The sequence below is a fragment of the Melozone crissalis genome, unplaced genomic scaffold, assembly GCF_028551555.1.
Source record: "Melozone crissalis strain CALT ecotype California unplaced genomic scaffold, PUWL_Pcris_2 ptg000042l_1, whole genome shotgun sequence".
Lineage (NCBI taxonomy): Eukaryota > Metazoa > Chordata > Aves > Passeriformes > Passerellidae > Melozone > Melozone crissalis.
The window spans coordinates 36,891,404-37,035,582 of record NW_026535820.1 but is presented as its reverse complement, the minus strand read 5'-3'; the positions used below and the strand labels follow the sequence as shown (position 1 = coordinate 37,035,582).

The 144,179-nt window shown below is 40.2% G+C and overlaps 1 protein-coding gene across 1 annotated transcript; it reads right to left on the bottom strand.

The window, feature by feature from the left end:
- Positions 1-53,294: 53,294 nt before the first annotated feature.
- GALNT1 (polypeptide N-acetylgalactosaminyltransferase 1) lies at positions 53,295-140,098 on the bottom strand. Its single transcript, XM_054284693.1, has 13 exons — positions 140,030-140,098; positions 114,989-115,163; positions 98,522-98,754; positions 91,047-91,221; positions 77,627-77,793; positions 70,603-70,810; positions 68,935-69,105; positions 67,361-67,478; positions 66,231-66,411; positions 58,993-59,132; positions 57,909-58,007; positions 57,016-57,150; positions 53,295-54,665 (listed from the first exon to the last, which is right to left on the bottom strand). The coding sequence occupies exons 3-13, from the start codon at positions 98,658-98,660 to the stop codon at positions 54,519-54,521; spliced, it is 1,680 nt and encodes a 559-aa protein (XP_054140668.1). The 5' UTR covers positions 98,661-98,754; positions 114,989-115,163; positions 140,030-140,098; the 3' UTR covers positions 53,295-54,518.
- Positions 140,099-144,179: the final 4,081 nt, after the last annotated feature.

The following is a 144,179-nucleotide window of genomic DNA, read 5'->3' as shown; positions in this document are numbered from 1 at the left end:
CACAAAGCAACATGCCACCTCAGTCTGGCCATATTTCCTCATGAAGAATGCTTTATTTTAAAAAAACTAAACCTTTCTGCACTCTGCCTTCTGTCTCTGCTGCATTTGCCTTTCCCTTGATTTTCTGTGTGCTCATCTGCATTCATTTCTCTCCCTGATTTGCCTTTTTTTTCTAAAAAAAAAAAAAGTGAACCTCTGAGCCAAGGCATATCGGTTAATCTAACCCATCTATCAACAGTTTCTGAGCCACCTTTTCAACCTATGCAGCCAGGGATTTTGGCCAGGCTTTTATCATTTTTATGTGCACTGCTGCCACCCGCTGTCACAAGGTCACCCTTGGAAATGATACTATGCCTCAGTGGGTACTTTTTCACCTAATAAAATATACAGCACAGTGTATATCAATCAGATCATCCAGGGACCAAATACTGAACAGTCAAAGGAGGGTAAATGCTTCCCTCTGGATCAATTTTTAACTGCATAGCAAAGGTAACCTCTTTGCCAACGCGAGAGACAGAAAATCCAGCATTTGACTATGGGGAGCCTCTTCAATAATTTAGGGAGCACAATCTCTCTTTGCTCTCACACGTTCAAGGGTTTGAACTCAGAGGTTTCAAACAGGGCATGTGCCAGACCCAACTGTCCCAGCACAAATCTCAGCCCCAGCACTCAGGCACTGTTTGGTCCATCAGCCCCCCTTGCACATGGGGCAGTGTTTGGACCGACCTCTGCAGGGTTTGGGGCTCACGCATGCTGAAACCAGGAGTGAAAACTCACTGAATAGCACATACCTGGGGAGAGAGCCCACTTCAAGAAAATGCATTTTGGATCTCTTGCTGCACAGTTCTGGAGTTGGCTCCTGGTTTTACAAGCAAACAAGCAGCAATTAAGGGTGAATTTGCTTTAGCCGTTCTGTTTGTTGCAGAGATTCCCTGGACACAAAAAAAGCACCCAATAGATGTAAGGTCATGTTTCTGGTGACCTCTTTTTCCTGTAAATTATGTTTGTCTCTCCTTTTCTTTCTTTTTGGCTGTAATGTAGCTCTAAAAGCCCTAAAGACAGAAAAGAAAGAACACCAGGAAGATATACATCCCAATTTATATAAATCACAGTGATATAAAATCTTTTAGAGTGACTGAATTTAAAAAAAAAAAAAAAAAGTAGATATCTTTACAGAAGTTTTGGTTCAAACTCAAGGGCCACCATACCAGGAGGAGAAGACAAGAATGGAACACTTGCATGTCTCAGCTCACACCAGCATCACGACCAGCAAGCCAGGTAAGAAAGTGCATCAGGTGGGCAGGCACAAGTGCAGCCCAGGGGTCCCACAAAGCTCACCCACACATGGAGTGCTATTTCTGCTAACTGGGCAGATTCTGGCTCGAGGTGTCTTTGGAGCATTAGGTCTGGACACAGAGCTCAAATGCTGGCTCTGGGTGGTGGTGGCTCTAAATTCCTGTTTGTGCCCAGCCCCGGTCAGCATGTACCCCAATCCTCCCATCCCTGCAACCACACTGCTAACCCAAAAGGATAGATGAGCTCACACAGAAGACTTTTGTCTCCCTCTGGCTGTCAACTCCCCTCCCCAGTTACTTCCCTCCTCCAGGAAAGCAATGAGCTCCCTGCCTCCCAGAGCCAGCAGAATGAATCCCCTCCCAGCAGGACCAGTGCCTGCTAGTGGCACGAGATGTTTCTCCCAAGCATTTCTAGCCAGTCCCATGCTGCTTTAAATGAAACACTTCCACCAATGCTACAGGTGGGCTCCAAATACAAAGTTAGCTGCTGTATCTGAACATGACCCAAATTTGGGATCTGCTTGTTACAAAGGTGGGCCCAAGCTAACATGCCTTTCCCATAAGTGGACACAAATCCCTTCCTCTTTATTTAAGGCAGAGGAAAGGCCTCTGTAAGCAGGGAAGCCAAGTCCAGGTTCGTAGCAGCATGACTTCTCTGTGGTCACATCTGGGGATTTCTACCTTAATGCTGCTGAGGACCTCGGTATTCAACCATGGTCTCTGAGCAGTGCCCTTCCAAGACCCTTCCTTGGAACCATCCAAGCAGGACACGGCCTTATAAGACAAAAGCCTTACAAAGGCTAAAATAAAAATCACTAAAGTTCAGTGCCAGATCTTTGTTATCCCATATTCTTGGGGATGGCAAAATTGAATCCTGTAGAGTACGTCTGCTAGGTCCTCTCCTCCCTGCTTGGCCCCAGCAAAGGTTTGTCATGGTGCTTAGCCAAAATTTGCACTCCAGCAGCGCTGCCAAGCAGGGAGGAGAGAGGATGATCAGCCCTTTCTTATAGCTGGAAGGCAAGGTCTCACAGCTGAACAGCAGATGGGAGGGCAGAGGATGAGTGCTGGAGACTGCAAAAGCTCCTCTGTGCCAAACTTCCCATCCAGCAGCCTCTGCACATCCAGGATTGCCTTAGGGAAAAGGTGAGGCCCACCTCACATCCCTGATCTTTGCTCCACCACCTTCAAATCCACATGCAGGCAGCATCCAGGGATTGGGCACACAGAGCTGTTGGAGGTGTTCCTCTTAATCTGAATCAGAATAAAAAGGAGGTCTGAGTTCAAGCAGGAAACTGAGCAAGCAGCCGATGTTTCTCTCAGACGAGGTGCTAACAAGAAGCATGCAGACAAGAAAAGGCATTTTTTATGTGCAGGAAAGAAATTAATTACTTGACCTACTGGTCAGACAGAGCAGGGGTCAGCTCCTGACAGCAGCACAGTTTCTGGCACAAAAAAATCATGACAAAGGTAAGAAAGCAAACAAAAAACTCAGCTTTTTAGGCATGCAAGCAAATAAGCCTAATCCTTCAAATTCACCTCATGTAGCTGTAAAATCACTTTTAAGGACAGGGTTAGGTGGTTCCCATCTCACTGCTGTTCCACTCCAAATAATTAATTGAGTTTATTCAATGGATTTTCTATGAAAGACTTAGAGGGTAAGGAACACAGCTAAGTTTGCAAAGCAGTGTGTAAATCCATTGTGCTATAATAAGCTTTTATTAATACAAACAAATAAATTGTCTCTCTCCCTCCAGATCTCCTAAGACACAAACTAAAGAAATGGCACAGGACAATGCAGGTCAGCTCCCTGGAATTTTATCAGTGTGTACTGAACACTGAATACTGATCTATTCAGCCCCTTGTGCCAGTCATTAGCCATCAGTCTCACTCCAGTGAGCAACTCCCCTCCAGCACCAGCATCAGCAGCACGGCTCTTCATCCCTGGGATGCAATTCTCCTCTCCACTTTCTCTTCCTTTGACTCAAAATGAGAGGGACTGGGACATTAAATCAGCACTTACCTGTTTTTCTTTCTGGCACTAAACCTTACTTTATCATCCCTAAAAGAGACTGCAGAGATTGACTTATGCAGGCATCAGCCAAGGCAGAAATGCAGAAGGAAAGGGTCCAGGACTGGCACACCATGATGGGAGTTCCACTGTGTCTCTGCATCCAAGGGAAGGAGAAACCCCTGTGGACTGCATGTAGACCAAAGGCTTGCCAGCATTGCAATATTTTAAATCTCCTGCTTCTCCATTAAAAATATCAGGGAGTCCTTTTTGTCCCTGCCATACTGCCCCTATGAATCCAAAAAAAATGAACTCCAATAACTGCATAAGCCCAAGTCTGCCAGAGTAGAGGGGACCTGGACCAGAGCTTTTCAAGAGAGCAGTATTACCAGCACAGCTCTGGGCACTAAGGGGTAAATTTGCTTCATCTTCCCCTCCTGCTGGAATTGATATAATTTCCACAAAGACTAAAACATTCAATGAGCCAGATCAGTTGTCATCTGGTGAGGGCACTTGGCTCAGAGGAGAAACCCTTATGTTCCAGACTTTGTTCCAATAAACATTAAACAGCTTTACAGACACTGGAAACCATTAGCTGGAGAGATGGCATTTCTCCATCCCAGGATACTGTCTGATCCATGGTGTTTGCTAGGGGAGTCTCCTGAGGGTGCAAGTGATCTCCCATGAAAGAGGAGGTTAAACTCATGAGGGGTTCTCCAAGTGCTCTGATCAGCAGAAGAGGTGATTTCACATTCAGTTTTATGCATGAAGAGGCAATCATAACCCACAACAACCTGCAAGATGTGTCTGAACACAGCATTTGCTGCATTTGTCTTGTTTTTGCCAAGGGATGCTCAGAATAGAAATAAAATTTAATTATTTGAAAGAGCACTTCTTTTGTTCCAAGCTTCAATCAACACCATTCAGTTCATTAGGAATAAAATAGAACTTTGTCATTTTGGTCTGGATCAAACTAGTTTTTATTTTCTCCTCATTCCAAAGAAAGTTTCCCCACTCACTCATGAGAGGGAGCATCTCCTACAGAGGCAGCATCCTTACCAGTTTTTGTAAAGATAAAATGTAAAATACAGTGTACTATGGATGCCTAAGCAAACCAGACAAGATTTCTCAAAAAAATAGAAAAATGCCTTTTTTTTTTTTCTTCTTACAGGAGCATTACCTTCAAATAAGTTTGAGAAAGAGGAAGCTTGGATGGGGACTGGAGTGCACTTTCAAGTACCACAGCTTGTTTCAGTAATATTTGAATATATAATTTGGGTTAATCAAATTATTGGGCTACACTCTGCCTGCTGTCATATTTTAAAATTGTGCATACCCATTTTATAATACATTTTGTCATTTAGTATTTGGACATGACCAAAAAAAGGAACAAAAATCGAACAACTTGATATTGTCAAAACTCAGCGGTATTTCCAAACTGCTTTTTCTTTAATTTGTATTCTGCAGAAATAGTCACAATTTTCTACTTTTCTGTCCGTTTTGAAAGAAAATAAATTTGGAACTATTTCCTAAGGGATAGGGTTGTTATAATCCATAATGCTGCAGTAGGAATGTGGCAGCAATGCTGCTCATCTAGTGGATTATGATAGTTCTAGCTGCTGGAGTTATGGGCAATGCTCCTGGGGCAGACTGGCGGCCAGCAGTGAAGTTTGTGACCACAGCAGAGCGCTGTGCAAGTGCAGACCTGTGGCTGTGACAGGGAGGAGGCAGCCCCAGGCAGACACAGACCCTGGCTGTGGATTCCTGTGATGCCTGCTGTCCTGGTGGCGCAGGGACGGAGCTCCCTGTGCCCACGGGAGTGACACATGGGAGCAGCACGCCCCACTGCTGACCCTCCAAGCAAGTGGAAACCCACATGGCACTTGGGAAAGAGGAAACCTCACTCTACAGACTTATTTTTCAGAAGAGCTATATGATGGGGTGGTCTCTTGGCTGCTATTTCATCATTCCCCAACAAATTTCAATAAGGTCACAACAGCAGCCTTGGGTTTAGGTGCCTTTACCAAGCTTTTTTGTGCAGTTACATTTTCTCCTTTCACAAAAAGCTAGGACCTCATGCTATGGCAACACTGAATGCAGCCTAAATGCTTTTCAAGGACTTGCTTTTAAAGCACATTAACTACATGTCCAGTCCTTGGCTTCCAGTAGAAGTTCCTCCTGAAGGCTAGCCTGAGATCTTCTGGGATCTGCCTTCACTCATCAGGAGTTCCCAATACCGTTTTCAGTACAGAAAAACAACAACAAAATCTACCGCTATGTTGACATGTGGCAGAAGCACCCCCAGTTTGACATGATTTTCATCTAAAGCTCAGGAACAGGAGCTCAGGCAGTCTCCCCATCCCAAACAAGAGGCAGTGCATTTGTGCAGGGGAGGGAAATCCAGTTAGCTCACCGATCACCTAACTCCAGAGGAGACCCACAGTCTACAGAGAGGCTCTGGAGACACTCTCTGGAGGCACCCAGCAGCACTTCAGCCACAGCACAGCCCCTCCTTGACTTCAAGGCTGTCATTACTTCAATGTAAAATCCACCACAACAGATTTTGTGTCAGGACTGAAGATATAGGAGGAGGGTGGGTTGTTCTGCTTTGTTGGTTCTTTTTTCCCTGAAGAGAGGTTGAGTCTCTAAAATAACCTGCAAATGACAGTGATTATAACAATGTACATAAGAAATAATAACACATATCATTTTCTATGTCCAGTGGTGAGACATGAACTGAGAATGCAGCTGTATTGGCCTCAAATTTATATTATTTTCTATTTCCCTCTTGGCTGCTAGTCTGATACTGCTTGTGAAAACACAAATACAAGCATGAGTTGGTGCCTAAAAGGTTCGGATACAATCTGGGAAAGGGGATTGTGCACAGCTGAGAAATCTGGCAGAGTAAGAAGCATTCTAAATAGGAAAAAATATTAAACAAAAGAAAAAGGAAAAAGGTAATCACTGGTAAGAAAACCTCTTCATTTTAAGTAGCCAACAAACAAAACAAGGGGAAAACAAACACTCAAATATGACAGGGGATTTCTTGAGAATTTAAAGTTTTAAAATATTCATCAAGAAGAAAATTAATTTTATAAGGTGAGCCAGGGATTGTTCTCTACCTAAACTGGATAGGGGGTATACAAAGGGCTCCCAGTTTCATCTAAAAATGATTTTTATGCCCCATTTACATTTTCATTATTTATGGAGTTTTTCTGATAATCCCTCCTGCTGGGAAGGAGATGACCACAGTCCCACATCTGTTTACCTTTGTTTACAGCTGGGAACACAGCCATGGATTTGTTCTGCTTCAGCGAGAAGGCAGACTGATTTGATTATTGCTTTCTAACATACCAAAAGGCTGTTGCTAAGAGTCCCACTTAGGAGAGAAATGACAGAAGGCTGGTTTTAGCAAGTTATGGGAAAGGTGAAGATGAGAAAGCCAAGGGTTAAGATGGCTCTTTCACCCTTTGGTCCCCAGCTGCCACCACTGAGCTTGGTCAGACAGGCTGAGACCAGGGCTCACCTAATTGCTCTGAACTGGACTCCAGGTTCTACCACTGCTTGAATATTTGCTCTGATTTCAGCACAGCTGGGACCTGCACACACCATTCACCTCTCCCTGAGGTGTCATGCTGTTTGTGGGGATGATCCAGAGAGACAGAGGCAGGTAAGGCTCTTGCTTGATGTATCCAAAGCTATGGGCAAGAGTCTCCAATGAAAAGAATCCCCTTCAGAGCTGCACAGGCAGGTGCAGGCAACCTCCAAATGGAGGCCTTTCAGCTTGTCCTCATCCTTAAATAGATGATTCTTCTCTAAATTATTCTGTCAGTCTCCATCAGTCCTTTTCCTGTCATCCCTATTCGTGTGGATCGGTTTCTGTTTCAAAAGGAAGCCCAGTGCCTCACCCAGGAGTGACCCCAAATCAGCGCTGAGATATTACACTGGGGTTTCTTTAGCTTTGAGAAAATAATACGGTCTTTCCACAGACATCTGGGAAGTGATTCAGCTTTTCCAGTGAAGCCTTCTTTCAATAATCAAAAGAGAAAGAGAGGAAAGAAACTTTAAGAACTCCCAGTTCAGCTATCATCCGCTACCCACTCACATTGCCAGGACAAGCTGCAGATCAAAACCCGCTGAAGGGCTTCTGACAAACTGACAGGACTTTTCATAAAAGCTCCTGATTACCCTGAGAAGCAGAGGCACTGATCCACATCCTGCAGCTGGGGCTGCTCCTCCTGTGCTCCCCTCCTCCTCGCAGGCAGCCGTGTCTCTGCTGGAGAGCCCATGAAGGTCACGCGTGCCGCAGCCGCGTGCCTCGGGATGAAACGCTGGGCGGGAAAGGGCAGGCACCAGCCGACCTGAGCAATTCAGAAACATCATCAAAGCTCAGCTCATCTGTAACAGCAGCTTCTCTGATGATAATTTGCTTTACTTCTGTTTATCTTGGCATGATACGAGAGTAATTTTAGGTGGATCACAGCAACAAGCAGGTTTCCTGAAAAGAACGAGATATGCGCCGCTCCAGGGTAAAGATGCACTGGAGGGGACAGAGGCCTTGAGAGGGGCACACACTGGAGTGTACTGGCATGGGGTGATGGCACAGGGGACACAGACTGGGCCTGGAGATCCCACAGCTATAAACAACTCACCATTAGCCAGTTAAAGAAGTGAAGAACTGGGGCTGGAGAAAACTCATCCTAGGGGTAAGAGAACAAGACACAGGATCCAACACACATAAAAGGCAACATATATAGTAAGTTTTAGCCTAACATGGAGCTGCAGACAGTGAGAAATGAGCAAGGTCTAAAAGGCTGTTACAGTCAAAATGGCAAATCAAACATGGTGGAGAGAGAAAAAAGGAAGGAAAAAGTGAGGAAGAAAGTGTTGGTGCCACTTTCTGCCCTGCAAAGGGCACTGGGTAAATGAAGGTTTTCTTTCTTTCATGATTTATAGTATCAAAACTTGGTGTCCGAATATTATGTAAGCTAGAAACAATGAAATTTTCCACTGGAAACAAAAAATAAATGTCTTTAGACTCTTGAAAATTCTCAAATTTTGCCAAATTTGACCTGAAGTCACAAAACAGCTTTGGCTGAACTGAGCCAGAAAGTTGAAAAGAAATACTCAGTGAAAAACCCCTCAAATTATAGTCAAAGCCAGGGATAAGACAACAGGAGGGATACTAGGCAAGAGTTAAAATGTCTACAGGACTTTGGGGGTATGGGATTGGGAAGGGAGTTGATAAAGATTTTTTTTCTTTGTTTTGAGAAGGTAGAGCCTTTTTTTTACTAGCCGGGGAAGCTTATGAGTTTATCTAGAGCATTTACTATCCTACAGCCCTTCACAGAGTGCTCTGAACACTAAATGTCTGCAGGACATTCTTCAAGGGAAGAATGGATGAAAAAAATCACTGATAAATACACAAATTCATTACCTGGTTGAATGAATACATTATTAAACACATAGAAAAAATATCTGACTCTGCAAAATAAATGTTTGGAGAGTGTCTGGGGGAAGCAACACACACAGACTTGTCCTTCATCATTTCCTAGTCATCCCCCAGAGGCCAGAGGTCATCACAAGCAGTGGGGCTCTGTGCACCTTTGGCCTGGCTGAGGACATCCACCCCTACACTGGATGCGGCATCTTGGGCAGACTGAAATGTTTCCCTGACTCACTGGGATGGGGTGCAGGCAATAAAGCCACACAGCACGTTTGTAACAACATGGGATTACAAATGTCCTATCAAAAGTCCATCTAAGAACCTAGAATCTTATCTTTCCTCTCTCAATAGAGCACACAAAATGGATTTCAGGCAAGGAGAGTCTCCAGAAAACACAGAGCCTTGGAAGGCACTGAAATCCTTAAGGAGAGTGAGCCAAGCATCCCTCCTGGAGCAATCCCACTGCAGTTTGTTTACTCAGAGGTATTTACCTCCAGCCCAGGTCTTTGCACACCAGTTGCTGCTGCTGCTTCAGGCAGTTAGTCACTTGCCTGCTCTCCAAATACGATTTATTACCAGCCCGTTCCCAAGGTGATTCAATTAAAAAGTCAGAGAAACAGCCACATGGCTCACAAAGCAGTAAAGAATTTCCTTTATGGTATAGTTTGTCATGTGTTCTTCTCTCCTGTATGTAAAGGGAATAATAGGATGCAGTAAACAGCACTAGGCAATAAACATCTGTTACAATTATTTAAATGCCTCATACTGGCTTCATTGTTTAATTGCCTGCAAAGAAAGCAATTTAATGCCCTTATATATTTTTTCCCCTGCCAGAAACACTGTCCTTTAAACATAAGATAAAACATTTTAAAATGCAAACATTTCTTACAATCCTGCATTTTAAGTGCCATGCTGTAAAACATATCCTGGCTGCAGGTTTCCTGCATTTAGCACCACTCCTTTCTGCAGGTGCACACAACTCCATGGCCTTGAAAAGTACAACAGTGGGGTGGCAGTGAGTGGCCAACATAGTTTCCTCATCACCCCTTATTCCCTGCAAGGGAAATAAAGAGAAATCATGTATCAGAACAAACCACAGCTGGACAAAGGCAATGCATGCCAAGAAAACTACAGAACTCAATAAAGTGGGATTAAATGGGAGAATTCAGGAGCACTTGATGCAAAGCAAAAGTAAAAAAAATTAAATAAGCAGTGCCAGTACTCAGTACCACCTTGATAGATGTCAAGTTCAGCAAAGATATGCCAGTGCAACCCTTGGATGCCACGGAGGCTTCAAAATCTGGGGAGAGAGCAGGGCTGGCAACTGAAGCATCAGCTCTGTCACTGTCAGCTGGCATTTGTTGTGAGAGGCTCTGCAGGTCCAAAGGCTCAAGTGCCAGTTGGACAAACTGGTGTTGGATAAACCTGCAGGAAATCCATGACACTGACCCACATGTCCTGTCCCAGAGAGCACAGGGGTGACAAACAGAGATGGATGTAGGAAGGAGATTGAGTGACAATAAGAGAAGTGGATTATTTTGTTTACTGAGCTGCATAAAGTAAGATGTGTGCTTTTAATGTGATGTAAAGCTTGTGTTATGGAAGTTATTACCATGCCATTACAAACACAACTACATCTGAAGAGCTACCTATTAAAGCAGAAACTCGGTGACTAAGAAATGTAAAAGCTAAAACCACCCACACAGCTTTCCTACTTCAGCTTTGAGTTAAAATGCAGTCTTTAATTACGTGATTGTAGATGATATTTTTATACAAAGCCCCTGTCTTCCTCAGTGAGCAGCTAAATATTTTTGTTTATTTCTGCTCTGCTACTATAATGCACATCTCTTATCCTTATTTACTTTACATCATCTAAACCCTGCCTCAGGAAAAAAATTATGCTTTCCTTCCAATTATTCTCACTGCAGCATCTTGTACTCCACAAATTCTAGGAATTCTTTGTAGTTAGTTGCGGATATCTAAGAATTACTTTCCTCCGTTTACTAACAGAAGACTAAGAGACGGGAAAACTTAAGTATAGGGCTAACAAAAGCACCTGAAAATTTTGAATAATGAGACTAAGACCCCTATTTTCCAGTGTACTGAGCTTTCTTTCAGCAGCCAGACAAAAGTCCCAGCAACTGCCTCTGCAGTTATCTCTTCTTAATAAACCTCCAAAACTCCTGTATGTCTTACCTTGGATATAAAAAAAAAATGAGAATAATGCACTTTGTGGTCAATTTTTCTGTTTATAGGAGAGAGACAAAGTTGGTGGCTGAGCAAGCTGTAGAACCTAGCTCTCCACGAAGGCATCAAGCATCCCCTCTGAGACCATTTTATGTCTTTCTGCAGCATCCTGCCTCATTCATTATGCATTTGCAGCCTTCTCCAGCAAGCAAAGCCAGAGTTCTCCAGACAGAAAGTGCTTTCACTGCATAGTCATGCTCCTTTTCATTAGTTTCTTCTGCTCTTCTCTTGGGCACCCACTGAGGCAGCCGTCTGTGGAAAAAAATAACAGAACATGATATTTTAATTAAAATCTAATTACCGTGCATACAAAGGGCCAAGCTACAGTTATATTGTATTTCTGTGACCTAACTGCCAGGAGGCTGTGTTTGAGCCCAAAACATTCTTCCCATCCTCATTTGAGCACAGTCAGGAGGAGATCCTTGGGTTTCTAAAACGGGTCGCCCAGAGCGTGGCTAAGCAGACAAGAACTGGAACATGCATGGCCCCTCTGCCTGCACGAAGCTGCTGTGGCCAGAGAGTGTTTCCTGCTGGAGCTAAGGGGGCACTGCCCACACTTGACAGGGAGTACCTAGCTCCTGGTACCAGCCAGATGTTGGCAGTGGATTTCAGATGCTTTTGCCACCAAGCATATAAGTCCAGGCAATAAATGCCCCCATGTTCAGAAAACAAGGCATATGCTGGCATACATGTGTAAATATATGCAAATATATGCAATGATAGTCTTCAAGTGCATTGAAAAACTGCATTGTAGGCAGGATGGCTGTGTCTGAAGCTACTAAATGAGCAATATAGAGTTGTGGGGTTGCTGTGGCCTTCTCCCCAGGCTCAGCACTGTTGCAGCTCTCACTGTTCACACACATGGCTCCAGTCCCTGCAGAAAAGCTGCTCTTCAGCCAGCAGCCTGTTGTCTTGGTTTCTATATTGGGAACACTTCAGAGGAGAAGGGGGCTATCTAGAATAAGCAGAGGGAAAAACCCCAGGATAAAAATTCTTCTTTGCTTGTCTTTTCTAATGACTTTAAACCTTAAATAAATTAACCAGAAAACTAAGAAACAAACGAACGTAACAATTCAGAATTTTCGCAAAAGAAAAAAGCACCCAAGTACCCTAGCTGATCTGTGAACAGCAGAAATCGTCAAACTTTCTTTCCCATGGATTTCTGACATATCCCATAAAGTTTCTTCTCCTTCTAGGAGCAGTAACTGCTTCTGCCTGCTCTATCTGCCTTTGATGGCACTAACAAAGTGAAACATCAGTGGCAGCCAGTTTGAAAACACCTGCTGGCCAGCAATCACGCACACTGAGGCACTGCTGAAATCTTGATTTTTTTTCATTGGTTGGTCCCAGCCCATCAGCAGGGACTTTGCTATCTGGGGACCTTGATGTCCATTTCAAATGAGACTGAAACCAGCCAACAGAAAGGACAGGGACACTCAGGGACATGTGCCACACAAGGCTTGGGAGAACTGGCCAGACAGGTTCCCAAAACCACTCTTTTGTTCAACAATCCACGTGGGTATCTACTCCCCATAGTTGGGGAGATGCTGGTATTGCAACTTGATATTGCATCATTAATGGAATAAAATTTAGTAAACCCAGGTTATTTCCACTGTCTTCTCCCCCATAAGCTTAGCTCAGCACAGCATGCTTGAAAAAGAAGGCCCATAATGCTGGATTTGTGCTGTAATTGGAACTCCTATTTAGGACAAGAGACCATTTTCAGTAAGAGTGTCCTCAAACATTTCAGATGGACTTGGCACGAGCTCTTTTATGGTGCCAAACTTAAATATGCTCAAAGGACATAGCATTGTTGTCTAGCCTGACTGCCTTTGCGTCTCTCCTAGGCATCACAATCAGCTTCTCTGCTTAATGGACCTAGAGCTTTTTATTCCATCCTTAGGAAATCTTGAGCTTTCAAGGGGAACAGACTAAATCAGCTCTCTGCTCATCGCAGGACCTTGGCAGCCATGCAAGAGCTGTAATCAGAGCTTGTCTGTTCGTGTAGTCAATACCCCAACAGAACACATTAAAGACAGATTCAAATCAGAGGGAAAATAACTTGTCAACTGAAGCAAACTCTGTGAAAGCTACTGCTTTCAAAAACACAAAGGAATTACTGCTGTGCTCCCCATCTGGTAGAAACAATGAATCAATAGATATTCAATTTTCCCTAAAAAAGGGAAGAGAGAGGTTTCCAGCACAGACATGTGTATTATTTCATCAGCTATTCTGTTTGCACATTTCAGACAGAAACTTGGCCAGAGAAGTCTGGGAGCTCTGGGTACTGTCAGTTTTGCGAAAGTGCATTTAGGCAAAAAAAATAAAAATCAACAAGAAAAAATCAACAAAGCAACAATAACAAAAAAAACCCTGACAAAGCAGGATCCTAGTCAGCTAATTAAATCAAGTTGCCATGTTTAGAATAGCTGCAGCCCCCAAAATGAGCAAAACCTCACTCAGACAGACAGAGGCTCTAGACCAAATGTTGTTTTTCTCTCCCATCTGTTAAAAATAAAACCTACAAAATGGCATGCTAGTTTATCAAAGTCCATCCCCCTGGAATATTAATCCGTGCATTGTATTTGATATTTATCTGCCTATAAACATTCCTTAATATTTTTCCTGCCTTTGTGCATTTTTTGCTGTTGGAAGTATTATTATTCTACAGTCTCACCACCTACTTGCAAAAATTATCTTTGCTATGCTAAGTAAACACAGAGCTTTATAGCTTTAGGCAATATGGTCTCTGCTCCTAGATGGAATAGGGTTGAAGTTTCATTGATGTGGTTTAACTGACCATGAAGAGAGGGAAGGAAGGGTAGAAAAAAAGAGAGCAGACCACATCAGAGAGAGTAAAAGAGCTTTGGCTTGATATTCATTGGAAGAATAGGGGAATGAAAACAGAGCAGGGTGCATCCTGCTGGCAGACAAATGCAATGGGAATGTGGAGAAGGAAAAAGAAAGATGAGGAGAAAATTTAGGTTCAGTGCAGTGGCAGCACCCAGAGGTGGAAGTTTTGTTAGCAGAAGGGGTCTCTGAGGGTGGCAGAGGGGAACAAGGCACTCAGCAGAAAACAGCTGCAAGCTAAGCAAAAACAGAGATTGGATCAATCCAAGCTGGAACAACTGGTGATACAAGCAGCACAAGGGACAGAAAGTGAGCAACAGAAATTCAGCAGGAAAAGCAAAACCTCTCAGTGCAGTTCAGCAATGGGTGCAAAATAAGGAACCATTTATTTTCGGTGGGACTGAAATTTCAACACCAAGGAGACCAGCAGACTTATCAGGAGCCACATCAGAGATATGTGGAGACACCAGGTTACTCCATGTTCAGCCTGCTCCATGAAGCCCTGATGGGGAAGAGAGCAGAGTAGAGAGGAATCCAGGCTGGAAGGATGTCAGCACTTGGGCAGCACAGCCAAGATGGGGTTTGTGCAGGATCCCCACCAGGTCAGCACTAACAGCTGCTTTGCTGCTTTGCTTCAAAACACAGCACCCTCCACCTCAGGGGTCTGGCTTTACTGCCAGCTTCCCCACCACACGATCACCTCCTCTAATGTTGTTCTCTTTAATGTGCTAACCATTGTACAAGGACAAACCCCAGTCACTGCAAGGAACTAACAGCACACAAATAGTGCACAACTGGGACCATGCCAGCACCTTGCTGCCCTGGATGCTCACCTCCCTCCCACATGGGGGTTCTACCCTGACACACCAACCTGAAGAGGGTGAATCTTTGGTCATCAGCTACTCCCTGGAAGAGTTCAGTGTTTTTTATGTATATAAGTCTCACACTGAATGCACAGACAGACAGATTGGCTTCCTCTGGGCCCAGCAGCTCATTCAGCCTGGGGCTGTTCCACTGCCTGTAGTGGTCCAGGCACATGGGATATCTGTCACCTTCCTCACCTGCTGGCCAGGCTGCTTTGGATGCAGCCCAGGATATGTCTGGCTTTCTGGGCTGAGTGCTCATTGCTGGCCTCTCAGCCACCAGCACCCCCACGCCCTTCTGGGCAGGGCTGCTCTCCATCTGATCAATCCCAGCCTGTGCTGGTACTGGGCATTTCCCTGATCCAGGTACAGCACCTTGAACTTGGTCCTGTTAAACCTCCTGAGATTCCCATGGACCCCCTCTTCTTGTACCTATCTAGGTCCCTCTGGATGGCATCCCATCCTTCAGGTGTGACAACTGCACCACTCAGCTTAGTGTGATCTGCAAGTTTATTGAGGGTGCACTTGATCCCTCTGCCTGTGTCATTAATGAAGACATTAAATAACTCTGGTCCCGATACGGACCACTGAAGTACACCACTCTTATTTCATATAGCAGCCTTCCCATTCCCATCAATATCAACAAAAATGCATTCAAGAAACCTGTTTCAAACAATCATAAGTGTCAAGATTCCTCTGACAAGAAAGCAATCATGAAAGAAGTGTCTTGTAAATGAAAGGCACAAAAGACTCTTACAGAAGTAAAAGTCTGCAGGGATCTCCCTCCTTCCTGTACGTCCACTACGCCAGAGAGGATCAAAGAGCTGTGGATTTTCATTGCCAGATGGAAAGAAATTTGATGAACACATAGGTTAGAAATAAGATGATGTTTGTTCAGCTCAGACTAGTCCCATGTCACAAACACAGCACCAGCAGTTTTAATAAAAAGCACTAGATGGGAGTAAAACATCAAGCAAAGTCTGCTTGAGGAGCAGCAGGAAGGTTTTTACAGACAGAGCGGGTAAGGAGGAGGTGCTGCTGTGGAGATGTGCCTTATTCTGATGCAGCACCAGAGTGGTTGAAGTTAACTTAAAATAAATGTGTCTGGAAGAGCTGTAATAAAGTTTGGTGCACAGACAAATAAGCAGAACTTCCCTGACATGGTGCAGAGACCTGGCCATCTGTCCAACACAGAGTTGCTGCAATTAGAGGGAAATAGAGGAGCTACTCCATAGACTAAACAATTTCCTTCCTTAGGTAAGTGTCTAGCTGGTGGTGGGTGGTGAGTGTTCCCAAATGTAGGGGGTATCTGTCATTCAGCTGGCAGGGGAAATTGATGAGCAGAAGTAACACCCCTTGATCAGGAGGCTGGAAACTCAGAAATATGGGAATTTTTCCGGTTTTGCTTTAAAGAAAGAGCATTTACAAACCAGAGAGATGTTTACACACTTGCAGCACATTAGCAATGCAGCTTCCTCCTCCTCTAAGTCCATTACCAGAGGCAAGCAGTGCTTTCTTTACCTTTCAGAAAAGACTAATTGAATTTATTTTTTTTCATGGATCCTCTCAATTCCCATTTGCACAGAAGAGGATGAGCTCATCTCCCAGATATGTAAATGGTGTTTGCAACACTCCCCCTCTCTATCCCCTTTCCTTTCTGATGGCCTGCAGGAGGAAGCTGTGTTTCCCCAGAGCACACAGCCATTCTGAGGCTACGAGGGGTTGTCACATACCATAGCCATCAGCACATTCAAAATCGTGCACCTGGGCTGACCACAGCAAGTGTTGGCAGGGAGACATAATTTCTGCTTTGATTTTTATTTTACTCCCACTTAGGAAAAAAAACCCAAAACCCACAAATAACATTAGGGCTGTTGACGTGACTTTAGAGTTGATGAGAAATACCCAGGACACTCTTGACAAATAAATCTCCCATGTCATAGTAGTGTAGCATGCAGTGTAGTAGTGTCTGCTCTGCATGCAGATACTCTTATCTGAGCACTGAAGTCAACCAGAAATGAAATGCTCCTATTGTCTGAGCCCTGTGCAATTCATGACCTAGGGGATAAGGCAAGAGGTTCTGTGGATATTCAGCTTCCTCACCAGCTCAGTGCAGAAAGTCTCTTCCCCAGGTTGTAAGATTAAACAGGACCTCCCAATAACTCTCCAGATGGACCCAAACTGATGGAAGGCTCCCAGGTCCCCCCAGCACAATGTGCAGCACTGTTCTACCCCTTGAGAAACAGCCAGCCCTCATCATTTCCAGAGAGGAAACCCATCTGCATTTCAGGTCCATGTGGGGAAAAACAAGGCTCTCACAATAAGAAGACAGAAAAGCAAGCTGTGGGATACTGTTATGACTCCACCATGCACTAAGCCCCCCTTCCTTTCCCCCTGACCCAGACTAGGGATCCCCTGGGCTTTAGGAAAACGTCAGCATCAGAGAAGGTTAGGAACAGGGCCTGCTCATGGCCAAGTCAGGAAAAGGTTTTGAGGAATAATCTGAGGCACAACATCAGTGCCCTCATGGACAATTTGTAGCTGTTACATGGTGCAGGCAGGGTGGAAGGGGGTAGCTCTCCAGCCACATAACAATGCTGCCCACAGTGAAATGAATGCCACACCTTCATCTCCAGGTGTCTGGAGCCATGTGGGTGCCAAGGCTGAGGCCCTGGGTTACTCCATGTTGTTGGGAATATTGAGGTCATGGAAGGTTACTCCTTCTTCCCTACTAGCTGCCTTTACTGCTGCTCCTTCCTCTCCCCATCTGCAAATTTCCATCGCTTCATCTCCTTCTCTTTGCTCTCATTTCTCTTCCCTCTTGCAATTTGTCTTTTTCCCTGTAATTTATCCTCTGCAGTGTAAGCCTTTGGCTGGCCTGTCAGTGCTGTGGCTCCTGGAGAGGGCATCATGCCACACTCCAGCAAGTTATTAGATCCACGCTCGCCTGCAGCTCTGCACCTGCAGCACTGACAGGGCTGCCTCCCTTTCCCTCTGCTGGAATGAAAACAGAACCTGCTCCACCTGAAAGCCAGCGGCTGCTTACAGCAATCCTGCAGGACTGAGAACAAAGACACCTCCAACACCCACTGAAGGAAGGGCAGTTTTGCTGCACAGCTTCTCCTACTGTCACAAGTAAGCAACAGGCACATCAAGCAGAGAGCAATCTGTCACTGGCAGGCAACATTGGAATAAGGAGCTTGGGGGGAGGAATACAGCAATAACTCACAGGAGACAGAATTAAAACAATTGTAATTAAATAAACCTTCAACATCAAAATGACATACATCAAACAGGACCAATCTGTTTTTATTTAATTGGGACCAGCCTTTCCCAAAGACAAGGGCTGGTAGGTAATTCTGTTTGTTTACTCAAAGTCCAGTTGTATTCCATTGGTATTAACTATTTATTTAATTTTTCTGTGCATAAATGATGGGACATACTGCACAAAACAGTGACACTTAAAAGCACTAACCTATGGTTTTCATGGAGAGCAAAAATACTAACATTATCATACAATGTAGGAAATAGAGAGGAAATGGCCTTTTCAATTCTCCAAAGCATGCAATTTGACAATTCTCAGCAGTCTTATCTTGTGCAGAGATTAGAACTAGGCAAATAAATTAAAGCAGTGTAATCAATGAATGCATTCCTTTTTCCTGTCTGTGAAGAGGGGAGGGAGGCTGGGGTAACATCAGGCAGTCAGGTTAATGAATGCGCTCACAGGCCAGAATTACTAAATGAGTATTTGTGCACACACACATACACTGAGCTATTGATTACTCATAACCCTATTTGCAAAGAAAACTCCTCTGAATAGTTTGCAGTTCTGATTAGACATTGGAACTGTGAGGCTGTCCGTAGGGAGTGCAATTAAAAATATCTGTACCAGCCTAACTTACCAAGCTTATTGATTCAACTGCACCGACATAAAAATCTCTGGGCTGCAGGATATTGCATTGCATTACAGGTTAGAGCTTGTATCATTACACCAGGTGAGCTGAACACAGGCAACATTGTTCTACCTGTGATCTGCCTGAATGACCCAGCTCCAAGGGTGACTTGAGAGCCCAGCAAAAAAACCCACGAGATTGGTCTCAGCTACCAGACCAAACATTCCAGTCAAAAATAATTTTTAAATGTGCAAATATTACTCCAAAAATAAGGTGATAGGAAGCATATCTAGATCAGATACTCAGGGCTTGATGTTTTCTGCACTGCTCCAGGCTCCCTCAAGGTCAGTCTGAGGGATTTTCTCATCAGGAAGCTGAGAGAAGCACACAGAGCTGCCCCACCTCCAAGCACATTGTAAAGCAGGGGTGTTAGAGGGTCACACTGCTCCAGAAGCAAAGGCAGTGCCCATCCCAGAAGTGCACACAGTAATCCAGATAGACAGCAAACAGATTTATTGTGATAGCTGAACCCTCTGATCTGGCTAGCCTGTGTGCTCTCCCCTAGGGAGTGCAGATTATCTCCTCTTTAATCTCCTCTCCCCTTTCCCTAACCTGCACACTGCTACCTGCAAACACACACTGTTTGGTCTAGCCTTAAACTGTTAGCTGTTTGCCTCAGGGCCCTACCTTCTATTTGCTCACAAAGCCCTTGGCACAGTTTGTCATGGCATAAAGAAGAGGAGAACCCATTTGATTTGCTCCTCCTTGAAATCTGCAGCTTCCTCAGGTTACCTCTTTGTTTGGGAATAATAGCGCTTTTCATACCTTGGACAAACATGATCAATCCTCTTTTAATGTTACCCCCATGTCTGCACATTCACTTCATCTGTTTGTCCTGGGATGCTTCCAGCTATTTCCAGTGTCTTTCTGTGAGCATTCAAAGGCAGGTCTTTGTCTCCTACAGCAAGATGCCTGGTGTAATGCTGAGTGGTGTCCAGCTGCTCCGGTCTGGGAAGTGGCAGCTTTTGGGATTGCCAGACAGGGCAGGGGGCAGGAGAAGTCACTACAAGATAACTACAGCTCCCTTCCTCTCCTCCTAAGTGCCCCACTGCAGAAGATGGGAAACAAGCTGCTAAAAGAGCCACCCTTTCACTCCCTCTTTTCAGGTCTCCTCCTCTAAGGTAGCAGCTGGGTGAAGCCACCAGATGACAGAAGGCAGCCTGCTGCATCCTCCATCAGTCCCTTGCTGCTCCCCACCACCCCAGGCCCAGACTGCTTCCCTTGCTTTCCCCTAAAACTGGCTTCTTGCCCTCCTCTGCAGGTGAAATCTGCTGGTCTGGGCTCCCCCAGCACCACATCAGGCTTTTCAACAAGAACATGAAGTAGCTGAATTTGCTACCAGGGCTGTAAAAAGCTTCAATTCCCAAGTGCAAGTGCTGCCATTCCATTTGTAATAACGCCCAATGCATTACTAGAGGGAGCCATTACAGTAGCACTGAAAACTGAACAGTTTCTGTCCCCAGCACATTTGATGCACAAGAACAAAACCATCAGGAACTGTTTGGTCACACTCCAGTATTTCTTTTTCACTTTGCATTGCTGTTAAACATAGCTGAAAACCACTTTATCCTGATACAAGCTTTTCAGAACATTGCGGTAACATCAAGAGTTACTTGCTGGTATTTGCCAAGCCCTCAATTGCATTGCCGTGCAGCCAGCTAGAAAAGAGTCCCACTGAAGGGTAATATTTGATGGTATAACTTTGTATAGCATAACAGAGAAAAAGAAACCACAGTGCTTTTCAAGTGAATTAATAGTGTTTTATAATGTTTTTTAAAATGGGGAAAAATAAATGCAGGAATAAAGTAAAAAAGGAAATCAAAAGCACACCACAGTGTGCAAACCTCCTCTATTCAGTCACTCCAAAGCAGCAAGAACAGCTCATATTTGTGTGAGTCGGAAAGTAAAGTCTGCCAAACGCTTTCCCAGGAAATTATTTCAGGGAACGCGACTGAATTCAGAATAGCAGCAGCGCTGTTATTTAACTTAAACACAGAGCTAATATTTCAGTTTGATTTTGCCCTTTGCATCTCAGACCCACCAAAAAGCAGCCATCCCTGCAAGGGGAAGGGGCAGTGCTTGACCACACACTGGAGAGCCCCGGGGGAACCTCTAGTTAACGATTCACAGGCAACTCTCTGCCCTTGGAAGAAAAGCTTTAAAATACCATCAGACCTTTACTAGAGCAGACAGTCTTTGATTAATAAGGTCTCATCCAAAAGAATGTCAGCTATTAGACCCGTTAATAACAGAGAGCAAAGATAAAAGCACAAGTACACCTGAGGTGTGCCTCTGTGAGATCCTTAAGTGAGGGGAGAAAAACAATTGAGAGCTGTACAGCTGAGAGAGATACAAGACCTGCTCCTGCTCAGACTTGAAAACAACACTTATTCTCTGTAGCAGGAATAAGAATAGGCCACAAATCACCTTCATTGCTTCATGTATCCTTCTGAACTGGAAAGAAGGCAGGGAGAAACATGCAGATAACAAAATCATCTTCTGAGAGGTTGCATGAGGCTGGCTTTTAGTGCTGAGCTGCCCTGTTGCTTTCTTTTTGCAGCAGGAGCTTCCCCAAATAAATTATGGTTCTGGACCTTTTAAACCTGAATTTATGGTTTAAAAGGCCCAGAGAACCTGAAAATGGTTCTTCAGCGCTATTTGACGGGGCTTCTCTCTTTGGGAGTAGAGTGCCCACAGTGATGACAGCCCAGTCACCTCCTGTCACTCTGTGCTTGAGGGGCACATGGTGGGGCACATGGTGGGGCACAGGGAGCCCTGCTCAGCCACCCTCTGACAGGGCAGCTGGTCACTACTGCTCAGGCTCAACATAGGCTCTCTTCCAGCCTTGCCTCAAGGCCATACAGTCACTCACTTGCCTGTGGACCTGTTCTTGCACATGTATTTTATTGTAACTCTTCCCCAGAGCAGTCTGACGGGAGAAGGGGGCAGGGGGGTTGCCTTTACAGATGATGCTTCACTAGACTTGACGAGAAACAGCACCAGACAAAAAAGCATCCAGAAAACCCAAATTTCAAAACAGCAAAATATACATTCAAAGACAGAATAAGAAGATATTGACTGGAAACCTAAAATCAAACCTCTGATATTCTGATTTTCTGATATTCACAGCAAAAGAGTGAATTTAGTTTTTTCCCTCCTTTTGAAGCTGGCAAGTGTCTCCCAGCTCTATAGTGAAGACATGAAGCTGAGGAAAAAACACAACAGGGATTAGTGTTTTGTTGCTTTCCTGTGATGCTTCAAGGCAGGACTTTTCTTATGCTTACTGTCCATGAAGCATTATTTTAAAAAACAAGTTGGGAAATTTCCATCAAAATCACCACAATTTACAGATAGAAATCAGCAGATCTGTTTCATCGGACCCTTAGGAATATTTGCCTGAAAGGTTTCCTATCAAATTATGGCAGATGCATAACAACATTACTAAAAATGTAGTATCTGTTAGTAATGCATTTAATGTATATAATATTATGTACATAATATTATACTGTATCTATTATCAGACAACTGTCTTACTGCAGTGCCTTGTATCACCCCTTTTTTCTCCATATAGACCCAGCAAGTCAAGCACGCAAAACCCATATTAACCTCTTTTTAAAGCTCCTCTTTGCAGAAGATCTGAGATGAGAAGGAGCACTGTGAAGCCACTGATAAATTCTGTCTAATCAAAATCAGAGTGCTCTTCTTATCTTCTTGATGGATAATTTCTCCACAGCGCTGTCACCATCTCCTTTCAGGAGAAAAGAGGATTTTTTCACTCAGGTGAACCTCAAAGCAAATCTTGTCCTGGTCCTCTTTCCCTCTCCAGGCATGCAGTGGGCTCAATGGCCCACAGGGTCCTTATGTTTCTACATGCAGGTGGTTTCTTTGAGTTTCCAGACAAAAACACGCTAAATTAAAGAGAGAGGAGCTGCAGGCCATCCAAACGACAATGCTTCTGTGAGTGCTGAGGAGAACATCAAGGGGCTCAGAGGACCCAACCCAGCGGTGCTCTCTGCCTGTGAAGGATAATGATGGGGAAGAAGAAAGGGCCAAAGTGCTTTCAAGATTACTTGTTCCCAGAGAAGAATGGCAGACAGGGAATTTAGAAGGAAAAAGTGAATATTAGTTAACAAGAGCAGAAATGGTGGTCAACAATCCTGATATTTTTACACATATTTCAAATTTTAGAAAAAAAACCTGTAACGTTAGAACTTGAAAATCATTATGGGCAGCTGGGAGAGATCAGAGATGTGGACAATCTGGCCTGCAGGTCACCAGCAAACAGCACACAGAAGAAATTCAAGCCTACTTCTGAAGCTTGCCAGGTTACAGACCATGTTTCCCTGTGCTGGCATGGCTGCTGTTTTCCAGGGACAGGATCCGAGCTGGTTGCTGCTCTCATTTCCTCAGTAGTTATTTTCTTGGAACTCAGCATAGTACTTCTTCCTTTTTTTTCCTCCCCAGCAGAAAAACATGTGATGTTATTTAATGTGGCATGCCAGCTTTCCCATCATTTTAATTTCTTTCAAGGAGAAGCACCCCACACGGAAATACACAATGCTACACAATAGCGTGTCAAAAGGTCTGAGAGGAGAGCAGGGAACTCTTTCAGAGTGTGTATAAGAGGGTGACATGTAATTCAGGTTTTTTCTTAATTTTCTTTTATTTCCCCTTCTTTTCAAGGCTTCCAGTCAAGTGACATTTTGTTTGATATTCACATCATTTCCCAATTACAGTTCTTCTAAAATTCCTGTGAACAGCTGAATAACTCCTGGTGTGGCTTTGTTACAGCTCATTTCACTGCATTAGCTTCCACTGCCTCTCCTCTTCAGAGGCTGAACCTGGAGACGTGGTTCAAATCTCCCCCTCGCATCGTTCCCTCTCCACTTTCACTGAAGCACGTCTCTCTCATCTCAAGTTCCATTTCACAACATTCCTATTATGACCTGGTTTAGTGTAATTCCCCCAGTGCATGGTAGCTAAAAGAAAGGTTAAAAGGCATCCCAGTGGTGTAATTGCCCCAGCAGCTCAGCAATACTTACCTGAGGCATACCTGGGCAGGCAGGGAACTCACAGATGAGAAAGATCAAGAGCTGTAACAGGACTCTTATGTTCAAGACTCTCCAGCACACTTTCACAGTTGAAGGAAAGCAGAGCATTCAGGGTAGGATATTCAGAAGCACTAAAATAAAGGAGCAATCCACTTTTTATGCCTTTGAAAAGATGTACGCTTGTTGAACCTCTCTCCTGCAAATATTTGTATTCACTGGCAACTCCACAGATATAGCACAGCCTGTTGAATGCCACCAACAGGGCTCTCTCAGCTTACACAGGCAAGAATTTTTTCTCCAGACACAGCAGTATAAAGTCTGGCCTAAATGCATAGAGCAGTCCTGGCCCTGCAGACCAAGTGTTTAGCAATCTGGTTTCTCTGATTTCCCTCTCCCCATATCAAAATAGCTGTGCAAAAGCAGAGTGGAAAATGACATGCTCAGGGAGAAGATCATGGTCGTCAGTGAGTTCACTTGCACATGTAACATGGATTCTGGTGGTAGCCAGCCTCAAATCTGAGGGATTTTTCTGCTGCACATGTGCTACATGCTGATCACTCAAACCTAGGGCTTAACCAAGGTTCTTTTGCTCTGGGTAGATGCAAAGGAGAAAATTCCAACCAAATATTTTCAAGAGGTAAAAACACAAAAAAGTTTTTTTATGGCAAACTATATGGCAAATGATAGAAAATTAATGAACATTGGTAAAAAAGTAAATACAAAATAACATCATTTATCACAGCATAGACTTAGCCCACTGAACACAGAAAACCTTTAAAGCCATTTGATGCTCTGTTCCATGAGAAGAGGGTTAAAAGAAGAAAGGGAGAAAAACAGAAAGACAGGAAAGATGTAAAAAACCACACACATAGCTACCAGCTCCGGGGTTGTTGTCAAGCTTCCTAAAGCCTTCCTGCTTCTTTCCAGGAGGGATTTCTTGTCTTTCAGCCTCTTGGGGACTGAGATGGGTTACACTGGTGCTGCCTCTATGCCACGACCGACAGAAACTGTGGGGCTGTAGATCTGAGGCAGGACACCACCTCACCAGAGCAAGGCCTGATCCACCTTCTGCCACTCATTCCAAGCCCCCAAGATGTCTCAAAACAGATCAATCCCCTTTTCCAGTCTCTGACAACATGCAGATCACTTTTGCATGCTGGGACACAATGGACACTCAGTGGGGCTGGAGGGGAGCTTCCCAAAACACATGAGGTTTATTTTAAATGGCTTAGTGCCTAGAAGGAGACTGAGGAAACACTTCAGTGCAACTACCGATGTGTGCACTTCGGGGATTTATTTTTTTCCCGAAGAGGTTGCAGGTAGAGCTTAAGCTGCTGCTGGGGCTCAGTAGAAAAGGCACCAGGGTGGGGAATCAGGAGCCTACCCTGGTATCTCAGCTGTGCTGTTGATGTTATGCAATTAAGAGTATTGCAATGACGCTGTGCAAAGAGAATCCAGCATCCACAGGCTAGTCTCAGCACTGAAGTTAACATGATTTTTTCACCCTTCCCTTCCTCCCTTCTTATGCTTAGGGACCAAATTCTTCCTCCATCCAGAACCCATTCCCAGTTCACACCTGCACTGAGAGGTTGAGATGTCCTTCCTTCCCCAGCATAGAAGTCAAGAAAAGATTATCTTAAGGTCACCTTTTCAGCAAGAGGCATATTTCTGAGAACATTCCTGACCACAGAGTACCCACCATGCTCTGCTTCTGCTGCACTGAGCCAAGAGTCTATAGATTTCCTGCTCTTAAAATACATTAACGTAATAAAAGTCAGAATTACACAGCCTGGTGTTTGTGATTTACAGTTCTGGGCCAAACACAACAAGTAAGAAATAAGAACATCCTGTGGCAACTCAAACAATCCAGGACTCTTACGCAGGAAGGTGAACTTTTTACCTGCAGTGAGCTATCGTGTCCATTACAGCCAAAACAAAAGTGACACAGAAACATCTGCAATACCTTTCCTCTGGTTTTCAAATGGGTAGATCAACATTGCTAATGACTGGCCTTGGCAGCTGTCCTGTCTAATTACCAGCTGCACTCCGACATTATCATCTAATATTAATACCACTGGAAACCCTTGTTACATTCAGTTTATCATGATGTCATGTCTGGCTTCTTGTCTGTCTTCTCCAAGTCTGCATGGTTAACCTAGAGCCATACCCCTCCCTGCTTCCAGACTGAGTTGGCATTCTCAGACCCTCTTTGCTGAAGATGGTTTTTAGGAAAAACATCACAGGACAAGGAAATCACTGTGTTAGACCTTCAGTGTTTGCTCTACAACCAGCTTTAATCTGTTTGTCCAGAGGCTTTTTTTTTTCCATATCCCCATCAGTAGCTAGTCTTTGTGCACAATCACAACCCCAGTGACCAACTAATGAGGCTGAATTTTAATTTTAAAATGTGCTCTGACCTGAAGAAAAGTGCTATTCCTGGCACTGACTGAAAAACCTCTGTGAAGGGCAGCACTTCAGCGCTGTACCTGTAGCACCCAAGAGCAGTAACCCTGAGACAAGACCTTTGCCTCTCGAGCCTATGTATCAATAGCAGAGACATGCTTTTCTGACAGCTTCAACAAGCAGAAAGGGAGAATGGTCATTTAAAATGCATTTAAATGAATTACCTTAATGGCATTTCTGAAGGGAGACCAAGGACCAGCCCAATTCAGGAGAAAACTCAGGCTGAGTATGCACTGTAATGTGTTTGAGGCTCTACAAAAACACCAGGAAAACATGCACTGGAGCTCTAGGTCAGGGTCTGCAATGTAGGTTCTGAATGTCACATTGAGAGCACAGAAAATCAAGGTATTGTATTGATCTCCAGGGTAAATTTGTGGCAAACAATAAGAGTTTGTTTTTTCTTGCTAGCACACTTCATCAGCCAGACACCCAGAGGAGCACATCTGCAGGGATGGCATGGGGGGAGCCAGATCTCCCCTTTGCAGCAGAGATATTTTGGCTGCCTCTTGGCACCACCTTGTAGGAAATGGGTCCTGTTTCCACAAAGATGGATATAAACTAGACATTTCCCCTAAGCTATTCAGCTTGCTGTTGTTACCAATGAGCTGCTTTTTTCCCCCCTCTTGCCAGACCCCAGGGGAGATGAGCCCCAATTCCTTCAGCCTTGCCATCCCAGTCCCCTTCATCCTGCTGGCAACAGCTGCTGTGGCACTGCTTCAGAAATCAGGTGATGCCAGGGGGTACAAACTGCATGACCCCACTCTGTATAAAAGGGTCACATTAGTCACAGAAAGTGCTTCCAGGAAGGCTAATGAAAGGAAATGGACCCAGGCACTGATGCTCTGCATACTAAGTGTCTCTTACTGCAAGGATCTTCTCTGCTCTTCAATTAAGTAATATTCAAAGGAAGCATTGGTCACAAACCTTTTCCACTACCATCCTTAATAGCTGGTAAAACAGTTACTTTGACCCCTTGATGATGCTTCATGACCACAAAAGCAGTGGGAGAGGGAATGCTCTCATCAGGCTCAGCAGGTCAGACAGGACTGCACACTTGAGGTGGAACTTTTCTCACAGACATCTGCTTTGAGGCCCTTAGCTCCCATCCACCCCAGCTGAACTCTGGTACCTCATCGTATTCATCTGCCAGAAACCCAGCAGTGGTTTTACTAAAGAGAACCCAACTTGGGAGCCAAAATTATGATCATGCCACTAATATATACAGGTCTCCTCGCAGGAGGGCAAACTCAGGTCCTGAGCCATCACACACAAATTTAGGCACAAGTCTAATATGAATGGAAAAAATTTCCTTTTAGCTTATCATCAAACACAGCAGCAAATCTGAATCTGAATTTCATTACCCCAGCCTTAAAAGAGAATAAATTATAAGTGAACATTGAATGATTCTATACTGAGGATCCTTCAAAAATCACAAATAGAGTTACTCTATCTGGAATATGCATATGTACAAAGCTCATCATCAAAAGGAAGACCTTTTCCAACTCTTCTGCAAGTTTTGCCTTTTTTTACTACTATTTTGTTTTCCTTTTCTCTTCAGTGCAAATGGCAAGGAATAGGGCAATTACATTTTTGAGTATTTACACTATTTTGGTTGGAGTTTTTTTAAGTGGATTAAGGAATATCAGAATATACATGCCACAAGCAAGGAACAGCTGAGCACTAGGGCTAAATATGATCAAAGGGCATCTGGATGTGCTTCCTCTGGTTTTTTGCTTGCACAGTGTCCATAATATAAACAATATAGGGCATGAGAATGTTACAGGGCAAAGAGGGGAAGACAAAACAGAAATTGCTTGATATAGAACCTCACATTTGAGTTTGTCTTAGAAAACCTAATAATGCTTCAGAAAACAGAAGGTAGAGGGTTTCCATAGCATTAAACCTTATTTGCTGAAGAGTGGTGCCTAGACAAAAAAAATCTCTGCCTCATAGCAAAAGAGAACCAAAATATGAAGCTGGTAGAGTCTGGGAAATTCATACAGCCAAGGAAGGGTGTCAGATGTGTAAAATTCTAACGGACTTAAACAGACACAAGTCTACTGTGTCTCCAGGCAGTGCATGGCAGCGCCTTGGAGCTCCAGCAGGTCCCCACCTGTGCAACAGGGCAATGCAGGTTCCTGCCATCATTCTCTCTCTCTCTCACCATGGCTGGTGATCTGCTATGCATCTGTGAGAGGATACCAAAATGTCTTTAACATGATCGCCTGCTGAAGTAACTTCAGGAGTTAAAAAAAAAAATAAAATTTGCTTCCAGTGACGTATGATTTTCTTTAAGCTTCTGAGTTCAGGGGAGCAGCTGTAGTGCAAGGTGGGGATGATTGATTATTTTCTTGCAGAGCAGGTAAGAGCCCTAAATCTCTCTGGAATTACTTTAGACCCTCACTGGTGTTTCCCATTAATTTCATTCAAGCAGATTTTTTTTTTTCAGGTGAATGTTCTTATTGCTTCTGGGTATATTTTCTCAGGGCTGGCAAATCCAGACCTTTGTGAGAAAACTTGCAAAACCAAAGCACTCACTCCCAGCTGGTGCTTGCTCCCTTGGGATGCACATGTACTCCTCCTGTCAAGAAAGCCATTCTCAGCCCACCTGCAAAGAGGAATTGTTGTTTTCTCACTTGAATGTTGAAGTGACACCAGGTGAGACAACAAACCGTGCCAGATGGAGAGGTCAAGACAGCCCAGTCTCATTTACAGGACTCCAAACCCCATCAGCTTTTTGTCTCTTTCAGCACACGAGCCCCAGCTGTGAATAATTTGTTAGTGACAGAAGATACCACCAGTGAGAAGGGGACAGACACCAGGTGGGATCAGTCATTTCACCCCTCCCCAAGCCCAGGTGACTCTGACCAAGACCAAGGTGGTTCCAGTGTGTCTCAGGTGGAGAGGGAGAGTGGATTCAGATTCCTTGTGAGGTTTGGGGCTCTCACTGATCCCCTTCCCCCAAACCAGCAGGGTGAAGGCAGCACCTCTGCCCCCCACCCCAGCACTGCAGGTGTCTCTCCTGCTGCTGTGCAGACCAGCAGTCCCTCATATCAGCCCAAGAGATGAAACATCAAATGAGATCATAAAAAGCAGCAGTGTGTGTGGAGCACAGCTAAAGGTCACTGCTGCATGTGAATTCACTTTTAAAAAATAATTAATTGAACAACAGCCTGACATTTACCCTGCAAAGGGGTTTTCAAAGTTTGCTTGCTGAACCCTGATGTTCACAGGCTGCAATGTTTACTGTTGGGGGAGCAGAGGACCATTGTTATTCTACAGCAAATAAAAGAAAATGGATCAAATTCAGCTCAGAATAAAAGAGGGGGAAAAAAACCCTACAGGCAAAACTTGCATTGGATTCACTCAGCTTTGCTCTTTCTCCCTGCTTTGTTTTGTGGGATTGGTGAATACCATTAAAGCTGAACAAACATTTCCAATGCAAAAGGTAATTTCCACTGCACGGAACATCTTTCCTCAGGGCTGAAGTTTCATACACACCTTTTCCTACCTCAGAAATATTTGTATTAATGCTATTTGGAGGAATGAGAGTCTGAATAATGACCAGAAAGGGGGTTCTTTTAGGATATAGTGGAAGGAGAAATAAAAGAAAGGAAATTGTGTCCTCCTTACATTTTTTTAATTGATAGCTCAGTTTCAGTGTCTCATCCCTCTGTTTCACAGATGGGCTGGGTGGCATGATCAGCATCAGCTCTGAGGGGCCAACAGCCTAAAACCATTCACTTTATGTGCTTGCCTTCTGTGTGTCCATGGACCATCAATTTCCTTCTGACTACATATGCCCTTAAAGTCCTGGAAGGAACAGGCCACAGGCTCACCACTGATGACATTGCACACAGTGGTTGTTCACCCAAAAACCCGTCTTACACAATGTTCAATAAGCATTTTTTCTCACAGGTAAACTAAAATGTGAATTTTAATTGTAGCCTTGGAGTAGACTGTACTTCATTTTCAAAGCACCTGAAATTTGAATGGAGAGCATCCCATCCTCTAAACAGCTTTTTGTCCATTAAAAAAAAGATTACCAAGTTTTTTCTCCAGTCCCACAGCAATTTCGTTTTTCACTAACCTCTGGTGTGAACCATTGTGTAATGCTGTTTGGAAATCCAGGTACAACCTCCTCCTGGGCCCCACTTATTGACACACTTAATGACACCACCACCACCAGGAGGTTGCAACAGGACCCAGGAGGCTGCACTGGTCAGGCTGCCCTTTAAAGTTGCTGTGCTGCTTCCCACAGGCTGTGTTTATATCTACCTATCCAGTGCCAAATGCCTTACTATCAGCTCTGTTATCTTGCCCCTGCTGGCAGTCAGACTCACTGCCCTGTGGTTCCTAGGTTGCCCTCAAAGCTTCATTTAGAAGGGGAGTTTGCAACTGGGGATTTCAACATGCCTTTAAAGAAATGAGCTCTTTATGTGCTGTGATAGTGGGTTTAGGCAATGCAAATCTGAGTTTGGTGTCTGTATGTTCTTCTATCCACAGGCAAGCCTGTGATTCTCAGCATTGCAGCAACTGCAAACAAAAGCTTGATTCTTCTTTACATATCACAAGTCTTGCCTAATCACCTGCTCTTTATGAAGACACAATTTAAAGTAAATCTCATACACTAGCACATTGTAGCACCTGACATTAGAATACGTAGAGACAGCACGTACACATCTCCATAATCCTCTAACACTGGTCCACAATATCAACCAAACATTTTTCCTTAAAAAGTAAATGTTTTCTGACATATTTGCAATAGCTGGATTTTGTTTGATTTGTCCCAGTCGCAACCAGCTTTCTGAGGACTCATTAATACACACAGCATCACACTGCAGACTGTGTGCAATGCAGAGATACCGAAGCCAGACTTTCAGCTCTGCTGTTGTACAGACACCAGGGAAGGTAAGGAAGCTGGCTGCTGTGCCAGGGTGGTCCCTGCAGTCACAGGAGACCAGCTGGGTAATTTACCTCATTAGTTCACTGCTAGCTCTGAAATTAATGGTGCAGCCATAACAGCCTGAGCTTAAGAAGTTAAGGTAGATTTGCAGATTTACTGCAAGTGCATTTAGGTCAATTATTTTAAAAATAATTTTAATTTCCAGAAGGTACATTATAAAGCCAGTTAATCTTAGGGCTGGCAGCTACATGTGGCTTGGGACCTCTCGCACTTCTTGGCTCTGGATCCCAGCTCTCCCTACCTACAGGGCAGGGCTATCTATGCTTGATCTCTGTGACAAACACAGGTGTGCTGCCCGGCCATCAGTGCTTCTCCAGCACAGCTGATGCACAGACTCAATTGGCATGTTTGTCAACACTCAGAACTAACATTTCGCAATTCCTTTATCTGCACACTTCACTGTCAGTTTCTCCTGTTTACAGACTCTGATCCACGTGCCATTCTGAACTTTATCAGCTCAGGAGAGCTGAGCAGGCAGAAAGGTGGCAGGTCAGATGTGGTGTCAAGGAAAACAAGGAAATACAGCTAAAGGAAAATAGCTTACCTGTGCCTACAGGATGAGAAGTTTGGAAAAGGCAGATACAACTGAGAAAAGAGATCTTAGGGAGATCATTGACAGCTCTTAGGTTCCAAAAATTAGAGATTGTGAGAGACTGGGACTCTTCAACTTGCAAAGTGAAAAGCTGGGGGATATCATAACACTGCAATATCCATATCATGACATAATTTGACAGCTGGTGGCCCTGCTGACTGCCAAACCATTGCTCACCAAATCCCATACTGCAGGAACTAGATGACACTCAAGAGAACTGTCTGGAAACTAGCTTTGAAAAGCTGAAAGATTATTCCTTACACAGAAGGTAGTGAGCTTCTCTGACTTGCTGCCATGGGAGATTGTGGATGTCAACAGTATCAACCAGCTAAAAAAGTAATTAAACAAATTCAAGACAATATATGGGTGATTTCTGAAAGGACTGGGCAAAGCTGTGAAGCTGTGTTATGCATAATTTTATGATGGAGATTTTGGATAATGGAGAACTACGAAGAGCATGGACCAATACCAGGGGAAAGGCCTACAGAGTCTCCTTAAACATTCCCTCCTGTTACCATTAAACTCTGAGTTTTGCAGTCATCTTCAGATGAGGCCACTATGCCCCACAATCAGCACAAATTCCCACACATCACAAATGCAGCGTGTTGGTAATGCAGTAGCTGAAGGCTGTGATGGATTAAAATCTGCTTGGTAAGGAGGTTCACTCTCAGGTCTCAAAGACTGCAGAGAACTTCTACAGTTTTGACTGGATAATCTAATTCCATCATACATGGCACAGTGGAGTTGAACTCATGAGAAAAATCTGAATGCAAACTTTACCACGTGCTGCTTGCCAAAAGGAATACAAGGAATATGCTGTTAACACTGCACAGTACATTTCATCCTAATTGAATAATGTGGACCCACACTTATTTCTGTCAACATCCTAAAAATACAGAATCTTGACCTTCACATTTTAGGACAGAGACAAGGAAAATAACACATCATTTGGGAAAGAGCCATCAACAGCCTGGGATTCAATTCACTGGGCCATATCGAGGTTTACCTGAGCTTTCAGTTTTCTTGATTTAGAGAATTGTTTGGGAGAGCAGGACAGAGACACTCTCTAGAACAATGTTCCCTCTTACAAGTATCTGTAAAATATTTCCTAAGCTCTCTGCTTTTATATCAGATATTTTAAAACAGCAGGAAGTGTAGGCTACAATAAAAACCCCTGCATATTCAACTCTTCCAGCAAAATGCCAAAACAACACAGTAACTTGTTCATCTGGTTTACATTGAGTCTGTATGAACAGAATGAACAGAACTGAAGGGAAAGGCTATTTGCAGTGGTTTATTAAATCTCTCCTATGCCAGTTCTCAGTTGGAAAGGTAATTTTGGTCACAGTAAAGAACTCAAACCATGCCCTGTATGTCAGCTGATAATGTCAAATAGAACAATGAGGGAAACACTGACCCTTGCAAGTGCTGGAAGGCAGCAGTCCCAGGCTGCTGATGGGCAAAGGAATGTCTGGCGCTAAGAAGGCACCGACACTGCTGGTAAAACCTCCAAGAGCTTCTTGGTAACTCCACACCTAAGGATCATGCTACATTACCCTCTGCTCACTAATGCATCTCATTCTCAGACACCTGGCAGGCAGCTCAGGCTTCTATAATTCACATAGGTAAGCTGGATGTTAGTGGCTTTGGTTCTGCTATCCCAGAGACTGTGAAGGTTGCAGAAATTTTCTAGGTGTAATTTATGTATGCCAACCTACAATTTGCTACCAACATATATCAGTAAGGAATTTTGAGGAGAGGCTGGCAAGAAAGCACACAAGCATTAAATCTCAAGTGTCAGAGATAGAATTACCCACATAATCCATTTACAAAGCCTGTTACTCATTGCAACACAAGTAATCACCCTTGTGATTCTGATAAATTGACTGGTGTGTCCCAGTTAATGTCTTGCACCTCTAGGTCTGTTTAGATTCCTATAGATTGACTTCAGTATAGAGAGTCAGAGATAGCAGCAGTGACTCCTCAGCCATCTGAAATAGCAATCACAGGCACTGCCTACACAAAATTATATTGATACTTAGTTCCAGAAGCACTAACCTTTCACCAAGACAAGGACACCTTTTACTCCATATGAACTTGTGACTTTTGGGGGGTGGGGGGTGTGGAGGTGGGAGGAGGAGACACAAAAACAGCAAAAAAAACCCCACAAACAAACAGATAACAAACCAACCAACCCCCACCGAGTCTGTTTGTTTCACTCCAACAATAACTTTTTTCATAGGTTAATGACTACCTAAAACCCACTGCATCTCCTTACCACAATGATGTATTTATGTGGGAGCAATATCATCACTCCCCTTTGAGGAGTTACACAAACTCCCCTTTACTCAGCAGCCAAGATGCTTTCTGAGGAATTTCTTAGGAGATGAATGAAAGAACAGGTCAAAACAGGCTGGTGCCCAGTGCCATCCTAGATAAACCCTGGAAAATACCTACCCAGAAACCTAGATAGAAAGGATCTGTTAATATCATCACAGCTTTTTGATGTGGTTGTGCACTGCAACATCCTGACAGCTCATTTGCTCTTTCAGAGCTTCAGCAGCAGCGAGGCTGAGCCACAACTTTCTGCTCCTTTGATCCACAGATTTTGTTGGGGGTGAGGGGTGGAGGTGAAAGAGTGTGAATTGCTAAATTAAGAAAGAGAGTTACATCTGTGATAACAGACATTTTCCATCCCCAAGCCAAGGGCATTTTCACCATTTTACTTCCTTAAAGAGATTAACTCTGATTAACAACTACTTTTAGAAGCCTCTGTTGTAATACCAGCTCCTCCCAGATTTTTTGGATTTTCCTCTCCACTTCATCTACAAAAATATGAGTCATGTCTGGTGCCTGCTTCTAACCTTTGCTCCTTTCTGGATGAGAGAAGAGATCCCATATGCCCTTCCCACACAAGTCAACACTGCTCCTGATCTCTGGAGCTTTTTTGTTTTGGTTTGTTTTTAACAACAGCTACTCAGTAGAATGCAGATATGAAGGATGCACAGTACGTCACTGCTTCTCCGTGATCTCCTGTGCTCTGCCACCACCCACAACTTCTGGAGAAATGGGATTGCTCCACACTAAGTTCTGGACTACTTCAACCAAAAAAAAAAAAAAAAAAAAAAAGACAAGAAAAAGAGAAAAAAAGCCTCTATGGACTAATTCCACCTATATATGACAACAGTCAATTTTATGTCACCCATAAACATGAGTGCAATATTGGCTGCTGTAGAAATCTGTGTGATACATGGATATTATGTTAGTCCCAGTGTGCTGCACATTACTGGTTTAGAAGAAACTTAAAATCTGGCTGGTTTAAACAAAACTGAAGTAAAAGTAGGGCACTATATCTGCTCCTTAGATATCTGCCTTTCTTTTTTTTCCTATTCCTACAGGTACTTTTTCCCAGATTGCTAAGCTTCCTTTCCCCTTTTATGCCTCTTACCTTCTGAAGGACTTGTGCTAATACTTGGCAGGTTATATGAACATGCACTTCCAGCCAAGTGAAGGAACACCCAGGCAGGGTGAAGAGCTTGCAAACTGCAGATTAAGGCCTGGGAGAGCAGAACATTGCGTAAAATGGATGAAGAAATTACTATTTTGGGCTTTGCACCTATAACTTACGTTGCCAGCATTCAAAGAACCAAAAACAGATTCATGGAGGTTGTTTGTGGGAGGAGGAAGGGACAGAAAATGTGGGGTCTGCACAATAGCTAAACAGAAATGTGGACTGATGAGCACAGCCATCCATCAATCCATCCATGCATCCGTCCATCCATCCATGCCTGCACAAAACACTGTGCATTTGAGACAACCACCTGCCTCACCTGCTGACAGGTTTTGACAGGTTTTGACTTCTACATCCAGACCCCTTGCATTGATAGAGGCAATATAATCCAAACTATGCTTCCATAATACACCTGCATTTTCAAAAAAAAAAAAAAAGGCTATTTCTGAATGTTGTTATTATTCAAACCCCTTTCCATCTCTGGAGACTTTATCCAATGTGAAACCAAGAGCTGAGTTTCAACTGAGTTCCTTTTCTTCACGTGAGGCCAATATGCCTTATTTAGTCAAAAGCAGCTCTACCTCCAGGATTAGACACCTGATTTCATTAAGACTTCTGAAAGCTTTTAATTAAGGATCTTTCCCCTTCACAAATCCCTGCAATCACACAGTGTTGAAGACACCAGGTGATTTCCCCATTTTGATTTTGTCCCCAGTGGGTTTCAGGATCTGCTCCTTGAGCTGGAAGTCTCTGCTGAGCCCTGGCAGAAATGCCCAGGTCAGAGCAGGGTGCTGTGTGACACATGCACTCACGCTGGCACACAACCAGAAGGAAATGCAGCTCCAGGGCTTCAGGGCACAGCAAGGAGGACAGCAGCACCCAGGCCCAGTGCCTCCCTCCAGGAGACAGTGTCTCTTCAGAGGGTATGTTACTGATGTCATCTGTGGAATCTCATCCAACTGGGATTCCTGCTTCAGGTGCATTTGCAGAGGGCTTTGCCCATAAACCATGGCAAGCAGGATACTGAGGGGAAGGGACACCTGACCAGGTTGTGGTGGGAAGAGCGGGGTCATGGGAATCAGCAGTATGCTAATAGAACCTATATCCTATCCTATATTTGGTCAATTTTCCAGTTCTTGCTTACCCTTGGTCAGGACCTTTTTCTCATAAGGTCATGCTCTAAGTTTAGGTTTGTGACTGGACCTTGTGCCCCAATACCTGGCTGTGTTTGCCCCACCCAAGGGGTCTTTGGAATCCAGCCTCTGTACCCTGTGCCACATTTGTTATTATTTTAATAAAGCTTTTAATTTTCCGGGCTAGATCCATCACTCCCATTTCTCATTTACCTGCCAGCTCCTCCTGGCTAAGCCAAAGCAGGGGGATCAGAATGGCCTTCCAAGCCCATAATCAGCCAAGAAGGGCAGCAAAGGCAAGATGTGATTTCAGTTCAAACCAGCAAACATCTGATTTTTTAAACATGCAGAAAAAGAGAACAAACACTGGGAAGCTAATATCAAAATAAACCTGATTTAAGCCAGGATTTTGCTTTTCTGATTTTTTTTTAAGAAGCCTTTGTAATCCAGAAGTTATAACACCACTCCTGACTCCCCGTATTTTCTACAGAAACAGAGAAAACAAAAAGCATTCTCAGGCCCAAGACAATCAAAGTGTTAAACCTGTTGGCCATCCCTCTGCCCTCACTTCGGGGCACTCCCAGTTCCTGACTCCTTGTACCCCACCAACAAATCAGCTGTAAATGCCAGAGCGTGGAGAAGCAGAGCAAGGCAGAAAGAAGGGAAATGGAGCACAGAGGTGCCTTGAAACCTTTGCTGACAGAACTACCTAGACAGATTGCCAAGTGACCATATTTATCCCTTGGTAAGGCAGTTCCTTTGCTGCAAGTTGCACACAACCTCAGGTGAAGCCCAGGGTACACAAACAGGGTTGCAATGCTGCAAATAACTGTTCATCTAGAGAGTCCTTTATTGTTGCTAGGCCCCAGAGAACCCAAGAAGCTCCTTCATCCTTTTTCCCCCCTCAGTCAATATGCAAAATACAGGTGCATCTTTCCTCTCCAAACAGTGATAATCATTCACAGCTCCCCACTGATATCACACTGTCCTAACCCAAACTTTGAGAAATGAAGATTCTGCCTTGTATTCCTCAGGTATGATAACCCAAAATTTATAAATCCCTTATCTTGAAAAAAACCCCATATCTGCCTGGACAGACAAAAAACCCCTATCAAGTTTGGTGGATAAAGATGCTCCCAGAGGAAAAGGTCTGTGATGGGTGAGTTTCAGCTGCTGCCTTGGTGCCCAGCTGGACCCTGCGGCACCCAGTGTGGGTCACAGCTGGGCCAACAGGCCACAGAGGACAGCTGCCTCTCCAAAACAATGCACCTTGCTTTGCCAAACACATGAAATGTCACTGCTAAACTCCACAGATGAACCAAATACACACAGAGCGCTGATTAACAGCCAATTAGCAAAGTAAATGACAAAGGGATTACGCTCAATCTGCTTCTATGCCTGTGTGTGCAGCAGCAACTGAACATGAAGGTACCCATTTAATGACATCAACACACACAAGTGGACTAACAGAGACTGCACTTCAACATGTCCATACACAGCACTTTGCCTGCTTGGATATACCTCATTTTGCAGCCCATTTGTCAATAACCCCAAAAATAACTTCACCTACCAGCACACAATTTTCATCAATAAGTATGGACAGTGACTTAAGTGTCTTTTTCTAGCTGTAAAATATCATCCACAGACCATACATAACCCCTCTGCAAAACACCCCACCAAAAATACCATATAGACACATATTAATATACTGTGACTGTTTTTTCATGTATATAAGCATATTTAATATGCACACAGAGGCTTATACTAAAAAAGGGTCCTACAGCTATTTTCTGCTGCAACTACTTGTTACACTTTATTGCACACAAAAATGGTTTTGGTGCTTGCAAAATAAATTCTGTTCCCACCACATTCCTCTCAAAGAGCAGCAGCTGAATCCATGCACGTACAGTGGCCAGAAGGCAGGGTGAGGCCACAAGCAGGTGGTTTGGCTGCTAGAGGCCTGATTTGAGCAAGGCAGAAATGCATTCCCAGCCATTTGTGTGCCCTGGGACCAGCTCACCAGGCACCAAAGCCGTGTGTCCAAGCCTTTTCTGCCCTGTGCAGTTCTCAAACATCAGGCCCCTCTAGGAAAAACTGATGGAAAGGGTAGTTTGGGTTTACACACACCTGGAAGACTGAAGGAGTTGAATGTTATGGTATTGAGTACATGGAGACCCACTGGAATGGAAATATTTAAGCAGCAAATGAGGTGAAAACTTGCTAGCAGCAATGAGGAGGAGCTCAGTCATTTGGCAAAGTGATGCACGTGGTACCTTAGCAACTGCCAGATGAGGCAGGCAGAGGAAGGCAATGAGAAGTGTCTGGGATGACATGAGAAAACAATGCAGCTTTGAGTTTGTGACAGATCCAGGCTCTTGACCAGCCTCTCTGACACTGCCAGTGCCTGAAAAGAAATCAGACTGCCCTGGGAGCCCAAAGCAGCAGCCCTAGGGGAGACCTGTACTTATCCCTGGATAAATCAATTTCATTTCTGAAGATTGCACACAACCTGGAGCACAGGTCTGGTGCTGCAGTCAGGACCATCTGTCTCCAAAATCCTGCAGCAGGAAGCCATGCTGAGCTTAAAACCAGTCAAGCAAGGTGTGCTCCTCTCCACAGGTCAAGACAATATTACTACATAGAGGGGAAAAGAAAAAAAAAAAATAAGAGGCATGCAACGTATTGCTTCATTTTTGGCAAACACACGGTGGACAGAAATGATCATCTCAAGCACTGCTAGCAAAGGGGAATTGACAATCTGTCCACAGCCTGCTGCAAAGCACTCTGAAAAGCAAATGAGATTATTAACTTTCAACTGGACACCATTACACAGTTACAAGTCAGTTGCCAGAAACAACAGTATTGAATGGAAAAAGAAGTTCCAAACCCTGAAAATTTGTCAGGGAGTTGGGGTTTATTGTGAAGAGTCTGTCCTGTAATAGGAGAAGGGAAACTTGATGCTGATGATTGAACCACCATCAATATTAATGAAGAAGAGAATACTTGTACCAGTGCTCAGGAAACACAGCACCTTACCTTTACAGGATAAAGGATGGGAATGTCTTCTCATTGCTGCAGCATGGAAGAAAAAATTCAACTCTTTAAATATATAAACCCTGAAGATCTGGTTATGACACTACAAAATTACATCTTACAAAGCTTCACCTTCCAAACACTTTCCTTCTAGAATGTGTTCTTCCAATTTCCTTCATTTGGTTAAAATAAGGGAGCACAAAGAGAGAAAAGCCAGCACAAACACAAACCAAGGCAAGTTTCATAACATGGGAACTGTATTAAATAACAAAGCAGCAACTAATAATGGATGTAAGGCTAAAGTGTGTCTGAGACAGATCTAAATTTAGAACAGATCTACAACAAAACAGATTTCTGATAAAAAAGGTGTTTGAATGTCAAGAAGAGGGTGGCTGGGATGCTGAAAGCTGGTATCAGAGCAGTTGGCTTTTTATGGATATGAAAGAGACAGATAAATCTTCATAGCAAGCTCTATCAAAACTTTTGGTTCTAGGTCCCACCTCCACTCTCTGCAACACAAGCCTACATCCTCTGGGGACACCAGGGGCTTCAGACAGCAGTCATCCCACCAGCTTGCAAGTCAGAGAAGTGTGCATTGGGAGATAACAGCCACCCTCAGTTCCAGGGCAGGAGGATGCCAAGAGAGGATGAGGACAGAACTCCTGCTCTCCCAAAAACCTCTGGCCGCAACCAAAGCAGATTTTAAAAGTGCCTTGAGAGTGCTACAATAAACAGATAAGGCTGTTTCAGTTGCAAGCCCAGGCAGCCACCTGAAGCAACTTGCAAATTATGTGAACACCAATGGTAAAACCAGGTGCAATCTTGGGAGCTCATGCTGTATTGCAGCAGCCTGCAAAATTTGGTTTAGCTGGGAAAAGATGGATGTGGTGCGGGGACCACCTCCCTCAGGAGCCTACTACCCAGCCTTCAAGGCCCCAAGATAACAATTTTGTTTACACTTCACCTTCATATTGTGCAATGTTTTCTTCCTTGTGAGAAAAGACAGGAGATTATTAAAAGGGCAAGGAGGGAGAAAAGAGCTGGCTAATACATCCTGCCTACTCAGAGGCAGCACTGACACACTCCCTTGCCAAACCCCTCATGCAAAACCATCTGCAGTGTGATGGAAACATTGCCTGACAGGGAGCAAACTGCTGGTATGAGCACAATGCAGATAAATGAAGGAAAAGTCCACTGGAAGTGCTGCTTAAACAGAGGAACAATAATGCAAGTTTATTTGGTAGCTGGTGGTCAGGCTTTCACTGAAGTTAGCTATACTGTGGGTGGCTTCTGAGAATGAAATACCCCAAATACTACTGTAATCTCCCTTTTTTTCTTTTTTGACAGAACTAGATGTATCAAAAAATAACAGAAACACATTGAAATAAGAACACAGCTATTGCACTCTGGAATGTTTCCATACAAACTTGAATTTCAAACAGATGATGACCATTGTGTGACATGAACAAGAGTAAAAAATGCTGAGTAATGGTCTCTGAAGTGTAATTATTTAAACAGCCTACTTTAACCACAGCTAAGACACTAAATCCACATGTCCACAGTTAAGAAAGTGGAAGCAGAAAGAAGAAACACTTGTGCTACTTGCGTGGCCCTGAATGCACTCGAGGCTGATGGCACAGCCACATGCTCAGCACCTTCCCCCTCACTTTTCTGTTTTGAACTCTGCTGTGATCCAAACTCAGCTCAGGAACTTCCTTCAAATGCCTGATCTCAGTTTAAAAAAAGTCAAACTTGTCATCTGAAAGTTTCTCAATCTTAATTCTTCAGCACATGGCCCAGTTGCAGAGGATGACATTTATAGCCCAGAGAAGCTTTTCTGTGCACCAGGAAACGAGTCCTGTTGTGTCATAGTAGAAAACCACAGTCCTTTTCAGAGGTTTTTCTTTAACCCTCACGTACAGGTTCAGAGCAGCACTGTTATTTCTAAGTTAAAAGCAGGCCATGATATTTTACTCAAATTGTCTCCTCTCTCTTTTCAGCATTCTCAGTTTATTGGAAATAACTGAAAACTTACTGGCCTACTTCAGCTGAGTGATATTAAAGTTCAAGTCAATTCTAGGCCCATTTTTAAAGCACAGTAAGCTATAAGCACAGAAAAGAAAATTCCTAAGAACCAGCATTATTTTCATACTTAAAAACAGGGTGAAAATGACATAAGATTCCACAAATTTCTTATTTGGTTTTAAAACAAACAGGACTGAGAGTTAAAACACAATACTTTGTATTAGTGCTATGTGCACAATACTATATAGCTAAGCTGAAAACCAAAGAAGCAGATTAGTATTTTTTTTAAGCAGAAAGGGAGAAAAGAAAAGAAAAGAAAAGAAAAGAAAAGAAAAGAAAAGAAAAGAAAAGAAAAGAAAAGAAAAGAAAAGAAAAGAGAAAAGGAGGAAAAAGAAAAATTACCACAGCTACTTTCCATTTACTTACCCAGTCAAGCGCAGGAGAGATCATTTATCAGCAGTGCAAATTAAAACCTGAAGCCACCTCTGCTCTTTAAATTTGGGCACGTGGTGTCTATCAAAGCAAAATCTACAAATGAAATAAAAATCATGCATAACTGTACTAAAAAATTTAACTATTGTGCACTGAATCAAAATGTAGTGCCAATGGCAGGCTGGGTTTACATGGGCAGCTGCAAATATTTCAGTGACAGCTAGAAAGCCTTTTGATATAAGCATGCAAGATTTGCTTTCTCATTCTTTGTATTCCTCAGCTTTTGGAAAGGCCCCAAAGCAGACTGCTTTGGATAGGTGTAATTCCATGCTTCCCCCTGCATTTTAAGCCAGCTATGACAAAGTTTGACAGGACTGCTGATTATTACTGCTAACCCTACAAGTTCCTAAAAGATCACAGAATTTACAGCACTATCAGGCCCAGAAAAGAGGTTTTCATTTCTTCCATATGATTTAGCAGCTGCTTGTGGCGTTGCACAGTTGTACTCATGGTAACTGATACTTCTGGCTTTAAGAAGAAATAAAGAGGGTGCCAAAAAGTGGTCCAATACAAACACTTCAATTCTGTTTAAAACAATTGTTTAATGGTTTTCTCTAAGACCTAATCCCTTGCTGCTACACAAAAGATTTTGCTTGCAGTGCCCAGAAGTTTTCTGAAAGGTTTTCATTACACTGAGTGGGAAAAAAAAAGACTGAACATCTTGGGAGAAACTCAAAATTCAGCTCCAGAGTGAGGAAGTTGCTGTAGAAAGAGTTTTGCCTGGTCAGTGTTCCCTGATTTTAAGTCAGATTTTCATAGGTACTTCTAGCTTGACAAAAGCCTTGCTGATCTCTCCAGATTCCTGGTACCCTTCATAGCACAAAACCAAAGAAGCAGCAGTTGGGATTTTTGTTTTTACATCTTTAAAACATTGTCAAAACACAATGTGGAATTTACACGCCATGTGGAACCAATCCTGGTACCAAACAACCTTGCCTTTGCCATGGCTTTCATCTGCCACTTTGCAAAGGCTTGTGCCTTACAGGTGGGTGCAACAAAATTCATGCCACGAGCAGTCGAGTGATCTGAGGCAATGTGTGTCACCTGGGGAGGGTGGCAAGGAGAGCAGGAGCTGAGTGGGCACTGGCAGCCACGGCAGCCCACGCTTTGGCTGTGCCTGCCACGGTGATTCAGTCAGAGAGGAAGCCAAGTGAGGCCAGGGGTGTCGATCATCAGGGCTCAGATTCCAGATAGAAAACGCTTTTGCAACAGGAAGGAAAAGCAGAGAGGCAATAAAGTCAGTGAGATAGTGCAGGGAAGCTTCTGATATTTGGTGTGGTCTTTTGTACCTGGTTTGAGTTCAGAAAGAGAAGGTGGGTTGTTGCTGTGATTTGGTGAGGGAAAAGACTCATAAAGTGACTGTAACAGTGAAATGGCAGGAGGCACAACTGCAAGAAAAATTACAACCTAGGAAAGCACAGAGCAATCCAAGAGCAGCAAGACCCCACACCCACCTATCTCCTGCTCTGCTCCAACATTACACCTGGGATGTAACCACAGAGTTAAATTTTTACAAGTGAGAAGGGGAAAAACAAAGTGAAAATATATGGTGCAGTGTTAACAGAATGAGAATAGACCCCCCAAAAGGCAGAAGTGAGCTCATTTAGCTGTCATCATCAAAATATTTTGCCAATTCTTTTGCAAAATTGTGTGTTATGTGTTCTTCCCTTGGGCTAAAGATTTCAAAATACTCAGACATCTCAACACCAGAAGTGTTAGTGTAGTTTTGGGGTTTTTTCTCTAAAAAATTGCTTTATGTATTATTTTTTTTTCTTGTGAACTAGATACTCATGCTGACAGTTGCAGAATCCTGACTAGCAGGACTTTCCATGCGATTCACCAGAGACATGTAAGTCTAAACACATTATCTTAAGACTTTCTGCTTCCCCATACCTGCACCCTCCCTTTTCATGAAAAGGGAATCTAAAAATATCCTTTGAATGTTAAGCGTGGCTTCCTTTTCTTTAAAAATAACCCTGTTCTACACATGCACAGGAAAAGGGACAGGAAGACGAGCACAATCTTTTCAACGGGATGAGAAAGATGGCATTTGTGGGCTATCCCTTTTGTGAATGAAAACTGAACAGGGCATGGAGCAACTGCACTGTTGTGTCTCACTGTTGTGCCCTGTCTCCAAAATTCCACTCCTGGAGCTGGTGCTGCTTTGACCCTTAGAAATGCACTGCTCCAGCCTCAGCATGCCTACCTCTTTCAGGATATTCAGAATTCCTTCCTGTGAAGCAGACACAAGTGATGCCATGCAAGTGACAAGGAGTCAGGGTAAGAAAATCTTCAGAGGGAGCCTCTTCAGTTCACAATGTTTCATGTTCGTTTCCAGTTGTCATCACATTTTAATGGCCCTCTTGTCTTGTCTCTCAATAACCTGTCTCTGTGTCTGCCACAAAACTGGGGAATCCAGGTCTCTGGGCAGCCCAAAGCAAAAGCTCCCTATGCATCTGCATACACCAGACATATAGAACATGTCACTGAGCTGGTAGTTCCTCACAGTGGTGACAGGCATTAGTAGCCTGTCTGTAAGAAGCACATGAGCTTGAGCCCAGTCAATTGTTTCAGAGAAAGCATTGTAAAATAATGGTTTAAGTTTGGCTCAAACTTGTGAAGACATCTTTTTTCCCACTAGGTATCAGACACACTTTTTGACTCTCCTAACTTTAAGAAAAATAATTTGTTTTTTCCTAGGACTCAGCTATATGTATCTATTGTAAGTTACTTAAACCAACAGAATGACTCCTGGGAAAGCACAGCTTGCCCCTGTGCTGACCCAAAACATTTCTCATTTGCAGCGGTTGCAGAGACAGCAAAAACTGGTTAAGAAGATACAGCAACTTGGACTTTATAAGAGAAAATTCCTGCTTTCAATAAGTAGGGAGGCAGTGGACATTAATCTTTCAGGAAATCAGAGAAGCAATTGTTCATTGAGGTTTTTTTACTATCCCCATAGCTGCCAAAACTTGAACATAGTATTGCAACTAGCAGGGCTGCCACTTTTCTGTGTTGTTTTTTCCTTCCATTTTTATGTGCCAGCAAGCAATATCACATTTACCCTATTACTTTTTAACCTGAACACCACCAGGTAGAATATGAGCTTCTACTTATACTCTCTCCTTGATCATATGCAGCTGTATTAAATCTATCTTAGCTAGTTAACATTCCTAGTCCAGGCACGTCCTAAAAAAATCGAGCTGAACTTTTCAGTCATCAAGCTACATCCACAGGATGCAGGAACAATCACTTCATTAGCCTTTTGCAACAGCTTAGCTTTCAATAAGCTTCATGCTCTGAATAATCAAGGCAGTCAGAAGTCAAAGCTCACTTTATCAGTTTAAAAAAAAACATACAAAAGTTTGCATACAGTGAGATTACCTCTTGCTGAGGTTCTTCAAGCTGCAGTTTGCATCTTGGTTGCACAAATACCAAATTCTTTATTTCTAGTATCCATGGTGGGAAAAGTAACTCTTCTTCTCCTCATATTCAGGATACAATTGTGACTAGCACTAAGTTCCTTCTTAGCCACAAATTGTAAGGATTCTCATGGAATGGGAAAGGAGAAAGGAAAATGAGCAAAGACATGTGGATTAATTCCACTTGTGGGTTCTGAACTGCTCTATTTTCAAAAGAAATACGTATGGAACCACCTATGGTGCTAACGTGAAGTGCCCAGCACATCAATAGCTGCTTGCCAGGGGTCGCTTCTCACAAACACCTCACTGACATGTCAGGCCTAGGTGACATCACCTGCTTCAGAAAGGGCAGGAAGAACACAGTAAAAACACAGTGGTCACACAACTGCAGTGAACAAGTGGAGGACACTGAGGTGGCTGGGCCCTAGCTTTGACAGCTGATACTGCAGACAACATCAGGTGGACTAAAGAGCTTCACACGTTAACTAAAGCAAAACTGTCTGTGGTAATACTTTGAAGTAAGGCTTTTGTGGTGCAGGGTTTAATGAAAAAAACAGGTGCCTTCGTGTAGCAATTAGAGTGTATGGGCCTCAGATGAGTACAGGAAGAAATCTACAATTAACTACCTCACTGCTCGTCTGAAGAAACATTTGGGTGAAGGTTGGTGCAGGGCAGGGGAGTTGTTATCTCTGAGTGCTATTACCTTCTCTGTGCTTCTGGTAGAATTTGTCCTTTTGACATCTCCAGACAAGTTCTATCAGAGGATGCTTAAGACTCATGTAACTTCCTTATGGAGATGTAATATGTTAACACATCAAAGTGTGGCAACATACAAAAAAACCCAAAACCCACAAAACAAAACCAAAAACTCCTTACATTAATGATGTCTGCAAAACAGGACAAACCACTGCAATACGAAGGACTGTTAGAGCAACCCACTAAAAAAATAATAAATACCTATAGGTGGTACAATTGTTTCTGCTGTTGAGAGCGTATTTTGCAGGGCAGAAGAGATGTTTGATCCCAAAAGTTGTCTCACATCCATGCCTGGGATAAAGCACTGGAGAACTCTTTGGCACAGTGCTCCACAGTTCTCCAAAAAGAAGTCTGAGAGAAGGGGCAACAGCACTGAACAGCTTTGGGAAAGTGATAAAGGCACTCCCAGTGTCATCAGACTCCCCATCAAACCACATTGCCATCATTACTATGGCTCTAGTTCTGTCATCCCTTTGAAAAATGAAGGAGCCTTGTACATCAGTCTTTCCAGTCCTACAGCCAGGATCACATCTAATGGATGTCTTTTTTAATTTCCCATGCATCACTGACAGGATGAGAACAATTATTGTGTCTTGTTGATGTCCAAGTCAAACACTCAATTAAGGGCAGACTCAAATAACCCCATGTCTGGAAGGAAGTCCATTACATATTCCTCTGATATTTCCCACACAAGATACTGAGACTTGAACCAGAATACTCAGAGTATGCAGTAAATGAGCCAGAAGCAAATTTGAGGCTCAGAGCACCAGGACAGCAATGGTCAACTGCTTCTACACCAAAATCCAAGGGCTCCCTGTGTTGTGGATATTACACCAGCTGGTTATGTTGGGCTGTCAGCTGCACCATGCCAAAGGCACTGCCTGTTTGCCATGCGGAATAATCTGACCTGCCCATGATGTCCACATTGCACAGTGGTAGCACCACACTGGCAGAGGCAGAGAAGTGCTCTCAAGCAAACTTGAGACTCTTGGTCTTGGTTTTGGAAACCACTAAAACCACACTCTCTTGGTTTTGGTGGTTTCCAAAACCAACCACAGAGCAGACCAGGTGTGCTGAAATGCAGTGAACCAGGAGCTCTAAAATGCCAAAGCCTGAGCATTATTGAGGAGTCATCTCCAGTTACTGGCCTGGCAAAGGCAAAAAACCTCTTCTATGCTGACCAAGTGCTGAGGGGTGAGGATGGGGATTTTGGGAACCCAAAGAAAACAATTTAACAATGTCAGTGATCATTTAAGATCACTCCAGATTTATTTGTCACAAATCTGACTTCAGGAACCAATAGGGTTAAATGGATTATAATTAAATGGCTTCTGAAGCCTGCAGAAGGCTGGATGATTCAACTGGATTGAAGTGTCCAGGAACAAAGCATATCTGAGGAGACTGATCTCTACCCATTCTACCACTCTACCCAGGAGACCCAGCCCTGGCAAGTCCATAGCCAGAAAAAACCCAGGCCATATGGATCTGGCTTCTACAAAAGCCATGACTCAGAAGATACAATTCCCTCCAAGTTACATTCCAGCACTGTTGCACAGGGTTGAAATGCATTTTTTTCAAGGCAAAAGTACAAGGCAGAATAGTGGAAATGGCACATGATGCCTTGTGGCAGCCCAGAGCTGTGGAAAGGAATGAGAAACATGAAGTGTTTCCTCACACAGGGACGTGACTGAGCAGGGTTGAGGTGGCACTGACCATTTTCTGTACCAAACAAGACAGGCAGGGCTAAGCATGCCTGCAACATTTAACAAAGTTGTACAACAGCCTCTTGATGGAGGTTGGATGTACCTGCCCCTGCTGCCAGGTTCACCTTCAGTTCTAATTGAAGTAGTTTCATGTGCTTTGTCTGAACTACTTCACATAAATACACACATATGCACAATTTGTAATTGAATAATTCTCTGTTTCATTCAGTAATTCACATTCAAGATCACAAAAAACCAGACCAGATCAGAATAATGATTGGCTTTGACTACAAAGGGTAATTCTGAGAGCTACTACATTCAAGCATGACCTAAGTATGGGTAATACAGTCGGTTCCTGTGGTTTTCAGCATCAGGGAATGTGAGAGAGGATTTTGGGGTTTGAGATTTGTTTCCAGTTCATTCACCATGTAAGTACAGCCACATTTAAATGGAACTATATGTGCAACTTGATCTCACTGCCTCAAGCATACATTTCTTTCATCATTTCACACAGGGAGAGGTTCTTTACTCTGGGTAATGGAAATGACACTCCCCCTCCCAGCACTTCCCTGGCTCAAAAGAGTACAGGAGAAAGCACAAGCAAAGGGTCATTGCTGTTCAACAAGCCATCACTTACCGTTTCACAGCCATCATCTGTAGTGACAGCTCTGATATCCCAAGACCCTGGAATACTTACCACCAGAAGTGGTCATTTGAGCCATGTCTATCCAACTGGCCTAGACTGAAAATGCTATTTTGCTAATCTGGTTAGCTACCTGAAAACATTTTCAGACCAAAAAGATCCACTAGAGACTCAGATACTCCAATTAATCAATTCAAACCAGGAGAGAAAACAGCAGCTAGAAAATTCTTCCTGTTTTCACTGAACTTGAAATCAGGTTTTTGTTCTGATACAATCCAGATCTCATTGGGCAGCCAAGGCAATACAAAACTTACTCTCAAGTTCTTCGGTCTGAATATTTCCAATGCTGAAGTTGCCACAGCAATAAAGGCTGGGCTTCTTTCCCACTTCCTGTGGACTGGACATGGACCCAACAGTTTTTCTTGGATCACTTCACATGATAGGTGCCTCTCTTTGCCAAAATTAAGCTTGAATGAAATACATATTTCTAGAATTTAGAGGAAGTAGTGGTGAAGTCTCTTGAAACACTGGTTTAACCTCTGTTCTATGGCAAGTTCACTCTCAGTATTTTAACTAAACAGAGCCAATTGGTTATAGTCCCAGAGGCAGGAGAATGACAGAGAAGACAGTATCTGCAAAGTAAAGATTTATGATTAACTTTGAAATGCACAGTGAAAGGCACATAAAAGTTGCAGGAAAGGAAGTTTTGACTAGGTACTGGTGGGGATTCTTCACCACAAGAGGTATCAGACCCAGACAGGTTGGCCAGAAGGTTTTATCCTTCAAGACACGGAGGAGCTGACTGAGTGAGGTCCTGAGCAATTTGATCTAACTTTGAAGTCACCCCTGCTTTTGCAAAGGTTTAGACCAGGTGACCTGCCAAGGTCTGTTCCAACCCAAGAGAAAAACAAAAGTGGGAACATTCGAAATGTGTCTGAATCAGTATCATTAGGTACTGAGGAAGAAGTCCCAAGTTATTTAAGACAGCAAAATAACAAACCCTAGGTGACTAAACAGCATACATGGAGAGAAAGCAAAAATCTATAAATTTGACTTAATGCAAAGTGGAAAAATAATTACTTCTATAGTCCTGTATAACAAGATAAATATTCAGAAGACTAAAATGCCTCTGAGGATCACTTCCTGAAAACATTTACTTAATGCACTAACAAATAACACAGAAATAACACACATCTCTAAGGCAATATATATTATGTCTTCATCACTATCCTAAAAACCCCAATCCAGCCTTTGAAAATAAAAAAATAAAATAAAAAAAAGACTCAGAGAAAGGTGATGAAAATGAGACACAACAAGAGGTGAGGCCAAAAGGCTTTTCTAAAGAATACAACAATGAAAAACATCAGAGTTATCAGATCTCCTAATGATATCCATCCTCTAAAAAAAAGAAATAAGATGCATTTAAAACTGAAGGAAGTTCTGTGTCTCACTATTTACTCCAGAGGCAAGGAAACCAGTCATGATTGTTTCAGAGGCAGGTTACTGTCTATGCCCTGAATCGGTGCTATGACAATTACTTGGTTTGTTGTCAGAAGGAGCAGTTTGCTTTCATTTCAGAATTCAATTCTGATAAGGAGAGGCATCACCAAGCTGAATGGCCTAGCAAGGTAAGGCCATTCAACTTGGCCTCCATGACTTACAAGCAAAATGCTACAAAAACATCCTCCAAGATTCATAAAGAAAATAAGTGAACAATGTAGTGACTTAGTTTTCATCTCAATGTCACAATTTCTAGTCTTTAGATAACCTATTAGTTATGTGTCAATTTTGTTTTCTGCATTTGAAACTTACTATATAACTTACTTATATAAGTACTATTTTGTTGTTCAAAATACTAAACACCACCTTCACATATCACAACTATGGTTAGCTGAACAATTCTCAATCATCAGTGGTTAGAGTAAGATGAAAACCTGAGAACTATTTACTTTAAAATTACTGTAAGAAATGCTATAATAGAACTGTGAGCAAACAGCACTCTGACACTGTGCAAGTTTTAAACTTTGCACATTCCTCTCTTACCCTAAATCTCTACTGTTTACAATTTAGTTCAAATCAGATACAGGGCTTCTAAAGCTACCAAAATTTATTCTGTAGCACTTGCTTTCCTACATTTCTTCATTTGAAAGCATGAAGGAACAGTTAACGTAGTGAAGGAAAGCTTTGAGTTACTATTTCTTAGTTAATCTTCTGAAGCACATTTGCATCTCCTCACTTACCTTGAAGGGGAAATATAGCAGAATAAATCTGCCAGTGTTCTGCTCATCTCTCTGAATGTGCTACATTGCTTGAACAAATACAAGAAAGAATTAGAAAGTATCATCCTAATTTTGTTTCTAACTTGTAACACAGATTCTTTCTTTTGCTTACAGTACATATCTCAGATGAGAACCATTACTGTGATAAAATGAAAAGCAACTGCCGAGCCCCTTTGAATGGAACTATCATAAAAATAACACTATTAAAATATAACTTAATACTGATATAACAAACTGACAGTTTGAGACAACAGTCACAGTCATTTGTACACACAGATAACTTTTGTGACTTTCAGTATCTGAAGAGACTCAAGATGACCTAATCAGACCTGGCACAGTGTAGGTATCTAAAGTTTGTATCATAATGTGTAATTTACTTCAACTCAGTTAAAAGGCACTGGTATTTCTCAATAAATGTCTTCAGACAAGCAAATGAAAAGAGATGGAGAACAGAACATTGCCTTTAGAGCATGCATAGGAAATTTATGCTAAATGCACTGAGCACAGGACAGACAAAGGACAATAAGGGAGCTTACCAATTCTCTTCAAAACATAGCTACTGATTTTTTTTTTTTTCACTACCATGCAACTATTTGCTGTCAAGGTTAAATAAGACAGCAGTGGGATCTTTTTCCCCTCCTACATCTGATCTGAACAGCAATAAATGCTAAAGGAACTAAAGTGAGATTTCTACTGGAAACTATTCATAAATCTCATAACACAGGTGTGTTACACAATAAAGAAAAGGCAATGCTTTGGGGTTTTTTCAGAGCAGGTTAAATAAAAATACATACAGAGGTTCTTAAAATTCTATCTGAAGACTCAAGTACAAGAAGACAGACTAGATGGGAAGGAATTAAGTATGTCTGTAACTGAAGTATGTCTGGTATACAGAAGCACTGGGCCTGTAAGTGGAGGACCACTGCTGGGCGACTACAGCTGAGCAGAGTTCTAAGGCAGATCACTTTCAGCAGCTCTGGGAGCTCTGGTGACATGAGCTTTAGCGGCAAGAGAGCCTCTAAGATAACTCTTATGTGTGTTCTATGGCTATGAAAAGAGCTTAATATGACAGAACATTTGAAATGCCCATTGGTGCAGGGATTTTTTGCAGAAGTCCTGTGCTGCCCACAAACACAGCACAGCTCCTGGGTACATGCCATGGAGACATGGATAGGCTGAGCACAGCCCGGCGTCCCTAAGCAGCCCCAGGTACCCACCATGGGACTGGCTGAGCTGAGGGGTTTGGAGCCAAACCCCTCAGGGCTGCAGCCGCTCTTGGGACTGCTGCTTCCCCTCCCCGTGCTCACCAGGGAGGAACTGGCAACCTATAGGCTGGAAATGTGACTGCTCCTTCAGCTTGCTGACAACTTGATACATGCATTTTGGGTTGTGCAATTATTTGTACTGCAGCCCTATGTGACCAACATGTAAAATGACTTGTTGAACTAAGAAAGGCAGACTCACAGTAACACTGAGGCCTACCTACAAGTTTAGTTACCGCCCAAGCTGTGGTACTTCAGGTTTGTTAACAGAAGATCACAGCAGGGATCATAAAAGTGGAAAATACAAAGTGAAAATTTGTTTTGTGTATTCAGTGATGTGCTGTGTGCATATGCAATCTGAAACAAATTAAGAAATTTTTAAAACTTACAGGAATTTCCCACTGCATTTCTGATGCTCCTGCATCTCACTCCATGAAAGCTTACCCAACTCTGATATAGAGTCTCTTTGTTGGAAATGTTTTTAAAATAATGTTTTCCGTTTGGCAAATTGTTTCTGGAGTAAAAGATACCACATTCTTAGGCACCACTACACACACACCCTAAAAATTGCTAGTTTGCTAAGATTAAAAAAAAAAAAAAAAAAAAGTTGGCACTGTCACCCACCTTGTCCTCTTCATTGACCATAAGGAAGGAATAAGTCTTCTCACATAACCATTAAGATGGACTTTTTCCCTTTTTTTAAGTCTTCTTGGCATACTTCAATATATTTCTCATAAATTACTTTCATAAATCCCCTTCAATCTCATAAGATTTGCAGGGCTATCCAGACAAAGGGGTCAATAAAAGATAGTTCGATATTTGGATGTTTTATCTAATATTAAACCCACATTGTCTCATCCTATGTATTTTAAAGTAGCAATGTAATAGTACAAATTTTTAACCTTTCTCCTGTATTCTGTATGAAACTCTTGTGTACTGCAACAGAAATGATGGAGATAACACTGACAAGAGAAACTTGGGATAGTAAATCTAAATGGCCTTAACAGCCAAATATAATTTCACACAACTTTTGCATGAGTCTAGGTTTAATTTGATTTACAGGACAGTTGGCCAAAGAATGACATTTATCATAAAAATATCCTCTCCATTAAGCAAATCTCATTTTTCTTTCCAAAAGAAAATTCAATGTATACTCTGAGCAGTCAGTGGCTCATTTTCAAGATCAGCCCACACAGATTTTTCTTAACAAAACAAAGCAATTCAGATAAAAAATGACCAATGTAATGACATAGTCATATTGCTTTTGGCTATGTTAACTTTAAAAACCATGCCAATTTCACTATTTTTCTTTAGGTTTTATTAGAAAAAAGCAGCAGATCAACATTACAATTCAGAGTCTAATCTAAATATGCACTTGACAATGAAGCACATCTGAATATGAAGTGAAAAAGGACTCCAGAAAACCTTCAGTTTTGCCAATCTTCTACCCAAACCATGTATCTTTTCTTCTGGCTTTCTGATGACTGAAATCAAACGAGGAACAAAAGATTTATTGCTATGAAAACAAAACTGTAGTACAGTAGTAGAAGTCTTGGGCGCTAAAGCATACTTAGATGAAGTTAACTTAATCTCAAAGTGTACTTAAATCTTTTGTTTGGCCATGAAAGTCCATAAGCTGACTGACCCAAGTATAAATTGAAATGGCAGGTCTGGAAAAAAAAAAGAGTTAGACAGCATGTTAACCTCCAGTTTTCAGACAGTAATAAAAAGATACAATTCCAACAGCCAAGAAATTAAAATTAAAAGGAAAGTGGATCTGACATTCAAGAGCTCAATTTATTCTTATGCTCATTTTGTTTGCGCCCAAAATAATTTTAGACTCACCAGGACAAAAAAAAGTATTTATGGACTATCACACAATTGAAAAAGAGAAACAATTGCCTTTTGACTTGGTTATTTTCCCCCACTGAGGTATAAAATCTACATATAAATTTGATACTTCACTATAACAAATTGTACTTTTCATAGTTCTGATTTAGCTTCATTAAACCCTGTTTACTTTTTGCTTTTAAACCACAGAATTCTTATGTCATGATACTGAATCTGGTTTGCAGCTCTCTCTTTCATTTATTTGTGGATCTATACTTAGTAGTCTGGTTACCACTGCTAACCAGGAAAAAAAGAATTCTTGAAACTTTCTTCATTACAACAGCACTTTCAGCAGAGGTTACTGATGTGCAAGCAAACTAAAACGATATGTAGCTCTTCAGAGAGACTATTTCATTGATTATGTTTCCACTGTCCAAATGTTCTCTAAATTATTTGCTGGAAGAAACTCTTTCGATCTTGTAAACATCAGTGGGCACAGTTTCACTGCTATGTGTGGTAGTTTCACATCCTTATACAGGAAGGCTGGTTCACAGATACTGAGAAGCTGCAGGAGTTCTAACAGCTGAGGAGCTGCGGATTCTGCCGAGCAGAAGTTTCTCCTGTTGCTACTTGACAGCGTAGCCAAAGAATCAGCCGAGGTAGCCCAGTCAATCCTTGCTCTTCTCTAGAACCTCTCAGAATATTTCTGGAAGGGTGACGTTGCGGAGCAGCCACTGCTGCGAGCGGCTGCCGGTGCAGTCTCTGATGCTGGGTACCTGGCTGTCCTCTTCCGTGGCTTTGTCCAGGCACTGGTTACTGTTCACATGCAACAGGGTTAGTTTCTTGAAGAGAAAATAAAAAGAAATTAGCTTTATAAGAATCACCAGGCATAAGGTAACCAAAAAATTTCTAGTTGGCATCAAAACTTTTCCATAGACAAGTAGGAACTAGACAAGACTCTGTAGTTATTGACTGCAGATCCCTATCCTAAAAACACTTAAACATGCTATATGACATGGTAGACACTAAAAACAGTGCTTTGTGAAAAACAAAACAGCCTTAACTTGTAAATTATGTTCTTTGTCAACACCCACCATTCTATAAACAGGGCTACAGATATTTGAAGAGTTAGAAATTACAAGTAGGTAAGATACACAACTTCAGTTATTACTTATAATAGTAGTTTTTATCAGATCAGAATGAACACATTGAATATGTTTTCAAAACTATTTTTTTTCCTCAGCTGGGGACGCAATACTGACCTTACACTACGTTCCTTCAGTACTTTTTGGGCTCTTTTTAAAAAGTATGTTCTTTAATGAAAAGTACCTGCAACTTCATATAAGTGTATATCTTTTGCAATACCTACTAATCCCACTTATGCAATCTTTGGTAAACCACTCCATCTACACCTCAGCACCATCCTCATGGAGAAGAGATCCTCAGAAGCTGCATTCCCTGCCACAGATACTCCTTCTACAGTTACTGCCCAGTGCACCAACTTGCCTACAGCACCACAGGCATTTCTACCTGTATTTCCTCTCTCATTCAGCAGCTCAACCAGGACATGGGAATGACTGAAAAGTCGTGGCCTTATGTGCACAAGTAGCAAAGGGTAATTAAAAAATCAAATTCAAAAACCTGAGCATATCAATTTCCTGCACTCATAGAGGTGCTGAAGAATGAAGGACGGAGTTGAACAGAGGAAGAAAGAAAAAAGAACCAAAGGAAAAAAAAAATCACTCAGCTATGTGAGCGGGAGTTCTTTTTAAGTGCCCTATAACTTTTTTTTGTGCTTTATTAGGCAGCTTTCAGTTATGTTCTGAAGATTATGCCTAGATTTTCTACTGACAAAATAGAGAGATAAAACACATATAACCAAATTTATGGCTGAGGATCAACAAAGGGGAAGTCTGTGACAATCATTGCAAGACAGATTATTGCATTTACATGTCTAAAGATGCATTTTTATTATCACTGATAAGGTAGAAACCAAATGAAAAGCACTTGCTCTTTGGTAAATCATTGTAGGTGGTAGTATTATTTATATTATCTGCTTAAGTCAGGTAAACTAACTACATTAAAACCAAAAATGAATGGCTCCCAAGACTAACTTAATCCTGCAAACCTTCAGCTTTCTTCAGTGTCCCATCAACAACTGCCAGCAATGTGCAGAAATCCTAGCAGAGATCCATTGTCTTCCACATTAACTGCCATCCTAATCACAAAATCATTATTCACACATATTTGCTTTTGGTCTAAAAGGCTGCAGGCTTTGGTAACACCTCAGCTACTGAAGTCTACAGCAAGTGTATTTAGTCAGAAATAACCTCCACCTTGCTTTTTAATTAGTAGTAATTATGACTTTTTAGTAGCTAAATATCTGAAAGTTCTTTTTAAAAACAGTCACTGCAAATATTGGCAAGATTCTTCATACAAATTGTCTCAAAACTGTCGTTTGGAATGACTGATATTAAATTAAAAAGCAAGACAGCTACTTTTTTTCTAATTATCCATCAAGTCAGAGTTCTTGAAGCATTACTCAATCACAAAATCATTTCTAGAGCTGGCAAATCAAATTAAAGATGAATGATCACTGGACAATGATTTCTAGATCTGGCACTTCAACATATGAACTTCAAAGTAAATTTGAGCACCTTGTAGAAGAAAGAACATGATTTAAGTAAAGGTGTTTTAAGGTATATCTAAGGTATAGATATATCTTAGATGTAACATGATAAATGTAAAATCACCTTTATCAGTTTGCAATGCTCATTTTTCACTTGGAAATGTATTTCCTTTTTACTTTGTGAAAGACAAAACACTGAGTGCTAAATTTGTCACCACTTTATTATTATCATTACTCTTATTTCTCCAATGGATACCTGAAATACTTCTCCATTTCTGATCTGATTGTAACACAACACTACACTGTCAGATAGCATTTCTCCACAGGGTCCCAAAGCACATGCAAAATGTTCTTCCAAAAGCTCCCTCAAACTCACCAGGTAATTAACACAGATGCCCACTGTGTGACTACATAGTGAATTAGTAACAGAGGGACCATGATCCTGACTTTGTTTCCAATTTTGTCTGTCCAATAGTGGTCCACACTGGAATATGTTGCTCTGCAGGCTCATGTAAAAGCCAAAGTTGCCTCATTTTACAGTCAAAAGTCCTTAGAAGACTTACCACTGGATCATATTCCCAAAGCTGGTTTCCTTTTAGATGGTGGCACTTGAGCATCGTGACTGGGCCGTTAAGTTTGGATACATCTAAACACAAATCATCTGTTCGAATTTCTTTGTTGGCAGTATATGAGAAAACCTAGAGAGAAAAAGAATGAGAGGAACTGAAAAAGAACTGCTTCAACCAAAAGATTCCTGGAGTGAGGGGAAAGGGGAGCATTTGTGCATTACTTCATTTATTCCCATTTTTTTTTTCTTTTGCTTTCTGTTCCCCTCATAATAGCAAGGCATGGAAAGATTTTTTAAATTTTTTTGGGGAGGAACAAGTATTAACACAATCACAAGCTGTTCAGTCAAAACAGACTTCTTTTGAATTGAAGATTGCTTGCTGTGAAGGAACAGGAGACTCCCCAAACAGACGTCATCTCTGTTTATGTGAAAACAATTCATCAAGAATCATTAGGAAAGTAGAACAGAAAAACCAGATGAAACATAATTCCCACAACTGACACCCAGAAAAAGATATATTGAAATATATTTCAGGCACAGGCCTGTTTTTGTTTTTTTAAGTAACAATGCCAATCAGGAGTTCTAACCAGAATGCATTTCCAAAGAACCTACAGGGGGTGAAGTCTAGCTCATAGAAGTATTTTCCTCCCATGATTTTTTTTTTTTATTTTAAAGTTGATCTAAAATGTATTGCAATCAGCCCTGAAAAACATACAAGCAGAAACCAACACCAAATCTTCTCATGCATTTCCTCTTACAGGTATTTTCTTTCATGAGGGTTTCCTAAGTATACTTTGAAGATAACTACTGAAAACATCCAAGAATTGTCACAATAAGCGGTAGGGCCTCAAATAATTCAATACATTAGGAAAATTTAAAAATTGTCACCTGATTGCCACCCATTCCATGGCAGTTAAAGATTCCAACTTTCTCATTTTCTTTTCTTGCCATGTTATCCAGACATTGATTTGTCTCCACATTTCTTATCTAGGAGGGAAAAAAGAGCACATCACTAAAGGCTGATATTTTTAGAAGAAAATTAGGTCCTTATCAAACCACAGGGGGCACCAGTTCTCTCCATGCACCAGAGGTTATGTGAAATAAATGACCCATATTAGCAATGAGGCATCATTGTCCACATTGTCCAAACTCTCAAGCAAATGTTCAAGCTACCAGGTTACAGAACCATGATTGTTTCTTTGCTTTCTTAGGGGGATCCTTCCACTTTGGGGGTGCTTTTTGCTCAAAGATTCAGCTACAACAGAATGGACACAATTGAGTCTGCAGCCCAAAACCTTCAAAAGTGCCAGTCCCTATATCACTATATAGTAAGCAGGCATGAATACCAAGTCTCTTGATAGTCATGAAGAAGCACATTCTACTACAAGTGTTTCTTTTAAAATCAACAGTACAAAATCACTCTACAGAAAACTTGCTATTTAGTTCAACGTGACTTGTAGAGGAGAGGGTGCCTACTTATTTAGGACAGCATCATCTGTTAAAAAGGTTAAAGAAAAGAGATAAATGCTCAGCAAGGCTTAGGGGTCACTAGAATTTGTTGGTCATTGGTGAAGGTTCTGGGGGTAAAGTTCAGGACAGCTTTTAGGCAAAGACCTTGCTTGACCTCGTACAGCTTTCAAGCAACACTTCACTCATACTCAATGTAGAGAACATTATACAGAATGTTATGCACAACTACATTTCTGAAGGATTATTTCTAAAGCCATTTATATGACATTTTGTATTGTAGTAGAAAAAAAGGAAAACATTCAAATTACAGTACTGCATACCAAAGTTCAGTAGTCTGCCCCACTGAGAAGCCAGATTTGTCATTCTACATGGGACAGAAACACAGGTGCAAGATAGTTGAACTTTGCTGGAGACAACTTGCATGCACTACTCAGTTCAAACCACAACTTACTGCACAATGTACTTTACACAGGGAAGATGCATATGAAAGATGAAATCTTACCTCTCCCAGAGAAAAGTAATGGCGTGGGATTTGGGAATCAGGATAAACATTCTCCAGGTACCAGGAGAAAGGCTTGCACTGGAGCTTGCGCCTTAGCCCAAGTCGTGACGATATGTCCCCATAATCAACTTTAGTAACTCCTGAAAAAAAAAGAAGTTGTATTCAATGTCTGCCAATAAATACCATTTAACCATAAGAAAATCCATCAGTATAATTTACTACTTCCATGAAAGACTTTCTCTTTAAAAAGTCATCTCTATTCAAAGGGAGTTTTGCTTAATATAGCATTATGAACATGTCTGACAAGACCTGTGACTTCTTTTTCCACAACAGATAGAATTGACTCCATCTGGGCTGTGCATGACAATTTCTTACCTGTGGTTTGTGGAACAATTTGAGTGTAGTTGCTTACTAAGTTAATAGAGGAGCAAGGCTGAAACCTTTTTAGTAACTAATGCCATTCTATCCCCAGTGGTAACTGGAGAGCGTATCTGTGCAGCATAACACAGCAGTCTCCTTCTGTGGAGCAAGCAGAATTTCAATTTAATTTATTTCTGTAAGCCAGGTACCACCTGCTGGACTCTTCTTCATCTATCTAACTGCACAAAGAAGCAGGCAGAAAGCAGCCTTCATACAGAGCACTAAACCTTAAATAATTCAGCATTTGTTCAATATAACCGCAGCATTTGCAGGAAGTATGCTCACCATTATGACTGTTATCATTTTTTTGTGGTAGTTTGCTTGCCTTTTTATTCCTTTGCTCCTCATTTATCAAAGTGCTCCTTCTTCCTGTACCTTCCCACTCCTTTATGGTTGCTTTAATTCCCTCTGAAAATTAATTTGTGCAAGTCCCATCTGCAGATGGGTTGAGGATAGTGTGCATGAACAGTAGATATTTTTGCTTCACCTGAATTCAGCACTATTGTAATTAATATTCTATTATTATTATTGTTTTTGTTATTATTATATTATTAATAATAATAAAAGCAATAACAATAATAAATAATAGTAGGATAATTTCTACTTTTCAAGCATCATGTCCTTTTTTCTGTTTCCCACACCATACTCCCATATCACACAGGTCAGATGCATTACACTACCAAAAAACCCAAATAAAAAAAAGAACAAAAACTGGCCCCAGCAATTTAAATTCCTCTAACAGACTACAAATATGGCTCAGCTGGCCACCACACTACAGACCTCCAGCTGCACACATTTTTCAGAAATCTCTCCACTTGGAGGACTGCAAGTTACCTTGAAAATTCTTGACCTTGGAAAGAGTTTGAGACATTTCTAAGCTGGCATACTGTGTGTTAAATGGACTTGCCAGCAGATGGTGTCTTTCTACTCAATTGAGACAGATAATTGGATCAAACTTTAGCTAACTGTCTGTAAATGCCAATGAAAAACATAATATTTCAGAAAGAAAAAAATGTTAGCCAGGGTTTTAGGATTTTATTTTTTAATGAAAGACTTTATTTTCATAAATATATTGGAAAGCTATACTGGTAAAGGAATGAAAGCAAAGAAAATCTTGTTTGTATAGAATCCCAGAAAACTTCTGTCTGGGCTTTCAAGTCACAGAAGAAATCCCAGAACTGAGAAATAAAAGACAAATTAAAAAAAAAAAAAAAAAAAAACCAAAAAAAAACCAAGCCACAGAATGCTGCTCCATCTTCATCAAAGCAAATATTTGCTCTACCAGAAAGCAATACTCTCTCAAAAGCTAATGCAAGAACAGAAAGGTTCTGACCACAGCTAAGTACTGTATTCTTCATTTTCCAGTGATGAAAAAGCAGAGGATGGATGAAGGAGTTATCATGCCCCTCTCACAACAACTTTACAAACAACATCCAACAAGACTCAAAACATACTCAGGTTGCTCCACTGACCTCCCAAAACCAGCACTGTTACGGCTTTGTCACATCACTGAATGGCAATAAGAATTAAAGTTACATCTATAAATAATTAAATGTAAAGTGAGACTTAATAGCATACAAGCAAGCTGTTTCTTAAAGTCATTTTAAATGTCACCACACACAAAAAAAGTGCCAGCTGATTTTTCTCTTACATTGTATTCCATTAAACAATTTTTATTCAGAAAGGTTTTCAAAAAATCCTCTCTGAAGTCAGGTCTGCACCAAACCATACACAAAGAATACAGTTAGCAGCAGGTTAGCAGCAGGACTGAAGAGCAGAACAGTTAGAGTTGCCCTTGGGGTGTCCTCTAGTAAGGCTGAATTTTTCTGTTTCCAAGATTTTTGGTACCTTATCAATATTATTGTAAACCAGCTTGAGTATTTCTCTCCAGTGCAGTGCCAGTTACTTATAGGGAATTTCTTTTGGGGGGAAAAAATAATGGAAGAAAACAAGGAAAACTGCAGCAAAGTATAAAGCATACCAAAAATTAGGTACAGGTTTAAATCATTATTTTCTCCACATACCAGTAAAATTTATATGTATACCTACAAGAGGGACATATAAGCTTCTAGGGGCTTTGGGCATTTGTTCAAAGGCTCAGCTAAAAACAAAAACCAAACAGCAAAATGTAAATTATATCAGATTTCCTCTGAGGAGACAATTATGCCAGATTCCAAAGGGATCATGAGGAATACAGAAAAAAAATCCACTTGTTTTTTTCAAACTTTTTGTCCATTTAAAAAAAATATATAGGAAAGACTCATATAATTACAGAATAGTTTGGGTTGTAAGGGACTTCAGGATGATCTCATTCCAACCCCTCTGCCATGGGCAGGGACACCTTTGTCTACACCAGGCTGCTCAAAGATGCATCTAACCTGACCTTGAACATTTTCAGGGATGGAGTATCCATATCACACACATCAGAAATAGTAGTTAAAAAACTTTGCTACTGTTGTGTTTATTTGACCATAACTATATTTTTCCTCAACCTCCCTGCCCCTACCCCTAATTACATTTAAAAGTTTGGGCCTCCTTGATGATTCTATTTGTCACACAGCTTGCTGTTAGCTGTGAGATAATCACATGCTTTTTTTTCCACACACCTGTTTAAAGATATAATCAAAATATATAAATTTTTTTTTTAAATATAAAACATAAAATATTGGTAATGCAAAACACATCTTCAAATCATCCAGCCATGCCAGCACCAGCCATGTTGCAACAGTTGTGCCATCCTCAAATTTTCAAGAGCTGAAGATTTCCTTGCCCAAGTTTAATGTGTGTCAATATATTTATGCTAAAATCCTTTGAAAAAAATAGCATGTTGTTATCATCATGATTATAAATTGCTCAGTCATTTGCAAAAGCAGAGTATGAAAACTATTTCATCTAAATCTAGCCTTCTGATAAAAATAATATAACTTGTTTTTATTTAGTATTATGAAACTCTATAAGCAATAATTATTTAAAACCAATTTGAATAGCTACATCCTTTGCATTCTCAATTAATGCTAATAGGGGCTGGTATCTGAACACAAAATCACATGGAAACATTTATTATATACTTTGAACACAGGCTTAGCTACACTGCAAGATATGGACTCAGTCCCTCCTCTGTCCTCCCTATCAACCATAATTAAAATTTTCCATTTCCAGTCTCTACATACTGAACCCTGCCCTGCTGTGCCTGGCTAGAGACCAGGGCATGCAGTGATGAGATGCAAGGCCTACAGACCCAGCTTTCAGGATGATGCACCCCGTCTCTGTCTGGGTGACTCTTGCTTAGGTAATTCCACAGTGCTGTCTATCCAGGCTTTCTGCCTGCCCAGCACAATACACCGCCTGACTACATCCCAAAATATATCTCAGAATACACCCTTTAGGGCAAAGCTGTCCAGTCTAATGCTTTGCAGCTGCTGCTGCTGCCAAAGGGGCAGCTTTCCCTTGCTCACCTTCAGACTCCTGCTGTACCTCCTGTGCTGACAGATTCTAACTCAACCCCAGGGAGCCAGTCCACAGGAGGAACACCCCTGAGAAATCCACAAAGTTCTAGAAGCAGCTGATGCAGATGAAGGACCAGCAGGTGAGGGGAGATGAAGCCCTATTACCTTCCCTACACCCACCAGGAAAAGCAAGGCAGTCCCTTCACAGCAAGCTGTGAGACAGACATCAACATCTCGTGAAGCCTCCTCACCCTGGACAATACAGTCCTAAGCTTTTAGCCTGGAGAAAGTGATGAATGACCAGCACTAGAAATAAAGTGGCAGAGTCCACAGAAAGAATGACTGGAGCCAGGAAACAGATTATTCACATGCTGGATTTGTTTTCTGAAAGCTGAAGTGAAAATGGTCTGGGAAACAGGGCCCTGGTGTAAGACATGACTGCAAGGAAAGCCAGCAGCTCATGAGCAGGGCCTGCAGCCAGTGCTGGGGAGAGGAGCTGCTGCCTGCAAAGAGACAGGCTCCATTCTGGCCAAGCAGCAGCTGCAACAAGTTTCTGCCCAGCCTCCATCTGTACCTAACCACTCCTAAGCAGACGGGTGGCTTCTAAAATTCACACAAGCTTAGTACAGACAAGTAGCAGTTTCTATTGGGTTATACTTATAAAAGAGGGAAAGGATTTCAGGCTTACTTTTCAAGTGGGCAGCTTTCCATTTAACTACATTGCATCAATAGTAAAAAATATCTTGAGTTCCTATCATTCAAGCAGCAAGACTTTTTTTTCCCAGACAACACAGATCACATGAAGTGTGAAAGCTACCTGAGAATCTTACATTTGCTTTCCTGGATGAATCCCTCTGTGATTCACTATCTTAGGGGAAGAGGAAAGAAAACGTAAAGGAGGAAACAAGTGTGTCTTGTTAGCTAGGCTCAGTGATGCTTGTCAGTATATTCTCTCCTCCAAAATGCAATTTTTCGTATCCATATCAACTAGTGAGAAAAATCCTAGGTGCACAGAGGATTGCTTCTTTTCCTCATTCATCTGCACCAAAGGCTTGCAAACCAGCATCAGCCTAAGAATCCTCACCTCTCTCCTTGCAAAGGCTTGTGACACTGTCACAGTAATATTGAAAGTACACATTTGTACCAGCAAACAGTTTCACAGGCTGCACACTGTGTTCTGCCTGAAGATTACAACACTAGCACTCTGTAAGAATGATACATTTAAATTTTTACATTAGAAGCATATCTGGAAAAGCTAAGTGAGCCAAGCTAGCAGAGATTCACTAAACAACTAGCAGAGTTCCTAAACAACTAAGGGACTTACTGAAACCTGTTCTGATGCTATTTGCTGTCAATGGGCAAAGTCACAGTCTGCAACACTCAGCTAAAATTGGAGATACCAGAATTACAAGAATAAGCTCTTTGTGAACTTCTCAAAATGGTAATCCTTGCTAGTTGATACCTAATGGCTCTCACAAATTATGTGGATTTGGGAGGGTGACAGGCATGAGTGGCTCCGAGTACATTTGTGTGTTCATTCTCAGAACAACAGGTTTTCATTAGAGCTAAAGAATGACCCACAGTACTGGGCATTCTCCTCACAGCCCCAGGCAACAAATCAATTTCAGAATAACCCAACTTATTCAGATACAATATTATCCTGTTCTCCAGACACTCGAAATTTTTGGCATCAAACTTCAGTGCCTGGCCAATACAGTCACAGGGACAGAAATGGGAGCATGTGACAGAGGGCAGATGCTCTCAGAGCAGCTTGGCCAGAGCACATCCCTACCCAACAATCACTCAGGCCATTAGCATACAAATTATGCAGACATGCATCTTTCGAAAGGAAAGAAAATATACAGTGCAGTTACAGATAACTGCTGAACTTACTTTCACTGTTTCAGAATTTTTACTGTCTTTGGGGAATGCATGCATGTTCTACAGTACTGCAAATGCTATGAAAGTCATATCAAAAACCCCCAATCCTACAAAATTCAAAGAGTGTAACTCCTTTTCTAGGTTACACTTACCTCACAAAATGGAAAGAATATAGAAGTGACATATAAAGTAACAGAGCCTCATCACATCTTATCAGTAACTTACATTTTTAGAAGAACTTGGTTATTTTTTATAATTAAGTCTTCCTGTAACTTTGTACCTTTTAAAATCTAGCTTGACATGGATGCATAAGAGCAATCTTTACCAAAAAAGACTGCACATATTTATATCCAACTTTTCTGAACGTTTCTACATGTTCATGTTTGAATTCATAATGCTGTATTAATTACATAACAGGGCAATAACAATAAGCTTTTAGCTTCTGATTTGCACCTAAAAAAGCTTTGAATAGTAGCCAGACTTTTTTTAATTAAAAGTCTTACACAGTCTCATTTGAGTAAAGCATTCTTTTAAGAAAAAACCACTGTGAATCCACAATGTCAGTTGCTTTCAGAAGTGTCTGTAAAATCCATAATCTAAAATTTGACACTGTTCAGACTCATATTACATTGTATTACAGCTTTTAAATGTCAACAGTAATGCAGGTTTAATAAGCAGGTCATAAGGAAATACTAGTTTTAAAGAAATGTCTTTGGAAAAACAGATGTGGTATATAAAACTACCACTTAGTACATAAAGTCTAATGGCTCAAGTATTTAGAAAGGTTGGCTTTTGCTACCTGAAGCTTGTCTTTTTATGCAACAACAAAAATAACCTGTAGATGAAAGTAATAATTCAATATTTCCCAGGCTTCCTTTCTTCTCCTGAATTTTTTGCAGAAAATCTGATTTTACAGGAAATTTTCCCACATATTTTACATCCTCTTGTTTTGCTAACAGCCACATAAAAAAACAATAATAAATACCATCACAGTCAATTATATTGGCAACTTGCCCCTATACTCTAGATAGTGAAATACAAATTCTATCAAGACAGAAGATATTCACTTTTGCCACTCCTCCTTCTGTGTTTCACTTAAATCACTTGTGATGCATTCAACATGGAATGCCTACAACATGGGAGCCAGAGCCCAAAATTCAGCACATCGCAATATGACTTTGGATGGCTAATTTTCAGCACTACAACTGAGCTCTTTGATGTTCCACTGAGCTTCAATTCTATTGCATAGGAAGCTCATTCATAAATCATGTTCATGTTAAAAAGCAAACAAACAAAAACCCCTTCAGGGCATGTCTCTGTCTAACAAAATTATTTTTCAATTAAGACCTTACTTTTTGTACACCTTAAGTGAGTTCTGTCTTAACAAACTTCAAAGCAATAACATTCTTATACAAATACTCACTTTATTTCCCAGTAGTAGCAATATTTTAATTTTTAATAAGTATTTCTCATAACCAAAGACCTGCTCACCTGGGGAAATAATGTAGAAAAAGTTTTTGAATTCATCCATCCAGACTTCTGCAAGCCGCCTGTTATTTTTGTTGATTATCTGCCCTGTACCTCCTGGGAAAGTGTATGGTGTTGCTTTCCTGAACACATGCCCAACATGTGAACAAGTTACAATTTCCAAAGTGCCACCACACTGCCAGATCTGGAAGCAACAGAACAATTATTGCATAGTTACAAGTTGTTAAAAAAAGTTCCAAAACATTAATCACTTGCTTCTGCTCAAGGTGGGGAAACAACATTAACTGAGGTCTTGAACAAATGCATGCTGCTTGGAAGAGAACTGCATGTTTTTTCCTGCTCAACAGCTAAAGATGCTCACAAGCCCAAGCAAGGCAGCATATGAAAGTACTTCAGCCCCTGAAGCAATACCACATCAGCCAGAGATTACTTTAAAGAACAGGGCAAGCTGACCACAAAGGAAGGAAAAGGCTCACATGAATCACAGGAACTAACAGGTGTCTAAACTAGTCCATTATAAAACAGAATATCCACGTAAAAGAACCCACACACTTCCCAAGTCTCTGAAAATACTTTCAGTTTTATCTTGGATCTTAAAAAATAGCAGATTCAGAAAGCTGAAGTACTTCAGAATTCCCACCTATGTACCTTCTGCTAACAAAATTAAAGGAAATGGTGCCATTTGGTAGGAACAAAAATGAGAATACCACTGGTTAGGTCCACAACCAAATGAACCCCTGAAGTTAGTAAGGAGCAAGATAAGAGGGTTTGTAACAGAGGTGCTCACATGTCACTGGCACATGAAACAATGCACTGACGACATCACTCTTAACTGCTGCTCCCACAACAGTTTTTCTACCTGAATTCCTTTCAACACACAAACACTCATTCTTCAGAATACCCATCTAAATCTTTTAATCACAAAGCTATACCAACAATTCATCATGCATTTTTTACTGGCAGATACAGTCCTTGTGTATCTCTGCTGGAGGAACTTAACAGGGAAGGGAAGTGCCAGCTGCAACAGAAGAGGACACTGGTGCAGGTGGCAGATCTGTGTTTTACAGAACTCCAGATGCACTGTCCTGATTAATAAACAAATGATTAATAAAGCCCAGCAGAGTTTTACCTACCCTGAAGGAAATTTCTAAGTTTTCTCCACCCCAAATATCCATTCCAGCATCATATGTTCCAATTTCCTGAAAGTAATCTCTGTCTATTGAAAAAAGGCCTCCTGCCATTGTAGGTGTCCTGGGGGGAGAAAAAAAACCCACATTGGTCACTATAAAAACATGCTGAGATACATTTCACACTTACACTGACAAAGTAGCTGTTTATTTCCCAAGTTCCTAGCATATTCCTTCTCAGTAAGCTTTCCTTCAAACTCTGTTTCTGTTGGTGTAGTTGCTAGCTCAAATTTTTTCAGAGATGGAATTAGGTAGTGGCAGTTCTCCTTATCTTCTCACTTCAAACTGATGTCTGGATAGAGAAACAGTCCCTAGAAAGCTGCTGCCATTCCTCAGAAGGACTTCTGTCTCTAATGCTGATAACTCATAAAAAGGAAACCAGTTCCACACAGGAAAATGTACTTCAGGCTACTGTTCCTGAAAGAGTTTTGAGAGGCCATTAAGCAGCCTGCTTGCTTTCACTTTTATTGCTTCATACAAGAAAATTGTACAGTCAAGGTTGCATCCAGATTTTCCTTATAGATTCCTTATTGGTACAAAAACTAAAACTCTGCTAGTAGTTTCTCAGAGCTTTAGAAACATCTCTCAAATTTCAACTTTTTTGGACAACAAACATACAATAAGTAAATTACATGTTAGACCAGTGACATAACTTTATCGTTCAATTATTTACACTTTTAGCATAAATGATTTTATATCACTAGCTATTTTCCTGAAATGTTTAGGGCTTTTTCTGAAAGACAAATTAAATACAAGCTAGGTCACAACCTAACTAAAAACTTATGTGTCTTTACCTCTGCTAAAAGGAAACAGAGGGAAGAGAGCAATATCATGAGCAGACCTCTTAATTTCTTAAACTAAAGACAAACAAAAACCAGCAAAGGTTGGATCCTGAGCTTTACTGTAAGTAAATAATGTCCAGTTTTCAGAAAAGTAAGGACAGAAAATGTAAGTTTGCAGTTGTTAAAAGGTACACATTACACACAGGCTATCTTCCTCATTACTTTTTTTAAAAACTGACATGACATCTAAGTATAAACTCATGTCCCATCCCACCTTCTAAGACTTAAAGTTTGCATATAAATGCACATCCACAAATATATATATATATATATCCACACACGCATATACAAAAAAAAAATCAATGCATGTTTACAAAATACAGTTTACTTTGTTATAATAAAAGATAAAAACAAGGTTCAATTAGAAAAAAGAAAAAAAGTTATATTAAAATCTTGTGCATCATTATAATTGTTACCTGAAAACTAGTAATTCTGCAGTAATTAGCATAGAACTGAAAAATATTTTCAAAGTGACAAAGTGATAGATTCCTTTACTTCTACTAAAAGTTACTGAGAACCACTCCATGCAAGAACTGTTATGTTGTTCCTTCAATCAGACAAAAAAGATGCTATAACGTTTGACTAAGTACTTAACAACCTCAAGTACTTATTTTTGAGTATATCATAAAAAGCGGATATCAGACAAAGATTTTAAGCAATTTAATAACTTCTCATTACCTAACAGGGAGGGTTCGGTCTCCTTTCCGTCGGTCCATCTCTCTCTGAGGAACAGGGTACCAACGAAAATTCAGCTTCCAGTTGAATCCACCATAGGTCATGTCAGAACCTGCCATATATTCAAAGGTGTCATCACTGATTACATCAATGATGGGACACACTACTGTCCTCCTAGGGAAAGGAAAGAAGCAAAATTGTTAAATTTTGAACTAATAAAATCTATTAATCAAAAGGGTAAAAAAGATGTTTGGTTTTTTTTTTTTAATTATTGCTTTTACACATGTAGTTGAAATTTTCATACCATCTCTTAACAACATTATTAAATAAATTAACAGGAAGCATAGTAAAATTCTGTCTTATAATTAAAAATCTGACACAATTTTGGCCATGCCAGATCTTTTTTTAAATCATATTTTCATTATCACCAGTAATAAATATTCATCCCTCTGCAGACAGAAATAATGATCCCAACTTTCTCATTGCTACAGAGTGATTAGATAGAAAACAAGAGGTTCTTGTTTCTAGTTGAGTGGTAAAAGTAATTTGCATGTTTTGAAATGAAAACTTGGATATTAACTCTGGGTATTTTTATACATCCTCAGGACTAAGAGATGACAGTAATTGTTAACAATGTACAACTACTGCATCACAGTTGACAGAAAGTGGCCTCGTTGTCCACTGTCCTGACATTATTAACACACATATTCAGAAACCAATTCTAATTATCCTAAAGACACTTAAATAACCATGCTCAAAGCACGCTTCTTCTCATGGGAAGCTCTGTAAAGATTCAGAGGCTGCTTGCAACTCAATTCAAAGGACTTAAGTCGAGATATTTACACAAATTGTAACAATGTACGTATTGTAGTCTCACAAACCTTATTAATGATAACAGAGTTTACTTTGTCTTTGAACAGTGCTGAACAAAGATTCTTCGCTATTTGTAGCTCACTCATCATGTAATGCTACATTTTGTAGCATCAAATTTAAAGTGTGATTTTTATCTATAAAAATAAAAAACTAGGGATCTTTAGCACCATGTTGTATTCTATTTAATATGTAGACTAATAGCCTAGTGCACAACTACAGCTACTGTTCAGAGGTAGGGATATTTTATAAAGCAGACAATCCTCTCACCTTCATCCCCAATACAATTTCCATTGTGTATATAAGTGCAGATCAGCATGATTCCAGTAATTATTCTAACTTTAGAACATACATCCCAGAAGACAAAGACACAGCCCAGATTTCCACAATGAAAACCATTATGTAATAAAGAAATCACAACGAGAGCCTGGAAACAGTTCTTGTTCACAATGTTGGTGCTACACAAAATCAGGGCTTGATTCCTTTCTCAAGAATATCTACTCAAATTCATGAAGGAATAGGCCAAGCTGCAGAATGAACACCTCAATTTCCCCCAATTCCTCAATTTCAATCATTGCTCCTGCTATTTAACACATTATTCCATGCATCCCAATATAGACTTTGCTTGAAACAGAGTTTTACTTTTAAAAGTTTAACTGAATTAGCCTTTTATCCTTACACCAATGACAATTTATTCAGCTCTTCAGAAAGTAGATATTTGCTTGTAGGCTATTTTGTAATACTTGGAAAATTTCTTAATAAGTGAAAAAACTGAAGATGGGTGAATAGATGGATAATTACCTGTCAGCTTTGATCCTTGCCAGCAGAGGTTCAAGCCAGCCTACTGTACATTCACAATGAGCATCTAGGAAGGTGATGACCTGGCCTTTAGAAGCAGCAGCCCCCTTTAATCTTGCTCTGATCAATCCAGAACGCTGTTCCATTCGAATCACATGGACAGGTACTTTTAATTTTTTCACATAACTCTCCAGTGGTCTTTTCAAGAAGTCTGTAAAGAATGATCAAAACTGTTAGTTATGTAGTTCAGCTTTTTTTTTTAATGGAGAGACTTGAATCAAGACACATTTCCCCTGTTCTTGTCTATCCTTTTTCTACTTTCTCAGATAGTTTCCTCTACACTTCACAATACTCCTTTCCACATCTTCCAAGTGTTTCACTTGATAGCACAGAAAGTTCTTCCTCCTCTTTATTTCTTCATTATGGAAAACCCAAAAAGGAAGAGAAGATTAGACACTTAGACAAAACCAAGATGGAATTCACAAGTATTTACAGCAGAGAAGATGTGATGCTTATTTTCAAACACATGCATAAGTGCTCTTGGACTTCTCTACCAAGGAAATACAGAAATGTTTTGACCAGCTGAATATAATGAATTGCCTCTGACAGTAATGCAACTTACAGATAATTTCTTTGTGAGAAGTTTAAAACACAATCAAACTGATCTTTCAATTGTGCTTTCTCTACAGTTTTCTGGGTAATATTTTTTATATTAGATTATCACCGTAACAGCTAAAAAAAAAAAAGATAATAAGCTATACATAAATGAGAATCTGTAACACCAACAAATCTCAAAGTAGCACAAATTATGAAGAACAGCAGTCAGTTACCATACACCCAGAGAGTCAAAATTACTTACACTGCAAAGAGCTACTGGGTTGTGATGATTGATGCCAAAGAAAGAACAAAGAAGTGAGGGAGAACGCAATGGACGGTCACAGAAACAGACTTCTGCAATAACTTACAGTTTCAAAATGTGTAAAAAAGGCAAAATAGCCTTACTGCTCAGCTATGGAATATTAGATTGTACACTCAAAGCACATGGGAGTAGAAAGTTGTACCACAACAGTGCATGGCCTGTATCAGGATTTCAGTGCCTCATACAAAAATAAGTGTGACACTGGAGGGGTGGGGGGGAAGCTCAGCATGAACTCTTAGTGACCCTTTTGTAAACCTCAAGAGGGAGGGTTGACTTAAAGGTGATTACCAATCCTTACCACTTCTCCAGATGAATGAGTTCTAATTGCCTTCTCGTGTTTTTCTGTGCATTGTTGGACTGCCACTAAAACCCACAGAAATAAGTTCTGACATGTCTTGAAAGCTAAACTGCGCTAAAAGTACATAAGAGTTTGATACATCTAAATATTTGTCTCCAGAAAAACTCAAAGCATCTTAATTCTTATTTTGCATATGAGCAGAGACTCAAATTATTACATATTTCTTAGTACCAACCAAGTGTACATGTCAGAACATTTTGCAAGGCTTTTGGGGTGGAGCACAGAGATCATAACTGAGTCTGTAGCAAATAGAGCCTCATCTCTTTACAGTGTAGCTTTCCAAAGCCACTATTTTAAAAGAACTATTATCAGGGCTATGTTAATAGCTTTAATGTACACATGATGTACATAGAGAGAGTGTGCAGCATTTCTCTCTATGCTCATGAGCAAGTTACACAAATCAATATGTTTCTCTGCACATCTCAGGTGTAATACTGATAAGCTCTCAAAGTAGTTCCATCCACTTTAAACTTAGAATGAATTACTATGGCCTGTGACATTGGTTCTTGAATGTAGTTACATTAACAGAATGGTAAAATTCTGGAAGAGGGAAGAGAGAAAGATTGCAATAATACAAATGCAGCCAGTCAAGAACTTGCATAAAACACAAACTTACATACAGAAAGTCATGCTCAATGTATTGCATTTGAAAATCTTGAGTCCTAACTACATTTTATCAGTAAAGTATTTAAAATTTCAATTTATCAAGTACTTTTAATTTCTTTTTCTCTGTGAAAGAATCAGAGATGTGTGCAGTGTTTTCACTACAGAGGGAAAAAGGTTAAGAACAGTCCTTCTCTCATGTTTAACCATGCCCATAAGAACATTCTTATGAACTATCACCTGGTTCAAAACTGCAGAAGGGACTATTCCCAGAAACAAAACATCGCGACAGACCTCCAGTAACTTTGTCCTTAAAATATCACTAGAGCTCCAGCAAAACATGGAGAAAAGATAAAGCTTGATCTCTCATCCCTATAAAAGCATAGTAAATAATTCAGGCATCCAGATTTCTGAAGTTCTTCTGCTACCAGCAGTTAGGGTAAAATGTTCAAATCTAAGCAGCTATTTTCCCTCCAGAACGCTCTAAGAGCAATACACATCCCTTACAAATTGCTGCCTTTGTTTAAGTAGCAGGAAACTAGCTTTTTTGATTAGTCATGCATCCAGAAACTAGTAATAGTTTTTTTAAGGAAGACTTGATTTTTTCCCTTAGAGAAAAAAAAAAACCCAAATATTTGCATAATCTTTTAATGAATGTAATACACTTTGGCCTACAAGAAACATCAGGATAGAGCCACGAAGATGACTTTTTATTCAAATCTATTGAGGATACTAAATTCTATATTGAACACTGAGATGAGAAGTTTCATGCATTACAAAATCAGCTGCTTATAAACGACCCAGGATTAGAGCTAACTAATTTTTTAGCATTGCTTCATATACTTCACAACAGATTGAGGTTTGATAATATTTAAAAAAACCCCAAACATCTCCACAATACTTCTAATTTGGAACATTAAGAATTCATGTAGTTTCACAGGTATAACTATAACTCTTTGTGGTGGATATTCTTTTCAAGTCTTTTCTCTGTCAAAAGGGTGCATAGTTTCACCTCGGACTGAGAACCTTCTGTGGAAGTAGCAGAACAAAGGAAGACAAAAGAGCAAATATATTCAGTTCAAGTCAACTAAGTGCATTAGTTGAAAAATACTTTGCAAATTCTATTACCAAGTCACACTGATATGAATATAAATGAAAAATTATATTTCAACCCTTTTTGTATTATTAAACTACACTAAACCACAGGTTTATCATTTTTATAAGCATGCAAACATGTTTTCTTAAGAAGTACGAATATTTTTGTAAGTATTGTTGTCAGGACTTAGTTGCAGTCACTTTGCTTTGACCTGCATCTCTGTAGCTAAGTTCTGTGGATGTGGTCTATCCTGATGCCACACTTGGCTACTGGGTGCTGGTCTAGTCAGAGGTACCAGCTAATCGTGATTTCTCCTGTTAACTGTGTCAAACTAGTTACCAAAGATCAATACGTCAAAATTAAAATTGCAGTTGTGATAAGTAACTAGAGAACAATTTTACAGATACATCTTGTTTCTCCAATGCTTTTCTTTTGGGTGTAAATAAATGCATGCTATTATGCAAATTCATTCTTCTAAGAGCATGACACTAGCAGGTACAAAGTGTGCTTCAGGCAGACTGAATGCTTACTTTATTCCAATTAAAATGACTCTGATGTTAGAATTCAATATACAATACTCAGGCTGAACATTGTATTTTTCTGGAAAAGTACGCTGGTTTAATTCAACACAAACAGAATGCTTAAGTAGCAAACACAACCCCTTCACATCTTCAGGCATCGTACCCTTCTGTTTTGTTTAATGTAAAAGCATGCTTGATGGAACCATAACAAGCTCTTGGAAAACAGAACAAAAATAACCCTTCTCAGTAATTGTTGAAAATAACAACAAATAGAAGATGCCTAAGTGATCTGAAATGAAGATCACAGGCTTCAAAAAGAAATGCTGGAACAGGTTCAGTAACAGCACCAAAGGAAGTATGAAATGCTCTATCTTTCAGCCTGGAATTCAGTTAATGTATTTTTACTACCAAACCCAGAAAGAGAAAATTTATCTAGAGAAAACCACATGCTTTTTTAAGTGGACTAAAATCCTGTGATTCATAGTGAGGACATCTTATTTCTTATTGCTTATTGCTCATTGAAATTGATTTTTTTCTAAAACAGAAACTGAAGAGGCAAAACATAAGTAATATGATGTCTACATATTCTAATATTAGCTTGCTCTTTATTTCTAGGTCATACTAAAAGCTGACCTGTCACAAATAATAATTAGCACTGATTTGAATTAGTGCTAAGAACTGTTTTGATAAATAAAAAATAGAATTTTTTACATGAAGGTTTTTAACAACAAATCAAGAAGTATAATTACAAATTACCCACAAGTGCAAAAAGCAAAAATTTGATGCTGTGTCTTTGAAAAGGCAAAATTTGATCATGCCTCTCATTTAATCTGGAACACGTTTCTGTGGCACTTTGCATAGGCATTTCTCCTCTGCTGCCGGAATGTAATTGTATTTAATGCTTCTGTTCTTTCTTCCAAATTGCACTGGAATTAGCTGAAGCACTCAGAGTTGGGTAAAAAAGGAAAAGAAAAGCAAGTGAGGGTGCCCAAGAGAGGAAAGGAGCAGAGACAAGTGCAAACACAACCCGAGTGTGTGTGCTGTGCTTCCCCAGGAAAGCAGAGCGGCGGGAGCTCAGCAGGCTGATGGGATCTGTCCGTGCTCCACAGGCAGCCGTGCCCCACACCGACCCAGCCAACCAGCCAGGCATCAGGCACACACACAGAGCCTGAAGGGGCAGCTCAGTGTGTTTGTTACTGTCTAAGTGGCAGAGCAAACATCCCTTTCTAATGCTCTTCAGATACAAAAGCTCCCCTTAACCACAGTAAGTACCCTAAAACCTTCCCTTACACTGTAACCTGTGTATCATGGGGCTACCTGGGGCAAATCCAGCTCCTCTCTTCATATGCACAGATCTTGGGCAGATCTTGTCACCTGGACAACAGTCAGACATCTTACTCTGAAGATGGAATTACCATAGGCAACAAAACATGAATTTTGCATCACTAGAATGAGAAGCAACAGGCTGAGATGCCAGCATGCTGTAAAACCCTTTTATGTCTTACACACGGGAATTCCTTCTGCCTACAACTGGTGACTCTCAAGACTTTTTCTTTAGTGGCCTACTGCATTGTTCCAGTAGAAAACTTTCAAAATAAAAATAGAATTTAAAAAAAGGTGGATCAATATAAAAATTATAGACATGTTTTATTTAGCAAACCTGTACTACCCTCTCACCTTCATTTGCCAACACAATGAAAAAAAGTACTTCATAACCCATACCATGAAGAAATATTAAGTAAAGAATAAGCCAAATATCAACTAATAACCAAAATTAAATGTAAAGTATTATATAGACTATTATTTTAATTTCTAATATACGGCAATTAAAAATACTATGAAGATTAAAATCTAAATAATATTATTATATTTTACCAAAAAATCAGCTTCAGGTTTTGTGTATTACACATGGCAAGTGTCATTCTGTAGCATGGAGTTTTCATTTGGAGCACTATTTATTAAGAAATGGAACCTCCTGCAGCACAGAAACTGAATTTTAACTTCCCATGAATGGAATAATCAAAATTGATCCCTCTGAACACCGAGCCTACGGTGGCAGTGACAGTAAATTTAAATGTGTGCAACAAACAGAGCTGCCTTTGCTATTATTCACCAGGTGATTCAACTATTAAACACCCTCAAGCTGTATGAATGTGATCAAATTCTAAATGCAAAACACTAAAACTGTAGCAAAACACAAAGTCCATGCTGCCAACAGAAAAGCAAGCAGACAGATGAAGTTACACCAGCTTTCAGTGCAGAATGATCCATCTGTATTTCAAAACGGGCATTGCTCCCTCTGCCTTCCTCTGCCCCAGGTGCTGTGTTTTGCTGAGGAGGGCTAAGCCCACATCAAGGATGTCGGAACACAGGAAATTCCTCTGACTGCCCTGGAGGACTCGAGACCCTGACAGGGGGCTTGGAGACCTTGACACAGAGCCCAAGATCCCTGTGCCTTTGATCTTGCCCATGGAAAAAAATTACCACCCTTATATGAGGAATTACAAGCCATGAAAGTTAAAGTAGAATGATAACGAATTTATCACAGGGTGAGAATGTAGAATTTTGGGGTTTTTAGAATGAGGGTTCAGGAGGCAAGATGGAGGAATCTGGGTGTGTCCAGTCTTTCTCCTTCTTCTTCTTGGCCTCCATCTTCTGCCATGATGGTGGCACTTTTGGATTGGTTAAGAGTAGAAACACATGGTCTAACATAGGTGATAGGTATTGGGAAGTTATGGTAAATAATATACACATAGTTATTAGTATAAAAAGATAACACTGCCCCAAGGGCAGCCAGTGTGCCTCAACCCGACCTGCCAGACAGACCTGCGGCAGGTCAGAGAAAGAAATAGTAAGAAAGAATAAACTGTAGCAAGCACAGGCCCTGCAAGGGGCAAACAGAGGCCTAAAGATAGGAAATGTCCAGTCATGGTGAATAGCTAGAAGCCCTTCTCTTCCACCTTCAGACCCCTGCTTAGCTCTCTGTAACCCTATAGGTTACTCTCCTTTAAGCCCTGCTATTGGACAATTTCTGATCCCCCTGTATCCTATATAATGGGCTGGTTTAGCCTCTTCTGGTTAGAAGAGCTGTCACTGGAACCTTCACAGACCACCCAACAAAGACATCGGTGTGGAACATCAGAACTGCCTTCTCCTCTCTCCCCTGCGTCTGCCTGCCTGGGCACCCAGCAAGCTAAGAGCTGAAATCACAATGAGCTAATCATCACTAAAGAGCTGATATCACTGAAGCATGCTAGGTTGCTAGAGGCTGAGAACTGCTTGAGTATTCGGGCAGTCTGTCCCATAAGAGGACTGAGCTATCCGGACCCGTGCAGCCTGCTCGGGGTCAAACTTGACCCCAGCAAGAGGCTGCGTAAATAAACAACCTTGAGAACGAGAACAAAAGAATCCTGACTCCTTCTTCGACTGCCAGGCTGGGAAAAGGGACTTGTAGCAGAGATTCTGAGAGAAGCCAGCTTCGGTGTTGGAAGCGCAAGGAGCAGCAGGTTGGGCGCGGGCGCCGTCCTTACCTCTCTCGCTGGCGTCGTCGACGAGCACGATCTCCTCGAGCATGTGCCGCGGGGAGCGGTTGATGACGCTGTGCACCGTGCGCAGCAGCGTGCTCCACGCCTCGTTGTGGAACACGATCACCACGCTCGTCGTGGGAAGGTTGTCCGCGTACACCTTCGTCTTACACCTGCAAACCAAGGTAAAGCAGGTATTCGTAAAGGTCAAGGCTCCAGTTAGAGCTGCAATTCTGAGGTTCCCTCTTGAGGATCGCTACTAACATCCCAGATATATCAATTTTATGCAGAGTGTGACAAAGGAGCACACAGTGCACATTTTATACATGCTCAAAGTGCTATAAAGTTCACCAAATAAAAAGAGAATTATATTCACTTTCCAAAGTTAGCATGGAAAATCATAAGTTTACCTCTCCTAACAGCATATATAGGGCATTTGTGTAAACTATGACATACACTTCAAGTGATCCCACATGGCCACCCCACACCCCAAATTTTTACATTCTGCAATGCTATTTTGAAACAAATGATGTTTTCATTATCGTCTAGAAAAATCAATACACTGTACACAAAGTACTGATCACAATTTTGAAAAAAATCCAATTCTGCTCTAAAAAACAACCACACAACTACAAGTGTTCTCTGAACAGATCTGCTCCTCCTGTACATTTAAAAATTACAGTTACTTATGTAAGCTTTGATGTTATAAATTCTTTAAGAATCCAAATTAAAGGGATATATGCAGATCTCAAATGACAGGAAAACACCGAGGTGGAAAAAGAAATATATTCAACAGAGCTCCATTCCAACAAAAAAGCTTTTATTAGATCCCAAATTGTTGAGTCAGTTCACTGTAATGTAACCTGATCTAAATGCTACAATACATTAACACGTATTTATTCACCCTAACAGCAGCAGTGTCCAAGGGCTTGAGAAGCACAGAGTGCATATCCTCTACCCTGAAGATCCAAAAGCAGTGCTTAAGGAGCAGCCTGCCAACACAACAGATCACGGTGTCAGCATCCAGTACCATGCCAAACAGTGACACGAGGAATGTCAGCCAGAACTAGGCTCCCAACATCAATATTTTATTAGCTGGATAACTCATTTAGCCAGAGCTCTTCTCTGAGCAGCTCTCACAGCAAACCAGCATTTCAGATCTGAGGTGGTGACAAAAGCACAGCATGCACAGACATCTCAGAAAGGATCAGTAAGTCCAGGTGCAAATGAAGAAATACCTGGAACGGCTTCTGTGAAACCATTTCTGAGAATTGAAGCAGTCAGGTCAGGCACTATCTGCCTTCAATATTATGCCTACTTATTATACAACTATGCCAAATTTAATTATTCATCACACTGAACATTATAAAATCTTTATGGAAAGCTCCCATATATCCCTACGTTATCCTGATTTATTTCACATGTTAAAAAAAAAAAAAACTTGCAAAGCATGCCAACTGAAAAAGCTACTTCTTTGGTATACCTTGAAAAATAAAACAGCTTTTCACAAAAACACTACGAATTTCAGATGAAAAATTCAATCATAAGCCAAATAATTTTATCGCCATGTTTGCCATTTGTTCAGTCTACTTTGCTACTTTAAACCCAAAATGTTTTATTCCTTCTGCTGCACTGCTCCCTAGACCAGAAAATAAGTTTCTGATTGTAGACCTTCAGCTACAATAGTAATACAAATCTACCAATTGCTCCTCTACTTTTGGAAGAATATTTGTAAAAAAGTTGAGAGAAGCCTGTTAGCAGTTCTCTACGAAAAACAGTAACAATGTGTCATTCTCCAGAAATATCATGCTGGGATTGCCACAGGATCTACTATTGTAGTATGAAATCTCTCATCTTCAGCCTTACCTTTTATCATGGTTTTACAGAAGATTTTATTTTACTGAGCTCAAATCAATGAGCTGGTATAAACATGAGCCAAGTGATCAGGGCCTACAATGTTTATACAGCATTGCACTGTCTGAAGCACAAATAAATCAAAACATTTGAAATCTGTCATTGAGGGGAAGCTTTTTAGCACTAACAGGAAGGCTTACAGGAGCTTTTTGGGGACCCTCCTCCCCAACTGCAAGGCATTCCTCCTGCTCTGTCCTGCAGAAGGTGAATCTCCACCTTGCCAAAATGGAGTGTGTCTATTCTCACCCTCCAGCGAATAGAGAGAGAATTTTTGCTCCAGCTTGCTCAGCCCTTCCTGGAGTAAGAGTTTAGGAGTGACCCTGCACTGGCACTTGGCTGCTGGCTGGGTTTAACCCATGGCATGTGTTTACCAAAGTGTAAAAGGCAGCCAGGAGTAACACAGGGGTGGTTTCAAACCAAAACTGGCTGGGCATTTTTGAAAGTTATTCTAAACAAAGCGTTTGGTATTAAATGATTCTGGATTCATTGATACAGGCAAGACAAATGAAAGGGTTGAAATATAAGACCTTGTTTTTAATATTCCTTTTATCTGCCCTTCTATATATACCTTTTAGCTATATCTGTACAAATTGCTATGAATACATACAAATAAAGCCTCTTGTTTTGAATTTGGAAAACACTGGTAACTCCTTCTGCCCCAGGAATATATTGCTGCAGAACATAAGACAAAATAGAACACTTGATGCCCATGATTAGACATTAGTGTTCTAACGAAACCTCATGTTTTATTCTATTAACAAACATTTAAATTAAGAATTCTTTTGTCTTTCATTTGAAAACAAATTACCCCAGAAAGGAGTATTACAGAATTTAAAATAAAGCATTAGCTTCAACCAAGTTATGCAACATTAGAAGCAGAATAAAACCATGAGGAGTATGACACACAGGCTATGAATTAAGGACAATTTGAATTTTAATGAGCTACCAATACATTATGTTCCTTTTGTTGGATCATGCCTCAAACTGTTTTAAAATTGAGTGCATAACATCAGGAAGGCATACCATCCCCAGCAATTTAATGAAGACTCCAAACAGCAGCTGAGAATGTCTACTCCTCATGGAAAGCATCATCCTTCCTTTAATCTACAGCATTCACTGTAGATTATGCAAACTCTCAACTAATGTGTCTCTAAATAATATATTATTTAAATTGTGGAAACTCCCCAAAAACATCATATATTTTAAATACAGAGACAGAAAAAAAAAAATAGCTCAGATTGTTAAAATACAGAGTAATGGCATTTGTCTTCCCAAGTCACTGTTACAGGTGATGGAGCCCCGCTTCCCTGGAGATGGGTGAACACCTGCCTGCCCATGGGCAGTGGTGCATGAATTTCTTGTATCACCTTCCTTGCCACACGAGTGCCTTTTACTTTCCTGATTAAACTGAATATCTCAACCCATGAGTTTTTTCACTTCTACTCTTCTGATTCTCTCCGTCAGCACACTGTGGGGGCAGTGAGCAAGCGGCTGCATGGGGCTTAGTTGCCAGTCGGGGTAAAACCACAACAGAAATAAAGGAGAAAATTACATAAGAAATAGAATTAAAATTATCAAAGATTTTTAATGCTCTGTCAAAATCAGAGTTGAGAAAAAATAATTAAGTTTAGTACCAGGCTTTTTTAAGCTGTTTTACAAAAACACTACTATAAAGACATGACTCTGCCTCTGCAGACCTTTGTAAGGTGCTCATAATTACTCTTCACAGAATTTTATCTTTTTGCAGTCTTGCATCACACATTCAGAATATTGAGTACTGCATTCTGGTCTGGGGTCCTCAACATAAGAAGGACATGCACTTGTTGAAGCAAGCCCAGAGGAAAGCCACAAAGATGTCTGAGGGCACCTCTCCTATGCAGACAGGCAGAGAGAGCTGGGGTTGTTCAGCTTGGAGAAGAGAAGGTTCTGGAGAGACCTTATAGCACCTTCCAGAACCTAGAGCAGGTATAAATGAACTGGAGAGGGACTTCTTACAAGAGTCTGTAATGATATGACAAGGGAGAATGGCTTTAAACTGAAATAGGGCCAGTTTAGATTAGATATTAGGAATAAAACCTTTACTGTGAGGGTGACGAGACACTGGAACAAGTTGCTCAGGTTTTGGACCCTGGGAAGTGTTCACAGCCAGGCTGGATGGGACTTTCAGCAATCCAGTCTAGGAGAAAGTGTCCACAGCAGAGGGGCTGGAACTAGATGATCTTTAAGGTTCCTTTCAACCCAAACCATACTGTTCCATGATTCCATGAGAATAGCTTGGCCCAGTTCATTACAACTACATACTTAGTCCACACCTCCCCAAGAACAAAGGGCAGTGTTAGAAGCCAGAATACTTTGTAACTTGAAATCAAATTTAATGGACTAAAAGCAAAGAAAGGTGGACAGATCCTAGCATTTATCTGTAACACTGCTAAAGAAGACCAATGACAGTAAAATAAACACATGTTGTCCCTGACCACATGCAGCGAGAATCTAAAGTTTTAAGTCCATTACAAAAGCTTTTTAAATGAAAGGCTAAAAGCTACTATGAATTTTGTTTGCCGTGTTCATTATTGTGACTCTTTGTGAAGGTAATTTGAATCTTTCATAGAGAAGCTTTGCAGGTTTTACATGGGAAAATGTTCAGACAAAAAACCAGAGAGTATTTTATTCAGTGGACTAAGTATAACCACTTGAAAACTACCTGATGCTACTTCAAATGCATCTGAAGAGCCTCTGAATAAACTGCTTTCCTACATTCTCTTTCAACCCAGAGTACAAATAGTCCACAGGAGACATTCATTACAAAAATAACCAGAAGAGACAACAAGTACGGCAATTATGTCCAAATAAAATTAAGCCATTAAATCTCAGAGTTTAATTGTTGCTTCAGCACAAACTAGCAGGCAAAGAAGACAACTTTTCATTTTGCACTTTCTACAACATCACAACCATACACACTCAATCCTTCTCCACATCTGACAGAACTGGAAGCTTCTCTTCTCTCATACAGTGAGGGAACAAATGTACTTCACCACTGCAAGGGCAGAAGAAATCTACGAGATGACCCTACAAGATGCTCCAATTGAATTCATCAGAAGGTGATATTCTTCTGATCCCTGTCTGATATCCTCAGTGTCCAATCAGAGATAAAACCTCTACTCACTCTGTCCACAGCCAGGCATGCAGAGACTCCAGAAACTTGGGACAACACCTGTGCTGTCCTCATGCTGTCTCTCTCATTTTACTGTTGGGTCTTTGACAAGTCTTCCAAATATGACATTAGAAAAACTCTGCAACTGTGCAGCCATCTTATTACAGAATAGCACTTGGCATTTTATCAATATTTTAAAATTGCATTCATGGATCAATTTACTTAGAAATTATTCCTGAAACTCAAGATTGAGTGCTACGTGTCTAATGTTAGCAAGCCTTGAAAGACAGATATTTACAATGTTAGTAGTGATCTCTGCACACCCTTCAAAGGCATACTAAATCATTTCTGAAAGAGAAAAATAAGGATTTACTATTTGGATAGTTCTTAAATACCTTTTCATTGACTGAAAAAAAAATCACATCCCAAACAAAGCTACAAGCAGGGAAGAGATCTTATAGGAAATCAGTTACACACTACCATAATGCTTATGCAGCAAGACACAATGAGGAAAACCTCATTCACTGAGGCAAAATATGAAATAAATTTCAGATAATTTTCTAGGAAGATGAGGCCATAATTATAGTCTGCATTAGAAATAAATGCTAAATTTCTAAAGTACAACAGGGCAGATTTCTACCCCTTCTGATGCTGCCAACATGTTATTCTCCACAGAGGAGAAATAAGAGAACAAGATACACGTTGGAACTTTTTTTAATATGGATTCTTCAAAACAATAATCATGAAAATTAACAGAGTCAGACACTACCTGAGCTATGATTTGCTCTACTTCTTACCAGTTCTATTCCCTGTTCCACCAGCCTTTCAAAGGAACAAGCCATGAGCAATAATTTACAATGGCTCAAAAACATTAACAGCAGTAAAACATGTATGCAATCCTTGTTTTCTAACCCAGTGCACAGAGCCCAGAGCACTCTGATAAAGGACAGAGATGGAACACAAGTAGAAGTGTCTCCTGTGCACTGAGCAGCTCAGCTGGGAAATCCCAGTGGAGCTCAGATTGGTGCTTGTACGTGCAGCACGATAACACAGTGCCAATGCATTTCTGAAAGCTGAACCAGCAACAGACTGGGGCAGGAAGGGAAGCATGTTTAGTCATCTTACAAATTTAATACAATCTTTCATCTCGGATACTACAAACAACAGTTATAAATAAAAACTGCAGTTATAAATAAACTGCATCTCAGGACTTAAATTTGACAATGACACATAGGAATAATCCAAGTCTTGCTGAAAATCAGGTTAGAGCTGAAGTATTGAGGAAATACTACACAGCACAGCCTCTGTAATAAATTTGTTTAATATTAGTGATGCAGTACAAACAACTCACATTTCAGTATTAAAATACATTGAGAGTCTCTGGAAAGTAAGCATCAGTATCCTTTGACTTGAAACCACACATTTATTTTACTTTGAGGTTACAAAAGTTAATTCCAGATTGATAGAAAACAAAATCAGAAAATCTGAACTCCCCTCATGAAACTTCAGGTTTAATTACTGATATCTGATGAATATCACTGCAGAGCTATAAAATGTCAGTATTCCATTGCCTACCTGTTCATATGCTTTAAGTTATAGCCTGCAATAAAGTTAACGCCACAGAGCTGAGGCACAGCTATGCCCAACAAGAAACCTCCTCTCTACTTAAATCCAGGTGAAAACAAGTTTTGAAATAAGACTCTAAGAGTCACCCTGAAGCTGCTGAGACTGACCTATATTTCCATCAAGGGAGAACGCCCTGTAGCAGGGTGTCAGAGAAAATGTAAAAAGAACACATCAAGAACCACCAGGACTCAAGTCATGTGGTGTTTTTCTGGTAAACACTGACTTAGTCTTTCCTGGATCACAGAATCACAGAATGTGCTGAGTTGGAAGGGACCCACAAAGATCATTTGAGTATAAGCAGCAGCCTCATAATATCATTTAAGAGGGGCTGCTAATAAATCTGCTTTTTCCATAAATTTTAAGAACACTCCAAGCTCCTAAATTGAAGACAATCAAGCTGAATAAAGATCTGATTTTCATACAGAAGCACTACAGCTAAAAGGACTAAAAGCAAGTCTTCTGAGAGATAGGGGATCACTAGCTGTTGTAACATGCCAAACCACATTTCACTACTCAGATTTTGCACACCACCACGCCTTTAACTTGCAACTGAACAAAGAGAAAGCACTGCAGATAAGGTTGCAACAAAACTTCACACTACCCTGAATTTGGTTCTTCCAATCAAATCAGAACAATTCCTTTTAGGAAAAGAATTCTTTTCTGGAGTTCAGAATTCTTTTCTGTAATTCATATCACAACTTCAATTATTCTTTCTGAACAGGTGCGCCCTGGATGCAGGCAAATCCCTTATCCTTAAACATTTTAACACAGCCTGCTTAATATCTGCCTTCAATAGCATTACATAATTTACCTGACATCAAGAGTATGAAATTTTCCTTTCTTCTGATCTCAAAGATTTGGATATAAGAAAGGTCGCATTATCTCATGAGTCAAGTAGAAATCTTCTTAAACCCTGAAAACAAAATCCAAAATGGTTCTTAAAACCATTGTGGTTACAGAATTCAAGCAGAACTTCACAAAAATAATACTATTTTCCTTATCCTGAAAGCGATCACAGAAAAGCATCTCTTGACAGAAGCAAAACCAATTCTGTCCTCAGAGACTGAAATTGAACCTAGATCTCTAGACCAATTATTTTCCATACCTGACCTAACAATCTGAATAAATTTCAGGATACGGTAGCTCATCCAAAATGGATGAGCATGAATAAGAAGATTGCAATTAAGAATGAGACTGTGAGACTGCCAAGTGTTTGTGCACATATACATCTGGGTATATACATATATCTGTGTGTGCATAGTGTAACCCCCTCCCACCACCAAAATAAAACCAAAACAGTTTACAGGAAGTAAGCTGATTTTTAATGCTATTTTTTTCCCCTCTAAGCTTTCTCTAGGGAAAAGGTTTATAGGGAATTCTTTCAGCTAACTTACTAAATCAATGTGAGCAAGAACAATTCCAAACATTGATTCTGCAAGGGGCCAGTAACAAGCTATAGGCACCACAAAAGCTTGATGAAAAAACATTCCTGCTTGAAAGAATGGTAAAGTCTTTAATACCTCACGTGCTTTCAGACTTCCATGACATTGCTGAAAGTTACACTGCTGGTGATGAGGTCAGCAGATTTCTTTACAGATGTCAGGTTAATTAACAGCCTGGATTTCTAGCTTAAGTCAAAAGCTCCTGAGTCTTCCACCACTTATGTTGACAACTTTACTCTTTTTTTATTGTCTTTACCTTACTATGACCTGAGCTAAATGATTACCCAAAGTTCACAAAGTATATCGCAATTTATGGAGCTTAAATCCCCATGGCCTTATGGGGATTTTAATGCTCAGGTTCTATAAGAAAGCTTTTCTTCCCACCACATTCCACATAATCCAGTGCAACTATGGGCTGCTGCCAAAAGCAATAAACCTACCTTTTGCCATTACAGTTTTGTCCCATCCCCTCCTTTCCACCAGATCTGGTAAGTCATATGGCTGCTGTGTATGGATTCAGTTTGCTGAATCAACAAACTATACTTTTTTCCACTTTTTGGTGTCCATCCAGTCAGTGAACACCCAGGCCACACAATCATCAGATTAGTATCAACAGAAGTGATGAGAAAACGTCTTTCATCTGCAGTCCACATTTACACCAAATTATATGTAGTATAAAACTACCCCTTAGCTATTCTCCTAAATTAAATAACTAAGTAGAAAGCACACTTACACAAGCCTCATATAGAAGCAAATACCTTGAGTGCTGTCTTTTAAAAAACCCTGAAATATCACACTTGAGTCCCAAGACTGCACTCTTGCATGTGTGCCTTCATTTGTTTTACTATGAATACTTCTACTCAAGCTATTTTCCTCACATTGAGATTGTGTTAATTTTATGGATGTGTTATATTTTGATTCAACTATAGTAACATAAAGTATAGAGCAAATAAATTTGCTTTGAGAAGCTAAAATTCTGAATTCCAGTACATTCTCACATGCATATGTCATACTTAAAATTAACATTACATTTTTAAAGTACAGATATGAAAACCAAATTGTGGTAACTGAAAAAAATTGCATTGTATCATCTAATTAACAGTGCTGAAATCTAAATTCTGTTCTTTCCAACCACAGATATGACAGAATCAGTCAGAATTACTATTTTACTAGATTTACTCAGAGAAGACCAGCATAATTGTCATGAACTCCACAACCTACACGTAACAGAGAAGAATGGCTTTCAACTTGGAAAATAGTCTACTTCCTCCCAGTTGTGGAAGCAAGCTTGGCAGCAGGAACTGAGAAGGGTATTTGATCCAGAAAAAAACCCTTCAATAATAACAATCTGACAACATTAATGCACCAGTCAAACATGAAGATCTCAGAGATATGCACCTTACTTTTTTCCATGAAGTGGCTGAAGTTGTAATTTGTATGGATTTAAACACAGTTGACTCAAAATATGCAGGGTCATCTAGCTACAAACTCTGATTACACCTTAACATGATTTATAGCACTCAAAATACCAGTACACCTACCTTCCTAAGTACAGACAGTTTGAGAAAATGATAGTTAAAAGATCCAAGACACTCTGCAGAACTAAATGAGGTATAATAAGATGCCTGATACCCTTAATTCTGGCAAAATTATACCAATTGGAAAAAAGGAAAAGGAAAATCTTTTATGACAAATTGTATAGAACATGCAGCCTTGGAAAAAGGATTGCTGAGGGATCAGCAAGGAGCGTGGATATTCCTGCAGGTCTGCTTGGGGAAGCCCATCATCAATCCAAGAAATATCAACCTGCAAATATGACATCCTGCTACCACTGCATCACAAGCTCCAGAGGGGACCAGAGCCTACATGAACACAAAATCATTCTGCTGCAGGTATGCCTTCATTGTTTGAAGACTTGATTGCTTGTGCCTGGAAAAAAAGTGTTTGAAGCAGCTCTTTTCAAGAGAAAAAAAATCTCAGAATTTGGTTTAAACTCTCACAACAGGGAACAAATGTCTACTTAAAAGTTTTATATATTCCACAAATTGCTAACTAATGAGTTCAGGCTGGAAAGCTCAGCCTTAGAACACAATACTCATTCTTCATTTTGCAAAGCAGTTTCTGAAGTCACCTCCAACAGCACTGAGAGCCAAACCAAGTCATACAACATGTGCAAATTTCATACTTTCAACCTCCCCACTTTCCTGCCTGAACATCAATCTAAGGCACACAGCCACAGCTGAACATGTACTTTACTCACTGGCACCTATTTTATTCATTGCCTCCCTCGTCTTCAGCAAAATCAAGGCAAGACACCAGTGTTCCTGATCATCCATCTTTTACTCTCTGCTGTCATGTCAAGCCCACAGCTGCATATTTTCCTGGCAACTGTGAACCAACTCCCACTTTGATGATTGATTCACAGGCTAGAAATAAGACATGCTTGCAAGAATAATTCTATTAACAACTTCAAACCAATCTGGTATGCACAGCTGCTTCTTCCCCTGCAACAGCTTTCCTCCAGAGGTTGTAGCCTTGTCCATCATATTAGTTTGTTATACTAACGTGTCCCAGTCCAGATTCAGGGAAGTATCCAGGCTAAAAAAATTTGTTCTGGTTTAGCTTTTTCTGTTGGGCACATCACACTCAGCTGGGATAAAGAGAAGTAGAGCAATGTTCCTGGCTACAGACACAAAGTGACCAGCAATTCAGGCACATGTCAATGATTTTATAGGTGTCTGTGTGCATCAGTAATTTTGTGCCAAATAATAAAAATAGATATAAACCTGTAAATACAGCTGGGGCACACTTGGCAGAGCAGAGATGCCAACTTCTGTAGACGTCTTGTACTGAGGAGTTCCCTTAGCTGGAGAAGTGCCTAGAAGTTATTAAAGAAGCTCACATTTTTGTTCTTCTAGTAAGGGATCAAAATTTCTTGGCCAAAACAGAAACAGAGTGCCCAAAGTGGATCATCTGCAGAGATTAACCTATGAGCACTCCAGGACCAACACACTTGTTTTTGCACAGGTGATAAGGGTTTGGCAGAACTGGAAGCTAATTGAAGGATGAAGCAGTCTACTTCAAAAACTGCTCTCAAGCTGACATGTCATGCCATTCCCATTAAATACATGTGGCAAATTGGTCCTGGCACTCTTAATTCCACCAGCTTTCCAATGATTAACCGCTAGGCAAAACCTCTGCAGGCTTCTGTACTTCAGAAAAACTGACATGCTGGAGAATTAGAGGACTTGAAATAATCACTTCTTCCCGCCACACCACATTAAAGGAAGCAACCCACAAAACTTGTGAAGAAAATAATTACATGCTTGAACAGCTAAGCGTGCCTTTGAACATATCCTGCTTTTTCAAAACCTTGATTGAAAGTGCTCCTGGCAGCTGTGCTGTAGGCACATAAATGTGGTAAGGAATGATTAAAAATTACCCATTCTCCTTCTCCACAAACTATTTCCATATTACCAGGGACATAGATAGAACAAATTATAACAGAAGTAATTCCACTAATGCAGCACAGAGTGTTTCTGACTTTGGAGTATTTTGGCTAATCAGATAAATAGTTTCATCAGACATACACACAACACCAGAGTGTATTTATAGTGTTCACAATTCTGAAAATGGTTACAGCGTTCTCAAAGATTAATACTGAGCCACACATACAGATTAAGACACCCTTGCATTAGGGATAAACACAGTATTGTTCTCAAATTTGACAGAGAAAGGTTAACATTCTCCATGACTTCTTAATTACCATGACTTTATAAAGCACACGTTGAAAAGACGACAAATGGAAGAGATTTTTGGGAAGCATTTTTCTCTCATAAATACTAAAAATGCACACACGCAAAAATGTTAAAATTTTGGCAGGAACTTACAAGAACAGAAAAAACCAACTCTGTCCTGAGGTTATACCTAAAATTTTATACTAAGATTCCACTTTCACACACTGAGTATAGTGAGAGTATTGCACACAGAAAAAAAAATGGAAAAGAGAAGCAAATGCAACACTACAAAACTTATAGCACATGTCTCACTGTGAAACACAATAACTGCAGAGCATAACCAAATGTGAAAGACAAAAATCTAAACTGGATTTTGAAATAGCAATTTCAATTGCCTGCAAACTTGAGTTATGCCTAGGTAATAATTTTTTAATAGTTTATAACCATTTCTTTTCCCATTTTTCTCTAATTCAAAGTCTAGACCTCACAAAGGTTACAATTAAGTCAACTTTTTAGAGCCACAAAAGTATGTTTTCATATTTGAAAATCTATTAAAAATTAAAATATATTATTTCAATCTTGTGAAATCATATTTTGAAAAATATGCCTTCATTATTAGGAACACCAGCAATGCATCAAGAACACCAGCCCTACCAGGAACTCACAGAATCACTTTCATCACAACAGATGAAGGCACCTACAAACCAGTTCTTTATCACTCATTAAAAATGAAAAGCAGCAAGAGCTTCATCTCACTCTGCTAATATTATCTTCTGACAGAGGAGATGAAAACAATTCATCCAGGCCTTGTATATACAGCAGCAAAGCAGAGCTTCTAAAGAAATTGTTCTTGCAAGAAGATAATGTAGATAATTAGGAAAATTTTGTTTCATAAGTTTTATTCAACCCGAATGCCCCTTTCATAAAGAAGAGGGGCTGAGGTGGGGGGAGTCATCATCTATCCTGTCATAGTCCCAGGAGAGTAAAGCAATCTTATTTTTTGTTAAAACAAGGCTACAATTTTCTTTTTAATTACTTATGACTCAAATAGCTCTGAAAGGATCAATATTCTAGAGGCAAGATCAAAACCAAACCAGATGGATATTAGAAAACATTGTAATGCAATCTAAATGAGCCTTTGCACATTTCATTAGGTAAGAAAATTTTTGAAGTATTTCTCTCATCACCCAATCTCTTTTATTTTATATAATGCAGGATTTTAGTCTGCCTTATTACAAGCAATGCATGAATTTTTCAAATAAGCGATTTTCTCCTGAAATGCCGATGCTTAAGTTAACTTTCCTTCAGCCAAATTAATTTCCATTCCCTGAATAGGCTTCATACTTGTAATCAGATTCAAAGTTAAATAACACTGAAGAAAACTGGTTTCTGTTGGTCCATCTTATTTTACTAATAAGTATCTTATAAACAGGAAATCCTCCAACTGTTTCCTTGAATGGTAATATCTTAGAGACCTGTACTGTTCTTTTGGCTTAGTCTTCACACATTCTTCATTTAAAGAGAGTACATTTTTAAATACAAGAGAAAGTACTTACCCTTCTAACCTGACATCAGGTAAAGATCTGTTGAGTGCAATCATTTCACTTGCCATTAAATTAAATTGATTTATTTTAAACATTTCTTTCATTTTCTCTTGCTCCTCTTTTGGAATGACCACAGGCTTCCCCATCTCTCCAGGTCCTTCATGTGGTTTTTGCATGGGTTCTGGAACTTTGAAAAAATAAAATGTTACTAACTCCTTTTAAGCTTGTTTTTGTTTATTAATAAATTAATTTGCACTGTAGGAGTGCAATCATTTAGAACAGTCCTAAACCCACCAGGTTTTGAAAGTGAAAACAAATCTTCACATTTGGGAGTTTAACAGAAATAGTTAAGTGCTTTTCTTACACACCAGAATTCATGTAAAAAACCAATAAGGATTTATTTCTATCCACCATTACATCATAATTGACTTTATAAAGTTCCTGTAAAGGAAAATTCAACTTTTCCAGGAAAGCCTGCATGTGCAAAAAAATCTGGGACATAAATGAGGGGAGACCTCATCGCAGTCTGCAACTTCTTCACGAGGGGAAGAGGAGGGGCAGGCACTGATCCCTTCTCTGTGGTGACAGTGACAGGGCCCAAGGGAATGGCCTGAAGTTGTGTCTGGGGAGGTTTAGGTTTGATATTAGAAAAGGTTTTCCATCCAGAGGGTGTTGGGGCACTGGAACAGGCTCCCCAGGGAAGTGGTCACAGCAGCAGCCTGACAGCGTTCAAGAAGTCTTTGAACAAGAGTGCCAGGCACACGGTGAGACTCTTAGGGTGCCCTATGCAGGGCCAGGAGGTGACCTCAATTACCCTGATGGGACCCTTCCAACTCAGCTTATTCTGTGATTCTGTGATAAATAATGTCCCAGAACAGTAAAGGTTCAATTAAAGTAAAAGTGGAGCTTTACATCTATTTCCACATTTTTATTTTGACAGAATGACATTGGCAGCAACAGTTTAGAAACAATTTCTCTTGTTTGTACTAATGTTATTTTTATGCAACAAAATTACACTTTGAAGTTTAGCATTAGTACTCAAAACAGTAACACTACACATCCTAAACCCAAAGAAATTTAAATATCAAATAACTGATAAAACTGAAGAGAAAAAATGGGAGAAAAGGAATTCAGACCCTTGAATTATTTAGGATTTTAAACCAAATATGTAAAAAAATCAGAACAGTTTTTAAAAAGTTACACTTCTCTTTACAAGTACCATTCACTTTTCTCCCAAACAGAAATGCTCAAATACTGAATTTGAACTATATTACTGCTTTACAAATTCAGTAAAAGTTTTAATTTAAATAATAGCAATTTAAGATCTAAACAGAGGAAAAGAAAGTATTTAAATTAAAGACACCAAATCCCCAAGAAGCAAGCCTAGCTTGAAATTACCTTTAATTTGCATCTAGGATAGAACAGCGTAATTAAACCTTAGGCAGAGAGTAAACAGACATGTAAAGAATAAAAAGAAAATTTAAAAAAACCGTCCTGAGCCTTCCATCCTTGCTGAAACACTATGACTTAAATATATATTACTAATAAATGAGGCTTTTTGCTGGTCTGCATTTAGTGCTAACAGGGAACAAGTACCACATCCTCCTTGAGAAACTTTCATTTTCAAGTACCTGAAGCGATTGCAGTAGTTGCATTCACACAGGAGCATTTAGCAGAGAAAATCCTCCCATCCTCCTCCCATCACAGGGGTGCTTTCTTTCAACCAAACTCTCCTTGATGGCCAGTTGAGCTACAAAACCCTAGAAGTTGCCAGCCAGCCACTCAACCAGTGAAAATTGATGGAGTAAGTGTGTTCCAGCAGATCCTGAGCAGATGGGCCACAGGCTAAGCTGAGCAAGCAGTCTGCTTTGCATCTCTGCCTCATCAGAAGGTATGGCTGGAACCTGCATCAAACTGCTGACTTGCAATTGCATAACCTTTTCAACTAGAATTTGTGCCTTCCGGGGGGTAATTAACTTAAAATTATGGTATACAATAAAGTAATTATTTGGGCTTAATTTTATATATCCAGCGTGCTATTATTATCTGGGCTATCACAGCAACTTTTGTTAAGTGTGTAGCAATGAGTACATAGGTTCACTTAGAAAATGATTTAACAATGAGTGTTCCACATAACTAAAACAATTTAAAAAACCCTATCAGAATATAGTTGTGTGCAGCATGTTTTTCTGAGTTCTGAAGAGCAAGTGTCTTAATACCAAAGGACCTATTTAAAAGAAAAAAATAATTTCCTGTTTCATTTACACTTCCAGTTCTTTCTTAACTTTCACTAAACCAGTTAAACTATAGCTAAATAGCTAAATCAGCCAAAAGCTCATCTCTCACATTTGCAGATCTTCCTGTTAAGATGAGAGTTCAGCACATCAGTGACTTGGATACTGGTGTACAAATCCCACAAATTAATAAGTTAAATTTTTAAATTTCATTAGTAAATACATACTGCTTGATTACACATTTTGCCTCAGTACCTCATTTTCCTTGCAGAAAAATCCAGCAACAACCAACTAGATCCAGATATTTTGTGCAACTCACTAAATGCAAACAGTCAAGCTAAGGCACAGGCAGGGCAATGACTTTCCAAGAAAAGTTAACCATCAGAAGATGTTCTCTCAAGTTTCTGAGAACCATCTTCCCTTGGGGTTTTTTTATGTTAATCTGTTTTCCCACAGAAGCATGTAGGTTTCACACAAACACCAACCAACAACGTTCTCCCCAAATTACTAATAAATGCATCATTAAGAATTCAGACCACAGTGTTCTTTTGTCAGTTTAATACAGAAAAAAAATTTCCTTTGAAGGACTCTATGTACTGATGGCATTTTTCTAACAAACAGAAATGAAATTTATAGCTACAGGTTTCAGAACTCAATTAATGACTGAATCACTACCTGATTAAATAAGAGATCTAGTAATGTATTTCCAGATACTTCTTATTTGTATCAGTAAACCCTTAGTTTCAAAGAAGGCTTGATCTCTTCCAGATCTTCATTTAAAAATCAGGAACTCTTTATTTCTGTGGACTAGAAATTTCTTTTTACCGGCAATATGCCTGATGAAAATCAGATAATTCAAAATCTAAGACCATCTAAAGCCAGGAAAAAGGGGTGGATTCCTCTGGTGAGATGTTTTTAGAGCCTACATAAACCAATGCAAAGTGTCCAATCACCTTTGGATGCATGACCATAATTACAAGAAGCTGTTTGGACACGTAAAAGTTCAGAGCAGTTCTGCCTCTTACACACCCCTCAACCTTAATACAACAAGACTGATTTATGACAAATGGTTCACATTTTCAATAATTAAATCTTGAAATTGCTCCCTTTTCTTAGGATTTTTTTCATGCAGATGAGATTATTTAGAAGCAAGACACAATTCAGAGATTCCATCTTTATCAGAGCTCCAAATTCAGAATGCAAGGTCTTGATTGGCAATTGACAAAAATGGCTGGTCCTAGTTTAACTTTGTCATTGTAAATACCAAGGAGCTGAGATTCCATGACTCTTGCAAATCACCAGTCCTAATTTTGAAAGATTCCCCAGCATCCAGGGCTTCTAATCATTACATAAGGGGAATGCACCTTCAGGTCAGAAAAAAAAAAAAAAGAGAAAGAGGATGAATCTGAAAGCTTATTTAGAAACCACATCAAGTGCCAAAGCTGGAAGTTGGGGTTTTTTTGCAATCAGACCTTTAGGAAGCCTATAACTGGGGGTAAAGAATGACTCATTCCATCTCCATTTAAGTCAAGACCTGAGGGATGACATTCAGGGTTCTTACAGAAATAAGACAGAACTACACAAAAAAAAACCCATTATTATTTTATTAGTAAAACCACACTACCACCTAGGTATATTTTGTTTACAAGAATGGTCCCTAATTGTACTGTTAGAGAACAGCTTGAGCCCTCTCTTTAAGTCTAAAACTTGTTTACATTTTTTAAGTAAGATCTGTTCCAGGCTGTGAAATCTAAATTGCAATGCCAATCCCCAAATGAAAACAATAAGGCTCAAGTAACTATCCTATGAATATTAGATTTGGAAAAAAATACTACATGGATGATGCTTACTAAAGTTAAGTGATTTTCTTTCCAATTCACAGCAACATTTAAACTTACATCAGCCACCTTCCTTAAACAACAATGAATTACTCTTTGTGGGTTTTACTGAGTAATCCTCAGGAATTACAAACAGGGAGCCACCACCCAGAAGATGTGGCAATAGGAAGAACATGTGTGGTGTTTTGGATAAGGGGTGTGAACCATCCACATCAGAGGAGGTGAGACAGCCTCAGAGCTGAGCACTGGGAGAGGGCTTCCCCCAGTTTTCTCCCAACCCCTCTGGGGTGGTCATGGCAGGGAGAAGAAAGAGCAGCAATACCAGTCAGCATAGCACAGGCTCCTCCCAGCTCAGGGATTGTTGTTCTGATGCCAGCTCTCCAGGTTACCTGGGGAAGCCACTGCAGAAGTCTTCTGCCATGGTGGAGGGGGTGGGCCACCATGGCAGTGGTGGCAGCAAAGGTTAAGTCCACAGAAAAACCATCCCACACAACTACAGTCACTGGATTACAACTATCCCTCCCCTCTGGTACAACCTTAGTTACTTACTCAGTCTTGTACTCTCCAGACCCCAAGCCAGGCTCCCTTTTCCCAAGGCACCTCCACCTCAGCTGGCTAGTGGCCTGTCCCTTTTCTACCTCACCTTTTGTGCCCTCAACTCCACACCTGTGTCACTTCAACTCCCAGCTTTAATCTCTGTCAGAGCAGACACCAAAGCTTCTATCTCATGCACCTTACAGTTCCCTATAACCATGTACACTGAGTTTTCCACAGTTGCACATTCCTTTACTATTCCTTTACTATTACTGATTTAAGATTATGGTATCTTATGCCATCAATACCAATGAAAAAGAGCCCAAAGACAATTTTGGCTATGGCTCTTGCCTAATTCTATAAAAAGAAAATCCTTCCATTTTCTGTGTTAAAGACCCATGGAAAACTTCCTTCAAACTTCATGAAAGCCCAAACTGTCCAAAGTTGTCCTCAAAATCCTTTGCTCCTGCTGAAATAGCTAAAGAATGATTTTTCCAACTGGACAAGCAAAACCTGAAATAAACAAACTCTTCAGAAAAACTTACTCCTGTGTTGAGTAAGTTCATCAAATGCCATGGAATTCTTCCATGAATTGCAAAGATAAAGCAGAGTGACATGGACAAGAGGATATTAAATTCAGAACACTAGCATAATTTATGCTGAATCAAGGAAACTAATTCAATTATGGAAATTAAAAGCGGAGGAAAAAGTGAAGTGAAAAAGCAGATTTTGATAAAAGCTTCACAGACAAAATAGCCTCAATGTTATCTGAGATGACTCCAGCCACTCTAAGCAGGAGTAAACCCACTAGAGATTCCAAATCAGTAAACTATTGGAACAAGTAAAAATATCTATCATCAGGCATGAAGCTTGGTTAAAAGGAAATGTCACAGGGTCAACCAAGGTTTCTAGCAGACCTATTCCTGAACCTCACTACAAATCATCCATTAAAAAAAAAAAACCCCAACCAAGAAAAAAAAAAAAAAACCCAGAAAAAATCCCCACCTCCCAAACAGGAAAATGTACAAAGCTGTGTACAAGGTTTTGTTTGTTTACCAGCCAGCTATAAGATCTTAAAAATATATCAAGAATTTCAACACACACAGGTTTGGGTAAAGGTCAGAATGAAGGCTGTACTCAATTAAGTAAAATTAGTGTTGCATAGGGAAAGTCAATACTAATATGTCAAAACAGAAGACTTTCCCTCACCTGAAGGTTCCCCCAATGACTTCATACGTAACGTCATCTGAAATTCCAACATTATCAATATATCACAGTAAGTTGATAGATATTGACTTCACCTGCTGTTTTCTGGCATAAGTTAGCTGCTTTATGGGAAGCCAAAAATTGGATATATTCCTACATAACAACACATCAGTCATTGTCTTACCATATAAAAATTTCCAAATTTCTGGAGGAAAAAAAAAAAAAGGAAAAAAAAAGGACAAAAAAGACTGAGTTGCTGTAGAAGACATACTTTCTACATGAGCCTCATTAATATTCTTGCCACTTTGCTCTCCTCTTACTGAAAAAGAAACTCAAAAAATGCAATGCCAGCAATGAAAAATTTAAGTTAGTTCTGCAAAATTCAGGTGGACTAGAACCCCTTTGAAACGTTCACATGCAGTTGTGAAACCAGGAGTCCAGAGGTGCTGAGCACAGAAATTCTACATTCCATACAGTGCTCTCTGTGGAGATTTATTGGCTTGTTTTCATCACAGGGAAAGAAAACAAGTAAACCAAATCTGACACTTCTTAAATATCTCCCCAGTGTTACTCTGTAACAGAGCAACATTATTCTTAAAATACTTCTGAAAATTTCCCAGGGAAGTCAAGGCTCACACCAGACGTCAACAGGTGAAAAAGTTTCTTGTGATAGAAAGCAATAACCTTGAGTGCAATTAACCAATTGGACTTGAAAATTAGCATCACTCAAAAGGTTTCCAACATCAGCAGTGAAACACAGACACAGCCTTTTCAGAGAGAGAGACTCCAAACTACAGAATGAGATGCTTCAGAAACAAACTGGAGGTGGCAGCTGCCTGCAGTTCTAAATGCATACACTGAGACATTGCAGGGATGAAAAATCTCCCTGCACCAGTCCTTCCTCCCATGTGATCAACTATGCTAACTTCCTAAAAATAAGGTTGGCAACATCAATAGTAGTGCTGTCAAAAAAGCCCAAAACAAAACAACCCCACACTCAGCTCATCTAATTGGTGCTCAAAACCCTAAGATGGCAATAACAAAACTGAAAGCTTATCTGAAAACCTTCAGTATTGAATAATACAGGTCTCACTTAAAAGTTACCTAGATAAGCATGTGCTCATATTTGTCACTTTTACATCCATGTTAATTCTATTATCATAAACCTTACAATATTTACTGTGCCTTATTGCTACAGTCTTTGTCCAAATTTTGGGTTAGGTGGGTTGTAGGGCAGGGGGTCTTTTTCAATTTGGCTGGTTGAAGTCTTTTTTTGCAGGGAGAGGCAGACAAGCGAGCTTGGTTGTTGGCTTGTTTTGTTTTATTAGCAGGTCTGATGAAGTTAATAGCACCTTTGCTTCCTTACTCATGGAAATTTAAAATATGCTTTAGACTGCATTAACATGGCTTAGATTTCTGCATTTCTTATTGCACAGTTTTTTCGGGTTATTTCATATACATTAGTGCTTAAAATTCTACATCTTATGTGCTTTGAGTCTGCAACGTATATCTTAAGCAACATGGTTACTCTCTAATCATTCAAAGAAACAGAATATTCTGTGACTCCTAAATGCTGACACAATGCTAGATTGTTGAAAAAAAAAATCCCAAATCTTTAAAAAGAGTGCAATTTTAAAGGAGCATAGTTTAAAGAATACTTAGGCAGAAAACTTACCATCTCCAGCTGGCAGGCCTCGTTCCTTTTTCTCATCACATTTATTGCATTCACTGAAGTACAGCAATAGAAACATATCCAGAAGGACCCAAACCAAAGAGGTGGCAAGGACCACCTTGCAATATGCAAATTTTTTCATGGCACTTTAAGTCAAGTACAAAAATAAAAAAGTATAAATAAAAATATCAACAGGGTTTTTTTTTTAATCCAGTTTGAGAGACAACGTTCTATATCTGGAAAAAAAAAAAAGAAAAAGAAAAAGAAGTCACAACATTTACCTGAGATGCTAAAAGCAGAAATTTTAACTCATTTTAAAGGTAACAGTTTAGTTATGTTATGATGTATGCAAGAAAATTAATATCCTATGCATTTCAGTGAGATAAGGGAATAGGGTCAGTTTTAGCAGCATTATTCCAATCCTTTATGATGTTAACATTCATCACCTGAAACATCAAAATGAGTGACCAAAACAGAGTCCTCTGCTGAGCCACTGGAAAAGAAGGTAGGCACATCTAATGACATCAGAAGAAACTCTCTGGATCCTCTGGAAACCAGGACAGCCCCAATGAATGAAAACCAGGAACATCTTGGGAAGCAGGGTATCACTCTCTACTGCATGAATCCCGTGGCTAATATTTCTCATGCTTCTCCCATGCAGCACACACTGACATTCTGGGTCCATCACTAGGAATGCTGGCCTACAAATGCCAAGATTTTACACAGGGTCTAATTGCCTATTACAAAAGCCTCACAAAGACAAATGCTTTGCACTTCCAGCAAACCAAAACCAAACATCCCTTTTGGTAAAATAAAACAGCAGGCAAGGTTAACAAAGTACCCATAAGCCACCAGGATCATTTACTAGGTATTCAAAGCTAAAGTTAGCAAATCTGACACTTGAATTGCCTTTATTAGTTTAATGTTTGATTATAGAGCAAACCTCTATATATTTTTTCAATGTGTATACATTACAATTTTAGAATGCCGACCTTTGAAATTCTTTTGCCCACCTCAAATTACAGATTTTGTTACAAAGACTGCATATTTCCATGACTAGTAGGGCAGAATCAAGAACAGCTTTGAGCTTCCTTACACTAAAATACAGAGGGTTTAATTTTTAATTTTTTTCAACCACTACTGACATATTTCAACTCAAAGTACTCCTGAAATGTTTACCAGTGGGAACAGAATACCAGTTAAAACCAGAATTGCAGACACTCTTGACATAGAAAATTAAGGGAATAAAATAAGGAGACTTTAAAGACATGCTAGGATTTTACAAATTACATACAATAATTTTTTCTTACATGCTTTCAGTGAAAACTGAAGAATTCATTGAAAAGGGAACTTTAATCTCAAGTGTTTGTGCTGGTTTGGACTGGTGTAATTTCCTTCACTGTGACCAGTAGAGGCCATGTTTTGTATTTGTGCTGGAAACAGCACTGATAATTCAGGGATGTTTTTGTCACTGCTAATCAGTGCTTACACACTGTTGAGGCCTTTTCTGCTCTTCACCACACCCCACCAGCGAGGAGGCTGGGGGTGCACAAGAAACTGGAAGGGAACACAGCAGGGACAGCTGACCTCAACTGACTCAAAAGATATTCCATATCATATAAAGCTCAGTATATAAAGATGGGGCAAGAAAAACGAAGGAGGACATGTTTGGAGTGGTGGCTTTTGTTTCCCCAAGCAATTGCTGTCTGTGATGGAGCTCTGCTCTCCTGGGGATGGCTGAACATCTGCTTATCCATGGGAAATGGTGAATAAACTCCTTGTTTTGTTTTACTTGTTTGTGCAGCTCTTGCTTTAACTCAACTGTTTTTAATTTTTATTCCTCCCATTCTCTCCTCCATTCCACTGGGCTGGTGGGGAGTGAGCGAGTGGCTGCTGCATGGGGCTTGGATGCCAGCTGGGGTTAAAGCACATCAGCTGTGACTACACAAAAACCTCATTAAAGGCCTGCATCGTTAAGACTGCATTTCCTTTACTATTTCATTGCCATAATTTGACCCCTGCCTCCCCCCACCCTTCTTAAGGGAAAATATCATGGCATCCCTTTTCTAAATACATCTTATTTCTTCATATTGGCAGCAGACACATTGCTATCTCCCTGCACTCCTTTACACTGAAGTCACACAGCTCTGGATGGCACAGCAGCACGGGAGCTGTGACCTTCCACTTGTACAAGGCTAGAAGGGTGTACAACCCTCTGCTTCCTGCAGAGGTGCATATCAAATGACAAGAATGAATTATTTTTGGGATCTCAGCTTGCATATATATAGTTTTGGTGTACAGGGATGACTGTAAAAAAATTAGGAACTGCAGAAGGATCTGTAACTAACAACCTGATGATAAAGTAACAGATGAAATTACCACAAGGAAACATTAAGTGGCGTACATTATGAAAAAATCCCAGGGGTTGTTCAGTTGGAAGTTTTTTGGCTGGTTTTTTTCAGTGGGTTTTTTTTTTTTAATAGATAGGAGGATGGACCTGAACTCTATCCTCCTAGCTAGTAAAAAAATATTGGGAGCTGTACTATGAAATTCTGTAAAACCATCAGCAGCAGTGAAAGAATAATAAATTTGTTACAGACTACTATGTAGAAAGCAGAAACCAAACCATCACTACTCCATTACACAGTACCTGCTCTCTCATCTTGAGCACTGCGTGAACATCCAGTCTTATAATTTCAAAAAGGATATAGGAGGATTAGAAGGAACAAGTGAGAAGTGCAAAAGGATGAATACAACAAAAAGCAGCTTTATTATAAGACAAAAGTAGCACTTTTCCTGTCTGGAAAAGATGTAACCTAAACCAAGTGGCAGGTCTATAAAATCAAAAGCTGTACAGAGATGGCAAATAGAGATCAACAGTTGCCTTTTACTCTTACTTCATATATTGGCAGAAATCGAGTGAATTCAGCAGCAAGAGGTTAAAATCCAGAAAAGGAATTTATTCCCTACAGTGTGCAGTCATCCAGGGGAGCTCCTGCCACCATCCCCTGCCAGCACTGCAATAAATACCAAATCCTCACCCCTACTTTGGCCAGTCCCTGACTGTGAACTTCAAGTCATTGCATTCCAGGAGAGTACAGCAAGGAGGTATCATTCCAGTTTCCACTATTCTCTGCCCTAGATATGCACATCAGCCACTGGCAGAGACAAATACTGTATACAGACAAAATTTGTCTGACACAGTGCATGACTGCCCTTAAACTCTTCATACAGTAGGTTTCTTCTGGTGCAATCCGGATACCATAGAAATTATTTGGCAAAGAAGGAAGTCACACCACCACCCTGCTTGTTCTTAAAGAGTACAAATGCTAATAAAATACGTGTTTTGAAAGAAAACTCTACCAATTCTTTTAATTTCACACTTCTTGAAGTTCAGACTTGTGAGACATGAGGCTGTAAAACAGTGTAAAACCCACAGGAGCACAGAGCTTTGGGGTCCTCAGATTAGGAAGACACAGGAGAACTACAATCTAGACTTGCTGCTCTATATCAAGTGCTTAGGAATGTATAGCCTGGCAGTATATCTGCCTCCAACAAAAGAAAATTCCTTTGTCAGTTCAGTGAAATGTCAAAAAGACACTTTGTGAACCCTTTGAACCCTTTGAGGGTTTGGGGAAGTGATGAAAAGACAGTGATGCAAAAGTTCAACACGCAGTTTTCCATTGATAAGGTCCTTCCCTGTACCTTTAGATGAAGGCTCTCATTCCCTTGGGCAGTCTATCATCTCATGAATTACACTGCATTTTTACCACTGCTTTTATGACAGCACTCCCCCGTCTGCTTCCCCAGCAGAGCAGTGCAGCAGAGGGGCCCAGAAACTCCGATGAAGCAACTGCTCTTAGCATACCAGAGCCTTGACCCAGAGCTCAGGGCTTGGTTCCTCCTTCTGCTGCTGGAAGGTGGAGGTGGCCTCAACCACGGGAGGAACGCTCTGCCTGGGCGCTGCTTCTTCAGTGGAAGAGGATAAGGAGCAAAGTGAGCAAGGATGGACAGCAGGTGGGTGCATCTCCACAGAGACCATGAAGTGCCATGAGAGTCTGTGCCCCATGATGAAAAAAAAGAGAAGAGACAGCTAAGCATTGCACTCAAAGGATAAGTGGATGGAAACTCCCAAAAATGGAGGCTGAGAGAGACAAACCCAGGAAATTGTGGCAACAGAAGGAAAGCCTGCAGATGTGCCCTTCCACAACAATTATACTGCCAGGGATGCTGTTGAAAGACTGATGAATAAGCCTGAGTTACATTTCCTGAGCACGTGAGGAGGTTCTCATATAATCCAGGAGTACAAGCTGGAACAAGGCAAAAGCAGCAACAAGAATGGCACTTTAAGGATAACAAAAAAAAAAAATAATCAAAAAGGCTGAGAATTACGTAGATCCAGTCTTCAGCATGCAAAGACTAAGATACTTAATGCCATTTCCAGACCCTTTGTTATTGGAAGCAGAGTCTGCAAGAGTGAAACTTCGTAGGTAGGGGACAGACTAGGTCAGGGATCTCTTCCATGGCACCAGAAAGTTGGCATGGAGGGTGCTGAAGGATCAGGCTGATCTTACTGCAGGGCCATCCTCTGTCATCTGTGAAACATCTGAAATGGTGATCCAGAGATTCCCAATCTTCAAGATTAGGAAAAAATTTATCATCAAGTAGGAAAGGAGATTCTGGAAAACCATCTGCTAAGTCAGTCTCACTTCAGTCCTTGCAAAGATTATGTGAGAAATCTTACATACAAGCACACAAAACACCAAAACAAAAAACAAACAACAAAATAAAGCAAACCCAATCCCTACCAAATCACCACAACACAAAAAGTAAAAGGGAAACAGGCAGTACAGATACATCAAAGCCATACCATACTTTAACAATTTGGCAACTCACTTCAAGGAGAGCATTAGTTTGGTGAACAAGGGAAGAGCAGCGAATGGTGTTTGCATTAACTTCAGCAGGGACTGTGATAGCCCTCCAGAGTACTTTTTCAGAACTTAGTGAGATTTAATCTAAAGAAGCGGGTTATCAGGGGGGGTGGACAGCTAGCTGGAGCACCAGGCTTTATGGGTTCTGACCAGCCATACAAAGTTCAGCTGACAGACAACCACTGGTGACAGCTCTCTGAGGCCAAAGCTGGAGCTGACACTTGCTGGTGCCTTTACTGAGAAGCTGAGGGACAGCACTGAAAGCACACTCAGCAAGGTTGCTGGTGACACCCAGCTGGGCTGGAGCATGCAGGCAATACCCTGAAACAACATGCAGGAATGAATCTGAGTGGCCAATTCAAGGGGCAGTCAAAAGGCTAGAAAAACAGGCAGGTAAAAACCTCAAATATTCAGTAACTAAAAAGTACAAATTCCTCTTCTTAAAGGTCAAGTTGGATAAGGCCCTGAGCAACTTGATCTAGCTGGTGGCATCCCTGCCCATGGCAGGGACTTGGAACTAGAATATGACCTTTTAAGTTCCTTCCAACTCAAACCATCTTATGATTCTACGAGTATTATCTATATAGGCTGGGTACTACCATGCTAGGAAGCTGCTCTGCAGGAAGAAACCTTTGGAGCCCGAGAGCAAATTCAAAATTAATCAGTAGTGTGTTCTTATGGCAAAGAAAGTCAACTGCATCTAAAAACCAGCCTAGCAACCACAGAAATAAATCCTCAAATGCATAGACCTAATAATTGCATTTACCTACAGAGTAATGAAATAGAATTGAAGATTTTTGCAAAACCAAGTACTTTTCATTCCTTCAAAATACTGGATTATAGATTACAAAACCCTTATACTATGGAAGAAAAAAGAGTATTAAAAGCACCTTGGAAAAGGTAGGAACAAAGGTTGTACTTTATCAAGAATAAAGTGAAAAGAGGAAAAATGGGTACATTCAAGTCTTGTTATTTCTGAAGGTCAAGTGAATTTTTCTTCCCCGTGACAAAATCCATGATATATTTGACACTACAGGAAAAGGTCATCTTTAAAATTACTGCTCATATAAAGAACATTGTTGCACTTAACAACCTCTTTTACAAACACAGTTGGCATGGGAAAGAAAACCTACTCTTTTTCAGTATACCACACAAATACTCAGTCATTTTTGTCTTTGGATCAACTTTATCTGTGTTTATACCAGTGATCAGTCTTCAATATGACTTTGTGGCAGACTTGACAAAGGACTTCATTGCTGTTATTCTGCTAAATCAGGATTCTACACTGGATGCAGCACGTAACCAGACAAAGCTGATGTAAAGTTTGTTTTCCAGAATTTCAAATATGAACAAACAGAAGCTGGCACAAAATAAGGGCTCATCAAAATCCTGACACAACATTTACTATGTTTAAGCTATTAATATCAATTTATACCAAATGGAAAATGATTAACTGAATAGCCTCTAAGGAAAGATTGATGGCCTACACAAAACTGAATTTTCAGCTTCTCAGTCTACTTAGTAGCGAAGGAGAAAAACTGGCATACTGTAAGGTAACATATCAGGCATGCCTATGGATTTTTGAGCAAATTTCTAAAAAATGGAGCAAACACAAATTGTAGTGAGCATTGTCTACAGCTCTGTATCTCTGAACTATTAGTGAGTCCAATCCCATTGGTTACGTTCATATTTGAAACCAGAAGTGATGCCAACACTACAATCAGGTTCCAGAATTACTTTTGCTGCTGTGTTGATGTGTTTTGTTTCGGTTTGTTTTTTTTTTTTCTTTTTTACTGGCCCATGCTCTAAATTGGTTGTGGTGCATGTTTGCAGAGAGCTCATTACCATCAGAACATCAGTAAACAGGTTGATTTGAGGATAAACAAAGCCCTACCTTTCAATGCTATGAAAGCAAGTGATAAAAAAACATTTAAATTAGGTCAGCCCATCACCTGTGGAAAACAGATTATTCTTCATCTTTTTCACAGTAACACAAATGCATCTGGTAAATTTCAACAGGCTAAAGAGTTTTAGGATGCCAGTAGTCTTCTTCTCAGAAGTTAATATAAGAGAAGAATATTTCATGGGGCTATGCTCATTTGATGGATTTTGAAAGGTTTTATTATTCATCTGTTCAGTACAATTCAGCAAGAAAGTTCTGAGGAGGTGATGAGAGAAAGCAGATCATACTAGTCTGAAAACAATTCATTAAAAGCAAACCTGCACTTCAGAAAAATCTGAGAAATGTAGGTCAGCACACTAAATTTCTATTCTTCTCTCTCTAAGTAGGAAGACTACACTTTTAATTCATCAGAAGCAATTTTTTAATTCATAAGTCAATTTTTTAATTGACCATTTGAAAAAAAAAATCAATTGTGTTTCTAAAAATGGTGGGCCTTGGAATAAAGGCAGAATAACAAACATAAAAGTGGCTGACTACAGCTGAAAAACAAGGATGAACTTCATACACAAAGGCAGAAGCTATTGGTTCATGCTTCCTTTCCAACAAATTAACAGAATGCATTATACTTACAAAAGTAGAAGCTCTTGTGAGGTTAAAATCTCTCATTACATAGAAAAGCAATACCAAAAATGGAACAAAAGTGATGCACTCCAACTACAACTCTGTCAAACTGCTTACAACTGTATGGAACTACGTGATTGTCTACTTGAACCTCTGATTCTCCCTATTCAGAATCACAGAATCATAGAATACTTCAGTTAGGAAGGGACCTTCTTACTCAAGCAGTCTTTACTTAACCTTTAAACTTTTAAGATTAGCTCTAAATACTTCTACAGTGTCTATATAACAGTATCTATATAACAACTAAAGTCACTGAACTTCTGAAAACAGTATATAATTTCACAAATCGGTGCTTAATGGTTTCTCAAATGAGTTTGTAAAAATGCCAAATTCCCTCAATACAGCATTTTTAAGAATGGAACAAAAGATTATTTACACAACTGCTCAAATGAAAACCTTTGAAAACCCTTAAATCACATTTAGATTGACTTTATGAAAACCCTGTCTTGCTTGCAGGAAGAAACTGCAGTGGCAAAGGTTTCAAAGGACCAGAAGAACAATATTTTAATCAAATAATAAAAAATCAAACCCCAATTCAATGCACAGATTTTGGATTTACATTCTTTTATTCACAGCAATTTTTGCTATGCAAGAAAAGGAATAAATTGATCCAAGAGGGAGATGAAATATTCCCTATCAGAATATCACTGTAAATATTGCAAGAGCTCAAGAGGATAGCTAAAATTTGGAAATTAAGAACACAATAAAAGTACAAAGACTACTGCTGTCATATAACCAGCTGAGATTCACTAGATGTCTATTCTATGACTTTGAAGTAGATTTCAAATGTCTGAGGCAACAACTTCATTTCTCTTTTGTTCCACAGGTTGCATAAAAATTATCTAAAACCAGACATCTCATTCAGGGATTCTTCACACATTCCTATTTTCTCAACTTCTCTAAAATTTAAAACATACTTCTATTATGTCCAGTGAGAAATCAAATTAAATTACTTAATATTGCCAATCTGATAACAAAAAAACAACTATACATCTTTATACAGAACTGCTTCAAATATTTGGAGCACATCATTAGCCCAGGTTAACTGCAACACATAAGAAAATAAATACACAGATATAGAACACCCTGAAGCAAACAGAAGTAGGTGTTTGCATGGCCATTAAGTTATTGCCTGTTGTTACAGTCCTGGCAGGTAAGTTCAAATCACTGCTATTCAAATCTTTTCCCTCTTAGACTGAAGCACAGAATTGCCTCTCATGAGAGACGCAGAACAGGCAGTCCTTTTTGGAAAGCAGATTTATAAGCCAAAAGACAGTTATTTCTTCTCCTGAAACAACTGCATCTTAAATTGGGTTACTGACACCTCAGATGCTCACAGAGAGTAAACATTCCTCTTCCAAACCATAGCTACTATGCATGCACACTCTGGGAGGGCTACTGAAGGTGCTTGACTAAGAGAAACACTCAGCTTGAGAATACAGGCAGTATTTTCATCACTGAGTATCAGAGGCAGCACAAAGACAATGAGCAATTCATGAGTGAAAAGCTTTTGTTGCTAATAGAGGCAAGAGATGATTTAAGCACTGAGCTCATAAAGCCTTGACATGCAATAATTAATGGATGAAGATGCATCAGTAAGACCTATTTGAGCCTTCTGCTACCCTTCAGAGCAGCCTGGAAGGCTGAAGTGGACTAGAACCACTGGAATAGTTTTTCTTTTGGGAAGACTCACAGATGGCGACCCAGCACTTAGCTTTTTCAGCACAGCAACACTCCTGCCAATCAGCATCCCAGAGCTATAAACTGACTCCAGTTTTTAATAACTCCCTGAAGAGCTGTGTTGGCTGGACTTTCAACCCCAACACTACAGGACTTTTAGAGAAAAATTGAGGTCACATCAACACAGGTGTTCTAGGTGAGGACCTCCATTTCCTCAAGAAAAACAATGTCATGTGAGGTACAGACTGTGCAAGTTTACCATTACTCAGAAGAAACAGCTTAAAACCAAGTAATTTTAGGCTCCCTGTTGGATCTAAATGGTCTTTTAAGAAATTAAAAGCTGAACTACCGAAAATTTATATTGCAGTGGAGTAGTGTCACAGTAGCAGAGATTGGGCTATTAGTACACAATTAGCTGTCTGCAAGGAAAAGCTGTAAACACCTCCACCTGTTTTAGGCTCTCAGTCTTGTGACAGGATGTAACACAGTGTGAAGGCTTCTAGACAAAAGCAGCATCACCTGGCCTTACAAGGCATGGGTTCCCTAAGAAACAAAGCATGCAAGCAGTCAAGGATTTCTAATAATCAAAAATTCGTAATTTCCAAAAATTGTTTTAAATAACTTGGCAAGTGTCAGTTGAGCTGTAAGAATAGAGTACCAGATAGGACTTTTTTCAAAGTTAAATTTCTTTCTGAAAAAAATTTAATTCAGTATTGTGAGCAAGCTTCTTTTGCACTAGATTAGACTATGTGGAAGTAAAACCACAGTAAGCTGTTTCATATTCTCAATGCTCATATTTTCCGTCTTCCTTTACATTGCTTTCCACAGTTCAGAAAATCAAACTGGCTTCCAAAATGTTTTAAAAGTTCAACCTTAAAATGTGCAACAAACTCAGAATTTACCAGCTGAGACAGAGCTAAAATGGATACTATACTTATCAATAGGTTGCTCTTCAAACAAATGTGTCAAATAATAGAATTTTCTGCAGATTTTATGATATTCAGTCTGCACATGTCAACACTCAAAAACGTCATGCAGCATTTGCTTTTGAAGTATTTTGAGGAAATAAGCAAATTCTTCTCGAAAACAGCGATAAGCACAGATAAAAGGGTCTCAAATTCTCTCTCTATTCTGCTATTAAGTTAGGAGAGAAGAAAACTAGAAACTCAGGTGTCAGTATGAAAGAATTACAAACTTCAAGGAGAAATCCTTCACTACTTGAAGGTCTGGTGAATTCACCATCACAAAACTAACTACATATTTTTCATAGACAAAAACTTATGCAGGCTCTGAACAATCAAATGAATAAATCTTATACAAGATATCCATGACACCTTCCTTGTATGTTGTAAGAAATTATTAAGTCTTTCAGGCTAAGTCTCAAATGTTCAAAGATATCAAATCTCCATAAAGCTTCTGATTATTTTTTAGGTATGTATCAAAGCCACAAGCTAGAGTGGAATAAAAGTGTTCATTAATTCTTCAAACACTTTAAAAGATGGCAGAAAACAACATAGGAAAATAGTCATCATTAAGGATGAATCATCAATGGGCAAGAATTTGATTTAAAGAAAAGCAGAGTAAGCTAATTAGAGAAAAAAAATATTATAGAGGAGACTTCTGGAAACCTTGGGTAAATTGCAGTCAATAGATTCAATCATCCTTTTGTGAGTAAGTGCAGAAAACTCTAATCCTGAAAACTTTTTACTGTAGATGAAAAATCCAGCAGGGAAAATTGAAAAAATACCAAATAACTTTGAAGAACATTTTTTCTCTGCCTTCAGCATATGTGAAAAATATTTAAAATAGAGTTTTAGAAGAAAAGCTTTGAAATAAGCACAGGTAAAGAAAAAAATCATCATACATGCTGGGGCTATAGGGTGTTTATCATAGAGAAGGTGGCTGAATTCTGCCTAGAGTAACAGCAGAACTTGCTGAAAAATCAAATGCAGATACCAAGTTAAAAACTGCTGAAAGGATAACATGTGTGTCTAATGGTGAAGACTTGAAGAATTAGGATATATAATTTGAAAGCATGGGTGACAATCACTTAACACACGGTGGCTTCTACCACCACAAGTAAAATGAAGAATGATATTGCAAGTAGAATGAAGAAAGGCAAAGAATTCAAACAAGTTAACAAGTTTTATCTCCCATTCCTTTAAAAGTGCTACTGCAGATGTTTAAAATAAAAATCAAAAAGTACCACACCTTGTCATGTCTAGGGAAACACCCAAATTCTAACCAAAATAAGCCTGCACTTTTGCAGGGCTAAACACTTTTTGAAATACAGAGAAAACATCAGATCTCCATCAACAAAAGTCTAGCAACAAAAACCCAAACAAAACAAACAAAAAAACCCCCATGTGGGTGTTTCTCTTTCTCTAGAAAGAAATGACAGATTAGATATGGAGAAAAAAAAGAAAAGCTATCACTGTCAAATTTTGGGATACAATAAAGTTTTGCAAAGCTTCCCCCAAAAACTTGTGCTCCTTTGGTTTATATCCATAGGCAAATAAAAAGTCTACCTGGAGAGCAAAAAGGCAGTATTTATAGAGAAAGGCAATGTAGCTTTTAAGCACACAATCCCAGCTAAGCCTGTTCTCACATCACAAGGCTGTGTGCTCAGCAGGTAGCTTCTGCTGCTAACAACTGTTCTGTGCTTAATTAACACACAGTACTGCACTAAACATTAGATTCTTAACATCCATTCTTCCCTCTCCCTCTTAGATTCACTTGTTTTAGAGGCAGTTTTGCTTAATTCTGTCTTTTCAGAGATCACTGACAACAAAAATTTGAGAAATACCACACTTTTATGTCCTTTGTTTTAATTGTTAATCCATGCAAATGTACACATGATATAAAAAGAACAACTATGAGATTTTCTTCAACCATGAGATCCATCAATTTTTCCATGTAAAGTTTATTTCTAAAATAGGCAATATCCAAATTTTGAGTTGTACACTGAAGAGGGGAACAAGAAGAAAAGAACTCTCAGATAAAAAGCTAAAAAGGCAGAATAATAAATGCAGAGTTCTGGAAATTCTTTAGAACTTGAGAACACTTTCAAGACTGGACAAGACAAGAAGAAACTGATAGGGAGAAGTTGCTAGAATAGCTTTCAAGCAGACTGTTATGGCAATAGCTCTTCTTCAGGACTGGAGTCCTGGATCTTTGTCCATGTGGAATCCTGGTCTTAAGCACTGGTACTGGTATCTCCACAGGAACTGAGCCTAAACTCTTGAATTCAGACTTCAGGTGAGCTACAGAGGTTTATATGCTGACATCACAAGAAAATTCACATTGAAGTATCAGTACTTTTGAACAAAGCCTTCCAATGGGGCTGGTTTCACACTGAGACATTCTCACCACAGAGTTCTACCCTCCCTTTCCTTTTCAGTGCCTCTTTCCCTTTGTTGCTCAAGCAAGCAAAGTATCCCTAACTCTGGCAGGGAGCAGCCATGACCAATTCAGGTCCCTGCAAGCAGATGCCCCCTCCTACCCCATTGCTCTTACACTGCATCTCCTAGTTTGCTGACACACCAACAAAAATCAAGATAACAGGTAATGTAGAGACAGGATGGAAAATTATCTGCTACTGCTGGACTCAAAACTCCAAAAGAAGAGCAGGAGAGAGTGACAGAAGAACCCACCTATCTAAGAAATATAATTCAGCACATATGATTCAAAAAGCCAGGGGCACACAGTATCCACCCATCCAATTAATCTGTATTTGTAATTGTAGAAGTGGATAAATATGGGCTAAATCACAGAGATTTTAATTGATCATGCACACACCTCTTCTCAGCTTTCAACTTAATTGAAAAATAAATATAAACTTTACATTCAAGGTCACATTTGGTCAAAAGCAGCACTATGGAAAAGATAAACTGAGTTCCACAGAAATAAAAATCCTATTTTGTTAACAGCTTCAAAAATCTGCACTTTTTTTTAAAAAAAAAGAACAAACTGATCATGCTTTGAGTTAATTTATGGAAGAAACCAGTAAAAAAGTAAAAATCAATAAAACTTTAAAAAATAGTTTTCACTTAGGCCATGGAAATTATTTAAACAAGGTCATTTTCAAAAGAAAATGCTAAAGTTTCATTATTCTGTAAGAAATGCTTTTCAAATGTTGCTGCATTTTATTTATTGAATATTTCTTTTTCTTTCTTAAATATTTCTTAGGAAAAAAACCGGCAGATTCTCTCAGACATTAAAATTCAAGACTATACTCTTAAAGCTAGTGATTCCAAAACATGTTTTTCATCTAGCCTAACTTGTACATTTTCATCCTAGTTTGACAAATTTAAATAAAATAGCCATATCATGATATGGAGAATACATCAGTACGGTAAAGGAGCAAATAAAATTTACAATTTTTTATTTGTTGTGCTGTACAGCAGTCCAGAGAAGTCTGAAGAGTGGGATATGCAATTTGAGGCAGAAAGATTATCTTGTGGAAGAGTTCACTTGTTTCCCCAGTTACCTATAAGTGTGATGATAACAATTTTCTGCATAGTTGCATAGGGAAAAAAATCAGCAGAACATTCAGGAAGGCAGGTATGCATCAGACTTCAGTGAAGTACTTAAATTTCTTCAATACTTTGGTGCTTATTACTTTGCTTTTTTTTTTTCCCCAGAAACTGTCAGGCACTTCATGAAAAAACAGCTAGTGTATTTAATTTGACATCAAATGATTTTTTGAAGGTATAAAGCTTGTAGCAACTTGAGCTGTTTTACAATTCAAAATTAATTCCTGACTAGAAGCCAAGAGACAAACAGGTCACCATGAAAAAGGTCAATCTGTCGGACAATATTAAAGAAAGGAATGTGATGGAGCTGTTTTGGAAATTCAACTATATATTAATTGAAAATCATGAAATTTGAGAAATAACATCACTGCTACAAAGATCAGATATTTTTTAAAACATCTTCTAAAATTTTGTGCTCCAAGATAATTGAAATTACTCTTCAATACCTTGCCCGAAATATTTTCACCTTCTCTGAAAGCTCTAGAATTTTCACAAGGAGAGATAGTAGAGATGCCTTAGAAGCCAGCCCATGGTTAAAGATTTATCAGCACACTATTACTGTGTAAGTAGCTGCTATTCCAACACACTAGCCTTCTGCTCTGCCAGCAAAAATCTACACAGCAACAAAGAAACTTAATCAGAGAACTGACACAGCTGAAAAAGAACCAGGAACAATTGTGTTTATTCAGCCACATTAGTCTCTCAGTGCAGACTCAGACCAATCAGGTATTCTCTCCAAAACAAGTTATTTCTACTCAAATCTGTGTTCTCACTAAACTCAACATTAGTCAGCAACCACAGAAGAGGTGATTGGGCCATCATGAAAAAAAATAGTGAAGATACCACTTGAGTGGCCAAAAGAAGTAAACCCAGAAGTAAAAAATCGCTATATTGTTTTTTACCCTAGATTTTTTTTTTTCTTATCAGCCTCTACTACTAAAGACTATTAGGTAGTAATTTTGGATATACTTTTTCCTCTCCTCTAAACTGCTATTTGTTCCAGTTATACTCATACATATATATATATATATATATATATATATATATATATATATATATATATATATTCTGAAGGACTGAATTTAAGACTACATGTTAGATCTTTTGAAGTTGACCTGAAAAGGACCCACTCAAACATGAAACACACTTTTCCCGTTTTACAATGCTGAACCTGAACCCCAGAATTGGACCCAAAGAGTCCTTCAGAACTCAATCTGTAAAAACTAATTTATGAAAACTACTAATAGGTTTCAGGAAAGAAAAAAATCAGGATGAAAAAATAGCACGAGATGTCAATACCAATGACTCCAAGTGCAGGACACCATTTAACACACTAAATACAACTGCACTGGTTCAACTTTTCTGCCAAAGGAAGTGGACCTGTCACAGCACATCTTTGCCTGTCCATCCCACTAAACTTTGGCTTTCCATCTTGCTTCAATCAAGCTTTAAAAAAGCGTAGGAGAGGCATACAGAGAGGAGGCTTCAGGAGTGCTCAGTTGTTAAACACCTCACTGCACAGCCAATGACTACACAGTGGTGGTTTAATAAATCATCTCTTGTCTGACAAGGATGCTTTAAGGGGATTGTGTTTGTTGTAGAAACACAGAAAATAAAACTCAGGCTTTCTTAGGTCATCTGGATGGAAAGTGGATCTGAATTCCAGTTCACTGGACGAAATAACTCTTTTCAAGATATTCTGAGAGGGTAAAGGTGAATTTAGAAAAACTAATAATGAGGTCCTTTATCCACTTGAATACTGTGCTTCCCAATACTCAGAGAAAACCACAGGAACAGTTTAATTAGGTCTGCACTAACATCTAAAGAGATTCTTAAGGAAACTTGTTTAATAGCTGCAGACAACTGAACTGGTCCAACAGGATACAGAAGGAACAGTAAAATATGGAATATGCATGCAGACTATTGACCCTGGCTAGATTCCAGGTGCCCACCAAAGTCACTGTCCCATCCCTCCTCATCTGGACAAGGGAAAGAAAATATAACACAGGGTTTGTGAGTCAAGATAAGGACAGGGAGAAATCGCTCACTATCACAGGCCAAACAGATTCAAGATGGGGAAATCAGTTCAGTTTATTACCAATCAAATCAGACTAGGATTAGAAATAAAACCAAATCTTTAAAAAACTTTCCTCATGCCCCTCCCAGCTTCCCAGGCTCAACTTCTCTCCTGGTCTTCTTAACCTTCTCCTCCCCCTAGCAGCACAGGGGAACAGGGAATGAGGGTTAAAATCAGCTCATCACATCCTGGCTCTGCCTCTCCTTCCTCCACAGAGGGAGGATTACTCACACTTCTCCCCTGCTCCCACAGGAAGCAGCCCTTGACAATCTTCTCCAACCTGAGTCCTTCCCATGAGCTGCAGTTCTTCACGAACTGCTTCCATAGGGTGCAGCCCTTCAGGAACACTGCTCCAGCATGGGTTTCCTATGCAGTACCCCAGAGACTCCACCTCTGTCAGTGATGGGCTCAGCCTTGGCCAGTGGCAGGTCCCTCTGGGAGATAACTGCCATTGGTTCCACTGGACACAGGGGAAGTTTCTAGCAGCTTCCCAGAGAAGTTGCCTCTAAGTAAGTCACTAGCAAAACCCTGCCACACAAGCCCAGTGCAATCCAGTGGCAAAGCACACGTGCAGTCTAAGTGGTCCCTTTGCTCTGAAACACACCGAAAGCAGACAGACCTGACCAAAGCACCAAAAATTCCTGGAACACATTTTGTACTCACCTCCTCTGCAGGTTTACAGCCATCTGGATGGTCCAGCAGCACTGGTGGCAAAATCCTGACCCATTGCTGCAGAGCACCTGTGGCAGGAACCGTACAGCAACAGACTGGCCTAGGCCATTCCAACATGAACGTAGAAGCAAAAGAGGTATTCCACCAGAAAGGTCTTAAGGCTGTCCTGGAGGAAAAACAGAAATTCAGATAAGTTCCTAGCTCAGTTCTGGCAGAGCTTGAGGTGCAAGGGGAAGAAAGTTTCCATTTAAGATTTCAAAATCTAAAATCCCATGCAAGGGAGAAGGAGTCAAAGACTGTTTCTAAAAAGAGGCAGTGAACTGTGCTTGTGAGGAAAACAACATATGCAGGGAAGAGTGGAGAGGTGGAACAAGTCATCAACATTTTTTAGCCTTCCAGATGATATGATTTAAGTGGGAGGACTGCCTGTCCTCCCAAATAAGCTGTTATCTATTTTTGAGTTCTATATATGTCGTTCTCTATCCAATCATGAATACTTAGCACAACAAACTATGAATTGTTCTCAATAAGGCAAGAAAACAGCCTCCTCAAAAACAGCACACATTCACATGAGTAGCTCCCCAGATGATCACTCTTTTGGACAAAATCTTCCTATACATATTCTAGTTTATAGATGTAGGGGTTTTTACATTCTTTCATCTCTCGCCCACAAGTTAAACATTAGCATTTATAATGACAGCTTTTGGGAAAAAAAGGTGTTATTACAGTAACACAGACTTGACGCTTAAGAAGCAACGTTTTTTCACTTCTAGAAAAAAAAAGTGACACCTGAAAAATTATGTCTGAGCCTGTCCAAGTCTTTTCCATTAAAACTGTAGCAATAGTGAATGAATTCCTTCAAATCTCTGCCTTTGCCCAGTTAACACAGCAATGTCTGAAGGAAATTCTAAACAGCTGAAAACTAAAGAATATGTCTTAACATCCAAGAGAGATTTGTTCATTTTTTAATGCAATTGAAATTTGTCAACACTTGGGTAATATTTACCATACATTATTCAAGCTTGTATCTTGCACTTGCCATATTATATCTGAACCTATTGAGCTAGTCAAGTTTCTTGCTCTGCATGTTTAAACTGTTACCTCTAGGTATCTATCTAGGTGAAAAACTTTGTGCAAAGGAGGGAAAAAAAAAAAGTTGCTGATACCATATATGGTAACACAACAGTATCGAGAAAGGGTAAGGAAGGTTAAGACTGGCAGTGATAGAAAAGGTGTTTGTCAACCACTTAATTATTAATTATTACCCCAATACTGAAGCAGATAAAATTAGTGTAATACTTGGTAGTTTCTCTCTTTTTTTTTTGCATACCAAAGTAGAAGGGGAAAATGTCATGGCTTAAAGATTATTAATAGAACTGGCTAAAGAGCTCCTTGAAATGATACCAATTTGTACCAAATCTGAAAAAAACAGAGAAGTTTCAAGGGCCAGAAAAAAATATCCAAGATACATCCAGCAGGAAACCTAACATAAATAATGTTTGTTTATTTTCTGAACATGTTAATATAATAGATCGTGACATCATTCTGAAGAGACCCAGCCTCCTTTATCAAAGCCTTGAAGCTGTTGCCTTCAAGAGGTTAAACAGATTTCCAGGATATATCTGACTAGGCTCTACACACTGCAGTGTAACATGCAATACACCCACACAAAAAAAAAAAAAAAAAAAAGAATGTTGCTTATGTTAAATTAGCCTTTTGTGTAGCACTTTTCTTCACTAAAACACAGGTGTCTTACAGAGGTGGGTGGAGAACATGATCCATTTTTACTGATGAGGAAACAGGTCTGTTCCTGGCCAAGTGGCTGGCAAGTCTGGGACCTAATTTTCTTCTACCTGCTCTAAAGTTTAAACTGAAGTATCTCTCTCTACGTCTGCCTGGTTGGATGAAGAGCCTTACTTTAGTGATTTTGCTAATTTATACATTTTTTCAAAGGATCCTAAGATTCTTTGCTCAGGGCTGTCCAGATGCTGAAGCAGTCCCTACAAAACACAAAACCAGAAGCCAAACAGTGAGAGGAGGACACACAGGGAATGGCCCATGTTGCCATTAGTAAGCACGGCACAGCTACCAAGGGCAGATGTTCACTTATTTGTAGCGAGCTTCCACACACTTAAAAGCTTATTATTTCCCTTGATCTTTTCTTTGGGTTACAAAAATGCCAATTCAATCATGCCTTCTGCACACAGCACCTTTTCTAAATCATCAGTCATTACACTCCTGAGACAAATTAAGTGTGCCTACATCTTTGTTGAAGTACACTGGCCAAAACAGATACAGTACTTGAATTTCATAATATAGAACAAAGCAAAAGGTTCAACTCCACATCCTCCAGATTATACCACCAATTAGTCATGTCAATACATACACACACTTCTTCTTTGTCAACCATACTGCAGTGTCAGCTCTCATTTTATAATCCATGGTGAGGAATGGAATGGCAGGAGAAACTTAACAGATGTTCTCCATATTTTATTTTGACCTAAATATAAAGCATTCAATTTATTCTTCCAAATCAAATCCTCTTCTCCCAGGCCATCTTTCCAATATTTAAGATTTTTCTGAATTGCCATCCCATCTTTGTGTAACTGCATTTATTCCCAAACACATCTTCAGATTTCATAACCGTACGCTAATTAGCCAGTATGAACAAGAACAGTTAACTGAAACAATTTTACAAAATCCCATACAATATGCTTTCCTTATTACTAAAGAGAACTACTGAAAAACCTCTGGCTACTGTTAACCTAATGAGTTTACACATATCCTAAAATAGCTTTTTTTATCTAGGCCGTATTTCCTTAGTTTGCTCTGTAACAGTATCACAGTATCAGAAAGCTTGTGGCTTTCTCCAGTCCACAAGCTTCCTGTTAGAGAGGATATTACATGGCCTTCATTATGCATTTCTGATCTTCACAGAATCATAACATGGTTTGGATTGGAAGGAAACTTAAAGACCATCCAGTTCCAGCCCCCCACCACAGGAAGGGACACCTTCCACCACAACTGGTTGCTGAAGCCCCATCCAATCTGGCTGTGAATACTTCCAGGGACTGAGCATCCATAACATCTCTGGGCAACCTATTCTCATGCCTCACCACCCTCACAATAAAGTTCTTTTTATATCTAATCTGTATCCACCCTCTTTCAGTTTAAAGCAGTTACCCATTGTCCCATAATTATGTGTCCTTGTAAAAATCCCCTCCTCAACTCTCTTTTAGCCCGCTTTAGGTAGTGGAAGGTGTAAGGTCTCCCTGGAGCCCTCTCTCCTCCAGGCAGAAATCTCTCAGCCTGTCTGCACAGGAGATGTGCTCCAGCCCTCTGACCATCTTGGTGTCCCTGCTCTGGACTCTCCAGCAGGTGCCCATGGTTTCTTTGCTGGAGGCCCAGAGCTGGGCACTGCACTGCAGCTGGGCTCTCACCAGAGCAGAGCACAGCAGAGCCCCCCACCCCTTGCCCTGCTGCCCACGCTGCTTTGGATGCAGCCCAGGGCATGCTCATCCTTCTGGGCTGTGAGTGCACATTGCTGGGTCATCTTGAACTTCTCATCCACCAAAAAAAACACTCCCCACCCAACCTGCATTTGTAGCCCAGGCCAATTCCCCATACCCCCACCTCCTGCTCACATACAGGGCAGGATGTTCTGTGGTATGGAATATCCCTTTGGTCAGTTTGGCTCAGCTGAACCAAAGCCGTGCTCCCTCCCAGCTTTTTGCACACCCCCTCACCATGAAGAGCATGAGGCACTAAAAATTCCTGGCCTTGGAGTAAGTCCTACTTAGCAACAACTAAAACATCAGTGTGTTATCAACATAATTTTCTCATACTGAATCCAAAACACAACTCTGTACCAGCTACTAAGAAGAAAATTAATTCTATCACAGCCAAAACCAGGACATCACTTAAAAATGAAGAAAGGTTTATTTGAAACTTATTTAAACCTAAACAAATATTAGGTAAAATGCTGACCAGATTCAGAGCCACAATGTTTGTAGACTGCAAAATATAACGCATATTCAAGCAAGTGACTAAACTGAATAGTCTCAATATTTGCATTCCTATTATGCAGAGAACTTTCTTCTGATACATTTAATGTTTAAAACAGCAACAATCATGCAGGGCTATCTATGCCCAATGAAATAGCTATCCCTACTTGTCACACTCCACTTAGCACTTTTACCTCTTCCTAAATAATACAGATTGACCATATGATTTTTTTAGCCATGCATTACCTTTCTAGTCTGTGCAGTCAATTTCTTTTGTATTCAGTAAAACACTTCCCCACACATATAAAAGCATGCATGTGCCATAAAATATGGAGCCAACTCCATTGCATCAACTTTTTTTTCTACAAACTCATTACAATGGTATGATCCCACACAATGTCAGAAAAATCAGTGCTAGAGACTGAACAGAAAAGCATTACATTATTAGGGTGGCATTAAACTCTGAAGCAAACAGATTTGTAACACTGAGAAAACCACATCATCTTCCTGTTATTCCTGAAGTGACCAAAAATACATAAAAAACCCAGAGTACAACAAAACAACCACAATTTTGTTTCATAAGTCTCCATGGTTTTATCTGATACAGAAAGACAGCAAGGGCGAAAAAAATCATTTGAGTAAATCTTTCTTAAGGGAGACAATTCAAAGATTTTTTTTTTTCTGCATGCACTTTGTTTCAAAAAAAAAAAAAAAGATTCATAGGCATCATTTATAACAGAAGCAGCAAAACCATAAAGACAGGTATTATGTTGAACAGCTGTTAAGTACACACTGCTATCATATTACCTCACCAAAACTTAGGGAAAAACTGTCAAGGTAACAGTGGCTTTGATCAGACTGACATCTAAAATGCATGTCACTGCTTTTCTTGGCCTTCACTAACAAGTTGTTCACCAACCAAGCAGTGATTCTGGCACACACAGCCATGCAAACAGTGCAGCAGCAGCACCTTCTTTTAACAGGTCTCCTGCTGCCCATGGGGACAGGGACTCAAAGCAGCAAGAGCCAACACAAGCAGTGTGTGAAAGGGAGCAAAAGTGATTGAACCCACAGAGGTATTTTGAAGTAAATATGATTTTTAGAAGTCAACTGTAAATAACACCCCAACTGTAAAATACACCCCAACCAAATCAAGACTACTGAAAAGCTCTATTTCATGTTGCTTGAGAGCACTACACCACTGGAAAGCACCAGAAAAAAACCCAAAACCACAGGACAGTCTACTGCTCTCACCAGTGAAGGGTATACTGTCATATTCTGCATCACTACTAAATCCCTTTGGACTGTAAGAAATAGCTTTTTCATATTATGAACTACCTACACAGAATTGTTCAATTCACCCAAAAAATTAAAATAAAATAAAACAATAGAGAAAAAGCTATCTTTCATAACCTCACAACTGCTCTCCAAAAAGACAAAACCCCAAATTATTCAAAAATCAGGAGAAGTGCTGCAGGTTTGTAAAGATGATAAAAACTTTCTAATCATGATTCAAAAACACTAGTAAGGCAATCAGCAAAACCAGTTTATTTTGATAGCATTAACTTACATCAGCTTTAAGTAGGAGCACAGAGCATCAATCCAGACATGCTTGCCTCCAGTGGGACTATCAACAAAGAGTTGTGTGTTGACTGCTGCGAGCTGGCAGACACCCTCTGCACCTTCTCTTCAGCCACCAGGAAACACTACCCTCATTGTTCCACAAGTATGCAAAGCAACCAGCACTGGTGTGTATGGAGGATGTGAGCCACAGTGAAAAATGCATTAGACACCTCTCAGCCCCTTCAGCTGACAAAACATTCACTATGAAGGAATCCAGAAGCCAAAAAAAAAATTAATGTTTGTGTCAACTAAAGTGTTTTGTTTGCATTTGTTTGTTTATAAAGAGTGGGTAGCGTAGTTTCCCAGTAATGTTTCCATTGTAATAGGCTATGAAAACAAAGACTGAGCTGTACTTTGCTCTAAAAATTCCACTTTCCTATCCAATTTCAAATGCAGTCTTGTCCTCTCACCCTTGCTGGGAAGAGCTCAGGTGGGCTCAGCAGCAGATGCACATCCCTGCCACTGCAGACAAGACATTTCCTGTGCAAAGAGCACTGACTCTGGACCTCACATGCAACTCTTCACCACAAGCTACTCCTGAAGCTCAGGAGACATCAGATGGTTATCACTCACTCTAACAGATAAGTCATTTCCCCAAAAAACACCAGCATGGCAGCAGCCTCAGACCCAGCAGCAGCAGCCAGGCAGGATCACCAGCCCATCCAGGGCTCAAACCAGCAATAACCCCAGCTACACATATCTGTGTGCATAGCCATGTACACAACGCGGATTTCTTCACTTAGTTCTTACAAATGTAGCTCAGTTTCCATTTTCAGAATACTGCTCTTTGCTAGAAAAAGTGTACATAATATTAACCCTGGCAAATGCATTAATGAGGACCTCTTCAGCTGAGAAAGATGGGGCTTTAACATTGTCTAGTCTTCCCCAACTCATGAGAAAAGACCAAATGTTTCCAGACTTACTGAGTAAAAACATCCTATCTAATAATGAATGCAAAATAGCTAAATACATAACTACATTAAAATCAATGACAGCTGCCCTCATACATTTTACATTCTGTAAAATTGCATGCCCTATGATCAATGTTTTTTTCAACAGCATGCAGAGGGCTTCAGGAGAGTTGCCTGCTTTATTCTAGATTTAACATGCAAATGAATAATCTGTAACCTCCCTTTCTCTGATCTGATGCAAACACCCAGACAGTAGTAAAGCTTACATGTGTAGATGGCACAGGAGAACGTTTTAGGGGAAAAAAATGTATATGAGTTATTCCCATACCCATTTTATTAATTTCCACTGATAATTACTAATGGAACTACAGAGTGAAATAACTACAAGTACTTCCCATTACCTCAGAGATGATCAGAGGGATCCAAAGGTACAGGTATATATTCAAATATACAGCCTTAATGGTGCTTAAAGGACTACAACCTCTGCCTTCCATGGGCCAAGAAATCAGTTCTCAAGTGTTAACAACTGCAGGATAATAAAGTTACAGCAACTCTATCCTATATGCAGAGAAAGAGAACTGAATTGTTCTACTTCTAATCAAAGGCTTAGATTTTTTGAGTTCACACACACAGAGTATTATAGCAGGAATGATAGCACATTACTTAAGAGTGAGAAAAGTGGGAGGGGGAGGTAACCAAGCAAGATCCTAAGACTTGCCATTCACAAGAGGCAGTACTTGAAATAAATCATCCAGTAAATTTGCAAAAGCAAATGTCACATTTACACAATGCTTCTCAACATTTACAAAGGGCATCGAGGATATTAATATTTTCTCACAAAGATAATAAACAAAGTGCTAAGTGGTAGAAAATCCCCAAAGTAAAACCACTGCTCCACACAACTAATTATGTCTCTTTGGACACTGAGAAATCATTCCTTGCAGCTCTCTGGCATGAGACAGGCCACTGTCTATTCAGCTCTATAGCTTCATTGCAAAAGAAATATAAATATTTGAGTTCTAAATTAAATCATTTGTGGCTGTACACAAAGCTAAAAAAAGGCTGTTTATATATTTACCAACTTAGGAACCAAATGAAACTATAAAAAACCCCTCACAAATCTAACAGGAAGTAGTTTCTTGCACTGTGTAATTAGCACTTGTTAATCAAAGAGGAAAATGAGAAAATTGTATTCTTGTCCACAAGCTTTTACTAAGTCTAAATCATCACACATTACAATATTAGCCTCCAGTAAGTAATTGAAATCTTAGAGACAGCTGTTTAAGAGGTGAACAAGCACATCATAACTCCAAAGTCCAAAATAACACATTGCTTATTAGGAGGACTTTAACTCAGGGAACAGATAAGTTTACAGTACACAAGAGTAAACCTTTAGAAAAAAAGTTACCCTAGGGCACAGAAGTAGTACAGACAACCTCCCCTAGGAAAAAAAAAAAAGAAAAAAGAAAAAAGTCTGGCCTAGGGACTCAGTTCCTTTGAAAATATTAATGTTCTATTTAAAAACAAAATTTTGTGGTGAGGGAAACAAATAGTGAAGAGGGAATGGTTTTCTGCCTTCTGCCAGATTTAAAGCTTTTCAGTAAGACTGTCTGTCAGTGTCAACAGGAGAAAACATACCCAAACCAACAAACTGCTTGGCTGAGCATATGTCTTCATGCACAAATACGAACCCTCCCACAGAAATTCTAGTTTCGGATATATGCATCTGCCTCCAGGCAAAGCTCTGCTGCTTGCAACAGTATCTGAAATTTGGCTGAGCTGACAAATGACTATCATTTCTCACTTGCAAGAGTAGCAAGATCACTTTAAACAACAGCAGCAACAAAATATTCAATTTTTCTAACGAAAATAAAGCAGGCAAACTTTTTCTGGCTTCAGGTGAGATAATGGTCCCTAATTCAGGAAGTTTTGTTTACCATGGAGGAACACAGGAAGCATTACGTTATCAAGTTTCCAAAACAATGGATTCAGTTAGCAATACAGATGCCAATTTTTTTCTTGTCCCTTTTTTGTAAAGACAGTAACTACTTTCAGGTAGTTGAAACAGCATTCTGAGAGCCATTAACACTGTCAAAACAAGGATGAGGAAACTGCGACAATAACCCAATGAATTAGCTCTTCTAAAAAAAGCACTGCTGTTTTAATGCAGCCTTTGGCAATGCAGCAATCCAGCCCACAGTTTCCCAAATCATGCTGCAAACCTTCAGGTTTCTTCCTAGAAATATCCCATTTCATTTGATTTACTAATTGCTGAGTCAGTCAGCTGTTTGCAGCATCTTTCTTTTTACAAACACAAACCCAAAAGATATTTCAGTATGCAGGAAACAAGGTATGCAGTTTAATATACATCATGCTTAAAAGAAGTGGAAAAAAAAATGTCAAGAAAGCTGAAAATCAGCACTGCAGCTCAAGGACTGCATAATGACACCCCTAGTCCCTAAGCATTTGCTCTATCCCCACACTCCTTTCCGACAACATCACAGTCACAGATTCAGAGCTAATTCAGCACAGAAATAAACTGCAATCAAGAAATTTTTGCAATCTATTTCACAATACCTGCCTAAGCAAGGGAAGGAATGCCCAGGAAAAGACTTTACTTCAGCAGCAGAGGCAGCCACATGATGCTAACAATGTAATTTCTAAATTTTGAGAGTTGTCACTTTCCTTACTCTAAATCTCAACATGTCTATTATGTGGTAATTCTATTTTGTCCAACTCTGTGGTGTTTTTCAGTTATTCTTAATCAGTTTTCCACCTCAATTTTACCAGCTCCTCAGCAGCTGGGCCACAAACATTGTTAATTACATCATAACATCATGAGGAAAGGATTATTAATCTGATATTTGGCAGAATGCTTCAGGGAATGAGAAACTTTCATTACTGGAAATCTCCACCAGTTATTCAGATATGAATTTGACCATTTAGCATTTTCAATAACTGGAAAGACATGACTTGCTTCCCTTAACACCTGATTCAAGATTGAGGAATAATTCTTGCTTGAATATTCCAGAAAGAGATGAAACAGGAATCTTGTATATAGAGGCTCATCCTAGTATACATCATAATCTAGGTAGCAATATGAAAACAAGCAGAATGTTGAAGTTTCTAATCAGCCCCTAAAAACAAAATTACTTAAAACAGATTAGTGCAACAAGCAGGCTAGGCACCCACTATGGTGAAGGAGAGTCAGGATATTGAGAAATATCACTTACAGAAGAATAAAATCAGAACTTTTTATTTTATGAGTGGATCTGCTATGCTAGAGAACATTTCAGCATGCATCAAAATGAAAGAAGACATCTTTTAAAAATACAATTAAATGAAAAGCAATAAAAAAATTATCGTACTACTTTTGTTCAGTCAACACTGAATTCCTTTGGACACGTGGGAAAAAATTTTGGAAGCACCACACTGTCTTAAACTACTTATCCCAAAATTATTAACTTTCATGCAGCAAAGCAAGCAGGGAGCTCTCAATACTTCTGCCAACCTCATGACAGACCAAAGCAAAGCCTCCCCACTCATTCAGCTCTCAGCTCAACTGTTTGACAGTGTTATATGCTTTGCAGATGACTCCTCAACATTGGCTCAGGTGGAAAGCATCAACTAACTTTTCTGTATAGGTTAGGAAATTTACTGTGCTATTTAAAGACTCAAATTCAACTCATCACTAGTAACTAAACTAGAGAAAGCAGTGCCAGCTAAAACAGCATTTCTAAAACCTTCCTCTGCAACTGAAAACCTCCGGCTTGGAAACTCCTCCCTGTGAGGCTCCCACCAAAGAAGACCATCTAGTTGTCAAAATAACTGAGCTGGGTTTACATCATGATAGATGAAAATTTAGCTTCAAAATACTTTGATATAAAATTACGAATCAACTTATAAGTAGTAGTTCAAGTGCTTCATCAGCTTTGAATGAAAAGCAAATGCTGAGAATGGATGTTTGCTTTGCAAGCTGAAGTGTTCTACAGACCAAGAATGCTCAAACCACTGATTTGTCAGCATTGCTCTTACATTTCTAGCAAAAAGTGTTGCAAACTTCCAGAGAGCAAGCTCTAAATAAACTCTAAATAAAAATATGATGACTTAAATACGACCCTTTCAGCAAAAGCCTTATCAGCCTTCCATATTAATGGAAAAATTACATGCAGAATGGAAAATTAAATTCAACTTTCCAAACCATAATGACATTCTGCTAATTCATCAAGAATGAATATAGCAAAAAGATTTGTACAAGACTTATAGTTCAATGTTATCTTCAGCACATGAATGTAAAAGAAAATTACAAGTATTGAAAGAACATGAACATCTAACTTCTTATGCATGGTCCACAGTTTGGAATACCATGTAACTTTTTGACCAAGAGACATCATGTCTTATCCAAATACAGACACTGTCTTTCCCACCTCCCCAACAATTATTCCAGCATACCCCAGGACTATACTGGTGTACCCCATGCTGTAAATGAAAGCAGAGAATGTGATGATTCTATATTTTACTGGGGCATATAAACCCATCCCAGATCTTGCAAAGATCCCACTGCTATTTTCCTGGAAACTAAATCCTATGTCAGAATAAATTTTGCCCTTTTCAGAGTCCAGAGGGACAGGAAGGAAGAAAGTCAAACTGATGTTTTTCCTATGTGAAATTGGCTGAACAGGCAAACCATGCTAGTCAGAACTTTTATCTGTCAATAGGCAAATTGTTCCCAATCAACACTTCCACATTCCCTTCATAGTTCTGGATTTGCCATCTCTTTTACTAATTACCTTGCTAAACCTTTGTAATGCCACTATTTGACAGAAGAAGCAGTGAAATATTATTTAGCCATTGAAACATTTTGTTATCTTCCAGAGGAACACATTTTATTCTCTCTTGCCAACTTTTCTGTTCCCTTTTCCTACAGGTTTCATGTTGCCCAGTACCTGTCTGACTTTATTTTGAGCTCCTGATGAACCTGCCAAAGCCTCTGATACTGACACAATGCAAACTACTTTTACCTGCTAAAAGATGCTTGGAAGCATCACTCTTGCCATCCAATCCCAATTCTCCTCAATCTCGAATATTTGCTCTTTGGGGCAATCTACTTCTGCAATAGTTCTCCACAAAGCAATGTCTCACGATCAGTTTTTTTTTTTCTTTTAAAGCAGGAGGCCTAGCCTCTAACTATTTATGAGGTACACACTTACTGCTGTAATTCCAAGCTGAGGAGCCAACAGTGCACTTTTTCAGTATTGTGACCCAGTGATTTACTTATAATGCTTTGAAAAGCATGTCAGTGACCCATGGACATCACAAGAATGGCAGGAAATTTGAGTGTAGCAGGATGCTTTATATTACATGCAATTTGGAATTTTTTTGCTAACATGCAGAGTGATCCCTGTCAGAAAGACCAAGATAAACATACAATTCAGATACCATTACTAAGAGATTAAAAAATAGATACAATGCACCTTAAGACAACCTATACTTTTTCTTAGGGTTTAGTAATTTCAAGGCTTGATGTAACCAACTCCTTTCATGATTACACTGGTTTGTGCCAAGAAAGTTATTATTTATTACATGTACAAAAAGCAGATAATACAGGTAAAAACTGGAATGAAAGTATAGGAAACAGCAATATTAAAAATCTGTCCATTCTTACACTAACATTTCACTTTAGTAACAGTCAAGTCTTTAAAATCATATCAGCTACTAGCATTCATTCAGAAAAGTCAAGAATATTGTTTATTAGAGCAAGGTATCTAAAGTATTGTTTATAAGAGTAAGGTAACCCCATAAGAATAAGGTACCCAGTTTGATTTTAGTGCAGGACATATTAGCACAAAGACAGTGAATTATGATTCTTTCCTTCCTTTTCCTCATGCAATTCAGAAAGCAAATAACCTGAGTTATCACTCTCCTTAATTACATCAGCTTACACACTTTATATGTATGAACAATACATTAATCTTCTCATCTAGTCTGCTCTCCCATGCTCCTCTTTGGTTTTCCAACAGAGGAACAGGAGACGTCATCCTTACTAAATAGTCACTTTATCAGCTAATTGTCTCTTCTACATGCAGCTTTCAACTATTCCCATTAAGAATAAAAGATACAAAAATAAGTCTTTCTATAAATTCAGACCAAACAGTTCCTAAGCAAACTGTGGAAATTTTGTTTCACAGAGAAGAAACATGATCAACCACCCATTAATGTAAGTAGAGCAGTTTAACTTTTACCACTATGCTGTTCTAATAAACTGCCCTGTAGCAGCATCTGGAAACTTTTTTTATAATTTAAAAGGACCAGCTGCAGTACCAGCCACAGCACACTGGAAAAAAAATTTAAAAAGACTGACAGAATGTTGATGCTTAGAAATAAATTGTGGTCTATCTGAAAACAGATCTTGTTAAAACAATTTATCCTGCCTTGTAGACAGCAGAACTTTTGGGTTTGTCTCCCACAGACAACAATAACCTCAGCACCTTGCTGCTGCTGCCTCTTAAAAGCTCTCCTTTATTCCTCCACCTCCAAAATGTCCATTCCCCTCACAATTCTAAGACATCTTCCCTATGCCTCTTAATTACCAAATCATCAATGGGTATCAGATGCTAGGGTTTGTTCCAAGGTTCAGGTATCCCATCTGGCCAGTCAAAAGCAAGGCTCACTGCTGAACTGGCAGGCTAGAAAACAACAGGTAAATGTTGAGTTGCCTTTTTTTCAATTTTCACCAAAATTGTGTCAATTTAATATTTTGGGGATTTTTGTCCATCAGGTATTACTACAAGTAATCTCCAAATTGGAGCAGGAGGGTGGTGGGGGCACAGGGTAACAATGAGGGAGGGCCGATGGTGAACCGAGCAGGAGATCAAACTGTCTTGAAAAGGGAACTCTTCCTCTCCAGCCAAAATGATTTTTGTTGCCTGACAGGGGCAATCTTCAAGTAAAAATACTATTAGTTTTCACAAAAAGGAGTACCACATGTCAATGTCCCCACACTTGACATAGGATCAGAAACCAGGCAGACAAACTGTGGGCAGGGAACAGAATCCCAGCCAGAGGTGGTACACCCAGAGAAATGCCCCTCCCATCACTTCAGTCTGGACATTTGATCCATACATATGCAGGCAAAGCCAGAAGTTTTCAAGTTTTGTGTATTTACTTTTTGTGTATTAAAGTTTTGTCCTTAACTTTCCTCTCTCTTGAAAGAGCAATACAAAAAAAATTATTTATACATCTTAAGCTTTCTTTTTGAAGTTGAACAGAAAACAGTATTTCCTCCATAAACCTTCATTTACAGTGGACACAAAGATTTTCAGACATATACACAGTTTTAACACAGAAGTGTTTTAAAATTTCCCTAGTCTACACACAGTTGACTTCATAAGCTTGGAGGCTTTTCATTTATGTTCTCCATAAACATTCAAGCTTTTACGATTTTTTTTGGCTTCTTACCCGTCCATCTGAAACAAACCCCTTCTGGAAAAGGAAGATAATTCTTCAACAAGTATGCATAAGACTGGCTAAACTTCTCCAGTTCCACCCACCACCAAAAGAGCTAAACTCCTTTCCTCAAAACCTAAGACTTGGACATGGAAATTTTAAACACAGCATTTGTCAGTTGGGCCATTGTGATGATTTCCTCTTCAATAAGCCTGACCACAACTGGACTTCAATCTACTTCAAATACACCAAACTTCATTTTGCTCTTAAAGCCTTGTCTCACTTCCCTAGCATATCCCATTTTTACCTTTTATGTAACAGTTTAATAAATTGTTAAAACATAAAGAAATTCATTAAGCTATTCAAACTACATTGAAATATCTTTAGTAAATTAAATTATGTCAATAATAACTCACATGTGAAGGAAAATAAAAGACCTTACATCTTTTCTGGATACTCTCCAAGCACCAGTACAGTAAAATGAACATTCTCAGTTAGCTGACTTTGAGGTAATTTCCTTTTTTTTTTTAAATTAAAATTCTTGAGTTACACTAAAAGTGATGATTTTCTGGAAAACACTGAGCTTCACTTTCAGACAGCCAGATCTCTAAGAAATATGAAACCATGTATCAAACCCCCCAAATTACTCTATTATTTTGACTTCCTTTGGATTCATTTCTCCACTCTCGTTCTTGAATCATTACCACGTTCTTCTGAATAAAATTAATGATTCACCCAACCACTCATCACATACCCAGAGAAATGGAAGAAATGGAGAAATCACAAATCATGAAAACCTAAAGTGGTGTGCTACAACAGTAATTGATATAAGCTGTTTTAAACTAACAATTAGCCAGCATTTTACAAGTGACAGATAAAGAAGCAAACAGTCTCTTAGAATAATGACAAATTCCTCTTGGGTTTGCTCCCCAGAAATATCCCACACAGCTCATCCCTGCCGACGGAAGCGGTAGTGAATCACAGCAGTAAAAGACGGTTTGGCTGTAAGAAAGTTGGTTTCAAATATTTTTACAGCCACAGAGTTGAAAATGTAGCTATGAAGATTGCAAGGTCAAACATTTGATTTGGAAATAAGTGTGTGATGTGTGTGGTATTTTACACTTCTGCACAGAAGTGGTCAAAAAGAAGGTTTGTTCACCTTAAAAATCATTCCATTGTGGATTCTTTGATTAAAAATGCTTGTGATCCAAACTAGCACATAAGTGCAAACTACTGACCACAACTCACTGCTATCCAACTCTACTGCAAATAACATGAGGTATATATAAAAAAACCAAATAAAAGGCATTGTTTTACTGGCAGAAAGCAAGATGTTTTATGAAGTTTTCCATACAGAGGAAAATGTGGTTAAAAAAGGAGTCCTTAGATGCCTCTCAAATATACATAACACATGCAAAATATAGAGAAACCATTGTTCCAAGCTCTTAGAAGCTCCTACTGTGTTTGGGAAAGAGCAATTTGGGGGGAAGAATGAATCGTCATAATAGTCTAAAACTGCATAAGAAAGCTTTGATATGATCCAAAGCAAGAAAATTACATATTGTTGTACTTTCATGAATCAGATCCCAGCTGAGATTGGGTCAATTGGTTTCTTGCACACAGCAGATTTCAAGCATTAACTGCCTGCAGAAGAGTGATTAGTTTTCCTGGACATAGAAAGACAGAATAAAAGATGTGATTTGACAGCACTGCAAGATCCAAAAGCAACTAAAAGAAAGAAACACGAGGAGGAAAGGAAAGAAGATAAATAATGTCTAGTAACAAGGGGGTTGGTTTAATGGTTTTTATAGGGTTTCTTTTTTTAAAGATTTAACAAATTCAATACACAAGATTACTTTGTTTCCTGTGGGCATTGGTTATTGTAATTTTTTTTTAATTAACTACTGCAGGTATAAAGATTTTATGATTTAGAACTGCAGCACAAAATTAGATATAGAATCTGGCAACTTTATCTTGCTAAGAGAAAAAAGTTTTGTGCTGAGTCTGCATACATAATGTATTAATTACTTTAAAATGTTTTATCCAGCTCAGGTTGCTCACTAGACTCCTTGAATTCTTCATGCTTTCTAAACACTCTTTCATTTAATGACATGACACCATAGCAGAATAATGTGAATAATATTATGAAATAACATTTGAATATGTAATAGCGAAAAAAAAAAAAAGGCTGTACCACATGCCTTTCAATTATCCAAGTTCAGATTTTCTTCAGATGCTCTGATGTACCACATTTAAATATCTTCCAACTGCACTCCTGCAAGAGTTGATGGATTGCTTAATATTTTCTGCAGGATTCTGTTAGTGTCACTGGGCAGTCATGGTACCAATGCTTTTTTCTTCTTTAACATTTTGTACAACAAAGTTAAAATACAAGCAGTATTTTAACTACCAACACACAACTTTAGACTTGATAAAATATTAATGCAGCTTCCAGCAATTCAATGAATCTATTCACAGCCAAACATCAAATACAAATTTCAGGGTACACAAAAACCTATAATGAAGACTATTTTTTTCTAAAGCTATACTAAGAACAATTTTAAGCCTTCATAACATCAGTTGTTTTGAAGGCTAGATTATCAGCCATTTACTTCTGGAACTCTGTATAGATCAACATCATCCTTAAGGGCAGCTTAGGCTACACAATTTCAAATTATTTTATTCCAGGGTCCATAAAACCTGTGATATCATACATAAAACCAATTTGATGCTCAAAATAACCCAAAAAACAACCAACTACAACATTTTTGATGAGTATGCAATCTAACATAGCAGCAGCTGCCCCACTCTGTTCTGTTCTATCAGGGAACTTGACAAAGAATGAAGAATTCCTGAGCATCCCTGAGGTCACATGGCTCTCCCTGCTCACTTCAGTGCCCAATTAAACCACAGCAGAAGCTGCAGGAAAGGAACCACTGAGCAGCCTGAAGTTGTTTTCTCACAGCTATCTCAGACCACATCTCCAAAATGTTGCCAGGCTGTTCTTCTAAGAGGACAGCTAATTCGATTAAAGCCAAGTCTGAAGCAAATGTATGTTTAACTTACTGGACAGTCCTATCTGTAACTCTGCTTATACACACACAGCACTAGAGCAAGGAACAAGTCCCAGTAAGAATGCAAAGGCTTTCAAGGCTCTAAGAAGGTACAGAGTGCATTTTTGACCTGCATTAGGGCTCATGGAGATGGCATTGTGCTCTTCTACTTCCTAAAGTTATTGAACAACTTTGTATTTTTCATGCCATTTCTGGGACTTTCAGTTCACAAAAATAAGTCTCAAAATCAAATATTTAGAAACATCAGCCCTTCACCATTCTTTGCAGACAGAGGGCCTTAAGGGATGACTTTCTTTTTTCTTGAAATATGTATTTCAAATAAATCAAAGCACCTCTGCTGCACCTTAGGAAGCTTAACATTTGTTGTATGATGTGTACACATCCACACTATCTTCAGAATTTGAAAAAAAAACAAGTTTACTAGAGTATTACTAATTTAAGTACCTAGCTTTCTAAAACTTCTGATCAGCAAGCCCTGAAGAAAAAATTGGAAGAGTATATTGGAAAAGGGGTGAACAAAGCTAGCAGGGGTGGGGGTCTTCTTTGCTATTCTAAGTAGAGCTGTTATTCAAGTATCTCTTTGGGACTGCTCTGGTGTGCCCTCTTCAGCCATTTTTCAAAGATAAAGACAGCAGATATTTGATTCATTCACATGACACTACAGTCAGCAGCCTTTAAAACCACAAAGTCATCTAAAAAAAACAAGTTATGTGAAAATGCATACTTAATTTCTTAATGACAAACTCACAAACTGGACACTCAAATTAATATTCCAATCAGGACAAACAGAAATAATTTCTAACAGAAGTATTGTCTGGAAACAGTAGTTAAAGCTGGGGTTTGCACCTAAAATTAGGTTTCAGCTTCTGTGTTTGAAAAGTGTATCAATCCCAATTACCCTAAGTATGTAATGAACTGAAAATTAAATAAATCCATTAGTTTAATTTTAACCTAAATGAGTCCTTAAAGATACTTTAAAAGTGCTCCATCAGTGAATGTTCTCAATTGAATGTATTTAAGGCAGAAACATAATGAACAGGATATGCACATAAGAGCCTGGGCTGCTCTTAATGCTAAATTATTCATAGTGGTAATCAAACTGATGAATGTCACTGAGTGAAAAGACAACTCTGATCAATCTTAATTTTTTGCCCACAACTAATAAGCTTTTGGGCCATCAGAAGATTTGGAAGCCTATTGTACATAGGGTTTGTTTACTCTGTTTTTTAAAAAATTAACACCTAGCAAAGTTGAGAACTGACCTCATGAAATGACATCTACTTGTTACCCACTTTGGGGTGGGGTGAGAGGCAGCTTTATGCTTGATCTTAGTCCTTGCTCACCCTGGCCATGGTAGTTAAACTCATTTTTGAATGCTGTTGTGGAGACATCTGCTCAAGGGATGGGATTGTACTGCTCTTAGGCAGCCTCACCTTGATCACTGTGTTGAGTTTTGGGCACCACAATACAAGAAAGACATAGAACTAATAGAGAATGTCCAAAGGAGGACAACAAAGATGGTGAAGGGCTTGAGGGAAGCTGAAAGAGAAGAGGCTGAAGTCACTTGGTCTGTTCAGCCTGGAGGAGACAGAGGGGAGATCCCATCATGGCTACAAATTCCTCATGGGGGGAAGAGGAGGGGCAGACACTGATCTCATCTCTGTGGTGACAGTGACAGGACCTGAGGAAGTGGCCTGAAGCTGTGTCTGGGAAGGTCTGGGTTGGACAAGAGGAAAAGGTTCTTCACACAGAGAGTGGTCAAGCACTGGAAGCGCCTGGGCTCCCCAGAGGAGAGGTCAATCAGCCTGACAAGGTTCTGGAAGTGTTTGGACAATGCCCTCAAGCACATGGTGTGATCCCTGGGGAAGGTGCTCTGCAGAGACAGGAGTCAGACTCAAAGACCTTTGTGGGTCCTTTCCCATTCAGCATATTCTGTAATTCAAACCAATACTAAATACCTCTTTGTCTTTATAGACATACATGGTCATTTGATCAATTTTTCATTCTGTTTTTTAGTCAGCTTCACCATATCTAATAAGAATTTTCAAATCTCTCTATATATACTGACAATTGATTCCAACCTGTTACCAGTATTCCCATCTTCCCCTGGTTTGTTTCTCATGGACATCTGAAAAACAAATAAAAAACACCAAAACAAACCAAACAAACAAACCCCTTAGAAAAAAAAAAAAAAAAAGCAAACAAAAAGGGCAAACTCAAATGCCCAACCCCAAAATTTGTTTCCTTCTCCCTGGAAGAATTGCCTTCTCTTTAATTGTCAGCATAATTCTGGTTCTCATTCACAATTCACACTAAAGCACTGCTAGCATACTGAGTGCAGGTTTAAAAGGCATGAGAAAGAGATAAGATAACAATAACCTGTGGCTATGGAAAAGTAAACAGATTGGGATTCAAGTTCTTCAGGTTCTGTTGCCCTTTGTCATGTGGTGCCTGTAAAATCAGACCAGTATTCCTGCCTCCTGTCAAACTACTTATTGAGAGATATGTATGTGCTCTGTTATTTTCATCATTCCTGTGGCTGACAGGAAGCACCAGCTGAAATTCTGGAGACTATTCTAATGCACTGTAAAAATAAAAAGTCAAAGAACATGACATACCCTCTCCCTTGCCTGTAACAAGTTTTCACAAGCAACTTAGATGTTGAATATTATTCTGACTCAATTGTTCCACATAACCAGGATGACAAATTCTGTCGTATGACCCCATCTACACATCAAGAATCCTGTTACAGGAAGATATATTGGAACTCAACATGAAAATAGTATTGCATTCCATTACAAAGAAATATTAGTACAAAAAATACTAAGAGCTTGCCTACAGTAAGAAATCTCATTAAAAAATATATAATTCCTAGAGATTCTACCACTTGCACTGTTTAACCAATATTAGTACTAGTGAAAACAAAGTAAAATTTTCCAAAACATTTACAATATTACACTGGCTTGCAATTTACAGGACAAAGTCTTATGAAGCAAGATGAGAATTAAGGAACAAAAGAGCAGTTCATACATTCTGCCTCCAAAGGATGCTAAAGTTCTTTCAGCTAGACAGCAAAACACTGAACTGGATTATCTGTTGGATAAGTCTTCTAAAAGAGTAAAGTTTCTAAAAGTTGATACCAGCATAGCACAAGAAAAAAAAAAGTATGAAAACACTTCCCTCCTTAACTAAGAGTGAATTTCACAGCAGCTTTACATGAGCCAGTCCCAGAGTCTGAATGTTCACAGCAGCAAGCTGCTGCAGCTTTACACTGTTTTTCTCTAGTGGTACCTCCTCACAGGAGAACAAACACAAATGTCTTGAGGACCATCAGATTACACAGAACAGCAACACAACACAAGCAGTGCTCAAATTCCTACCTGTATATTTCTCTTATGGTAGTCTGACAATAGAGCTGAAGCAATCAATGAGAGTTGCTGTGGTCACTGAACACTGATTCCAATGAGAAAAGGCACCATTACAAAGCTCCTACTCTCAAGGATAACTTTTTAATTCCAAAGAAATGAAACTGACCACTCTAATGCCAAAATTAAATACTTTATGAAAGAGAAAAAAAAAAAACAAACCTGTTTTGAAGTATCTCCATAGTCAATTTCCATACCACAGTTTATCGTTTAAAGAGAGAATGAAAAAAAAATCAAAACAAAAACATGTTGTGGTAGAGTTTTTTAATAATTGAAATAAAGCTCTGCATCACAAAAACAAGGTTGGCAAATGGTATCATAAGTCAGCTTAGGAAGACTAACTTGCAAAGGGTACCTTTTCTTAACTAATCAAGTCTCCAAGCACATTTGCTTTCAGTGACAACTGAGGTTATGTGCTAAACACACCTTTTCCATGCTGACTGTTCAGTTCCATTGGTCAAAGACAGGAGGAATCAAAATAGCTTCTCCTGTAAGGGACTACAAACCTGCATTCAGTAAGATGCATAGTGAAGGGCTTTAGAATTCAAGCTAATTCTCTTTTGTGGGTTATAAAAAGACCTTAATGTAAACCCAATGGTAAGAATGCCTCCATGAGTTGGGAATTCCTACAACAGCCCATGTATGAGATAATTTATGCAGTGCTCAAAGTCACAAGCTTCCAATTTAGCCAAAAGTAAATGCACCTAAAGAATCTTCATATTTCATACTGCAAAACTGTATTTAAGTAATCAAAAAGTGAATAATAGAGCAGTTAGCCAGCTCTTTAATACATTAGCTAAAAGTATATCAATTCCATTGATTTTTACAATGGGCTGATTTCACATAATGGATTAAGCTCTCTAGAAAGACTGTAAAGGGGAAAAAATGCTTTGCCAGAATTAGCGGAAGATGGTGTCAAAGTGCTTTTATGACAAGTAGGCAGTTAAAACATTTTATTTGGGGATGCTAAATTTAGAGTACTTCTGTCAGGAATAGACCTGGTGCTAACAGTTGAGTAAAAGCCATGATTTCAACATTGCAGATATATTTTCAATATTTCTGTCATATTCTCTTTCAAGTATTTTATTCCTAGCTAAGAAACAGGAAGTTTGAACTAGGAATATGTAATCAAACTTGCAACACAACAAAAGTTAACAGCAGGATGCCTCAAGGATCCATAAAGCTAGCAAGATTTAAAGGCACTAATTAATGAGCTGAAAAAGAAAGCAGAAAAGTTAACAGCTATATAGGTTGGTCAAGTACATAAGTCCAAAAATGTAACCAGCTGGAAGCTAATCAACCATGATGTACAGGTAATGCACTGGCAGATAAAAGTCAATGTTAATAAATGCAGAAGAAGTGTCACTGAAAGTTAAATAATTACTAGTATGGTCAGCAACCTTCTAAATTAAGAAGGCCTAGTACAAACAAGAGGATTACAAGCATCCCTGTGGAACTCAGGGAAGATCTCTGCTCAATATGAGAACATCACTGCTGATAATTAAAAGTATCAAGATTCAAAAGCAGCAGTGGCAAGCACTAGCTCAACTGCCTTCATATAAAACTATTGCTTCATTCTTAATGATGACCTGAAAGAGGCTGCTGCAGCATTAGACTAGGTAAAGAATTAGAAATCCAACAGAAAGGTTAAGAAGACAAAGAATGAAAAAACATAGTTATAAGAAGACTAAATGTAAACAGAAGGGAAATAATTTACACCTCAAAAATTAAGATGCTGCTCAGTGAAAGCAGGAAGTACACAGTCCAGAGATACTAATTTTTTATACAATGCACAATTGAATATTCACTTCTGTCTAGTGCATCTTTATAATAAAGAATCTGTCACTATTCAAAGGACAGAAAAAATTTACTAGGATGAAGAACATCCCACGTAATGATCCAAGCCTACCTCTATTAAGTATGTACAAGACACATACTACAAGAGAAATATTAAACATTTACCTTCTTTAACACTTCTTGTATCTGTCATGAGTTATTCAACCAGATGAACCCCAGATAAACTCCAGTGTCACAATTTCAATACTAAAATCAGCATGTTGACCCTTCAAAGAGGGTGGGGGGCATCAAAACCACCTCCTCCTAAACAAACTTTAAAAATCAAAGAGCAACACAGGAAAGCAAATGATGCACTATAACTTGGCCTGAAGGAGAGCAAAACATGCTTCCAGATTTTGGTTATAATTTAAGACAGATAAAAGAACTCCAAAATTCTTAATGAGGTGATTGGTTAGGTATGAAACAGCACCATTTTAAATAGCACTACTACAATTATTAAAAGGTATTTTAATGTACCTTACACACAAAAAAAATCAATTTATTTGAATTTGTGAGTGATTTATTTTCTTTATAAGCAGTGACAGCTCCTGATACAGCTCAGCTTAAGTCTAGAGATGGCCCCTGCACTTCCATGAGAAGACATCTAAAGAGACAGGCTGGGGAAGACTGCAGAGCCAAAGACCATACCATTTTGGTCTTGTGAATCAAACTTTTGTGCTATGTGGACAGTCTGACACCATATGCCCTAAAATGAAAAAAAAAAAACCCAAAACCTACTAGAAATATAAAATCTGTCAAGAATCTCTTGTCTCTTGAACAAAACGTGATGCAAATTGCATTCAAAGGACTTAAATATTTGGAAGTACTTTATTTTTAGATGCGTGTCTCTGAAGCTACTTTTTGTCCTCTGACCAAAGACAAAGATTACACTCCTTTTGTGAAAGAATAAAGAAAAAATATTTTAAAAGTTCACAGCTAACATATGGCTTATCAACACATATGCAACAATGAAAGGACAGCAGAATACTATTTTCCTAAAGCAGCAATACAGTATTGAAATTTATTCTAAATTACCTCCATTCTTTTTCTGTACAGCTTATTCCTGAACTCATTCAAACAAATTCACTTTAAGATGAAGAGTGGGGAGGAATAAATCTTCGTATAAAAGTGAAACAGTACCACCTCACCACTAGGCTAAGAAATGACTGTCACATGGTGTTTTCAAAGCATTTTCATGACTTACATTAGTGTCTTTGAATTGCCCTATTCCTATAAGAACAAGGTACATGAGGAATAAGGTATACTCATTCATGTAGCTTACAATTCTGAGCAGACAGACATCATCCAGTAATAGTCCATGTGTTGTCCTTGCCACCTTGATCTCAGGGGTGACTCATGTGTGGTGTTCTTGCCAGGTAATATTTGTATCATTTTTCTGAGGATGACCATGCTGCCACAATTTCCCTACTGACAATAACTATCTCGGGTTTACATTCTTGTTTCACAAGTAAGCCTGAGAAAATGCAGCAAACAAATTCAAAGTGCTAGTAATACCACTTTAAAAAAGGCCAGCATCACAGGAGGACACAGACACAATTCCAAGTCACAGAAAATTATGAAGCTGGCACTAGAAAGTCAAGTGCTATCTTCAAGATAAGAAATTCTTTGTATTTACAAGAAAAACTAGTTCTGTGGTGCTCCAAGTGCTCAGGGTAGCATGATGTTCAATGTTTTTGCAAAGGAATGAAGTTGAGAGCAGCAAGCTATAATAATACATGGTTAGTTACATAGTTTTGGTTTGCACAGCTGTTGGCTATGTTCATTTACAGTTCATATAGTGCCAACATCATTTATATAAACCGAGGAGGCTGTTAGGCTGCTTTACTCCTGTTCATCGCCATAAAAGTTATTTCTCTCAGCAGCTGCTGCACAAAAATCAGTTTCTATTTCAGTATCTCAGGCTCTAAGTTCACGAAGTGGCAGGTTCCAGAATCTACTAAAAACAAGCGGGACCTAAAGAAACTTGCCCATGCTTAATAGTATAAGAGGGGGGCGGAGGTAGAGGGGGCAGAAGACACCCACTTCTGCTTTCCTAGAGTGGAAGGAGGTAGTAACCCTCTGTTAACATGGCCAAAGTCACATGAAAAGCAAGTTCCATTAGGCAACCAGTTAGAATGAGAGCTTTGGCGAGCCTCTTCAGCTTTATGAATTAAAATGCAACAAAATAAGGCTGATCCGGAGCCCAGCAGATAAGAGAAACTCTAAAATATTGGTCACATGTTACATAATAACCATCAACTGAACGAACTTGATGTGACAGCGGTGAAGAGGTAGAGCCGACGATGGTGCCCTGGTACTCCCCCTGCACACACACACACACACGCACGCACAAACAGCCACGCTGCCGGAGGCTGCTGACACACGGCAGCTCCGACCCCTGGCAGCAGCAACAGGACGTCCCCAGCCCCACGACCCTCTCCGCGGCAAAGCACCGAGCCGAGCCGCCGGAAGGCAGCCGCAGGCTGCGTGTGCCCGTCCCCGGCGCTGGCTGCCTCCGAGCGGGCACCGCGGCGGGGTCACCCCGCTCGGAGGAAGCGGCGGCCGGCCGAGGCGGCGGCTCTCCCGCAGGCGGTCGGAGAGGGAAGAAGCCCGGCGCTGCCTGAACTTGGAGCTTCCCTTCCCCCGAGTCCCAGCGCGGCCGGGAGTGGGGCGGGGGGAAGCGGAACCCGAGGCGCCCGGAGCCCACACTCACCTCGGCCCTCCTCTCCGTCGCTGCGGGGCGGACGTCGGGGCGAGGCGAGGGGCGCCACCAGCCCCGCCGCTGCCGCCCCGGTCACCGGGCCCCCGAGCAAAAGAGTCCCGCAGGGTAAATCCTCCGGGCGGCGGCGGGGACGGGCGCACACGCCGCTCGTGGCGGCGGCCGCTGCCTCGCACCAAGTTGAGGCGCGGCCGCCGCTGCCGCTGCACCGCCGGGCTACCGGCGGCCGCCGCTACGGCCCCGGGGAGCGGGCGCCTCCGCTCGCCGCCTCGCTCCGCGGCCGGGGAAGCGGCGCTGCACCGCCGCCGCCTCGGCCCCCCTCTTCCTGCGGCTGTCGGGAGCCGCGCTCCGGGCGCAGCAGCGCGGTCACACGGAGCCCCGCGGAGGAGCCGCCGCCTCCCTGGGCGCCTCGGAGCCCGCAGCTGCAGCTCCCCGGCGGCGCCCGCTCCGCATGCCCCGCGCCCCGCCGCTCCCGCTGCTGCCGCCGGCGGCGGCGCCCCCGCCCGCTCTCCCGCGCACCACCGCTGCCGCCCGAGCCCCGCTCAGCGCCGCGTCTCCATCGCCGGCGGCAGCGGCGGCGGCGGCGCGGAGAGGCGGGATCAGGGAAGGGGCGGCGACCGCCCCGCGCGGCCCCGCTCCGCCCCGCCGCTGCCCCGGATGTGCGGGGGTCGCCGCGGCGGGGATGTCGCTAGTCGGGGCGGGGGTCGCTGTCGCGGGCGTGCGGGGGCCCGGCGCGGGCGGGAACCGCCGCCCAGCCCGGTGCAGCAAGGCCGGCGGGCTCCGGTGCCCCGGTGCCAGCCTGCCCCGGGCGAGGGCGGCTGCCGGCTCTGGCGGGCTCCAGTGCAACACGCGCCGACCCGGGGCTCCCGGCCGAGGGGGCCGAGCGGCGCTTCGAGCGCGGCCCTGCGGGCTGCGGGTGCGTGGCTGCCAGCCGGGTGGCGGCTCTCCGCGGCGTGCAGGCTTTGTACCGGGAAGCAGGTGTGGTGTTTCCCTGTGTCATCCTGCTGCCCGGGCACCTGCTGCACCCGCGCTTAACGTGTGCTTTTAAAGCAGCTCTGGTCGGCGGGGATGAGCGGCAACCGCGTGGCACCGGCTCGTCTTTGCTACGCCTTGTGCTGGGGTCAGCAGCTGCTCCCAGCTCTTTGCTGGGCCACGGCTTTGGCATAGTTTGTGTGCCGCCAACGTGGTGCCCCAGCAGCGATGTTGGGACGAATAGCTGAAACAAATGTTGCATTGGATCATTAAGCTGTAATAAGCCTCTTCTTAGCAGTGGCCCCTGGGCAAGGACGCATCAAAATGTTACCTACGTGGCCTAAGACTACGTTTGTTCTAAGGTTATTCCATACAACTAGAAACAACTTCACACACACAGAACAAGATATATTCTGCCACCTAAATTCTGTGAAGCGTTTTATCTTCTCCCTAATCTTAAATTCAGCTTTTTAAAGTTTATAGATCAAAGTTTGTATGTTCCCTTTAGAAAGTCTAACTCACAAAGTTTTAGTGAAGAAAACACTGGGTTTCCTTGACGAGTGAATCTTAAGTCTCTGAAATTATATATAACTTTAAAGAGGTATTTGTTTACAGAATCCAAAAATCATGCTGTGCTCATTATAAACATTTTTAACAAGTTTCTTGGCAGAAACTCTATATTCAAAATAGAACTTAAACAGAGAAAGGGGGAAAAAAAGTGTGCAGATAAAGTTAGGGGAATGCTGAACACGCCATACTGATGCCTCATCATTTTTAGGGGGATATTGCTGGTGCGTCCATTTATTTCTCTCTTGAAAGACCTTTAAGTTAGGTCACTGTCTGGTTCTAGCCCTTTATCCGCAACACATTTGAAGTTGTGGTGTTTTCATTTTATTTAACCCTAAGAGTTAATTTTTGTTGTGGTACTTGCTCTTGCTGCCCTCCAAAGTAACTTAGACCTTTTTAAAGGCACTTAGGTTTTCCAGCCATTCATTTGGGATGCTTTTTCTTCAGACAAAACCAGCGAGTTCAGAATCCTCATGTACCCACAGATCTGTTGAGGATGAGCATTTAATTTGTGAGGTAGCATACAGGAGTCCGTTTCTCCATATATTTTGATGTATATTTTGAAGCTATTTCAGGCCCAGCCTCTTAAAACAGTACACTGCAGGCAGCAGCACGGTTGTTGCATTTGAAGTCCAGCTGCCTTTTCTCCCCTTGCTGGGCAAGAGTCAAAAGTGCAGGATGGATTGCTGAGAAGACCAGGGTGCACTGAGAATTTGACTAAAAGAGGATTTGACGAATATTGACTGAAACAGTTTGAATATTAAAAAAAAAAAACATTTTGGAAAATGCCTGAAGGTGTAGTCAGGTGACAGAGTAAACATTCCTGTGAAAATACCAAGGTAGCCAGTTAATAAACAGTAGGACAAGGAGGCATTCTTTGCCCAGTGGAGGGCTCTCACATGTGTTCACCTTCCGTGAGCTGAATGGGATTCCTTGTGTGCTTAAACAACTTAAATGTTTGAGCTTTGCTGCATTGCTCAGCTGATACATCCAGCAGGGAGTGCGTGCACTGACAGGCAGCTTCCCTGTGAGAGGCAATGCACACAGGAGCTGTCGAGCTGCCTTCATTTAGCATTTATAGCCTGGGCACTAAATATGTGTGCACTTATACACAGGCAGATGATACAAGAAGTGTCAGGCTTTCCTGTCAAAAAAAAGTGTTAAATTCACACTATTTTTTTTTATGATCTATTGTATGCAAGCAGATTAACACTTGTTCTGTTATGATTGATGGTGCCATAGGATGTATCCCAAGTAGAATGGTGGAATGCCTTTATGACACCTCAATTAACTATTCTATTGCGTTGCTGCCAAGTCCAGGAAACTCACTTAGCAAAAATGCTATTAATTTCATGAAAAGAAAAAGTCAATGTGAGATGTCTAGATACAGCCAGAGACACTTTAAGAATGTGTAAAAATGACATGAATTCACTAAACTCTGTAAATAAAAAGACGTAATTTTGAAGTGAACATTCAAAAATGTAGTCTATAATTTAAGGGCTATCTTTATTGCAGTTGTATTTAGAGAATTATACTGAGATTCAGGTTTATGGATTGTGGAGCACTACTGAGTCAGCTTTGTAAAATTACTATTGGAGGGATCTTTTACAATATGCATATCTTTAGGTCATGAGAATGAATAAATACTTTTTAAAAACCTTTGTGATGGTTTGTAATTATAGTCAATGCTAGCCTTTTGATTTCATAAGACTCTCAAATTCCTCTAACATACATATTGCAGAATTGCCTGGAGGGAAGCAAGAAAAAGCTTTAAGTATTTTTTCTTACTTTGGTTACATGTTTGCCCAAGCTGTGGCACTCCTTTCATGTGCCCAGAACCCCACAAAACACCAGGTAAGGAAAAGAGCAGAGGAGAGGAGCCCCTCCCTGCCCCATGTAATTTGCACTACGCCAGGCACTAATGGGCACAGTTCCCTGCAAGGTCTCCATCCTGTCTGCAGCCCACCTACAGCTGCAGGGGGGTGAACTGACCATGACAAATGCCAAAGCTGCCAGATGAGGAGCTGAAGTTCAGGCTACCTACAAGGTAAAGGGAAGCATCAGTGACCAGATTCCACAGGCAAGGCACATGTAACTATAATACACATCAGCAGCATGACTTAGTGTCCTGAGGACAACAGCCAGGAGTAGCCTTGCCAAAGAATCCTCACAGAACTGGGATTAAAATACTCCCTAGCTGAAGGAGGTTACAGTGCCAGGGTTTAGCAGTTTGCTGCATCTGAGGCTGCATCCCATTTGAACTGAATGCAAACAGGCAGTACCTTAGTGGAGGTCATTTTGCACTCATTCAGTATTTAGATGGTGCTTAGAAACCTTAGAAGTAAAATGCATACTTATGTGACAGATACAGTCTGCTTTTTCAAAAGGAAAAAATATGTAAATAGTGTCTTCACATCAAATTTGGGGAAGTGTTTGTCTCAGCAGAGCTAACTACCAATGAAAATATTGGCATTCATTGTTGAGGTCGTTACAAAGGTTGTCATAAACTAACTTCATTATAGCAAAAGTTGAACTGTATTTGCATTATTTCTACTGCATTGTCTTTGCTTTACAAGCTGTCTGAAATAGCTTTTCTTGGAAGGTC

Bases quoted from the DNA above. Each gene is read 5' to 3' on its own strand.
- GALNT1 (XM_054284693.1), bottom strand. From the start codon at position 98,660: ATGAAAAAATTTGCATATTGCAAGGTGGTCCTTGCCACCTCTTTGGTT. The intron at 59,133-66,230 runs GTGAGCAGGTCT...TTTTTTTTTCAG, and splicing joins TTTCTACATTATTTCCCCAG to GAGTTACTAAAGTTGATTAT. The intron at 58,008-58,992 runs GTAAGATTTCAT...TTTCCCTCCTAG, and splicing joins ATTACTTTTCTCTGGGAGAG to ATAAGAAATGTGGAGACAAA.